The 143,144-nt window shown below is 36.6% G+C and overlaps 1 protein-coding gene across 2 annotated transcripts; it reads left to right on the top strand.

The window, feature by feature from the left end:
* Positions 1–25,986: 25,986 nt before the first annotated feature.
* Positions 25,987–121,711, top strand: ITGB8 (integrin subunit beta 8). Of its 2 annotated transcripts, XM_019928395.3 has the most exons (14): positions 25,987–26,113; positions 62,098–62,183; positions 68,119–68,290; positions 76,953–77,199; positions 78,602–78,767; positions 79,349–79,507; positions 92,564–92,659; positions 101,864–101,953; positions 105,695–105,829; positions 108,486–108,891; positions 111,311–111,536; positions 112,795–112,901; positions 115,903–116,066; positions 116,163–121,711. In XM_019928395.3, the coding sequence occupies exons 1-14, from the start codon at positions 25,987–25,989 to the stop codon at positions 116,283–116,285; spliced, it is 2,304 nt and encodes a 767-aa protein (XP_019783954.2). In that variant the 3' UTR covers positions 116,286–121,711. The 2 variants fall into 2 exon arrangements, with proteins under 2 accessions (XP_019783954.2, XP_073665742.1); XM_073809641.1 differs by lacking the exon at positions 62,098–62,183 and having other exon boundaries at positions 26,003–26,113.
* Positions 121,712–143,144: the final 21,433 nt, after the last annotated feature.

Genomic DNA, 143,144 nt, shown 5'->3' with positions numbered 1-143,144 from the left:
ATAAACTTTTACATAATTTCTAAAAGTATTCAATAGTGAATTGCATGTAAAGATAAATGGTCATTCAGGTTTCAATGCATTGCTTTGAACTAATAAGATATACATCCTAATATCTGAATTATTCATGACCATATAGCTATATACATTATATATATATATATATCCATTAGTATAGTGGCAGATTCTTTGTGTATGCTTGCTTTGTCATACTTAAAATTGAATTTTAATGTAAATTACATTTATTAAGCACCTAAAGGTCACACTCATCCCCTGACAAATTTTCAGTCTTATAAATCCATAAGAAAATATTCATGTCCCATGATATCTACTGGTTTTATAGCACTCAAAGACTTGCTCAATCATTTTCACTAACCTTAGTTAAGATATCTGCCCTTTCTGTTTTCTTCAGTTTACTGCTTTTGCATTTAACAGTTTTTATCTTGCTTAAAGACCTCAGGTTCTTAAAAAAGACCATGACTTGGTAACTAAACCAAATTTATCCTATTCTAGTTTAATATTCTGTTATAATAAAATTTTTAGTACAGAGAAATTTTCCATACAGTATCTTCTTTTCCTTATTATTAATATAATTATAGAGCCAACATATACAGTCATGCAAGCTGAACATTGCACAATGCTACGGTGTCATTCTTGACCTATGTGTGGGGTCCTGTATACAGTTGGATTCATTTTGCAATTCTCACTGAAACGATGCCCTGCTTTTACTCATCTGATGGACAAAAATTTCTGCTTCAATAATGCTGAATCATGTTTGGTTTTTATTCTCTAAAAATCCTGGAATGTAACATTTTAGAGTTAAGAGGAAATTTAAAGGTCTAGTTCTCCTCTTTCATGTTACATAGAAGGAAGATAATTCCAGAGAAATGATGTAACCTGACCACAATTTCATCACCATATCCACGATCAGAGTCAGCGTTAGAGCCAACCCTCTGATTCCTAGCTTCAGGAATATCATTTTGAATACATTCATGGTGATACAGAAAATATTTCTACCACACAAATCCCATTGGTTCAACTTTTTAGATTTTTAGCCTAATTTTACTCCTAGACAATTTTACATTGCAAACTGCTAGAGGACTGAAATAATTTCTGAGTAATCCTCCTTATGCAGCTTGCTATGTAATCCAGCAACATATTAAAAGGCTTTTTGAGCTGGGATGGTCACCATCTCCATTGACTAACACAGTGAAGAATACTTAGAAAAGAAACTGTTCAATGCTACTGTTACACCTATATTACTACAGTATAATTTTGGAATATTAACATTAAGTAATTGAAATAGAGTTTCTTAGGAATTAAAATGTTTCCCAATAATGTACTGAGAAACTACCAGTTTAATTTTAATCTTCTCTATAGAGATTTTCTCCATTAATATCAGCCCATATTTTTCCTTCTCTTCTTTTTTATTATTCAAAAACAATGTGTGGTTTTTGCTATAGTATTTTAATTTGTTTCTGTTCTCTTGCTGCATCTAAAAAGCTTATCAATTCCATGTACACCAAGTTTGTCTTTTATTTGTTTTCTCTCCTCCATGCTCCTCGGTGTGCATACGGTTCATGTTAAATGTGTGCTACTGAAGTGGACAAGAATTGAACCTGACACTTCATCACCGAAGTTCTGATTAAATGGAAACAAATATCTAAATTTAGTCTACATTGCCAAAAACATTGTCAAAAGTGTATGTAATGAATTTAAATGCCAGTGGAACTAATCATTAATGTAACAACTTTAAAATGGAAATTACTATAAAGCAATATATAATAGTGATGCTTAAAATTGTTTCTCCTTCAAGTAGGTTAATGCATATTGATGGAGAAAACAAGCAGAGAGGAAAAACTGGTGCATACCATCACAAAATCATAATGCTTTTTAAAAAATTATTTCATCTTTCCCCCTTTTTTTTAGAACTGAAAGAGGTAAATGATGGGTTTGGTCGGCTCTTCATTTTGCAAAAGAAGAGAAAGAGAACATATTAGTGCTCCAAGAAGCCATAGCTTCTGGCAGATGCTGCAAAAATGAATTAGCTCGTTGGCCTCTTTTTATTTATTTATTTTTTTGGAGACTTGTGTCAACTTTGAGTGGAGTTTCCAACTGCACAATGAGCATCTGGACAGTTTTGACATCTTTATTACACTCTCTGAGTTCTTAAAATGCTACCATTTTGTTTAAAGATGATGATTTCTTTCAAGATTAAAACAATTATTTAACTGCCAAGAATAAATAATTCCATGACTCAATACCAATATAATTATCTTCCCAGATCTGGTTTCCTAACTAATATTCATAATCAAAATACCCGTTGTTTAAGCAAAATTAAGATTTGATTGATTGCTTGACGATATTCTCATTCAAATCCATTTCTTTCCAGTCCTAATTTTGTTTCTTGTATTTGCTTTGCACTGAATTTTTGTGGTTTAAATAGCCCGTTTAACATGACCACTTTCAAACAAGATCATAAATTCTCATAAAAGCAGACTATGGAATTCATAATCATAGCTCTTGGCCGCCACCTAAAGGTTTCTTTTTTGTTTTATTTTACATAAGACCTACTGTGCATTCCATTTATAACAAAACCGTTGCCTGCAACATCACATGTTTTCACATAAGTATAGGGTAAAGAGACTTATTTCACAATGTCTTTTCACTTTTGTATACTTGTATCAGCAGCCAATATAATTATATCCACTTCTCAATCTATTTGGTACTCAAAGGCAATTTAAACTAGGGCCTCTGAGTGGTTTGAAATTTTCCATTCATTCAAGAAATAGTTTGTCCTTATTATGTATCACTCCCACTCCTAGGTCCATCTTAGAAATAAAAATATTTAAATCATGGTTTCTGGCTTCAAGAAAAATGTCCCAGATACTGATGTTTTAAGAAACTGGCTTCTCTTTTGTCATAATCTGTATTAGAATTATCATTAATTGGATGCCATAGAGTAAATCAAGGAGAAGCCTGAACAAAGAGAAATGTTTCTCATTTCCAACTTTCCAAGGTAAATGCAATTAAACTCATGTTTACTGAACAATTGCTGAATGTAATGTATATGCTAAACTCTTTGAATTCCACAGAAAACATAAATAACAGGTGTAACCTCTTGATTATATTTAAGGGTAAATAAAATATCAGAATTAATAATTGACCTGTTCCATATCCTATTCTCACTCCCTTTATTCGCCTCCTAAGAAACACCTGATTGAATCAGGCAAAATATCTCCAACTCCCTACTTGTATTCTTTTTTTGTTTGTTTTGTTTTGTTTTGTTTTGTTTTTTTGCGGTACGCAGGCCACTCACTGCCGTGGCCTTTCCCGTTGTGGAGCACAGGCTCTGGACGCACAGGCCCAGCGGCCATGGCCCATGGGCCCAGCCGCTCTGTGGCATGTGGGATCCTCCTTTATCGGGGCACGAACCCGTGTTCCCTGCATCGGCAGGCGAACTCTCAACCACTGCGCCACCAGGGAAGCCCCCTACTTGTATTCTGACAAAGTCATGTTTGGAGACTGAAATAAATGCCATACGATATCATAGTGAAAATTTAGGTATGAGCTCTACAAACTTCTCATTTCAAAATTCATATGAATAAAGCATCTATGAACTACCCAAGTTGTTCCCAAACTTGTAGACATGTTTTATTAGCATGTATACTTACCACTATGGATTTTATGTATTTATCCCTTGACCTATTTATAGACCACTAATCATTAATTCATCAATTCAAAAAATATTTAGTAGGTGTGTCAGGCACTCACCATTGTCAGTGTTCAATAAAACAGACCTCTTTGCCCTCATGGGGTTTGTGAAGAAGATGAAAGAAAGACAGGAAGGAAGGGAGAAAGAAAGGGAGAGAGGGAGGGAGGGGGGGAGGGAGGGAGGGAGGAAGGAAGGAAGGAAGGAAGGAAGGAAGGAAGGAGCTATAAAGGAACTTAAACTTAACACACTGTACTGTGATAGAGAATAATGTTGAGGGGAGACAGACTTTCATCAGGGTAATAAAGAAAAGTTTCTAAGGGGAGGCAGTATTCAAAATGAGACCTGAAGAATAAGGAGCCAGCTCTGCCAAGAACACAGAGAAAGAGGCAGAGGGAATTGTCTATGATGAGGCCAAAATACAAAGACAGGGCCACGGGATACAGAGCTGAATGAGCAAAGGGGAGTTTTGTGAGATGGGAATGGAGAAGTAACAAGGAACCCAATCATGCAGGGCCTTGAGAGCCAGGGTAAGGACGCTGGGTTTTACTTGAAGTAGAATGGAAACCTACAGTAACAGATTAGAGAAGTAATCTGATCTGATGGCTGCATGAAGAAGGGGTTGGAATGGGAAGAGAAGAGAGAGACAGTTAATAGTCTATTACAGAAGTACAAATGGGAGAGATGATGGTGACATGGACAAGGGTGGTGGCAGTGGAGGCAAGAGAAATGAACACACTGGAGATGAATTTTGGAGCTAAATTCAATAAGATTTGGTGGTGTTAAATGACCCCTTGCTTCTGCTGTTCCCTCCCAGCTTGTTAACATTTGCTGATATGAATATAACTGAAATGCTGATATAGTTCTCCATGTTAGACTTAGACTTCTAATTTAGATTTTACGTCAAATGTGAGCTTTAAATTTAGTAAAAAAAATTTTAAGAGGGCTTCCCTGGTGGCGCAGTGGTTGAGAGTCTGCCTGCCAATGCAGGGGACACGGGTTCTTGCCCCGGTCCGGGAAGATCCCACATGCCGCGGAGCAGCTGGGCCCATGAGCCATGGCCGCTGAGCCTGCGTGTCCGGAGCCTGTGCTCCGCAACGGGAGAGGCCACAACAGTGAGAGGCCCGCGTACCGCAAAAACAAACAAACAAACAAAAACAAATTTTTTAAGAAAATATTTTAATAGAATGACCTATTTGTACATCAATAAACACTTATTATCTAGCATTTTCTGCATATGAGGCAATCTACAAAAATTAGTTTTATGAATAATGGAAGTTTATTTACTAAAAGCACCAAAGCTTAGTTCATTTTAACCACTTAGAAGAATTTTTTCTAAAATTGTTAAATATTTCCCTGATCTCTTAAATAGAATATATTTAAAATAAGTTAAGCTTTTCAAAAACTCTGGGTCACCATGATGAAAAATAGCTGCTGTACCTAGTGGTACCCCTAAAAAAAGTGAGATATAAAAGTGGGTCTGGGGCTTCCCTGGTGGCGCAGTGGTTGAGAGTCCGCCTGCCGATGCAGGGGACACGGGTTCATGCCCCGGTCCGGCAGGATCTCACATGCCACAGAGCAGCTGGGCCCGTGAGCCATGGCCGCTGAGCCTGCGCGTCCGGAGCCTGTGCTCCGCAACGGGAGAGGCCACAACAGTGCGAGGCCCGCGTACCGCAAAAACAAACAAACAGAAAAACAAAACAAACAAAAAAAGTGGGTCTCCTCTACTCTGAAAAACTGAAAACTATTCTGCTTTTAAATAATTACATTTTGTGTTATTGTCGTCTCAGCTGTCCTAGTCCTCATTGTGCCAAACTGTAGACATCCACTTCTGACCCATTCTAACACGATGCTTTTCTTTGGCTATAAGCTCGGAAACCTGCTACTAGACTTTCATGCAAGTTAACAGTATGTAGACTCCAAGTAAAGTATGAACTTTTGTATTCTATTTTGACTGTACAGAGGCTTTGTTAACATGCTGTTTTCTCAAGTATATTTTAGGTCACTGAAGTTGCTTGATCAGCAAAATTTAGAACAGGGAAATGTCCCTATACTAGCATTTTATTTCCCACATTTTTCATGATGCTTCTTGAAAATGGTATTCACATTATCACATACATTATCATTTTAGGTATCTGCAAAGGATCCTTCCTTATGACACAACTTCAACTACATCATTATAAACATTGTTTTTTTTTGTTTGATGCCAAAAGTATAGTTTTAAATGTAACATAAAAGCACATAAAATTTGACCGTAAGACTAGACTAAAAAAAAATCCCAAATCTCTTGACTTGGATTATAATGTTGTCTCTTTCCTTTTTTCATTTTGCCATGCATGGAAACTAAAACAAATCAAACGTTCACAAAATCCCAATTAGCAACACTAATTTCAAAGTGTCTCTTGACAAATAATATGTGCAGATTACAAACCCAAAGATATGTTTGAAGCAGCTCTTCTAAATAGCCACATTCCTCTCTCTATATCACGACCTTGTTTCATGGAAGAAAATGTGTAAATGTGTAATGGAAATGTGTAAATGATTAAAGGATCTGTATAAACAAAGAACATTCTTAACACGCATAAGAATTATTTTGAGGACTTATTGAAAAATCAGATACCAGATGCCTAAAGCTGACCTGAGAAATGAGAGTCCTTGAGAGAGAGGTCTAGAAATTAGTATTTGAAACAAGAATTCCCCAGCTTATTGATATAGGTGTTCCATAGAACAATCTTTCGTTAGCATTGTCATAGACACCAGGTAATCAATCCTAAACAATCTGCCTTTGTATTTTCCAAAGATGACTGTACCAATGCATACCATCCTATATGCTCTTCCTATAAGGTGACATTGGCATCTCTTCACCAAAAGATGGGGTTTATGTTCCTTTTTCTTGAATCTGGGCAGACTTTTGGCTACAGTGGAAATGATGTTATGTGACTCCCAAGACCAATTCATAAAATGCAATACAGCTTCCACCTAATTTTCCTGGGACGCTTGTCCTTGGAATCCAGCCATCATGCTGTGAGAAAGCCAAGCAGCCACATGGAAAGGCCACATGAAGGTTTCGCAGCCATAGCTCCCACTGAAGCCCCCATTGACAGCAAGGCATCGACCACCAGACATGTGAGTGAACCTTTAGATGATTCTGGTTCCCTGCTTTTTGGCCACCACAGTAGAGCAAAATCAAGGCCTCTCACCCAGCCAGGGCCAAATTTCAGCTTTGTGAATAGAATTAATGTTGTCACTGTTCTAAGTCACTAAGTTGTACGGCAGTTTTTATACAGCAATAAATAACCAGAACAAATTCAAAATATTGTGTGGCTTCCTCAGATGAAACATAAAGCTTCAGATAAATCTTCACACATGCCAGTTTCCATTTAAGGATTTCAAATTCTATCCAGCCAGGTCTCCCCAGGTCCCAGACCTGCTTGCTAGGTCTCGCTTTAGTTTATTGCCTAGACCTCTGGTTCTCAACCAGGAGTGATTTTTGCCCCTCAGGAGACCTTTGGCAGTGTCTGGACACAGTTAACTGTTGTCACGACTGGGGAGGAAATGCAATTGGCATCTAGTGGGTAAAAGCTAAGGATGTCGGTAAACACTGCAGTGCACAGCACAGCGCCTCCTCCCCAAAACAAAGAATTATCAAGCCTAAATAGGAGACTGAGAAACTTGCACCTAGACCTGGCCCAGCAGTGAGGTACTCCATACTTACCTGTGATTCTCTTCATTATATAGGTATGGAGTTCTCAACCAGGAGTTGAGGAAAAGGGGTGGGTGGGGGCACTAGAGTTGGAACATCAGGATTATCTGTAAAGATTTTCAACTTACACAAGTGAGCCTATGGTGCTTAAAATTGGCTACAAATTAGAATAATTTATCAGTTCTTTTCCTTTTGAAATACCAACTGTATTTAAATACCAGCTCAATCCCCAACTCTAAAGATTCTGATTCAAAAAATGCTGGAAAGGCAGTAGTATTTAAAAACTACTTAGGTGATTCTAATGTGTAGAATATTAGCCCCTTCAACTGGAGATTATGACTCCTAACTTGAGGAGAAGTATTTGCGGAGTCTAAAGAGTAAAACTGTAAAATACTTACAGGTGATTCTGCTGGCACCCCTCTTCCTCTCCCCCCACTGAGAACCTTTGGCCTAAGTGCTCTCCTGAACTTACCTGCCATGTTATGGCAAGAAAAGGACCTGTGCCAGACTCTCACTTCACTCTCCTTCAGTCCCTTCTTTGGGACTGAAGCAAATCCTAAGGCTCAGTAAATGCTTCGTAGGCCAGTAATAAGCACCACTTAGTAAATGCTGAACAGCCAATTCAAGTATAATAGGATCACTCTGCTTCACACCTCTCCACCAATAAAATCAGCTCTATTTACTAGATTTTCCATTAGAAGCCTGAGGTAGATATAAAAATATCGGTCAATATTCTTAGAATTTTACCACTTGGATGTCAAGCTACACCAAATAGTTTATATGATTTACAAAGTTCAAGATGAGACTGAAGTTGTTGATGGGATGTTATCATGCTGAGTCAGATTCATCTCCTTCTATATAGAACTTGTCTTGCCCCATCCCCCCAAAAAGCCATTAGCTAGGCAAATGCATTGTCATCTGCCTCAGATGCTAAGCAGATGAAAGTCTGCTCATTAAAAAAAATGAGTTGGGTGGAGAAGGGAAAAATGTGAAATAGGCTATTATTATAGTAATTACTTTGGCAAAAATGTGTTATTTCATCATGACAATAATCTTTTCTGAACATGTTATTATTACATTTATGGTAAAAAGAAAAAAATCAAAACTATGTTTTTCTTTTAAAAATGTATTTGTTGAAGGAAAACACCAATTGAATAAATTAAATTTCTCAATAATAATCAAGTTCTAACTTTTCTGTTTTTAATTCTTTCCCATTAAACCCAAAGCCAGAAAGAATCTTTAATGTGTTTTGTTACTTAGTAAAATTATTTTTCACCCTCCTCAAAACATAAATGTATGTGTATTTTAATATGTCCTTAAATCTTCTGTCCTTGGGCCTAAAATAGATAAGAGAAAACCAAAACAGAGTAAGGTTTTTGGAATGAGTTTTCAAGCTCTGGGATCCTTCTAAAAGAAGTTTGTATGGCAATTATGCTTTGAGTTGTTACACCTCTCCCTTCTCTAGAGACATATTGTTAGCTATGTGGGTAAAATGAACTTTAAGTTCTTCAAACTCTTGTTATCTTCTCAGCTTGCTAGTACTCAAAAGAATACTTATAAATAGTTTCTTAAAGGTGTTAGGCCTTCTTAAAGGTCTTACTGAATACTTTATGTAAATAACAAAACCTGTTGTTGACCAGTTGTATGTACATCTTTGCTTGAGCATGTCCCTAATACTGTCTTCAGTGTCCATGATGGAGGCAATATTGTTATTTAGTTTCAGGACCTAAAACCAGCTAGGCAGGATCTAGTTTCATAAAAGTATATCTGTTTTAACAGGAGAGAAGCTGTTATAATTCTAAACCACTTCCTGCAGGCTGAGTAAAACACAGAGAGAAGAGGCACAGTGGAAAGCGGTGAGGGCCAGGACACAGAACAGGTAACAGGTAATCACTATTTGGTAAAAGGAACTGTGAAAAGATTGTCAGTAATTTTACTTATGCCAAATTCCATTGGCCATAATGTAGTTCCTGCTGCATTGATATTAAATGTTTGGTTGATGCTAAGGAAATGAAGAATTGGAGGTTGGGCACTGCCCCTTTGTCCATAAGCCACTAGTGCAGGGATCACAAAGTTAAATGTCCACAGGACTCAGGCATGTAACAGATATGAGCAAATCCTGTCTAGGTATATGAAAAGCAGTAACATGATTGCAGTGAAAAATGGTAATTGACTCTCAGAAAGACAACAGAGAATGGTGAAGACTGTAGCAAACTGGAGAGCCTGGGCTCCTTAGGGGGCAGCTAATATGCAGTTCCAGCTCATTGCCTTGCAGAAATGTAAGCCTAGTCGTGCCTAATATTCTCATTGTTCAATAGAAGCTGAAAGTAGGATTTTATGAAATCTCTTGATTTTAAAACATTTGGCAAAAAATCAATAATTTTTTAAACCACTCTATGGGCAGATAGTATGAGGGCCAAACAAAATGTGTTCATATTTGATTCTGAAACTTGTGTTTCACAGTCAGGAAGATCCAGGAAATCCAAGCAAATAATTAGGGGTATATTTGAGAGGAAAGGGACCTCAGCTAGCAGCAATACAAAAGCTCAACGATTAGCAAAGATGTGAAGCTCAGACTAAGAAGCAATTCTCAAGTTTCTTTGGCTAATCTTGCCAAGATAGATTATGACTATCTTAATAAAGCCAATCTCCTTTCCCTTGGCCATTTGACCTCCTTTAAAGCTAAATGTGTTAGATATTTTCCATTCACCCATCCAGTTCCCTTCTCTACCCTCTTTGTGTCCCAGGAAGCTAGCCAGTGTAGATTGCATTAAAGGGTTGCTTCCTCTCTGGATTACACCGTGTTTGTTTGGCCCATCTGGGGCACTGACAGGAGTTTGGAGAGTAGGAAGAGATGGACATCAGGGCATTTATTTGCTCTGCTTTTTCCCTGCTGGTTCACTGATTAGCTCCTTTCTTCCCATCTGGAGGCTCTCTATTATACAGATCCTCCATGCCCTTTGTGTGTGTGTGTTTCTTGAAATACTCCCTCTTCTTGACCCTCAAGACAAGGGTCCTAAGGGTTCCCCACTGTTATAAGGCTTAGGGGACTACACCATCACTTGTTCCCTTCCATAAAACCTGCCCTGCAGGCTTCAACTACCCAGCTTAACTCTGCTTTCTATTTCCTTCTGGGAGCCTGCCTTAAGATGCCATTTCCAAGGACACAATCATTCCCCATTTCTCTGCCCTGAGGTGCCAGCCTTTCTGGACTCCACTACCACCTGGCTTAGGGATGAGCTTTGCCAATTGTGTGTCTTGATCAGAAATCAGAGAAGGGGAAAAGAATGAAGTAGGGGTAGTTATTCTTCCTGTCCCTCCCTGAAGATGACCTCAGGCTGGCTGTGACTCTTCAACAAAGGTGACAGAACTTGTCAGGTGATATCCACACACTAAGTACTTCTGGGTTCCAGTGATGCACCCTTCTTTTGCCCTTTGAAGCCTAAGGAAAGCGACGTGTCTCCCCATGGTTTCTAACTCAAGGATACAGCACTATTACAAAACCCTATCACTATGTTTGCGAATAGCCCCTTTATTGTCAAATTCTCTTCAAATTACCCAGTTTGAGCATACCATCTATTTCACTGCCAAGAATCTAGTGGAATCAAGGAGCATATTTAAGTAAACTCATTTGGGAATAATATATAACATAGAAAGATATTCCTGAAAAATCTATATTAACAAAACTGGTAAGTCCAGTATGAACAAAGCAACATAAAAATAAAACAAATGAAATTCACCATGAAAATGTAATACGTCCTTCACATTTTCTGTTATAAAAACACACTACAGGGCTTCCCTGGTGGCGCAGTGGTTGAGAGTCCGCCTGCCGATGCAGGGGACACGGGTTCATGCCCCGGTCCGGTAAGATCCCACATGCCGCAGAGCGGCTAGGGCCGTGAGCCATGGCCGCTGAGCCTGCATATCCGGAGCCTGTGCCCCGCAATGGGAGAGGCCACAACAGTGAGAGGCCCACGTACCGCAAACAAACAAAGAAACAGAAAACACATTACATTTTTAATAAAAAATTTCCTTTAAAAATTACTTAAAAGTGAAAGACACTTTAGATTATGCCTACAGGAATCCAGAAAGATGTAGAAGTGGAATTAGAAATAATTCTTGAGAATAAAGTAGGACAAAAGAGAAGGAAAAGGAGAAAAAAATGCCCAGCTGAGGAAAAAGCCTATGGAAAAAACAAGTAAAAGTGCTTGTACAAAAATCAGGATTCTGTTCTGTACAGCATGTAGGTGAAGTTGAGAAGAGGGGAGAAACATGCCATTGAAAGTGGTACCCAGAATGTGATTTGGGACCAGAATATTCAGGGTTTCATAGTTGAAGCTAATGGTCTCTTTCATGGCCTGCAGAGAGGTTGGGAATGGCATAAGATGAATCATAGATGGGTTTAAGAAAAGGATAACAAGTTTATTTTTATTTTCTTTAATTTAAAAACTTTTCCCTCTTTGCACAGTTTTATTTATTTTTTTATTGAAGTATAGTTGATTTACAATGTTGTGTTAGTTTTGGCTTGTACAGCAAAGTGATTCAGATATATATATATGTATATTATAAATATATAATATATATACATATTCTTTTTCAGATTCCTTTCCCTTATAGGTTATTACAAAGTACTGAATATAGTTTCCTGTACAGTAGCTCCTTGCTGGTTATCTATTTTACATATAGTAGTGGGCATATGTTGATTCCAAACTCCTAATTTATCCCTCCCCCGACTTGCCCCTTTGGTAACCATAAGGTTGTTTTCCGTGTCTATAGGTCTATTTCTGTTTTGTACATAAGTTCATTTGTATCACTTTTTAGATTCCAAATATTAGCAATATCATATAATATTTGTCTTTGTCTGGCTTACTTCACTTAGTATGATAATCTCTAAGGCCATCCATGTTGCTACAAATACCATTATTTCATTCTTTTTTATGGCTGAGTAATATTCCATTGTATAATATATACCACATCTCCTTTACCCATTCATCTGTTGATGGACATTTAGGTGGTTCCATGTCTTTGCTACTGTAAATAGTGCTGCTATGAACATTGGGGTAAACGTATCCTTTCGAATTATGGTTTTCTCCAGATATATGCCCAGGAGTGAGATCACAGGATCATATGTTAGCTCTATTTTTAGTTTTTTAAGGAACCTGTATACTGTTCTCCATAGCGGCTGCACTAATTTACATTCCACCAACACTGTAGGAAAGTTCCTTTTTCTCCACACCCTCTCCACCATTTATTATTTGTAGACTTTTTGATCCTGGCCATTCTCATTGGTGTGAGGTGATACCTCATTGTAGCTTTGAATTGGATTTCTCTAGTAATTGGCTACGTTGAGCATCTTTTCATGTGCCTTTTGGTCATCTGTATGTCTTCTTTGGAGAAATGTCTTTTCAGATCTTCTGCCCGTGTTTTGATTGGGCTGTTTGTTTTTTTGCTTTTGAGCTGCCTGAATTGTTTATATATTTTGGAGATTAATCCTTTGTCAGTTGCATCATTTGCAAATATTTTCTCCCATTCTGTAGGCAGTCTTGTCATTTTATTTATGGTTTCCTCTGCTGTGCAAAAGCTTTTAAGTTTAATTAGGTCCCATTTGTTTACTTTTGTTTTTATTTCCATTACTCTAGGAGGTGGATCCAAAAAGACATTGCTGCGATTTATGTCAAAGAGTGTTCTGCTATGTTTTCCTCTGGCAATTTTATAGTATCCAGTCTTACATTTAGGTATTTAATCCATTTTGTATTTATTTTTGTATATGGTGTTAGGGAATGTTCTACTTTCATTCTTTTACACGTAGCTGTCCAGTTTTTCCAGCACCACTTATTGAAGATACTGTCTGTTCTCCCTTGTATATTCTTGCCTCCTTTGTCATAGATTAATTGACCACAGGTGTGTGTGTTTATTTCTGGGCTTTCTGTCCTGTTCTATTGATCTATATGACTGTTTTTGTGCCAGGACTATACTGTTTTGATGACTGTAGTTTTGTAGTATAGTATAAAGTCAGGGAGCCTGATTCCTCCAGCTCCATTTTCCATGCAGATGGAAAGCAAAAAAAAGCTGGAGTAGCAATGCTTATATCAGACAAGATAGACTTTAAAATAAAGGCTGTTACAAGAGACAAAGAAGGACACTACATCATGATCAAGGGATCAATCCAAGAGGAAGACATAACAATTTAAATATATATGCACCCAACATAGGAGCAACTCGGTATATAAGGCAAATGTTAACAGGCATAAAAGGAGAAATTGACAGTAGCACAATAACAGTGGGGGACTTTAATACACCACTTACACCAATGGACAGATCATCTAGACAGAAAATCAATAAGGGAACACAGGCCTTAAATGACACATTAGACCAGATGAACTTAATTGATATTTATAGAGCATTCCACCTGAGAGCAGCAGAATACACATTCTTTTCAAGTACACAGGGAACATTTTCCAGGATAGATCACATGCTGAGCCACAAAAAAAGCCTTAGTAAATTTAAGAAAATTGAAATCATATCAAGCATCTTTTCCAACCACAATGCCTATGAGATTAGAAATCAATTACAAGAAAAAAACTCCAAAATCACAAACATGAGGAGGCTAAACAATATGCTACTAAACAACCAGTGGATCACTGATGAAATCAAAGAGTAAATCAAGAAATACCTAGAGACAAATGAAAATGAAAACTTGACCATCCAAAACCTATGGGATGCAGCAAAAGCAGTTCTAAGAGGGAAGTTTATAGTGATACAAGCTTACCTCAGGAATCAAGAAAAATCTCAAATAAGCAACCTAACCTTACACCTAAAGAAACCAGAGAAAGAAGAACAACAAAAAAACAAAATTAGTAGAAAGATAGAAATCATAAAGCTCAGAGCAGAAATAAATAAAATAGAGACCAAACATATAAATAAATAAAATAAAAAAGATCAATGAAACTAAAAGCTGGTTCTTTGAAAAGATAAATAAAATTGATAAACCTTTAGCCAGATCATCAAGGAAAAAAAGGGAAGGGCCCAAATCAATAAAATCAGAAATGAAAAAGAGGCATTACAACTGATACCGCAGAAATCCAAAGACCATAAGAGTGTAGTATAAGTAACTATATGCCAACAAGATGAACAAGCTAGAAGTAATGGACAAATTCTTAGAAAGGTACAATCCCCCAAGACTGAACCAGGAAGAAAGAGAAAATATGAACAGACAAATTACAAGTACTGAAATTGAATCCGTGATTTTAAAATTCCCAACAAACAAAAGTCCAGGACCAGATGGCTTCACAGGCAAATTATACCAAACATTTAGAGAAGAATTAACACCTATCCCTCTAAAACTATTTCAAAAAATTGCAGAGGGAGAAACACTTCTGAACTCATTCTATGAGGTCACCATCACCCTGATACCAAAACCAGACAAAGATATCACAAAAAAAGAAAGTTACAGGCTGATACCACTGATGAACACAGATGCAAAAATCCTCCCCAAAATATCAGCAAACTGAATCTAAACAATGCATTACAGGGTCATACACCATGATCAAGTGGGATTTATCGCAGGGATGTAAGGATTTTTCAATATCCACACATCAATCAGTGTGATAAACCACATTAACAAGTTGAAGAATAAAAAACATGTGATCATCTCAATAGATGCAGAAAAAGCTTTTGATAACATTCAACATCCATTTATGATAAAAACTCTCCAGAAAGTGCATACAGAGAAAGCATACCTCAACATAATAAAGGCCATGTATGACAAAACCACAGCTAACATCATTCTCAGTGGTGAAAAGCTGAAAGCATTTCCTCTAAGATCAGGAACAAGACAAGGATGCCCACTCTAGCCACTTTTATTCAACATAGTTTTGGAAGCCCTAGCCACAGTAATCAGATAAGAAAAAGAAATAAAAGGAATCCAAATTGGAAAAGAAGAAGTAGAACTGTCATTGTTTGCAGATGACATGATACTAAACATAGAAAACCCTAAAGATGCTCCCAGAAAACTACTAGAGCTCAATGCATTCAGTAAATTTGCAGGATACAAAAGTAATATAAAGAAACTGGTTGCATTTCTACACACTAACAACAAAAGATGAGAAAGAGGAATTAAGGAAACAATCCCATTTACCATCACATCAAAAAGAATAAAATACCTAGGAATAAACCTACCTAAGGAGGCAAAAGACCTGTACTCAGAAAACTACAAGACACTTATGAAAGAAACTGAAGATGACACAATCAGCTGGAAAGATATACCGTGTTCTTGGATTGGAAGAATCAATATTGTGAAACTGAGTACACTACTCAAGGCAATCTACAGATTCAACGCAATCCTTATCAAATTACCAATGGCATTTTTACAGAACTAGAACAAAAGTTTTAAAATTTGTATGGAAACACAAAGGACCCCAAATAGCCAGAGTAATCTTTAGGAAGGATAACAAGTTTAGATTTGTATTTTGGAAGGAAAACTCTCATAGCACTGTGGCAATGAGATGGCTGGGAGTTCAAGATAAGGATGAGAAAAGCCTGAACTAAGGCAGCAATAAAGAAATAAAATAGGAAGGAAAAGACTGCAGACGCTTCACTAAGGTGGGATTAATAAAATTTGTTAACTAATGAAAGACAGGGGTTATGCAGTACATATCTTTAAGAGAGAACAGTAATACCTAGGGCACACCTAAAATCTTGATAATATTCTTTGCTACTCTAGCTTTAAAAAGCATTCTTCTAGTGACCAAAATATCGTTTGCATTTTTTGTTGTTGTTGTGATTTCTATCATACTGAAATGTGCATCTTTATAAATAACTTTATTATATTTCTGAATCTTTAGGGGGCTAATTTTCCAGATATAAAATCAGTGTTTCAGATATTTTAAAGATTTCTTACATGCTGTCAATGGATTGTAAGAAAGTTTGAGCCAATTTACCATTCTAAGATTAATGAGTTTCTATTTCAGCCTTCTATTGTTAGATTAAGTATTGTCATTTAAAAATTCTTTGAGCATTTAATGGGTAAAAATGGCATCTCAGTTTTTTAATTAGTATTTTTTGGATAGCTGATGGCACTGAACTGCCATGTTTTTAAGCATTTGTATTTCCTATCCTTGAATCATATGCTGATGCTTTCTGCATATATTTATCTATTGCAGACTAAATGTTTTCTTATCCATTTGTACGGACATATTCTGTGTTAAGTATTTTTACCCTTTTTTGAAATATTTATAAAAACCTAAGTTTTAAAGAAATCATATCAAATTTGTTGATCTGTTCTTTTGAAATTGCATACATTATTTTTACATTTAGAAAGAACTTTTATTACCAACACCAGAAAACAATCATATGTATATAGTTTTGAAGTTTTACACTAAGCTCTTTAATCCATCATGAATGCATTTTGGTATAAAGTAAGTTTCTAGTATAAAATAGGTAAGCAACAGGATATATTCTACAGCCCATGGACATATAGCCATTATTTTGTAATAACTTCAAATGGAGTATAATATATAAAAATATTGAATCACTATGGTGTACACATGAAACTAATATAATACTGTAAATCAACTATGCTTAAGAAAAAAAGAGAAAAAAGGCTTAGTTACAGATGGAAAAATAAAAAAATAAAATAAATTTCAAATTCATGTTGGATGTTTTCCAAATAACTCACATTGTCCCATCACTATTTATTAAATTTATTATTCTCTCTACATTGATATTCAAAGCATATCTTATGTTATATTAAATCATCATTGATAGTAGAGTCAACAGCTGAGCTATTCTATTTACCAACTCAGTCATCTTTTTTTTATTATTATATATTACTCCCAAATCAGATTATAATATCTTTGAGAAAAGGGACTGGGTTTTACTAATGCTTGTATTTTCCATAGGACCTATCACTTTACACATAGTAAACGTTCAATAAATATTGACATATCTATTAAATGAATGTTTAAATTGAATATCCTGTGCCTAATTTACAAAGAATTTCCTCACCATGTTAAAAGGTCACATTCTTCAAGGTGAAACATGAAGTAATTTTGAAATTGGAGAACAGGGCTGAGAATGGAAGCGTTCCAAGTATAAAAATGCCATGTGAATTTCATTAGAATAATTTAAATTTTGTAGTGACTTCATTCTCCAGAGGCGATGTGATCATGAGAAAATACTGAGAGAATTTTAGTCGTGGGCTTACTCTGAATTACTGAAGTTCAGAAAGCCCTTTAGCTGTAGAGTGATGTGCAAATCAGTCCACATACCACCATGGCTCAACAGATGAACTATGTCAATGGTGAAATGTTGTCTTTATAATGTCTGCTGATACCTTTATTTGGGAGAACCAGCTGTGGATCCTTAACATTGTTATACATTTAGAGTACTGAGCAATAAAGCAATGATATTTAAAACATATTACATATTCATTTCCCCTCCTGACTAAGTATAAGTTTAAACATGCTAAATTTTAAATAAAAGGCAGTATTAAGTATGTTGTCCCTGTCATGTACAAATATGTGAAGCTTTCATATAGTTAGCTTTCTGTCAAACTATACAGGATGACTTCAGGCTGAAAAGATTGCGGAAAAATCTTTTTGATTAAGGAGACATAAAACTAGGCTGTCATAAAGAATGCTAGGATTACAGGCTTCTATATAAAGACATGCTCACTACAGCTATTAATGTGGGTAAAGAATTGTATAGTTACCAGAAAAGGAAAGTTATGTATTCAGCAAAACCAAAGATATTTGATGTTATTTTTATGACAATATGCAAGTCTTGAAATAAGTATTTATGCATTTTCAATGTTGTTTACATTGTGAAATTAAAGTAACCTAAATTACCATCCCAAAAACCCTTGGGATAATGTATGGTGAATTCTAACATGTTTCATTCTCCTTTGATTCTCATAATAATCTTACTTAGTAGTGTGTGTGTGTGTGTGTGTGTGTGTGTGTGTGTGTGTGTGTGCACGTGTTAATAGACTTTACTTTTTATAGTAGTTTTACGTTCCCAGCAAAATTGATGGAAAAGTACAGCGTTCCCTTTTGCTCCCTACCCTCCCATATTTTGCTTCCCCCACTATCAAAACCCCATACCACAGCAGTATGCTTAAAACAATGGATGAACCTACACTGACATACCATTATCACCCAAAGTCCATAGTTTACATTAGAGTTCACTCTGGATGTTGTACATTCTATGGGTTTTAACAATTGTACAATGACATATATCCACCACTGCAGTATTATACAGAGTATAATTCTCCTGTGCTCCATCGATTTACCCTTCCCTCCCCTCTTAACCTGGCAACCATCTTTTTCCTGTCTCCGTACTTTCGCCTTTTCTAGAATATCATATAGTTGGAATCATAGAGTATGTAGCCTTTTCGCATTGCCTTCTTTTACTTAGCAACATACGTTTAACTTTTCCCCATGTCTTTTCATGGCTTGATAGCTCAGTTCTTTTTAGTGCTGAATAATATTCCATTGTCTGGATGTACCCCCTTGTATTTATCCATTCACCTCCTGAAGGACATCCCGGTTGCTTCCAACTTTTAGCAATTATAAATAAAGCTGCCGTAAACGTCCCAAGTGCAGATTTTTGTGTGGAGATAAGTTTTCAACTCCTTTTGGTAAATACCAAAGAGTGCAAGTGATGGATTATATGGTAACAGTGTGTTCAGTTTTGTAAGAAATCACCACTCTTCTAAAATGGCTGCAACATTTTGCATTCCCCCCAATACTGAGTGAGGGTCCCTGTTACTCCACATCCTCACCAGCATTTGGTAGTGTCAGTGTTTGGGATTTTGGCCATTCTAATAGAAGTGTAGTAGTATCTTGCTTTAATTTGCAATTTTGGTAGCTATTTTAATTTTATCACTGTATAAATGAATAAACTCAATCTCAGTGAAGTTAAATAACTTGCCCATGATTCTACACTACTAAGTAGCAGATTAAAAATTAGTTTGTACAGATTCCAAAGCCCTTGGTGCTTTTTATTCTGCAGGTTGCCTTATAGCTAGACAAGAATAAAATTCAAATTCACACACAGAGAACACCATAGAGTAGTTTCCAGGCTCATTATTACTCGTTTTAGTTTAGGTTCCTCCAGAAGAGGACCCTGAGACAAGAAAGTATCAGGGAACAGTGGAGAAAGGAAGGAGGGAAAGGCAGTGAATGAAGGATGTTTGAATACAGTTATCCCTGTGGGCAACTACAGCTTACTCCTACAGGGAACCTAGGGAAACAGTGCTCAGTATTACTCAAAATATAGCGTGTGACAGAACCAGTCCTTGAACTGTTTAAGACGCACCCAGGAAAAAGAATATATAAAAAGTAAAAGTAAGTACTTAGAAACTTTGATAACAACTTGACATTTTTGTAACTTCCATTTTTCTTTTTTTTCAAATTTATTTTATCATTCATTTTTGTCCACATTGGGTCTTTGTTGCTACGCGTGGGCTTTCTCTAGTTGCGGTGAGCGGGGGCTACTCTTCACTGTTGTGCACAGGCTTCTCATTGTGGTGGCTTCTCTTGTTGCAGAGCATGGGCTCTAGGCATGTGGGCTTCAGTAGTTGTGGGACACAAGCTCAGTAGTTGTGGCATGCGGGCTTAGTTGCTCCACGGCATGTGGGATCTTCCCGGACCATGGCTTGAACCCATGTCCCCTGCATTGGTAGGTGGATTCTTAACCACTGTGCCACCAGGGAAGCCCCAACATCCATTTTTCTAACAATTCGTTTTATTTTTTTCCAATCCATGATGGACTGAAAATGAAAAACTGGTCCAAAAATAGTTTGAGAAGCACTAGTATGGAACACAAGGCCCAAAATGATTCCTTTCAAGGAGCAAGGGAGCTGGGGTATTCATACCTCACTTCCCATCAGGTCAGTCCTTGGTTGAGACAGTGTCCAGAAGTGTTCATTTCCCAGCACTTCTGCCTGGGTGGAATGAAGTGGTATGCCCAGAGGGACACATGAATGTCAACAGTAGTGTCTACTACAAACTTTGTCAATGAAAAATTTCACTAAGCTAATTAATCTAAACATCATCACATCTCTATAATCATACTGATAATCAGTTAAAGGCTAAATAAGCATTAATTTGCTATGTGCTATATATAGAAGGATAACAGAAAGCTAGAATTTGACTATGCACAGATAAAATGTTTCATTCAAAAGCACCCATGAAAATAACTAATATTGTCAACCAAAGCATTGGTTAGTGGGTAGGGTAGCTAAATTAAAGCTACATCATTACCTAAAATTCAACTGTAATGCAAAGCAGTAGTCCATGGAATTCAGGATATGTGAGTAATGAGCATCTGTCACTTTACAGGGCTTCCTTCATCAACCTAAGATAATTTTGTGTCATCTTGTTGGAAAATAGTATTTTATTTTCCACTAAGGAAGCCAAAGGCAAAAAGAGCTCCTCCTTCCTTCTCTCCACTCCCAGAAAGCCAGGGGACTGGCATGTGATGAAAGTTCTGAAAATTAGATATTCTCAACCAGGATTCTGAATCTTAAGCAAGTGGTCCAAAGATGAAAGGATGATTAGAGAGCATTCTTATTTTTTGGAGACTTACTGCTACTGCTTACGCCTTCCTTGGTTTCTGGCCTTATTTAATCTTGGTCTCTCAGCCTCCTGCTAATTCTGTGAGCTCCCAATTTACTTCCAATAGTTTCCTTTTCTTACTTATGACAGTTACAGTCTGACTCTTACTTGAAACCAAAAGTCATCACTGATATGAGGTGGTGGTGAAGAATCAGAGCTCTGATTCATGCTTGCTCAGTAATTCTCTTGAAGAAGTGAGGTCAGCCTCTTCATCAACCTGGTTTTTAGTTTCCACATTTCTACAGTAGTATTAGTTCAGCAGTGTGCTTTATGTAAAATTAGTCTGTGAGATGTTCTCTGAATAAAGGATTCTTCCTTTGGAGAATCCAGTTGCATGTTAGCCTATTTAAGTTCCTAAAAAATTGTCCAGCAAAGGATTTAACTTAACTTTAACCCAGCATTTCCTAAACTTAATCATGGAAGTCTTATTTCTGAAAATATTAACATCTCACACAGTTATTCATCCATAGAATACCTTGGAAAGAGGCATTGGCTCCAGCAGTTCATTTTTCTTTGACTTTGCACCTGACACTGGAGTTTATCACTAAGCACACATGAGGCCTTTGAGGAGTCTCTGCATTAATCCATTATGGCAGGGGTTCTTAAACCACAGTAAATAAAGAAGTATTTGAGAAGTTTGTAATAATGCATATTGCTGGACATCACACCAAATCTATGAATTCAGAATCTCCTGGAATAGAGTAAGGAATCACTCTACAGGTGACTATGTTGTAGGCAGTCCTCAGTTCACAGTATGAGGAACACTACTTTCTGTAAATTACCTCCTGATGGCTTACATTCTTTATCATTGGAAGAATCTAGAAGTCATAGTCATAATACTATATCCCACTGGCTTGATCATTCAGATCATTCATCTCCTAAAAGCTGTAGATGAAGCAAGTTCGTAGACAACTTGTGAACATCAGCTTAAAACCTCTGTATAAAACTTTGAAAATCTCTGATCCAACTTCAGAAAGATACAATATTAAAATGTGAATATGGTTTTAGCTGTAACTATGGGGTCAATAATTTGGACAAAATCTACTTAAAGGTTGAACACACACTAAAAGGAGCAGTCAGTCTCTCAGATGTCTCTCTCACTCCTGTTAACTGTCTATAGCTTATTCATTTCTCACCATAAACTATTAGTGAGAAATCAAGGTTAAAGGAGTAGTAGGTCAGAAACTTAATTCATCCAATTTTATGACTTATTAGCAACTAAAAGATTCTGATGATAGGAAGCCTGAAATGAATAGCTAAAATGTTATTTTTAGACTATCTGTGAATTTCACTTGCTCTCATTAACACAAATGATGAAAAATCACCTGTCAGAAATTTCAAAGCAAGACAGCAGAACACGAAAGAAACAAAAATTACTCAAGTCACCATCTTCTGGAACATTTTTTCTCTGTTAGAATTCTTCAGGTAATATATGAAGAGAATAATACTACATTTCTTCACAATATCCTGTACATTTTCTTACAGGAAAAAGGATGAGCTGTGGTGAAATTTTTTTTGTTGTTGTTGGAAACAAGCAAACTTTTTGCTCCTGGGCCACTAGTTATATTTACTGTAAGAAACCCTTACAGATGATTTGGAAGATTCGGGAGAATTCCCTTTTGTCTTTGTAATACAGCCCCAAATGTATAGATAATTTGTTAGTAAATAATTTGCAATCATAGTCTCACAGCTGCAATATTCTCTTATTTTATTTTGATAATCGGAATTATAACCTCTTTGCAACGGGGGAGTGACAATATATGGAGGTGTGCTTATTCTTCAACATCTCCATAAAACTGGTATACTGACATATATTTGCATGGGCTTCATATAACACAACACAGAATTCTTTCTTTCCAAAGGGCTTCAAAATTTACAAGCTTACCGATTTACAAGCTTTGTTTTATTCCTCTTCCTACACAGTTGTTTTGGCTTAGTATATAGAATATATCAACATCTAACAATATAGAGTTTAAGAAATTTGTACATACCTTATCATATTTCACAGTTACTTTCATTATTTGCATAAATTTATTTTATTTAATATTGTAACTTCCATTTACACTTCCAATACTAAGAATTAAAAATGTCATAAAACTCTGATGTGATAGTCACTCAACAATGCAGAGTGTACTTACACATGCATCCTTATAGGGATTACGAATTGACCTTTTTTCTTTATTGTAGCACTGCACTGTCTCAAGGGTGGCTGCATTCCTTAGGGTTGTGAACTAATCTCTGGAGAATACACATGCTGCCTCACTGAAGAGTCACTAATCAAAGCCTGAATATGTTCCTTTTGTGTTCAAATTTCAAATCCTCATCCCCACTCCAGCCATTTTTCAGGATCCTTCCTTTAAGACCACCGAAAGCAAAACTATAGCTGTTCAAACTTGGAACTAAGGAAAGAAAATAAAAAATGAAGCTGGGCTGGATTTAATTCTATATAGAGTACATTGGCAAGAGTGGAATTACGTTTACAAGCATCAGTTTTTTCAGGTTTGGGTCATTCATTTGGTCTCTCAAAAGGACCTGCTTTGTAGATCCAGGGCACTTGTAATTTTCCACCTGCGTTCCTGGTTTGCTTAGCTAAGCCTGTGGGCCCCAACGTGCAGTCCACACCTGAAAAGGGGGAGTTTTTAATGTCGTGGTTTATTAACCAGGTACTTTCCATTCACTCAGTTAACAATTAGAAAACAGAAAGAAAGAAAAATAAAGAGCGAGAAAGCCTCCTACTTGTTTTTTTACTCCAAATATGGAGATGGAAACTATTAAACAAATAAGAAGGAGGGAAACTCCCGCATATTTCACCTTGACCTGGCTGGAATGCTCTGATGCCTGTAAGAGGCGGTGCTCTATGAAAGATATCGGGCAGGCTGCTAGTGGAAAAATGAGAGGTCAGACTTTACCACGGGGAACCTCTCCTGCCCCTAGAGGAAAAAGAGAACCATCAGCCTGTGTCTCAGATTGGAAACAGCGCCTTGTTTTCAATCCGGGGGACTGGGTTCCCTCCCTCGACGTAACGTCGTAGGAATGGGACCCAAGAAGGCGCGCGGCTTCCCCGACAGTTGCCGGGCTTAACACCCGCTCCAGGCTTGAACCGATATTTCTGAGCTGCCAACAGGCAGAACGGCCCTCCCACCTCCTCTCTTTAGTCTCACTCTTCTGCTCCGCCGCCCTTTGTAACTTCTTTGTTCCGTTTATTTGGAAGGTGACGCTTAAGGTCAAAAGATCCACCGTGACTGGCAAAAGCCCAGAGCCACCACCAGACCCTGGGAAGAGCAGGGCTGTCCACCTCAAGGGCTGAGGCTCGGAGTGGAGAAGGAGCCGTGAGAAATTTCAGCTGCAACTCCGGGTACAGCCCCTGCGGACCGGCCCAACTCTCCAAGGGTTGGGGAGACGACGGTCTCGGGGTGGGGCAAAGGGTGAGCTCCGAACTCTGCCAGCAAAGTGGGCAGTGCTCACCAGCGAAACAGAGGGTGTTGGGGGGCGGGGAAAGGTGCCTGGACTCCACGTAGTCTGTGGCAGCTGCCGAGCAGTGAGTATCTCCCAACAAAGGAACGCGCAGCTTCGGGGTCAGAGGCTGGGGTTTGCGCACAGCTGCCAGTCTTGCTGAGCTAGTCTCCGCGCCACCTAGGCGAGCGTTGGGATGTAGGGATTCGGAGAGGAGGGGGAAAGAGAACACGGTGTGAGATTCCTGCTGCGCGGCTACGCATCAGGAGTTCTTGTGAACGATGGGAATGGCAACTCTCAGAGCCAAGGGGAGGAAAAAGAGCTGGAGTGAGCAAAACAAAGAGCGAGTGTGGGCCGCGGTGACTTCATGCCTCACCAATGTCCCGCCCACGCTGCTCCGAGCTGTTGCTGCAGCCCGAGCCTCCGCGGCAAGGAACTCTGTAGCGTGGGGCGGTTTCCTAGCAACTCGCAGCCCGAACGCGCCTAGCTAGCCGCACTTTGGGAGCCCCAACCCTCCCTCCCCACCCCAGCGGGGCCGGGGCAGGACCATTCCTCCCCCGCCCCTCGCCAGCCTCGCCTCCTTCTCATCCTCTCCGGGGTGCATCCCAGAGCGCGACAGCTGTCCCGGCTCCGGACGGCGGGACGCCTGAGCAGCACACTGGAGCCAAAAGGACAAGGGCACGAAGCACCCGCCCCCGTGAAGCCAGGCTCCTGCACCCCTGGGGGACCTCTCCTCCTGCGCTCGCGGCCGTGCGCTCCACTCCCGGTCAAGCAGGGAGCTGCGATGCCTCACTCGGTGTCCGCGGGCGCCGGCGGGGGCTTCTAGGGCGCTCCGGGGCCGCCTCCCCCTGCTGCTGGCACATCAAGCTTCCTCCCTCGCCAACCAGGACGCTGCCTCTTCGACTTTGCCCGCTGCTCAGCTGACGAGGCTGCAAAGTTGCAATTAAGTGAAGTTGGCTTCCCTGCCCACCTGTGGAAGAAGCTCGACCTCATTGATGCGCCATCGACTTTTTTCCCCTTCGGCCTCGCCAGCGTCCCCTCCCACAGAGGCAGCATCACCCACTGAATGTACATTAGGCTGGTTTTTCCCCCCAGCTTCGGGCTTTGTTTGGGTTTGATTGTGTTTGGCTCTTCGCTAAGCTGATTTATGCAGCAGAAGCCCCATCGGCTGGAGAGAGACAAAAGCTCTTTTCTTTGTCCCAGAGCGGGCTGCGGAGCCTTTGCTCGCGTCGCCGCCCCGGGCCTTTGGCCGTCAGAGGAGGTGCTTCTCGCGGAGATCGCGGGACCAGCCGTGCGGAGCTGGGAGGGCCGCGGGGGCCCTGAAATGCCGAGCTGTGCTCAGGCCGCCGTACCTGCATCGTTTGCTCCGAGCCGCGGGGTCCGCCTGCCGGGCCTGCTGGAAACGTCCTAGCAACACTTGGCACTTCGCGCCCGGGAGCGCGAGCGCGCATCCGGTTAGCAGCCAGGCGGCGGGCGCGGTGCAGTGCGGGCTGCTTTGCATTATGTGCCGCTCGGCCCTGGCTTTTTTTACTGCCACATTAGTCTGCCTGCAAAACTGCAGGCCAGGTCCTGCCCCATTCCTCCGGGCGGCCTGGGTGTTTTCAGTTGTTCTTGGACTGGGCCAAAGTGGTAAGTTGTTTTGTTTTCTTTTGTTTTCTTCCCTTCCTCAAAGGTCTTGGGCTGTCACGAAGAGCATCCCGGCCAGGTAAGCGGCCCGGTGACAGCCTCCATCTGCAGAGAACTTCAAAAGGGTGGGTGTGTGGCGCCGTTCTCCGTTGCAGGTGGCTCGAGGGAGGCCAGGTGTCAAGCGTTTCCTCCCTAAAGGGACAGCAATAACTGATTACCTGAGGAGACCCTGTGTATTGCTGAGGGAGGCAGTAATAGCATGGAAGTTTGGGAGGGTGGTGGGCCGTATTTACAGAAGCCCGTTTAGGGGTTCTGCCCCGTCCTTGAAAGCATCCTCCTTGAAAGCATCCTCCTTGAAGGCATCCTTGAAGATGCTCCCCATCTTTCTAGTATGTGGGTCCACTAACCCCTAGCTTGCATTTGATTCAAGCCTGAGGATAAATTGGTATAATGAGAGTGAGCGTTCTGTTTTTGAGTCCATGAAAGAAAAGGATAGCTGCACACAAGTTTCCTCTACCATAGTGCTCAGCTTGAATGACTTAAACATATATGAAGAATATTCTTGCTTTAAGTCACTGTTTTTTCAGCTCAAGAAACAATTCCTAGCTAACTCATCCCTCAGTGAGATCAATCCTTGAGACCGAGACCCTGAGACAGAACCCGAGAGCAGGATTGACACCTTTCAGTCCAGGCAAGCCACTTTTGTCAGAACTACCTGATTTGGAGAGGATACTTCTTTATATAGGATATTGTCCCCTCATTTTACAAATCACAAAGAGAAGCTCAAGTCAAATAGTGTATGAAAAAGTGCTTTGGCACTTGTGAATTACATGCAAATTTAAGGTGGCAGTACTGGATTGTTAGCAAACAGTAAGACATAAAGTAAGTGATAATAATAATCATGAATTTAGGATGAGTTCTTATTGGTATTAAATGTAGGCCAAATATTTATCTTTGCCAATGCAATGATTATTGCCATACTTTTTGGAACATGTTTACTTTATCTGTGTTTGGTCATTGAGACTTAAATTCTATTAGAGCCTTTCTCTGTCCTCTCCTGTTGAAGGAGAGTTGTAATTGTTCTGTATACTAAAATGTTCTCCTATGCTTTGAATTGATGAGCCAAATTTCTGCCTGAAGCTAATTAAAACCATCAAGTCATAACCTTATAAATAAGGGTTTATAATGGAAACATGCTAGCTTCACTTATTGGTTGCATACACAGCTGTCTAATATTTGTTTCCAAAGAAGATTTATCCAACTGTGTGAAATGAGAGCAGTTAGAGTTAATTTTTATCTTGTGGCTCTTTTTTGGCTTATAAGTTGATTTCAAAATAAGTGAAACTTAAGGCAAAGGAAAAAGTAACATTATCAATTATCGGTTAAGTGACACCACTGAGCATAACTCCATCCTGTGTCAATAAGTGACAAAGTATTTTTCTGGATTTAGTAAATACATACACACGCACATACACTAGTAAGATGACCAAAACTCGTGTCAACAGAGTATATTTTGTTCCCAATACTTAGGCAAAAGAAAAAGTGCTACTTGCCCCCAGATTTTGCTAGTAATTGTGAGTTTTTAAAAAATATTCATTGTGTTTGTAAAGATTAGTCAAGTTCTCGTGTAATAGCATTGTATTTCCATCCAGTGACTGTAGCTGATTTGAAGCAAATATTATGAATGAGCTCTCTTGCACCTGCAGTTGTGAAAAGGGAATGCTTATCTGAAATCAGAACAAGGCATCCTTTTCCTAGTCTCTGTCAATATACAAAGATTTCTGATGTATACTGGTTTGCACTGCAGTTAAAAACATGCAAAAAATTTAAATTATAGCCAGTACAACTCAGAAAATTAGAGATCAGCGTAAACTGTTGTACTTTTGTGATATAGCTACAAGTCTCAAATTGTATGTCTTCACAGTACAAATTAGATGCTTAAAGCAGAATAGGAATTTAGGTATCACTTACAAAGGAAATCTTGTTCCCTTGCTCAGTAGTTTACACCAAGGAAATGTTGAGGGCAATAAAGCCATACAAAAGAAACCATAAACAGCACAACTTTGGGTTTAATTTTTGAAGTAGAATTTACAGGTCCCAAATACATAGTGGACTTTTAATAATGAATATATAGTGAGAAAGGGGGATGTTATTAATAAAATCTGAACATTATTCTGATCTAGAAAAAAAATTATTGGAGTTTGTTTTTCAACTTTCCTTGGTGGAAATTACCGACAATCAGAGAAACAGTAACACTATAAAATGGTTAATGAGTAACTGGAAAACACTAGAGAATACGTAATGGTTAATATTTGAAGAGCTAATGTACTAACACTGCTGTTTCTACATTTGCTAGTTTTGAAAGGCTAAAAATCTTTTTAACCTAAATTTTTATATAGCAACATAAGAGTGACAAATTTCAGAAACTACCATTTCTTTTTGGAAAGTGGTAACTATTGCGCTGAAATTTCACCTTCTGTGCATAATCAACTATTTATTCTTTTACATAACGATCAACTGGATTAGCATTGTTTTGTAAGTGTAGTATATTACCTCAGAACATGTTTTATAGAATAAGTTTCAGAATTCTTTATGCTTACCTAAAGTGAGAGGATATTTAAGAGAACCAACGCTTCATTTTTAAAAATCTAGTTTTCCAAATTATTTGCACAATAAGCATCCAAATTAATTCTATCTTAAAGCAACTGAGATACTTTCCGATAAAAAAGCTTGTACTGTATATGAAAAGGCTATGTTTGTGCTGTATATTTTCAAATCATACCAGCAAAGTAGGTGATATGATTTGAAAAATGACATAAAAATTCCTGCGCCCCTGAACAGTTCTTTCACCTGTTACCAAATTATCAAAATTTTCACCATTTAATGGATTTCTTTGGATTAAGCATGGTATTGACACTATGTTTCTTCTAATTTTTAACTTTATATTACGGACATTTTCAAACACACAGAGAAGAAGAAAGAATGGTGTAAGGAATCACCACAGACCCATCACCCAGCTTCATCAACTATCAACTGAAGCCCAACTTCTTTCATGTCTTCCCCCACGCATTTCATTTCCTTCCCCCAAGAAGACTATTTTGAAGCAAATGTCTCATATCATTTTGTCCTAAAATATATCAGTAAATCAAAATACTACTGGAGGAGAAGCACGCTTCATTAATTCCCATAACACGAATTTTTTTAGCTAAAATTTAGGGCCACAAGAACGTCCACTATCTTTAAAGGGAGGAATGCGGAAGTGAGGGAGGCAAGCAAAGGCAAAGACAGTTTCAAGTATTTGCTTCTCAGTGGTTCTATTATATAGCTCCATTAAAAATATTCTTTAAAAAGTATGCATGCATATGAAAAAGAAAAAATACAGACAAATGTAATTACTTTATTCCAGTGGAATCACAGCAAGTATACCTTGTTTGAGTTTCAGTTTTAAGGAATGTTCCCCCTGTCTCTTGCACCATCAGTTTTCTCCTCTCTGCTAGATCATTTGCAGCATATGCATATCCATACATGCTGTAATAGCTCTCATCTTCTATTTCTGTCTCCTTTGTAGCAAAAATTCTTGAAAGAGTTGTCCATACTTGCTATCTCCAATTCTCCTCACCTTCTCTTTTAATCCATTGCTCAGGATTTCTTTACCATCCCTGAAGTTACACCACTCTGTTAAGATCAGTGACCTTCCTATTGTCAATCCGATGGTCAGTTCATTGTCTTCATCCTTCTTGACCTACCATCTGTCGGCGAGTTGACACTGCTGATCACTCCCACCTTTGAAACACTTCTTTCCTTGGCTTCCTGGACCCACATTCTCTTGGTTTAAGCTCCTTCTCCATCCCTGATGTTGGTTCTTTCTCATGTCCCAACCTCCAAATATAGGAGTGGCCCAGGATTCAGCCCTCAGATGTTCTCTTCTAGATATATACTGGTCTCAGGTGGACTGATCAGGTCTTGGGTATTAAATACCATTTCTATGCTGACAACTCCAGTCCTGCCCTCTCATCTCATCTCCAGAGGGTCTAGCAAACTGCCTATTCAACATCTCCACTGTATGTCTAAAGGCAAAGTTAACCCTAACATAGTCAAAACCAAACTTCCAATTTTCTCCCTCAGGTTTGCTCCTTTCACACACTTATTCATCTCAGTAAGCGATGTCAGTCTTCCAGTAGTTTGGGATAACACTTTGGCAGCACCCTTGATTTCTCTGTTTCTCCCACATTCCATGGTCAGTTCACCACCTCAATTGCCTAAAAAGCTGATTTTGCTGTGATTTTCTTTCGTCCACTCAGATTTGATAAAAGTTGAGTTGAATTAATACCATAACTTTTTTTTTAAGTATAGGATATCTTCAAGTGGTAGAGCCATATATAGCACTCTGAAGAATAAGAGGACTGACCAGGTAGAAAAAGATCTTAGAATAATATTAACCAGCTGATATTTTTTTAAATGTATGTTTAAGTCTTAAAGATATATTATTTATTCATGAATATATATACCTATTAAGCTAATTAAGCCTTGATTGGACTGAAAACAAAATTAGTAACTTTAATAAAACAAGGAAAGTCAGAGGATATAGTTTAGAAGAGAAAGGGACACTATTGAATAGGATTTAATGTAGACAGTTAACAAGATAATCAGTTTTCAGTCCAATTTGATATTTTTATGAGACATAAGAAATAACATGATATAGCAACAGTATATTGCCTTTTCAATTTTCCTGTACTCCATTTTGAATGAACCTTCCTTGAAGCAAATAAAGTATTTGAGATAATCTGGTCTGTGTTTTTTAACAGCCTTTTCTCACCCACCTGCTAAATTAGATTTATCCAGGTATAGTTTATGTTAAATTTTCACTTTGTTCACCATTCCTCTCCCCCAGGGCCATTCTATTGATCACTAGATGGATCTCAGAGGGTACAGTTTTTATCTAAAGTTCTTTAAACTTTAATAAATGGGGCCTGATATGCAGAGACCATCCAGTTTTCTTAAAAAGTAATAAACTGTTTGCCTTGTGATATAGTCTTTCTCTTGTTTGTACTTATTAAGGAAAGATGCTCAAAGCATCCTCTTTGAAAGTGCCTGTTGTATAGCATTCTCAGTCATTTAAATGATGTCTTTTCACTGGTTTGATAGGTCTCAGTGATAGGTCTCAATGAGTAACTTATATAAAAATTATGTTATTTTTGATATTATTGAATCTTACCTTAACAAAGTGACATAAGGAAATAGTCTTTTTATATGTTCATTGAACGACCTGACAACATTCATAACCAATCCTGTATTGTTTATGCTCAGTCCTTCTTGGTCCTCAGAACTCTAGTCCCTGTTGCAGCCCAAGTCTACACATTTAGAGGAGTTTTGCCAGCATGAGGACTGTGAGGCCCTATGTATCTTCTCCAGTTATATATGAAATGTATTCTGTAAGCTATTTATTGATTATAAAAGAAGCCATAGAAAAAATATTTTATGCTTATGCATATTGCATTTTATTAAATTGAACAATTAAATACTGAGCTTCTTAAGTAGGTGACCTAACTGCTAATCTCTAAAAATGTAACTTTTCCAGTTGTATCCTAAAGATGTCATATAAGTATGGCTTCTATATGTAGTAGAAAGAAAGTGCAATGCTCATGTAATTTCACAAACAACTGGGTAGCTCTCTCTCTGTGCCATGCACTGATATAAATGATTTACCACATTAATTTAACCTTCATACTAACACTATGAGAGAGGTAGAATTGTTATTCCTGTTATAGAAATGAGAAAACTGAAGCACAGAGGAGATAAGTAACTCACTGAAAATCACCTAGCTAGTAAGTAGAAAAGATGGGATCTGAATTCGGTTATGCTGCCTCATACTTGATTTAAAAAGTTTCTAGATGTTGAAGTTATACATTCAGTGTGACTGTCAGATAGAGGACCTTCATGAGGAGGCCCATGGCATATTTGGAAAAAGGCCCTTCATTCATCCCCTTTCTTAATTGTTGGTGTGCAAAGGTGAATTGTGGTGGAAATCTGGGTGTTTCAGGGTTGTCCAGGAGGCAAGGAAACAATGGCCATAGGTAACATGCATGTGAGAGCACGGAAGCCTAGGAACAGAGTTTGGACCTCCTTCCCTGGAGATTGCTGGGCTATGCCATGTAATGCTGTTACCCTCACGGAGTAACTGCAGCGAGGAGGATAAAGATTTGTGAATCAGGGCATGGTGAAAACATACCTCCTGTGGAGGCAAATACTCTCAACCTCATATACACCTCACTATGGTTGTTTTCATATGGGAGTAAGAAAGGGCGAGAAGACATGTGGCCTTACGGGCGTAAACTGGAGTGAAACTCTGCCTCCCACAGGATTTCCGATGTGTTACAGATGTGTTTGACTTGTGGTTATAAGAAAGGAAAAGAGAAAGACATTGAGCTACTAAGTAGCTGGTAACCAGTTCAGTCAGTGTTCAAAGGGACAAAATCATGGTACAAGGCATCACACCATTGATCAACATAGGGCTCAAAGCATTCCTAGCCATTTGGAGCCACTCTATTATATAGCTTGATACTCTATATTGTTTAATATATTCATATTATTTTTTCTCCATGCATTTTTACAAAGTAAGTGTTTTTTTGGCTGTTAAATATTTACAGTGATTAGCCATAGCCAGTAGTCTACCAATATTGGTCATTTAGAGCATGGCATTTTCAGTATATGCCAGGCTCAAGGCGTCTACTGCTGTACTTTCTTCAGGCAGAAGTTTTTGCTCTGTTGTATGTGTGTGTGTGTGAATGATTTCAGTTTTATAACTATTTGACAGCAGCGGTTAGTTCACATCTATATGGACTGTCTATAGATTTCTGAAAGTGGTGAAAGATTTATAGGTTATCCACATATAGAGCTTGTTTAGTGAATCTTCACCCTTGTTTCCCACATATGGATATGGTATAGGACATTCCTTATTCCTTTGGCTCAGACAGCTTTGTTAAACTTCGTGTCAATGTACACATCTGGAGTTCCCACCTCCTTCATGGCAAACTTCCAGATCTCTTTGAGTGTCCAAGGGCCATGCTTCTTTTAAAGCCTACTCCATATATGCACAGGTAAATGCTGATGGTTTATTCTCTGTTCATCACCTCATTGATGGAAGAATGGCCCTTTCTCCTCACCTCTCTTTTCCGTGGGAGCCATCCAAAGAGTGCAAGAGATTGTGACTCTTCGGGAAAGAGTTTAATGCTGAGACATCAAAGGCTCTATCTAAGCACTAAGAATACAGCAGAGAGCAAAACAAAGTCCCTGCTCTCATGATGCTTACATTCTAACTGAAGAAGACAAATACATGTATATATACATGTGTATATATGCATGATATATATGATATACAATTTATCACATGTGACATATATCATACATACACATGTGTGTATATATATGTGTGTGTGTGTGTGTGTGTGTGTGAATATATATGGTAAAAAGAAGAAAAAATAAAGCAGAGTGAGGGAACTGACCTGAGAGGGACTGGACAGTCTACTATTATATACAGGATAATCAGAGTAGGTCATTCTAGTAAGATAACGTTAAATTTCTTAAATTTTTTTCTTTCTATGATACACGTCAGACATTTCACAATCTTTCCTATAGTTTAGCTCCTTCCTGAAAATGGGAGGCAAAAAGATACACTAGGATTTCTAAGCTGTTAGTAATAGGAGTTTTTTTCCCCTTTGCTATGAAAGGTCATCAAATTATCACTTATGGCTAGGAAGAAAAGAGGTGAAAGGTAGTGGGGGGGTGACAAGATGATAAATAAGTGGGTGATTCTAGGTAAGATGACTAAAGGAAAATGGAGATTTTTGTTTTTTAGCATCAACTCTGTCCATAATGGTTTCTCGAATCTATCTGCTCCTTTTAATACAATGCCAATAGAGTAGAGAAAGCCTGAAATAGTCTTCATTCCATGAGGCAAATCTTTTGGCAAAATCTATGAGTGTCCTAACCAGTCTCCATTATTTCAAACCTTTGTCCACACTTTACCTCCCTACTCAGAATCTTCATGGCTTCCATTGTCTTCAGGCTCCTCTGCATGGTATGCAAAGCCCTTCCAGAACATCCCATGCCTAACATTCTGGCTCCTCGTTCAAGTCCTGTCTCCACATCAACCTGTGACCTCCTTGAGAGGAGAAACTGTGCCTGTTGATTCCGCATTTTCAATACCTGGCATGCAATAGGCCCTAATAAATTATTTGAAGTAAATGACTCAGTGAATGAGGTGAGGATAATAGTGATCAGTTTTAAATTGGGCAGCTAAGCAAATAAGCCCTATTCAGCTCTAATCCTCACTAGAATTTGAACTTTAAGAAATACAGTTTTCTTTTGAATGTGAGTTCTACTATAAAAGGTTTAACACCATGAAAGGATGTTTGTTTCTGCATTCCCAGTCCACTCCAAAAAGCAGTCTCTTGACTTGATAGGCAAATCTTTAGCAAAGATCACAATAGAGACTTAGTTTTTTAATCTACTTTTTACAAATTTGTTTTGCTTTCAAATTTCTGTGATAATTATTTTCATTGTTTTTAATTAATATGAAAAGTAATCCTGATCCTTTACCCTCAGTGTGTATTTTAAAATTGATTTCTACTTAGATTATACAAACTGAAATTTGTAGTCATTTTAACCAAATACTAGAAAAAGTAATGAAAAAACAAGATATTCTAATCAATTTAGTCATTATACACTCAGATTTTCTTAAAGCATCTATAGCTTTGTGTCAGACACTGTTCTGGAGTTAAAAGAATAACAATAGTTAACATTTGTAAGGTATTTTCTCTATGCCAGACACACTCCTGTATATATGATAGGAAAATATATCCTTTAATGCCCACAACCCTCTGAGGTATGTACTCTGATAATTCACATTTTATAGGTAATCAAACTAGTTAAAGAGTCATTGAATAACTTCTTCAAGATCTCTTAGCTAATAAGTAATAGAACCAGAATCCAGACCTGCGTGGGTTTGACTCTGTATGCTCAACCTCACAACAGACTATCTTCCAGGGGTATCTTCCAGAGTCTCTATCCCGGGCCTTGGAGGGCCTTGCTCTGGCCCTCTCCACAGGCAAGGAATCCATGGGGCATGCCTGTCCAGAGTCTTCAATTCCCTTCTAGATCATCTTTAGAATTCTCTGCCCAAGCAGCCCCAACCTACTTTCTTTAGACTGTGCCACCCATATGCCAAGCCCAAGGAGAGGGGAAATAAATAGAGCTTGGGCATAAAGGCTGGAGTATCCATGCAGGTAAGTGATAGGCTATTTGCTTTGCAGAATAAACCTAGAAGTGAGAGAGAAGAGGGGCAGCTTGAGGGCTGGAGGAACAACATACACTGCAAAGTTCCCAACCAGAAATCTTAAGAATCTGAAATTCTAAATTCACACCTAGCCTTCTAGGGCACTATCAATGCGTGTTTATCAATGTAGGAAAACAGAACATATTTTACGTAATAGTTTCTTAGCCTGGGTTTTAACTGTTAAATATTTAATCCTGTTATGCCTGCAACGATTTGTATTCTTGCTCCTGTCCTAAAAAAAGTTAGGGACAGATTTGTCTAGTACATTAAATATTACTGGGGGGAAGGTGACAGACAATGAATGCACCATAGATCACTGAATAAAGAGAACTACTTTATGTCGAGGTGCTATTTGGTAAAGCTCTGAGATGTATACAGATTACACTAAATTCTATTTTCCTGAAAAACAGTGTCATACAGAGAGTCTAGTGTATACATTTTTTAATTTAGTTTTACTTTTTATTTCCCCTTATTGGTTTAAAACATGTCACAGAAAAGAACATTTTACTGACATGAATTAGCCAAATTCGGTTGAATTATTCAGCTGGCATATATTTAATATCTATAAGTAAATGAATGTGTGGAAAAAATACTGCCAGGCTGCCTTTATGGACTAAAAGGACTATTTTCCAATTTAAATATCAGTCTTTTTTTTTTTTCTTTTCCTACAATTCTTTTTTTTTTTTTAATATCTTTATTGGAGTATAATAAATATCAGTCTTAATGTGACCTCCTTTCTGTTTTTACAGCAAGTAAATTACTCTAATTTACATATGAAAGAAAAATGTAATAAAAGTCAAAATGATTTCCATTGGGATTTTATAATTTAATTAAAACAGTCCTACATTTCAACAAAAGTACTAGCATCGATTCTTGCTAGGAAACTACTAATATTAAATAGATATATTAAAATTATCTTCTCTAACTTTAGGAAATTAGTTTAGGAAATACGAATAAGATCATTAAATTAAAATTGCAGTGTTAAATTATAGTGGTCTTATTGGATATATACTCTTAAGATGATTCTAAAGGACACTTTTATTTTCAATGCTGTTATTCAAAGTACTAGAAGTTCATATTTTAAAAAAGCATATAAAGTCTTAAAAAGTGATCTTTCATGCTGACCTTATCAATGAGCCAAACTATCATTACTATAGTTATTTTGAAGAGAGTTGTTACACTCTTTCCCAGGTGTTTTTGTTGTTTTAATCCACTGTTAACAGTTGTCAAAGATAGAGTCTGTTGCCATTCTAGATCAGTACTGGTACAGTTTGATTACTCTGGAGAATTGCCCAAAAAAATCACAGCACCCAGGTAGTACAGAGTGAGGAACGAGAGTAGCAACCAAAGGCTAATTCAAGCTAAAGTCCATGAGAGAGACTGAGTTTGGAAAGACTGGAAATGGGAAAGGCTGGTAATGAAGACAGGAGAATAGCAGACTAGAAATATGTCAGCTCTGAAGAAACGTGCCAAATATTTCTCATTACGTATGTGAGGTGTGCAGTAGCTTTTGGTCAGGGATGTTTTGATATTTTGGACCCAGCCTCCTTCTAGGATTGAAAGAGTTGATATGCCGATGGTAAAATACAGCCACAGTCAAGGTACTGTTGTTCCAAATATACATATGGTAACAGAGTCCTATCCTTGGAATTGAACCACAAACATTTTCCAAGGTACAAGCATGTTTCCTGATTTCAGTGGGGGCCATATATTCAGTATAATTCCCTAGTAACTGTTGCAGGTACTAGGTAGGGAAAAGATCTTCAATCTTATAGAATGAGGGATGACTACTATGCTCTGAAGGAGCTTTAGAATATTATGAGTTCAAACAAAGAAAATAATTAAAAGAAAAATTCAAAATTCTACAGAACCTTAAGGAAGTACCTTACGGAGTGCCAGACTAGGCATTGTCTTTTTTAATTGCCTACTCAAGTCAGGCTTGGAGGTCAGGCTGGCTACGCCTAATGGTGTAAGGTATTCATTGATTGCAGTAAAACAAAGAATGCAGGAAAGTTTTGGGGTGTGCAGAAATTGCTGTAGAACTCGCTGTTCTAGTTGGAAACAAAGAACTCATTGTAGCAGAACTGAATTATTGGCTGAAAAATGACCTACCTGGTGTCTTTCTTAGTACAAGGCATACCTCCCAAGGTATCAATCTATTGTCTTTTGTGCATTTGGTTTGGATTTATATGGTGAATTGAAGACAACTGAACCATAATTTGCAAAAGAAAACCCTCAAGAAATGATACAAGAGGCTCAAGTTCCAAGAAAATTTATCTGGAAGATGATAACACTGAAAAACACACTCAAGAAGGGAGTCAGTTTCAGGCATCCTGAATTTTGGTTTAAAATGTCCCTTTTGATGAGTGTTTCAACCACAACCGTCTAGAAACAGAGCCCTAAGGTGAAGGACAATGTATATAATCACAGGGCCCAACCCCTGAGGTTGGTAATGGAAACACAAAGATTAAATGTTATTAGTACCAGTCTTTAGTTCAGAGGATATAACTTGTTTGATGCCTCTTGAAGACTTCATGGCCACACGATGCTTGGTGACATCTGATGGGACTAAGACGGGGTGTTAGAAGGGGTGAGGTGTCCTGAATAGGTACCTGTGCCCCAATGAAGACAGCATGACACAGTTGGAGAATAAAGCCCAGCACCCACTGTTAGGGAGCACATGTGTGTTAATATATATGTCCAGGGCCGACCCTTGGCTACTTGCAGGTCAGCATAGCATTGATGCCAGAAATCATTACTCTCTGAGGATAAGACTGCAGGCTAGATCATCTGGTGGTAGACTTACTGGGGTAGAAATCAACTTATGGGCATTATCAGAAGTCAGATATCAGGGCTTTTTGGACAAATCCTGCCTCTCAGAGATGTGTTTGATTTTGAAGTTAAAAAAAGACAAGTGCTGCTTCTGACTGAATTACTTGGCAGTGCAGAAATGTTTCGTCGGTTAGACCTATAACTGGATGTTACACCTCGCTTCCCCACAGGATAGACTTCTCAAATACTGCCCAGATGACATGGGTTTTTTCTCCTACACTGGGCACCTATCAATTCCTTTGGGTTTAATTTTTTTAAAACAGAAAAGCCCATGTACAGAACTTGGGTTTTCTTGGCCCTTTTACTAAATTACATACAGGCATACCTTGGAGATATTTTGGGTTTGATTCCAGAGCACTACAATAAAGCAAATACTGCAAAAGCAAGTCACATGAAATTTTTCGTTTCCCAGTACATATAGAAGTTATGCTTACACTATACTGTAGACCATTAAGTATGCAAAACCATTATATCTAAAAAAAATAATGTACATACATTAATTAAAAATATTTTATTGCTGAAAAATGCTGTCATCTGAGCCTTCAGTGAGTCATTATCTTTTTGCTTGTGGAGGGTCTTGCCTGGATGTTGATGGCTGCTGACTGATCAGGATGGTGGTTGCTGAAGGTTGGGGTGGTTTTGGCAATTTCTTAAAATAAAACAACAATGAAGTCTGCTGCATTGATGGACTCTTCCTTTCACAAAGGATTTCTCTGTAGCATGCAATGCTGTTTGATCACATCTACCCACAGCAGAACTTCTTTCAAAACTGGAGTCAATCCTCTCAAACCCTGCTGCTGCTTTATCAACTAAGTTTACGTAATATTCTAAGTCCTTTGTCGTCATTTCAACAATCTTCACAGCATCTTCACCAGGAGTAGATTCCATCTCAAGAAACCACTTTCTTTGCTCATCTATGAGAAGCAACTCTTCATCTGTTAAAGTTTTATCATGAGACTGTAGCAATTCACTCACATCTTCAGGCTCCACTTCTAATTTTCTTGTTATTCCCACCACATCTGCAGTTATTCCTCCACTGAAGTCTTGAATCTCTCGAAGTGATTCATGAGGGTTGGAATTAACTTCTTCCACACTTCTGTTAATATTGATATTTTGACCTCTTCCCGTGAATCACAACTGTTCTTAATGGCATCTAGAATGGTTAATCCTTTCCAGAAGGTTTTCAATTGACTTTGCCCAGATCTTTCAGAAGAATCACTATCTATGGCAGCAATAGCCTTATGAAATGTACTTCTTAAATAAAACTCAAAAGTCAAACTTACTCCTTTATCCAGGGGCTGCAGAATGATCTTTTGTTAGCAGGCGTGAAAACAAATTAATCTTGTCCATCTCCATCAAAGCCCTTAGGTGATGAGGTGCATTGTCAGTGAGCAGTAATATTTTGAACAGAATCTTTTTTTCTGAGTAGCTGGTCTCAAAAGTGGGCTTAAAATATTCAGTAAACCATGTCATAAACGGATATGCTCTCATCCAGGCTTTGTTTTTCCATTTATAGAGCACAAGCAGAGTAGATTTAGCATAATTCTTAAGGGCCCTAGGATTTTCCGAATGGTAAATGAACATTGGCTTCAAGTAAAGTTACCAGCTGCATTAGCCCCTAACAAGAGAGTCAGCCTGCCCTCTGAAGCTTTGGAGCCAGGCATTGACTCTTCCTCTGTAGCTATGAAAGTCCTAGATGACATCTTCTTTCAATATAAGGCTATTCTGTCTACACTGAAAATGTGTTGTTTGGTGCAATCACCTTTATTTTAATTATCTCAGCTAGATCTTCTGGATAATTATCTGCAGCTTCTACATGAGCATTTGCTACTTCACCTTGTACTTTTACTTTATGGAGACTGTGTCTTCCCTTAAACCTCATGAACCAACCTCTGCTAGCTTCAAACTTTTCTTCTGCAGCCTCCTCACTTCTCTCAACCTTCACAGAACTGAAGAGAATTAGGGCCTTGCTCTGGATTGGGTTTAGGCTTAAGGGAATATTGTGGTTGGTTTAATCTTCTATCCAGACCACTAAAACTTTCTTCATATCAGCAGTAAGGCTGTTTTGCTTTCCTATCATTTGTGTGTTCACTGGAGCAGCACATTTGATTTCCTTCAAGAACTGTTCCTTTCCATTCACAACTTGGCTAACTGTTTGGCTCACGAGGCCTAGCTTTCGGCCTGTCTCAGCTTTCAACCTGCCTTTCTCACTAAGTTTGATCATTTTTAGCTTTTGATTTAAAGTGAGAGACATAGGACGCTTCCTTTACTTGGCTGCTTAGAGGCCACCACGTGGTTATTAACTGGCCTAATTTCAGCACTCTTGTGTCTCAAGGAATAGGGAGGCCCGAGGAGAGGGAGAGAGATGGAGAAACAGCATGTCAGTGGAGGAGTCAGAACACACTTAATATTTATTAAGTTTGTTGTCTTATATGGGCATGGTTCGTGGTGCCCCAAAACAATTACAATAATAACATCAAATATCACTGATCACAGATCATAAGAAATATAATAATAATGAAAAAGTTTGAAATATTGTAAGAATTACCAAAATGCTGCACAGAGACATGAAGTGAACAAATACACTTGATGCAGGGTTATCACAAACGTGCAGTTTGCAAAAACACAGTAACTACAGAGCGCAATAAGATGAAGCACAATAAAATGAGGTAAGCCTGTAGATGCTTCTAGCTCTATGTTAAAGAATTCAAGCTCCAGAGTACTCCAGAATTGGGCCTTTGAGTTCTGTGGAGCTGCCATAGTGGCAAATGACCTACTAACTGGTCAATCCACTTTAGGATATTTCCTAGGGGTCTTTATTGACGAGCAGAGAACTAAAACACCCAGAAAAATCCCAAGAAATATGGAATTACCTAAAATTTGGAAGCCTACCTCTACAGCACAGTGGCACTCCTATATATGACTTACCTATGAGGAATCTGGGTTCCCAAGAACTTTACCCTTAATAGCACAAACTCACCTTTCCAAAGCTTTGAGGATGCTATACAGTAATTGGCCTAGGATAGTCTGAATTAGTTGGTTATACAAAGAAGGCTGTTGGATATTGCCCAGATATACAGTGGCCCCCTCCATCCAAAAGATCACAGGAGATACCACATGAACACTGGGAGACTGGCAGGGAATTCTAGAATCTGAGAAGACATTATCAATAATGTATATAACTTAATTTATATGTTAAAAATATATTTTGAAAAAGACCTTTCATTCATCTCCTTTTTCAACTGTTGGTGTGCAAAGGTGAAGTGTGGTGGGAATCTGGGTGTCTCAGGGTTGTTCAGGAGGCAAGTAATCAATGGCCACAGGTACACATGCATGTGAGAGCACAGAAGCCTAGGAACAGAGTTTGGAGTCAGGTTGTCATTTGTTTGGGAATAGAATACAATCTTCCAGGGAAGAAGGGGTAGATAAACTGACCTATCTCTGCACACTCAGTGGATCTGCAAAATGGGTCTGACAGGATAGAGAGGCACTCAAGAGCCTCAGTCATGGTGAGGAAACAGCTCCTATTTACCATTCAAAAATAATCATACTTGATTATGTATTTTAAAAGGCAGCTTGGGAGTCTTTAGCAGAAGCATAGAGGTTGAACTTGAAAGGGGTGGTTAAGTATCAGAAGACAAAAGGGATATAAGGGCCAAGGGGAAGCTGAGTAGAAAACAGAAGGGTTCAGAGATTAGACCTGGGGTGTTGTATGTTGGGGAATGATTTCATTTTTCTGAATGGGTTGCTGCTGTTTTGCCAACTTTAACTGATCCAGCTGAATGGGCTGACCCCCTGTAGCAACTTAACAGTACTGTGTGATTTCTAACAGACAGTATATATTTGGGAACAAGACAGAATAGAGATGCAATTATGTAAGAAAAGGATCTGGCAAATTCCTCAAGGAAGTTTTTACTGACCCTCCCAGTCTGCCTTTTAGGTGACATCCTCCTCCTATGGTTTGCTGCCATAGCACCTAGCCTGTTCTTTTCACAGCACACTTATTAAGGTTCTGTCATATGTTAGTTTTTGCTATTACTCTAGAAGCTTCACAAGGTAGATAACCTATTCTTAAGACCCTTCACAATGCCATGATTATAGCAGGTATTAAACAATTACCAAATAATTCATGAATGGACGAAGGCCATCCAAATCATTATAACTTCAAATTCCTTAAGAAGTGGAATTTTCTGCTGTGTTCCCAGATGATAATCTTTTCCTCTTTTGACCAAATCTCTGTCCATTCTCTTCCTTCTACTCAAGAAATCTTTTTTTTTTTTTTTTTTTTTTTTTTTTTTTGCGGTACGCGGGCTTCTCACTCTTGTAGCCTCTCCCGTTGCGGAGCACAGGCTCCGGAAGCGCAGGCCCAGCAGCCATGGCTCACGCGCCCAGCCGCTCCGCGGCATGTGGGATCTTCCCAGACCGGGGCACGAACCTGCGTCCCCTGCATTGGCAGGCGGACTCTCAACCACAGCGCCGCCAGGGAAGCCCAAGAAATCTTTTAATAATACTAACAGTGCTGCCCATGAGAAGGTGAGCAACAGTTATAGTAAAACCCTGGTTACCTACAGTGTATGTGAAATCCATGGTCATTCATAGTTTGATGCTTTCTTTTGAAAACCTTTTAAGGCTGTATTTGTAAACTTTCCTATCTTAGTAAGTACATCATTCAGACTTTGAGATTTGATAAAAGCCTCACAGTTATCATTCAATCAATAAATCAGAAGGTATTGTTTGAACACCTACTCAGTACATTTGGCATTGTACTAGTTGCTATGGGGACAGAGGAGATGTAAGATATCATGCAGGTGAGATAGCTGAGCTTGGGAACTGTGTGAGTACGTAAAACAAGATAGTGATGTGGGGCCGAGATGGGTGGTCTGGGTCATTAGTGTTGCAGGGCTTTTGACTTCTCTGGAATTGGACAGGATATAGGTCAAGTGTGTCCTGATGACGAGACAGAACCTCAAAGTACCTTCTAAATATTAATTTTAAATTTTCCTATGCTTCAGCAGAGAATTAATAGTGCAGAGCCTTGATTAACTGAAGGTTTCAACTACTTAGGTTTTACTATACATATGGTTCACCTTTTTAGGTACAATGTATTCCTACAAACCATCATAAAATGCATCAACATAAAGCAAATCCAGGTTGTGTATCCCTTACCCTAAAGGTATATGTGATTACTTGCATTGACTTTAGCTATTAGCAGAAAACTGTTAAATGAGTGTATAAAAACAGGAAGAACAGAAATATAAGGATTAATTTATCGAATGAGTAGACTAGGGATATCAAAGTGGCAAAATTCAGAGACAACGTGTCAAAAAAAGAAAGTGTTATGAGTGCTGGGGAGCAGTGCAGAATGGCCAGAGAGAATAAGTGCAGTAACAGGACAAAGCTTCCCCAAGGGGAGGCATCCTGAGCTGAATTCCAGAGTTGACTGAGAGAAGGGGACACAATTGGGAGAAAGTTAACTGAATGATGCAGAAGTAAACACATCAACTCAGAGAGAGAAGGGATTGGGGGAGAGGGCACACACGGGACATTTTGGTCAATGCAGAGGAGATATGCATTCATCTTCTCATTAAACAAATATGTAGTGAGTCTCTATAATGTGCCAGATATTGCTCTAAGTCCTGAAAATAGAGCAGTGGACAAAATAGACAGAAATATCTGCCCACATGTAGTTTATATCCTAATGGGAGGAGCCAGACCATTGACAAAATAAATAGAATGTCCAGCGTGCTAGAGGGTGCTATTTGTCTAGCACCTTCTGTAGTGAAAACAAACGCAGCTGGGGAATAAGCAGCAGTGCTCACACCTTCCTCTCTAGCACTCCTCACTCCCCATCTGAGTCTGTTTTTCTCTACAGAAAGTGCTAGACATATAGCACCTTCTAGAATGCTAGACCTTCTATTTATTTTGTCTATGGTCTGCCTCCTCCCATCAGAATGTGATATCTGAGCCAAGTCCTGGAGGGAAATATGAAAGGATAGCATCTGCCTCAGTGATATGTCACTTGAAAGGAAGAGACTGGCACTTAAACGTGAATTATAATCTAATAGGTTCTATAATTTAAACTAAAATCTAATAAGTGCTAATCATTTAACAAATAATTTTTCAACAATGACTGTGTGGAAAGCATAGTTCAAGATGTATAAGAAACATTAGGAAACAAAAGGACAAAAATCCTTGTCCTCATGAGTCTTATATTTTGGGGGAAGAGGAAACAAAATAAAAAGTAAACATGGTTATACATAATTACATAGTATGTTAGAAAGTGCTAAGTGCTATGGAAAATAGTAGACCAGGATTAGGGGGATAGGTGGGAGTTGCCATTTTAAATGGATTAGACAGGCTAGACATCATTAAGAAAGGGGATGTCTGAGCCAAGTCTTAAGGGCAGTGAGAGTTAGCCTTGTGGATACTTGGTGGAGGGGATCAGAAAAAAAAGAGAGGCTATCAAGGGATGTAAGAGATGTGACATAGATGGGAAGATGGAAGGAGTGGAGGTGGCAGATTGTTGGTGTCAGGATCCTGGAAGTGAGTGAGATTGAAAGACAGGAGGTAGTGGTCAGAGAGGGTAATATGGGAAATATTGGGATTGTAGAGGGGTTGCAATTACTGGTAATTACAAGGTCTAAAGCTATGACCGTGGCTTAAGCAAGTAGCTAAATCAGAGTGGAGGACAAAATAACTGGAGAAGAGAATGAGGAAGTGGGGCATCTAGGTATTGCAAAGATGTTCTGCATATATACTGAAATTGCCATGAACTGAAATAGTAGTAGTATTGGAGAGTGTGATAAGCAATAAGTCAAAATTCTCTAGAAATGAGAAGGTATCACCCTGGCGTCAGTAAATGCCCGTAGTAATTCAGGGTTTTGAGTGATGTAATCTGAGTTAAGAGTGTCAAAACTGGGAGAAGTGAGAGTGCCCTGGAAGTGGCAATAAGAACTAAGGAGGGCCACTATCTGCCTCTAGGCCCAGTGTCATGAGGGTCATGGGAGAAACAGCCATTACTCATGAGGTCAGCAAAGGAAGCGAACCTCAGGGGTGATTCAGTTTTCATTAGAGCAAGGAGTGGGAAAATTCATAGAAGAGACCGATATACAGGGAATTCTTCTGGAAATGGGCTAACAATTTTGGAGAGCACAAGAAGAGGGTTTCTGGAGTTGTAAAAGAGCGCAGATGAGGGGAGAAGAGAGATTGTGTACAGCCTAATAGGGATTAGAGGGGCATTTGCAAGTCTTAGACTCCTTGAAGCGACTGAGGTGAACACGGATAAGTCAGATTAGTCTTTGTGAACTCAAGGTAGATGTGATAAAGCTGTGAGTGGCAAGAGGAAGGTGGATGTTCTGGGGCTTGTTCTTGATTCTATGGAAGGAAGAGAAACGGTCTGAGGAAGCCTGACTTTGTTCTGGTGTGAGGATGCTCACGCTACTCAATCTCCTACTGAGCGAGAGATGGACATTTTTTTTGAATGCCTTGGGCTACCTCCTCAGACAATGAGCTGGAGCTGATTATCCGAGACAACGCTTTGGAAGTGATAGGGTTTATTGAACTTTCCAAACTATCTAACATCATCTCCTCCCTGGGGGAATTTGCTTCTTGCTAAGTATATTTACAAACGTAATATGTAAATTATACCCACACTTGCACAATCTGCAACTAACTGAATAAACAAATAAAACACAAATAACTAAATAAAATACATACAAATAACTATAATTTAATGAAGAATGTAAGAATCACAATGCAAATTCTGTAAGGACTCAAAAGTAGCAAGATAAGCCACACCTGAAAGGAACAGGAAGGAACTGATGGCAGAGATGTAAAAGTAAGATAAGTGTCTTAACTGGATGCTGAAGAACTGGAAGGACTGTAATAGAGGGAAATGCCCAGGATGACTCTTCAGGCAGAGAGAGGAGGCATACATACTGGCCATGACTAGGGCATCAGGGGAGAAGTGAAAGTGAGAGCCATTGAGTTAGATATAGGTGAATTTGTTTGAACTTGACTACTCAGCTGGTGGGAAATCATTGAAGGCTTTTTATCTGATTGTTCAGTAGGGTAGGCAATAATGTATACAGTCAACCCTCCATATCCAGGGGTGTCACATCCCTGGATTCAACCAACCACAGATTGAAAACATTCAGAAAAAAAATTCCAGAAAGTTCCAAAAACAAAACTTGAATTTGCCACATGCTGGCAACTATTTCCATAATATTTACACTGTATTTACAAATATTTACATAGCATTAACATGAAGATTTAAAGTATATGAGAGGATGCGCATAGCTTATATGCAAATACTATGCCATTTTATATTACATAAGGGACTTGAGCATCCGTGGATTTTGGTATGGGGCGGAAGGTCCTGGAACCAACCCCCTGGAGAAACTGAGGAACATCTGTATAAAGTATTTCAGTGGTAGATGCCCAAGGTAAAAGACTGAGAAAATTGTTAACAGTAAAGCAAATGATAAATGAGAGTCTAAACTAGGTTGAAGTCCAATAAGGGAAAGATGAATGCTAAAGATACTGAGGTAAAAGCAAGAAGTATTGGTGACTAACACGTTGCTGGGATTATGGCAGAGGGAGGAGTCAATGTTGACCATAAAGATTTAAAGCAGAATAACTAGGAAAATACTGTAATTAACAGAAATAGGTCAGTCAAGTCAGGAAGAGCTACTGATAGATGGGAAGATGATTTTTATTTGAGACTTGCAGCTTTTGAAGTTCCAGTAGGAACCTACGTGGAATGTCCAGAAGACTGTTGAAAATTCAAGACAGAAACTTGAGTGAGAATTTGGAACTGCAGATACTAAGTTGATGGTCATGTGCAAGCAGATGAGACTTAAAGTCATGTTAGTTCATGAAGCCATCAAGGTATAGAGTTTAGAGAGATGTAAAAACAGCCAGACATAAAAAGAGAATTAGTTGTGGGAATGGGAGAAGTGATAGTGTCCACTCACTGTTAAAAGGCAGAGCACATTTAAACATTACTAAATACTAGCTGCTAGATATAATTAGGAAATTATCGTTTGCCTTTGAGTGAGGAATTCACTAGACAGATAGAGGAAATGATCTTGGCAAGTACGAAACTCTTCTTCCTCTGAAAAGAGAACAAAGACAAATTTGACTTAAAAAAAAAGTAATTTAGATATTCTAGGTAATATAAAGGTAAGGTTGGGTCATATCTTAAGTATGAGGACTTGGCAGAAGCGTTTGCGGATTTGAAGAGAAAGAATTAGAATAGTGAATGTGAGAAACTATGATGGAAAGTCAACAAGAGATGAATCAACAAGGCCTAGGGGTTAGGTGAAATGAGAAAGAAATTTGGAAGAAACAGTGCCCCACAAAGGCAGCTTCAGATGCTAAGGTATAAGCTGTTGCTTGGGATGCATAAACACTACTTCTGTTTATTTTCAACTTCATGTTTAGAATTCTTGGCTCAGGAGCCTGCCTTCTGTCCCATCCTCTGGCTCCTCCTGAATTTGTCCTTTATCCTACTTTTGGTCTTTGGGTCTAATAACTCTCTCATGGTTTCATGATCCATTGGCCCCAATAGCTCATGAGAATTCCCTGCTGCAGGCCCGAGGGATTCCCAACAACTCTGTCTAAGGTGGAGGTAGTGAGATGTGGGGTGATTTGGGTGATTTTATGTAATTGGGTAAGCTGAAAATCATGAGCAAGATAATACTTTGTAAAATGTAGAAAAATGTCTGGTGATGATAACAAAGATTGGGAGGAGCATATTAGATACGAGCTGTGAACTTTGAAAGAATAGAAGTTGACACGTTTTGGGAGGCAGAGACTGGGGGAATGGGGGGAGAAGCCTACAAACAGCTAGTGAGAGCAAGAAGATTAAAGCATTGGTTGAAGATTTACCCAAAGAATGATAAACTCTAATAAAGCTGAGTTTTGATGAAGTGGAAGCAACAGCTGGACCATTTGGGGAAATATGGAGACTATGGAACAAGAATTTCATAGGACAATATGGACTATAGATTAGTTTGTGTTATAGTATCAATATAAAATGTCCTAAATTCACCAACTCTTGGTGGTTTTATAAGAGAATATCCTTGTCCTTGGAAAGTACACCTTGAAGATTATGAGGTAAAGTACTGATCATTGATATATGTATGTAGCAAGAAGTACCTAGTCAAATTCCAGCCAATGGAAGTAAACTGGGCAATTAGTTGAAATAGTTTAGGTAATTTAAATGTTATAGAATATTAAATTTCATTCCTATAAGGTAGAGTAAGGTGAAAATTTTAAAATTATAATTCAGAATTTCCTTTTCCTGAGTCCAAAAGTAAAATGAATTTTATAAGAGACACTGAAGTATTTAGAATCATCTTTGGCTTGAAGATTGAAGTGATTTTATTATAGAGAATGGACTATAAAATATATTATTAATGTGTACTTCAAACTATATTAGTATTAGTGCTAATATTAATACTAATTACTAAGATACTTAATCTTACACTTGGTATTAGTACACACTCCTTTCAATTTTTCATGCTGCTGAAGCCTTGCAAGGAATTCCAAGTAGAATATAAAAAATAATTTTTTAACCTGAAAAAAATTTTTATCATCTCACAGCTGAGCTCAATCTGTTTGAAGGAGCATTACAATAATTTACCCCTCGATCTGAATAGGTTATATAAACCAGGTAAATATAGTATAGGGATAAATGACTTTAGTTAACCACAAATTGATCTATAAGTCAAAAGATTTATATAATGTGTCATTGGCATACTTTTTAAAAACCACATAAAGTAATTTAATATTTTTATATATATTCTCAAGAAAGGAATATATTTCCCCACTGTGCTCTGATTGTCATTTATCTAACGAATAATATTCTATCAAAGTTAATTTACAATGCTAATCTTAAATAAACTTTATTGATAAATATTATATCAATAAATCAACCTTACTGATAAAATTTACATCATTTAAAGCGTCAAATGAACAGTTTTTGACAGATGTATAGACCTGCGAAACTAACACTACAAACAACATACAGAACACTTTCATCCCAGCAAAAGTTTGTTTGTACTTCTTTGCTGACAAGGTTAAAACATAAAACAATGAATGATTCCGCATTACAGACAACTGATGAGTAACTGATATATATAACATATAGGGTTGTGGATGACCTTTAAAAACACATCTTTCATATTATAAATTACATCTTAAAATGTCCGCATAAACTAACAGGACTGTACATGCTATAAAGCAAAAGTTTTCCACCAATCGTCATTTTAACTCATACTCTACTTTTTAAAGTGTTTTCACAACACAGTAGATGAATACAGCATATAAAGAGCAGGAGCATTTTCCCTACCTCATCAGCAAGGAAGCAAAACCTCAGCAAAGTTAAATTATGAAGCCAAGGTCTGAGAATAGGCAGTTAGGACAAGAACAAGTTGCTTGCTTCCCTGTTCCAGATTTGGCTTCCAGGGCAGAACTGGAAATTCACAAATGGAAACTGCAACTGCAAACACCATTTCAAGTGCTTCTGCCTAATTAGCATGCAGCCCAGAACTGTCCCCTGGCAAGATATTGGGGAAACACAGTAGTAAAAGGAGAAGCTCTCTCCCTTGCTGAAAAAGTGCCAACCAATCTGATTCAGGCACTTGGTAAGACATTCAAGCTGGGGCTTTGGTGTTAAAACTCAAAGTTTCCTTGTGCTTAGAAATAAAGTGAATTTTGAAAAGGGCACTGAAGTACTTAGGGAAGTCTTTGGCACTGAGGACAGAAAATAATCCTACTGGGGAGAATCTAACATCCTCATCTCTAGAGTGGGACTGATGATAGGAAAGTAATGACATACTACTAGTATGAAAGAATTGTCTTCAGCTACATGGAAATTATTATTGAGTCATCACTTAAGAATTAATAATAGTACTAATTAACAAGGGTTTTAGGTTTTAAATCATACTTCGGTATAATTGTCTTTCTTTATGTTTTTCTCTGTTCTATACAGGACAATGTTTAAGAGAAGAGGCTTTGTAGTCAGAATTGGGTTCACACTTGGTCTCTGTGCTTACTAGCTCTCTGACTTTGAGATGAGACTTTGCCTGAGTTTTAGTTAGTTCCTCATCTTTAAAATGGGCTTAGTAGTGCTTTCCTCATAGGACTTTTATAAATTTTCAGTGAGGTAATACATATAAAGTGCTTGGGACAGGGCCCAAATGAGAGTAATCACTTAATAAATATTTGGGGTTTTTTCCCTAATTTTATCCTATCATATATATAGGTTTGATTTTCAAGTGGCAGAGTCAACTATAGATACCTTTTTGGTCTTTGAAGTGTAATTACAGGAAAACCAAATGCTAAATTAACTAAAATTCACTTTGAGTTTTAATTTATTTTTTTACTTAGAATAAAATTCTTTACAATATAGGGTGTTTCCCTGCTGCTCTAATCAAGTGCACACCTGCAACGTGACTTCAAGATTAAAAGATACAATGAAAAAAATGTATTCCTACTATCCTGGGGCATTTGGGTTTTGACATGAATAGCACTATGATTTTTTTTTTAGGGGGGAGAAAGGAAATTCATACATGCCAAGAGTTGGAGAGGAAAATAGGAAGAGCCCCTAGAACTCTAGTGTGTTAGATTAAAAAACATTATTTAGAGGAACAGAGTGGGAAACCGGTGAATATTTTGGCTTTTATAAAAAGGGAGTGTGCCTCATAAACAGGACAGTTGGAATGTATGGAAAAGTTCCAGTTAAAACAAGACACAAAGCACATGACTAATATTGCTTTTCCAAGTTAGACAAATGCAGCTTTAACCAGAATTTGCCTCAGAGGGGCCTCTGGAGCCCTCCTTGAATCTTGAGATTTTGATCCTTTTTCAAGTTCCAAGTCTGAAGTAGGAAAGCAATATTGAGAGATGCTGTGTTTTTGCCCCTCACCTTTCTTCCTGAGTTTCCCTCGCTTTGTCACAAATTCCCACCAGGTGAGTGAATGTCAGAAGACAAACTGATATGCACAGGCAAAGGAGTAAATGCAAAACTTGATTCGAGCCTCTTCTTGTTGAACTATCTTGTTGAATACCTGCTTGGCCCACCAAAAGAAAATTCACTGTTAGGAAATAATATGAACTGCAAAGTCATTTTCAAATGCAAATGACAAGTACTCTTTATACTCTTTTGTCTCCTTCCCATTTCAAAGAAGATATAACCTAAAAAACAATCAAACAAATTTCAGCCAGATTTCTGCATTTTACCTATCTTTCAAACCTGACGGTTTGTCCTTAATGTGAAGAGATTCCCTCATCAATAATAACTCATGGGAGCTTCCCTGGTGGCGCAGTGGTTAAGAATCCACCTGCTAATGCAGGGGACACAGGTTCGAGCCCTGGTCTGGGAAGATCCCACATGCCGCGGAGCAACTAAGCGCGTGCGCCACAACTACTGAGCCTGCGCTCTAGAGCCCAGGAGCCACAACTACTGAGCCCACGTGCCACAACTGCTGAGCCCGAGTGCCACAACTACTGAAGTCTGAGCGCCTAGAGCCCCTTCTCTGCAACAAGAGAAGCCACCGCAGTGAGAAGCCTGTGCGCCACGAGGAAGCCCACTCGCCACAACTGGAGAGAGCCTGCGTGCAGTAAAGAAGACCCAATGCAGCCAAAAATAAATAAAATAAATTTTTTTAAAAAAGAAATAATAGCTGAGAACTTCTCAACCTGAAGAGAGAACTGGATATGCAAATACATGAAGCTTATAGATCACACTATAAAAAAAAATAATAATAATAACTCATGGTATTTTATTTCTCCTTGTACATTTTCTATCACCTGAGCACGGATTGCCTTGTGTATTGTTTTTATTTCTTGTTCTACACACCAAACTACTGTGCATTTAGGGTAACCTGAGGCCTCAGCTTGCCTGAGGAGTTTCAGTTTACACTTGTTTCACCAGTGTAATTAATAGTTCCCCCTTTCAAGTTAAAATTGTTCCGGTATAGAGCATAAATTACACAATCACCGAAGACGGCCTGCAATCAGAACTTTTTCAAAGCAAAGTTGGTTAAAATGTGTGTAAATGAGTCACAATAAAAGTTTCTGATATGACCCCTCCAGACTAGCCTTCTTGATGTGGCCCATTTCAACACAAATGAGTGTCATCAGTGGCTTCACAATGGTTCTTCTTGTAAATTCCATCATGAACTAGAGTTTTGATTTATGCCATCCCAGCGTACTTTAAATACTGACTCATGTTGGGATTGCCCCAAACAGGGCAGGGCAGACTAATGGAATGTGAAGCATTGCCCTGACATTTCTTAACCTGCCCAGTGTTGAAAGTGGCTTTATTTTCCCCGTTTGTGCTCCAAAAATCTTTATGCTAGCATAAAACCCTATTGTACTCACATGATTTTCTGCTATATAACAAGGGAGGTTGAAATTTGTCCCTGAAACGAGGATTACATGTAATAAAAGTCTAATACACCTGGTTAATAAGAAGAAAAGATACTAATGCTATTTCCTAACATTGGCATTATAAGGAAGTTCCTCTCAGTAAGAAGGTACTCAACCTCATAGGGGCATAAAACATTTGCTGAAATGGAATCTGATTTAGATCTCAACAATAAGAAAAAAAAAGTGAATTTGGTAGTTTTGCATCTGATAAATATAAAATGAAATAGCATTCAAAAGTGCTATTTCAATTCAGTATCATTCTATCACATATTCAGAGTTCTTTAGAAAGAAACTAGCCTTGCTTTAAAATAAATCAGCGGCACTGTACAATATCAGAAGACCAAATGTAAGGAAAAGAAACTTGTCACTAGAGAGTGGCATGGACATATATACACTACCAAACGTAAAATAGATAGCTAGTGGGAAGCAGCCGCATAGCACAGGGAGATCAGCTCGGTGCTTTGTGACCACCTAGAGGGGTGGGATAGGGAGGGTGGGAGGGAGGGAGACGCAAGAGGGAAGAGATATGGGAACATATGTATATGTATAACTGATTCACTTTGTTATAAAGCAGAAACTAACACACCAAGCAATTATACTCCAATAAAGATGTTAAAAAAAAAAGAAATTTGTCACCATAGGTATATTTGGTTTTTTTCACATTTGGAAACATCAAGATGAGGTCATCCAGATGTGAAACATTAAGTAAACATAGTTATATTGCCTTCTGCAATAAATAGGTTTCGGTAAGAAAGATTATTTTAAAATGCATATTCAGGAGCTAGAAAGACCTGAGAAATTAAATTGACAAATCAAACTCAACTTAGAATATCAATTAATCATCCCACATTAATTGAGTGTGTACCAGGTGCTAGGCTCAGACACTGAGAAAAGAAAGAAAATACATGTAAGCACTTGTTTTCTAGGAACTGACAGTCTAGTAGTCTTACTTTTCCAAAGAATAGCAAAACATGAAAAAACACAGTCTCTTTAGGGTGGATGATCTGTTTCATATAAAGTAATGTTATACTTAACATTTCTAAAAAAGCAGTTATATTAATTCTGCTCAAGTCTTTCTCTTATTAATTTTTTTTTCATTTTTTCATTGAGATATAGTTGACATACAATATTGTAAGTTACTGGTGTACAATAGAGTGATTTACAATTTTTAAAGGTTATATTCCTTTTATAGTTATTGTAAAATACTGGTATATTCCCTGTGTTGTACAATATATCTTTCTAGCTTTTTTTTTAATACATAATAGTTTGTAACTCTTAATCCTCTACCTATATCTTGCCCCTCTCCCCTTCTCTCTCCCCACTGGTAACTAATAGTTTGTTCTCTATATCTCTGAGTCTGTTTCCTTTCTGTTATATTCACTAGTTTGTTTTATTTTATATATTCCACATATAAGTAACATCATACAGTATTTGTCTTTCTCTGACTTATTTCACTTAGTATAATACCCTCCAAGTCCATCCATGTTGTTGCAAATGGCAAAATTTCATTCTTTTTCATGGATGAGTAATATTCCATTGTGTGTGTGTGTGTGTGTGTGTGTGTATGTGTGTGTATACCACATCTTCTATATCCATTCATCTATTGACGGACACTTATGTTCCTTCCATATCTTGGCAACTGTAAATAATGCTGCTATGAACATCTCATTAATTTATATTTTGAATCTCAGATGAAAAACTGTCTGAGGCATTGTGTTCATCTGCTAGTAAGAGGGCCTTTAAAAATAGTGGCTTAAGTAAGATTGGGGTGAATTTTCCTGTTAATGTCAGAAACAGTTCTGAGAGACAACCCAGAAAGGGGGCAGGAACTCCACAGTGATGAGCGGCCTGGGCTTCTTTACTTTTGCCATCTTTACTATTGGCTTCTATGAAAAAGGTTACCTCAAGTATGAAGATTGCTGCTGCTGTTTGAGACATCACATCCATGTTCCAGGCAGGAAGAAGCAGGACAAGCATAAGACAAAAGGGGCCTTCCAGCTGAATCAGCCCTCTTTTTGAAGAACTTTGACAGAAGCCCCATTCAGCAATTTCTGCCTCCTCATCCTAGTCATCACAACTAGTCATATGACCATGTAAGTGAGGCTGGAAAGTGTGATGTTCCAGTTCTTCTCAATGCCATCTTCAGCAAAACTAAGATACTCTTAGTAAAGAACAGGCAGGCAAATAGCAATCTCTGCCTGCTACTCTAATTATTTATCACTCTCTGGGGTACATCATTTTAGTAGATGTTGCTGGCACCCCATCTGGAATCCTTTTATAGGTTGGCACACCATTCCCAGCTACTGTGAATTCTGGCTGTTAATGGCTCACAAATGCCACCTTCTCAGAATTGGCTTCCACCAAAGCAAACTACGTGGCTCAAAGATATCTGGGACTTTAACCTACCCTGACCCCACCCTATGCCCTCCAGGCTGCCTGCAGCCAATGACTGACTGGTATGAGGGTATAAATGTTAGACCACCCTTGCCTCAAGGTGGGATAACTCCATGGTGTCAATTGGGTATGACTTCTGGGTTGGATCAGACTGAGATCAGACTTGGACTGCACCAACATCTTTGCTGAGCACCTTGTCCTGACCTTCTCATCTCACTTCCCTTCTCAAAAATCACTTGCCAAGAATCTCTCTCAGGTTCTTCCTCTGAGGATCTAAGACAATTATTTTTTCTTAGAATCCCCTCACCCTTTTTCCTGAGCCACTATATAAGAATTGAACATTATCATACCACCACCTTTTCTCCAAATACATCTTTAGACTATCAAACCTAATCACTGGAAATACTAACAGGGAGACAAGAAAGAAAGAAAGCCAAGGTGTTTTTCACTAAACATAAATGTAGGTGTATGTTTCTTCAAGTGCAAGTAGAGGCAAAATTATTTAGACAAAATGGTTTTTCCCATAAAGGTACTCATTTTCATTTATATGGGCTGAATGCTTATTTGCTACAAGTTCAAAAGAAATTAAGCAGTATGTTAGAGGTAGAGGAGAAAAATTTGCCAATCTAGGCTAGATGCTGCTGCTGGAGAATAGTATTTTCTGAATTAAAGTTTAGTAACAAACTACAAATATTAAAGTGAATTTTTTCAACTAATTCTATATGAGCACACTTGAAATATGCATTTGTTGCATAAAAATTATTTTAGTAGTTGAAGTTTTGCCACATAAGTATTATTATAATTATTTTAATTATATCTGCTTCTTTGTCTATTTCAAAAGTAAAATTATGTTTCATGTATTCTGAATACTAATTAAAAGAGGAAATGAAGAACACATAAATGAACAATTCAATTTTGTATTATTTATGTGAACTCCAAGGAAAAAACTAGAAGAAAAAAGAGAAATACCAATAGTTGTATTATTTCTTTGCTCTCCCTGTTTTGAGATACTGCCTCAGGCACTAACTTCCTTGTAATACATTTCTTTTCTTTTAATATAATATTAGTTACTATTATTAGTTCTTGTTACCTAGATAAAATTTTTTAAACATTTTTATTGGAGTATAATTGCTTTACAATGGTGTGTTAGTTTCTGCTCTATAACAAAGTAAATCAGTTATACATATACATATGTTCCTATATCTCTTCCCTCTTGCATCTCCCTCCCTCTCACTCTCCCTATCCCACCCCTCTAGGTGGTCACAAAGCACCGAGTTGATCTCCCTGTGCTATGCGGCTGCTTCCCACTAGCTATCTATTTGACGTTTGGTAGTGTATATATGTCCATGCCACTCTCTCACTTTGTCACAGCTTACTCTTCCCCCTCCCCATATCCTCAAGTCCATTCTCTAGTAGGTCTGTGTCTTTACTCCCGTCTTACCCCTAGGTTCTTCATGACCTTTTTTTTTTTTCTTACATTCCATATATATGTGTTAGCATACGGTATTTGTTTTTCTCTTTCTGACTTACTTCACTCTGTATGACAGACCCTAGGTCCATCTACCTCACTACAAATATCTCAATTTCATTTCTTTTTATGGCTGAGTAATATTCCATTGTATATATGGGCCACATCTTTATCCATTCATCTGATGATGGACACTTAGGTAGTTTCCATGTCCTGGCTATTGTAAATAGGGCAGCAATGAACATTTTGGTACATGACTCTTTTTGAATTATGGTTTTCTCAGGGTATATGCCCAGTAGTGGGATTGCTGGGTCATATGGTAGTTCTATTTGTAGTTTTTTAAGGAACCTCCATACTGTTCTCCATAGTGGCTGTATCAATTCACATTCCCACCAACAGTGCAAGAGTGTGTTCCCTTTTCTCCACACTTTCTCCAGCATTTATTGTTTCTAGATTTTTTGATGATGGCCATTCTGACCGGTGTGAGATGATATCGCATTGTAGTTTTGATTTGCATTTCTCTAATGATTAATGATGTTGAGCATTCTTTCATGTGTTTGTTGGCAGTCTGTATATCTTCTTTGGAGAAATGTCTACTTAGGTCTTCTGCCCATTTTTGGATTGGGTTGTTTGTTTTTTTGTTATTGAGCTGCATGAGCTGCTTTTAAATCTTGGAGATTAATCCTTTGTCAGTTGCTTCATTTGCAAATATTTTCTCCCATTCTGAGTGTTGTCTTTTGGTCTTGTTTATGGTTTCCTTTGCTGTGCAAAAGCTTTTAAGTTTCATTAGGTCCCATTTGTTTATTTTTGTTTTTATTTCCATTTATCTAGGAGGTGGGTCAAAAAGGATCTTGCTGTGATTTAGAGTCTTCTGTCTATGTTTTCCTCTAAGAGTTTGATAGTGTCTGGCCTTACATTTAGGTCTTTAATCCATTTTGAGTTTATTTTTATGTATGGTGTTAGGGAGTGTTCTAATTTCATACTTTTACATGTACCTGTCCAGTTTTCCCAGCACCACTTATTGAAGAGGCTGTCTTTTCTCCACTGTATATTCTTGCCTCCTTTATCAAAGATAAGGTGACCATATGTGCGTGGGTTTATCTCTGGGCAGGTGGACTTTGGGAACAAGATATATTATTTTTTCCCCTTTCCCTCTTTTTGTGAGTGTGTATGTGTATGCTTCTGTGTGAGATTTTGTCTGTATAGCTTTGCTTTCACCATTTGTCCTAGGGTTCTGTCTGTCCGGTTTTTTGTTACTTTAAAAAAATTTTTTTCTTAATTATTTTTTATTTTAATAACTTTATTTTATTTTATCCTCTTTCTCTCTATTTTTTCTCCCTTTTATTCTGAGCCATGTGGATGAAAGGCTCTTGGTGCTCCAGCCAGGCATGAGGGCTGTGCCTCTGAGGTGGGAAAGCCAAGTTCAGGACACTGGTCCACAAGAGACCTCCCAGCTCCACATAATATCAAACGGCAAACACCTCCCAGACATCTCCATCTCAACACCAAGACCCAGCTTCACTCAACGACCAGCAAGCTACAGTGCTGGAAACCCTATGCCAAACAACTAGCAAGACAGGAACACAACCCCACCCATTAGCAGAGAGGCTGCCTAAAATCATAATAAGGCCACAGACACCCCAAAACACACCACTGGATGTGATCCTGCCCACCAGAGAGACAAGATCCAGCCTCATCCACCAGAACACAGGCACTAGTCCCCTCTACCAGGAAGCCTACACAACCCACTGAACCAACCTTGTAATACATTTCTAAGCTCTTCCACGTTTCCCTACTCAGATCCATCTTTTCCAAAGAGCTTCCCATGCTTCCACCTTTTCTCCCTTGCCCCTTTACTTAATCGCTATTGAAATTTAACTGTGACTTTGGTTCTGTTTCCTGTGCCTGATTTTCAAAGAAGGAGACCTAAACCACCTCCTCCCTCCCTATATTTTTGTAGGGGCCTTTACGAAACAGTTCCTCAGTCAAAACTTGGAATAAGTAGATAATTACAAGTGATTAAAACACGAATCTATTTCTTTAACTTTTATATCAAATGGTAACACATTAAATGTCGTGTATGCAAGAACTTTCAGTAATCAGGTAATGTATTTTGAAGATATCTGTAACATTTACATGACTATGATATACACCTAGAACAAGGAAACCCTGAAGTTATACTCCAAACTTTATTCTACATATACTCAGTTTGCCTGGTTTTGACTGTTATCAAAGTAGAATACATATCCATTATAACAGTGTTTATTTTGTTTTTTTTTTAAAGGAAGCAATTTTACATAATTATACAAGTTTAATTTAATTAGTATAGTAAATACAATTAGGAAGAGGATGCTGTCTGGAAAAAATGCATTTCTGTGTTTTTTACAAATCATTCTGTCTAGGAGTAACAGGAGGATCTAGAATGATTGATTCTAAATACCACGGACGATAATCTTTATCAGTTTTCGGTTCATTCTTCCAGATAACTATGGACATCCTTTAAATTTTGTTGAAATTTTGTGGTGTAGACTTTAGACCATAAAAACATTAGAAATGTTTCCTAGAACTTTCACTTGATCTGATCACGTGACTTATGGAAAGCTCCCAAGCTAAACGTTGAAATTTCTACGGTCTTTAGGTTATTTTTTTCCTGGTCCATTTTCTTCTTCCTTTCACTTCTGTAGATTAAACACCCTCAAAATAATATTAATAAACATATCATCTAAACAGGATCATTTTTCTTGTAGTTAAATAGACTGAGAAATGTCAGCCTTGGAACCAGGGAAGTATTAACAGAACCAAAGTCTCTGTGTCCCTTGGTCATCATCCTTAGGTGTCTGAAGTTTGAGAACAGAGGTTGGCACTAGAACTTTTAAAAGAAAACAGAAAGCAAAATTCAGAGAGAACAGGGCTTCCCTGGTGGCGCAGTGGTTAAGAATCCGCCTTCCAATGCAGGGGACACGGGTTCAAGCCCTGGTCAGGAAAGTTCCCACATGCCGCGGAGCAACTAATCCCGTGCACCACAACTACTGAGCCTGCGCTCTAGAGCCCACGTGACACAACTACTGAGCCCGCGTGCCACAACTACTGAAGCCCATGTGCTTAGAGCCCGTGCTCCACAACAAGAGAAACAGCTGCAATGAGAAGCCCGTGCACTGCAACGAAGAGTAGCCCCCGCTCAACGCAACTAAAGAAAGCGCACACGCAGCAACGAAGACCCAACACAGCTGAAAATCAATTAATTAATTAATTTAAAAAAAAGATTCAGAGAGAACAGATTTTTGCTTATAAATTCATTATTTACTACATGTGCTATAGACGTAGGAGCCTGACTTGAACTTGAACCAGGTTAACTTAAGACAGAGTCAGACAACCATTTGAAACAAAGACCAAAGTCATAGAATATGCAGCTTCCCTTCTAGGAGACTGCTGTCTTTTGCCACAGCAAAAGTCCTACCTATTCAGTGAAAGGCTTGCTCAACTTTGATCTGAAATAGACTTAATTCCATTTTCCAGCTGGGTCAAGCTTAAGAGTTGGTAAAGGTCAAGTTAGGTCTGCAAATGTGCTTGACTTCTAGACCTAAACTGATTTGCTTTCTGAGAACGAAACTAAAAAGGTCACTCCTCTTCTGAATACTTTAGGAATAAGCAGGTTTTACAGTTTTGGAGGATAAGCCAGATGGAAGATTTTTAGGTTATGGAGTCTTCATAGTTGGTGACCACACTGTAGTAAAGAGAGCCCAAACCTTAGTTTTTTTAGTCCTTGGAATTCTAGGCCAGTGAAGAAAATTCTAGCCCAGTGCAGTGCATCTAGATCAGGGAAGATGTTTTGGATGGTGTATTTTAAAAGCTGATGTAAAGCCAAGGACAAAGGATGAAGGGGACAGAAGAGATGGATAATAGAACAATGAGATGTTAAGGAAAAATGCTTTTAGCTTAACTCATTGGTACCTGGGGAAATACAGGGAAGAGTGCTCACTACCACCCCAGTTATTTCAGTTTTCAAAATACATTTTGGTCTAGAATTGCACATACTTCCCAATAGCCCAATGCACCTCTCTGCTATGTTTACTTCTCTGTATTCCTCTCTCTCTCTTCACTGCCAACACCCATCCCATGCCACCTCCAGGTCAGAACCGTTTTAAGCCTGTCTTCAAGAATGTTGGGGCAAGTTGAGAGAGAAGGAAAAGAGAAACCAATTAGATGGGGATAGCTAGAGATTTTGTAGACTCTATCCCCTTTCAAACTCTGATGTACATGTGTGATTGGGCACACACACAGTCTTCTTTCATGCCTATTACATTTTTTAAAAAGAGATGAACACAAATGAGAAGAAACAAAATGAGAGGGCAAAGAGACATACTGGGTATCACTGCCTCTGGGGAGCCATCTGTAAACATGCCCTCTTCTCTGACCCCTGCCCTTCCCTCTAAGTAGAGTGAGAAGATCCTCACCATATTCCCATAGTGCATTGGTGATATTTTGTTATGCTTATCACCCTGTATTTTATTGTTTTCTTATACAGTTTTCACCTCACCTGGACTGTGAACTACTTAAAGCCAGGATGTCTATGTTATTTACTGTGTGCGTGTGAGATGGGTAGAATGCTGTGATTTCCCATGTCCTTGGGACATTTCATTGTAAAGGATGGAGTATGGGAAGCATGTGATTGTTCCACTAAAACCTCATGATAAAATAATTTATGACTCTCTCTTTATTATATTTTTTGTGTTTAAGTCTGTAATATGAGCCTCTTTTTAATGATCTAAGTAGTAGCTAGAAGGATAAAGGTAAATAGTATCCAGGCACAACTATGTTATTAACACATAACAGACAAGTGTGGGTAGCTATGGAAAAGTGAATTGGTCATAATCTTAAAGTGGTCCAGTCAGAGAAACTAAATTAGGTTAACTAAAACAACCCATTCATTTTAACCACTTTACTTCTAAAATACTGAATCATTGCCATTTTGTCTGGTTCTGATATCCTTCATGCCAAAATAATCAATATTAATGCAGTCAGAATTACCAAGCGAACTACTGTGTATGTCCATCAAGAATGTTTCTCAGAAACTTCATTCACTGTGACTCAATATGGATTTACATGTTGAGATTGAGGTCTGTATATGATTATTTTTACAGAAAAATTCTAGATCCAAAAACACCTCATTGGTTCAGATAATATGAACTACAGTGAAACTTTAGCACACTAAAATATTTGGAGGATCCTCTGCCATTGCAACAGAGTTTCAAACGAAACCCCAAAACCTAAAGTCATATTTTTATCACCTTCTTTTCCCTAATTTTATAAAACCAGATGATAGCTATCCAGAAAATACGGTACATATTAATTGCAGTGATCAGGTTAACAATTCCCAAAGAAATTATATATTTTTGATGTCGTATACTTAAAACTATGGGTCAGCTTATGTCAGTTTTCAAAATACATTTTGGTCTAGAATTGCACATACTTCCCAATATCAGAGTAAACCGTAATGCCTCATTTTATCCTCCATTACAGAAGACAATAGATGTGCATCTTCGAATGCAGTGTCCTGCACCAAGTGCCTTGCGCTGGGTCCGGAATGTGGATGGTGTGCTCAAGAGGTGTGCCTTTTTCTTTCTTTCCTTTTTTGCTCTTTTCTCTTCTCCTTAAAGTTGACCTTCTTTCTAGCATGATTTCACTGACCTAATATTCTGTGCCTTGAAGATGCATCAGGAAAAAGAAAGATACTGCTGAGCATCAGGAAAATTTTCTTTGGTTTCATGCTTGGAAACAGCATATCTGGCTGAATATAAGTATAACCTTTTTATTAGGAAAATTATGGTAATTTTGAAATGAAGTGCAAACCATTTTATGTTTTCCATCTGTTCTATAGAGAGAATTGGCAAACACGGATAGTAACTTTTGATAGGTCAGTAGGCTTTGTGCGAAATTCTTGCTGCAGCTTGGGGCATTAGGTTATATATCCAAGTTGGATCGTTGTCTTGTGCTTGCTTATTAAAGAAAAGCAAGCTAATTTATTGTTCCATCTCATTTGTTTTTATTTGAAATACTTGGAGATAAGTGATTTGCTCCATTTCATAACACTGTACATCAGTTCACTGGCTACTTATGCAAAATGGGATGCTTTTCTTTGACATGCGACCCTATTCATGCAATATTGTGTACATTAAATTCTGTTACATGGAGAATAACCAGAAAATGTTTATTCTTCAAAATTTATGTTTTTATAGTCAAATAAAGAGAAACATGTCCTAATAACAAACTTTATAGTAAAACGATTATAATGTGTTCCTTCCTTCTTGGCTCTAAACTTGTATTGAGTTTTTTCTTTTGTTGGTAATATTCAATCAAAACTACCTTATATAATAAGTTTCAATGAGGAAGCCAACTGCTAATTTGGTTTTTTTTTATGAGATTACCTAGGTAACTTTACAATTATTTATGTAGTTCCTGAGAATTGAAACAAACAGACTTTTAATGGCCTTTTGCTTGACATGAAGAGAAATCTCTAGCTTTTGCAGCCTCTGATTTAGATGAAAAAACTGTATCTACCATTAGCTTTCCAATCTCTCCTGTTATTACTTGTCCTTTTATACATCCCCCAAGAGGAAACAGAAATATGAAAAGTAGCAAAGGATGATGGACATTACTTTCTTCTATGCAACAAGTCAGGAAAAAGGCAGGGGAGGGGATCATGAAACAGTAGCCATGTCTTCCGGAAGTAAGCAGCCCTCCTACTGACAGCCCAAAGGCTTCCTGGACGTACTCTGGGCTTTATCGGTCAGAAAATCAGATGTCACTCAAAACTAGGCAGTGCTTTGCCAGAACCCATGGAGCCAGGCAATGTCATAGAGAGGACAATTCCACAGTTTCCAGGACCAATCTCATTCCCTCCTATGATCCAAATGACCAGACAGAATTCACTCTTTTCTCTGAGCCTCCCTTTCCGCATCTCTATAACCTTGAGTTTGAAGTTTACTTCCAGTTTTTCCTTGTCAGGTATGTTTTACATTTGTTGATATGTTGATATTTCATGACCCTCACCCAACACTCCGTTTTAGACCTCTACTGCATGACCAAGGAAGATCATTAGAGTTGTGAAGACTGTGCCAACTTAACTTCAGCTCCTGAGAACTTTAGTGACTATAGTTTAGAGGGATTTTCAAAAGATGGTTCAGAAACCCAGTTACCAGCTAAATGCAACACGCCAGCCATATAGAATGTCAGTTTCCAGAGAGCACCCTTCTCCATCTCACACCTCTACTGGCATGAAAAGTCTGGAGAGTCACAGTTATGGGAGGAGCAATGTCAGTCCTGCCATGGAGGAGGGATTTTGTGTATTCAGAGGAATGGGTGGTCAAATGGAAGGAGGTAAGCCAAGGAGGAAACGTAGGGTGGCTTCCAGAGGTGTCTGCTGTTGGTCCAATCCTCAGAAGGGGATCTCAGAAAACATCCAGAAATGACTTGGCTGTTCATATCCCGAAATATTCTTCTATGTGGTACAGGGTAGTCTAATTTATGTGTTGACAAAGCAGGCTCTGAAATGCGATCAACTTGGATTCAAATCCCAGTGCCATCCATTTCCAACTATGTAAACTTGGCCATGTTAACCTACCCACTCTGAGCCTCAGTTTTCCCTAGCTCTAAAATGGAAATAATAACTGTAACTATGACACACCGTTGTAAAGTTTAAATGAAACTGTATGTGGAAGGCATTTAGCACACAGGCATTGCTTAAGTTACTATAAGAACTATGGTGAGACTCTAGAGCAATTCATTCAGACTTAGGAAACTAAGAAAATTGCCTGTGTTAAGAATACAACGTCAGGGGAAGCAACCCATGTTAGCCCTCAGTCACTGGCCATATCATTAACAGAAGGAGCTGTCCACTCCCTACATGCTGACCTGACACCACTGAAAGGAAAAATGCAATGGTTAATTTTGAAAGATTGCCCACCATTTAGTCACATATGCAACTGCTGGTTTTATTTCTCAGCGAGCAAGAGAAGAGGGACAAGAAAGAAAGAGGCATTTTTTTCTCTGTTCATGATTAGAAAAGATAAACATGACCAACTTAAGCCTGGTTTGTATAATTCTCAAAGCTGGTCAAAAGTAAAAGTTCACTAGAAAATTTACACAGAGTATAATCAATTTGTCTGCATTTTTGTGTGGCATGTCAATCTGCCATTCTGTATATTTTGACTTCTCTTTCTCTCCATGCTACATAAAAGGAACTGGAAAATATTTAGGATAGACAAAATTGTATCAATATTACCTAGTTCAATGCCTCATATTCATTTTAACATATGTGAAAGACTGGACATAACATATGTGAAAAAAAAGATGACTTAACGTATGTGAAAGTTTTGAAGACTTCTCCTCTTCTGCCTGATATGTCAGATACAGGTTGTGATTACATAGTCAGAAGTTTACAGGGCAGCCTTGGAGCATAATTAAACCAAAATACAATACAAAGGGCATTCACTGTCAAAAAGGAAGATGAAGGAATTCTTTCATTTCTGTACAGATTGCCATGCTTGGAGGTTAGAAAGACTCAGAAACGAGTAGGAGAAAAACCTTTTCCTATTTATATCTCCAGACTATTACATTAAATGGATGAAAGTAACAATTGATGAGAAGCCAACCAGGGTAACTTTCTAACCTGGGCTTTTCATTCTCAAATAGGTTTTAGACAGCTGGAGTATAAGTTTGCTTGAGTATTTCTTGTAGAAAAAGTAAAATATAAGAATTAGAAGACATTAAAATGACACAAAACACCAAAAGTTAAAAGGGTGTGGTTTCAAATTCTTTTCTTTTATACGGAGTGGAAAGTAGGCCACAGTGGGTAGGGGCAGCATTCCATTCTTTATTTTGATGCCACGATCTTTTCTTCCCTTTTCAAACCTAATTGTCAAATTGGCAATGTTTTTCTAACTTAGTTTTTACAGTAGAGTAAAAACAGCCATGCTGATTCAGACACTGCAAAACAAATGATATTTTTTTGCCTACTTCAGCAAAATGATTTGACATTTAAAGGTCAAATGGCATAGATTGATGTATAGTTGCAGTGAATTAACCACCTTCCCCTCTTTTTCATTCTGTATATATAAATCACAAAATTTCCAGCTGAAAAGAAAAATCAGAGTTATTTGTACTTTATTTCCTTTCCTGATTTGAAGGCTTGCAGTTTTTACTTAAATTAATTAAATTAAAGCGCATGTGGCCCTTGGTCTGTGGCCTTCATGGGAGGCATGAATGAGCATACATGTACCAAGCCTTATGCGCCCTCAGTATTCCCCAGGCTCTGGGACAGCTGAGATCCCCCATCCAGCCCCTTATATCTAGCAGTACATGCCACCTTTCTCTGAGGAGCTCCAAGTTGTTTAAAAACTAAATCTCACATTCAGAACCTCTAAGTTTTAACAACAGATAGGATAAACTTGGAAATGAGAAATTAAGGCTTTAAACATTTTAAACTTCAGCAAGCAAGGTCAACAGCAAGGCAAATCGAATTCTTCTATTCCCATGAAGTCATTCACCAATGACACCTGGAGATCTTGACTGAAAAGAACCTATTCTCTCTTGTCTTTTTTTAAAACAAATTTATTTATTTATTTATTTATTTTTTGGCTGTGTTGGGTCTTTGTTGCTGTGTGTGGGCTTTTCTCTAGTTGTGGCGAGCGGGGGCTGCTCTTCGTTGCAGTGCGCTGCCTTCTCACTGCAGTGGCTTCTCTTGCGGAGCACGGGCTCTAGGCACACGGACTTCAGTAGTTGTGGCACGTGGGCTCAGTAGTTGTGGCTCCCGGGATCTAGAGCGCAGGCTCAGTAGTCGTGGGGCACGGGCTTAGTTGCTCCGCAGCATGTGGGATCTTCCCCGACCAGGGCTCGAACCTGTGTCCCCTGCATTGGCAGGTGGATTCTCAACCACCGTGCCACCAGGGAAGCCCTCTCTTTTGTCTTTTAATTATATTTATATTGCAACTGTGCACCACACTCTAATTCAGGATCAGTACTGTAAAGGGTCACATAGTAAAATTTTTTGTGCCACATACTATCTCTGTTGTACATTGTTCTTCTCCGTTTTTATTGTTTTACAGCATTTAAAAAATGTAACAAGTATTTTTTAGCACTCAAGCCATACAAAAACAAGCCATGAGTTGTGTTTGTCCCACTGTCTCTAGTTTTCCAACCCTTTTTCTAAATTGAGAGAAGAATTAAATTAAAATCTTTGTATGAATGTTTTTATATTGCCTACCACCATCCCATCTAATTCCTCACCAGTGCCAAGGATCTCCTTATTCATAATTAGTGATCTCATAGTCAAGTAATATTAAACGTGAATATAATCTCTTTTCTCCATAACCCTATGACATTCTGTGCTTCCCCTAAATTTAATGCCTATGATAATTACATTTACTTGCTTAATGGCTGAATTCACTGATGGTCTGTTGACTCTGATAACAGGGACTCTATCTGTCGTGTTCCAGTCTGTATCCTCAGCACCTAACAAACTACTGTCCCTGAGTAAGTATTCAGTCAACATTCTTCGATTGAATGAGTAATTAATCAGAAACCCAGTTCTCTGAATCGGTTAAACTAGATGAGGAATGACTGAATGCCAGATCAAAATAGCCACATCCAGGAAGATCACTAAGCAAATATCCCAAATAATTCAGGCCAACATTATATATAATAAACTATATTTCTATACTTTTCAATACATTTCCTGTTCTTAGGAAAAAACCTGAATGGTTACATTCAAAAATAAAAATATCAAATCTTTCTCAGTCAAGATAAATTATATTTTAAGCTTGCTCCATTAATTCCAAGTTTAATGGATGGCTATTGGATTACCATCAACTAACCAGTGCTGAATGGTAATGAAAGTTCAAGATTCTGTTCAAAATCAGGAGACTTTGAGCTGCACTTTTATATCTCCCAGTCTCATTATGAGCATCTTCCTTGGTTTACTGAATTACAGGCTGTTACGTGTATAAGAAGTCGGGGAATTTTTAGTCTAAGAAATATAGATTTCCAATTCATTCTTTTATGAATTTTCAGTACCTAATTAGGCATGTGATTTCTAAGGACTTGCTCTCACATTCCAAACATAATAGTATATAGTAAACATACCAGTTGGGTTCTTTGAGAACTGAAGCTTACATGTGGAACCACACTGAATGGTCTATTTTGGCTAAATTTTCTTTTGGAGCAGTATTTCCAAAATAAAATATTTAGAAGGAATTAAGTTGGTATAATTTTAAAGTGATCAGTTAACAATATTTAAAGTACTTAGTTTAAATCTCCTTTTTAATATTCATTTTCTTCTTTCAAAATAACATTTAGAAATTAAAGCTTTATTTAAGACAAATTTGCCAGTATTCTTATTGGAAACATGCAGCTATTCTTAACAGTTGTATAATTTGTACAATATTGGAAGATGGCTTCTTTGCAGTGTTCGTTATGTGGTTTTCTTTGGTTATAACTGAGATGATATGCACTAAAAACATCAGTGATTTTCCTTCTTTTAAACAGGATTTCATTTCAGGTGGATCAAAGAATGAACGTTGTGATATTGTTTCCAATTTAATAAACAAAGGCTGCTCAATTGATTTGATAGAATACCCATCTGTGCATGTAACACCAAGTGAAAATGAAATCAATACCCAGGTGACACCAGGAGAAGTGCTGATTCAGCTACGTCAAGGTATGGTTATTTTCAAATAAATCAATGATGATTCTTCATTTGAAATTATATCTAGCTTTATTTGCTCATATTTAACATTTTATGGCAGGCAGTATTGCTACAGTAGAAATAAGAGTGGGCTCAGAATCAAGAAATCAGAATTCTAGTCTTTCTTATGCCTATAGCTAGCTGTGTGGCCTCGGACACTCTGCAAACCTGACCACACTATATTATAATTATGTGTTTCCAAACTTGATCACATTGTACTGTAATTGTGTTCCTATGCCACTGCCAGCTCTGGAAGAAAGAGAACATGTTTTATTCCACTCTGTTTCTCCAATGCCTAACAGAGTGCTGGCATGTAGTAAGCACTCCATAAGTGTTTGCTGAATTTGTTAGTTGATTAATTAGTAAGAGATGTGAATTAAGCTAAGTCTTAGAGCCTGTGTGATAAGCTTGTAACAGAAAACTATAATTCATAATTATCATAATTAACTTGAGCTGATTTGGCCCCTGAGAGTAACGTACGCTTTTCCTCCAATACTTCTCTTATACTTGTCCTTCCACACCACTGTATTGCACATGTAGCAGGCCACTGGAAATTATTCATTTTCTCCAGTGCCAGAGAATCCCAATGAACTAACTACATATGGCAAGATAAGTTCAGGTACAAAGATATGCATCACTCAACTAGATACATTTAGTTTTAAGTGGTATGCGATTGCCTTCAAGCCATCATTATTTCATTTTGGGTGGTATTGTCCTGTCATTAAACTTTTGAATAACCATTATCAACATATGACCTCCCAATTCCAAAGCTGAGCTATTTTTCCCAGACTCTTGGATTACCAAAATAACGAAATCCATTTCTTTCTTGGCCCTAGGCATATTCCCAGCTTCCAATTAAAACTGTGCACTTCACCATATCCAACAATTATACAGCCCAGTATGGACATAAATGAGTGACAGCTGGAAAGGGGTACACAAAAATTAAAGTAACTAGGTTGGTAAGATTATGACACTTGCCACCTTCTATTGCTGCCATAGCAAAATACCACATACTATGTGCCTTAAACAACAGAAATTTATTTTCTCACAGTTCTAGGAGCTAGGAAGTCTAAGATCAAGGTGCTGGCAGATTCGGTTTCTGGGGAGGGAGAGAGAATGACAGACAGACAGAAAAGGAGCTCTCTGTTGTCTATATATAAGGGCACTGAACCCACCATGAGGACCCCACCCTCAGGACCTCATCTATATCTAGTCATCTCCCAAAGGCTCCATCTCCAAACACCATCACATTGTGAGTCAGGGCTTCAACATAGAAATTTGGCTGGGGGCGGGCAGGGAGGGGGCAAAATTCAATCCATAATTCTTGATATATAAAATAATGTTTTCAAAAGCTATGAAATATTTTTAGAAATTAATTATATTTTATACAAGAAAACTGAACTCCAAAAAGTGAAACTGTTTTTATAGGCCAACATCTCTGAACACCTCGCAATAAAATTTAAAATCAATACAAGAGGATAAACAAATATTAAATAATAGAGAAACAAAGAAAAGATTTTCCTAAATAAGTTCTATCTCCAAGAATAAATCAAAACTCTAGTCATAGACTATTTGATAAAAACAATAATAACAACACACATCATAACATAATGGTATGTGTTCAAAGTTGCTCTCAGGATAATTCAAAACTTTAAATGCTTTTATTATTAAAGAAGAATGAAGCATGCAGATAAAGGTATAGAAACAACAAAAACAAAATAACCATAAGGAAAACAGAGGAAGAAATTCATAAGTTAAGAAAAAAAACAAAATGGAATGCAAAATAGAAATAAAAAAGTAAAACGAACGTATAAATCCAAAATCTGGTTATTTGTAAAGCCCAATGAAATAGACAAATTGTTGGCAAAGCTAATTAAGAAAAAAGGACAAAAAGCAAATGACCTGATTATACAGACCATAACCAGAGAAACAAATATTGGGTAAAAAAAAACTTTAAGAAAATATTAAAAATGGTAAAATGCATTAAATGTGGTAAAATATATAAATCGTAATAATAAAGATAATTTTCTAGGAAAATATACATGACTAAAATTGACTCAAGAAGAGGGAAACCCCTAAGAAACCTAATAAAGATATAAGAAGTTAAGAAAATTATAAAAGAAACTCCCCCTAAAAACATTAGGTCTAAAGGATTTCATGGGGAGAAATGATTTCATGTTCCCCTAAACATTTAAAGAACACATTATCCCTATGCTACATGAACTCTTCCATGGTTTTAGAGAAGGCTTAGAAGCTACTCAATTTTTACAAGCTTATCATAACTCTAGTATCAAATCCCTAATAACATTTTAAGAAATCAAATTAAACTGCATGTGATAATAAGAGCAATGTCACCATACAAGTAGATCTAACCTAGGGTAGTTGATTGTCTTAAAATTAATGTATTTTTATCATCTTAGTTTGCCAAAAGAAGAAAAATATATATTGTTATCTCAATAGATGCCAAAAATCATACAAAAAAAATTTAGTATCCATTCCTGCCCAAACCAAAATTGAAGACTACTTTTTTAATATGTATTAAAATCCTTCTGAAAGTTTTACATAAAAGCAATCAGACAAGAAAACCAAGTATGTGTTATCAACATTTTGAAAAGATAAAGCAAAATTATCATTATATTTCTACCTGGAAATCCAGGCAAATCAACGAAAACTATTAAAATTAAAAATAAAAGGCCATGGCAGGAAATTTTTTAAATATTCAAAAATCAATGAATTTCTTATATAGTATTAAATATAACTTAAAAAGGGATCATTTCAAAGCAGCAACCTAAAATGTAAACTGCCTAGTGATAAACTTTCTAAAAAATATGTAGAGTCTATTGTGCTACGTAAAAGACAGTATGAATAGATGCAGAAGAATTTTATGTTCCTGAATAGGGAAACAATATTATAAAAATAACAGTTTTCTATAAATATATTCTAGTAATGTAACAAAATCTAAGTGAATCAATAAATGTAAGACAGTCCCAATCAAATTTAAATGCAGTTTGTTTAAACAAATCTTCAGTGATACTCATTATACATGTATCTATCTATATCTGTCTATCTCTCCATATATGTAACAACATATTTATTTAGGATACATTCCTAGGAATAGATTTACTAGGTCATGTGTATTACCAGATTATTCACAAGAAAAATTCATGTCCAGTTAGGCTTTCAAGAGTCAACCTCACCCATTCTCATTCTTTTTAATCTCTTCAATTTGTTAAGTGTAACTAGTCTATTAGCTGTTTTCTTTTGTCTTTTTCCTATTACTAGAAAGCTTGAATATTTTTCTTAAGCTTATTAATTATCTTTATCTCTCCACTTTGTGTGTGATTTGCCCCTCCATATAAATTTGCTTATTTTTCTCACTGAATATTAATTTTCAACAGCTTACAGATGAGGCTTATCATATATTATTTACCTCTAAAAAATGACTAATAGCCTTAAAAAATGTCTTGCTCTTTTTTAAATACTTGAGATTTGAAAATTACAAGGTGCATTTTTTTATACTGGTATGTTACTTTTAAATTTATACACTTAAATGAATTTAGTCTGTTCTCTTCTGTAGACATAATGGTGGCTGAATCCTCCTGAGACTATAAATTAACAGTTCAAAAGTTGGGAAGTTATTTCAGTGCTGTAGATAAGCAATGGCAGTAATGGTAACAAGGCAGGAGAAAAATGGCCAGACTTGAGAGATAATCCGGAGGTTTCATCCCTAGGGACTGGTGATTGATGAGTATGGGAACACCTGGGCTCTGGCTCGAGCATCTAGGTGAGGTGGAGAAGGCTGCTCTTTGTGGAGGGGGTGAGTCTGAGTTCAAACAGACATCTTGAATTAAGGTAGTGACTTACCCATTAGGTGTTCTGGGGAGAGACAGAGTTGGAGATAGAGAAGCTGGAGATGTCAACATGAGGTAGTAAGTGAAGGTAGTATGAATGAGATCATGGGAGTAGGAGAATCAAAACACAAATGCTTAATGTCTATGTCAATCATTATAGGGTTTGATTTTAGTCAATTCCCCAATCCTCATGAATTTCTGTGTGGAAATAGTTACTAACTGTCTAACGTGTATGTTATCTTTCCAACATAGCTATGACAGAACTATATTTTTATAATCTGCATATATAGCAAATAATTATTAAAATAGATTTAATAAGTTCATCTAAAAGTGCATCGTGGCATCAAAGACATGCCAGCTTTGGGGCATAATATATAAAGCTGTATTTTACCAACTCCAGATATACAGGAACCTCATTCCTTACAATGTAAAGTCCTTTGCACCCTAATATATATATAAGAGTTGAGGGTCTGGTATAATGAATACCTAAGTGTAAAATACATTTATTCCCTAATATTAATTTTGATTTATTAGATTTATTTATAGATAACCACTTTATTCTTACCTGATAAAAATTCATGACCTTCAATGTAGCATTTATTAAGGATTTTAAAAAGTTTTTATTTTTAAAAATAAAAATATTTCCACTATATCATATACTAAGTTTTTAAAGGAATGTTAGGGCTATATAAAATATGTATATAATATATATAATTGAATATTTTAAATGAGATTTTAAAAAGATATTTACTTTTTACTTCTTAAACTATACTTTTTAAAATTTTTACCTATCAATTTTATGGAAAAATAATAACAGAAATAGGTGACTAATCCTAGTTTATGTCCCCTAAGAACAGTGAAATGAAATGAAATCTTTAGGAAGATAGGTGAGAGAAGATAATTCTCGATTTCTGTTTCAGAAGTAATATAATGTATATGACAAGGATGAGTATAATTTGTACTTCACTAATTGAAGAAAAGGTTTCAAACTTGATTCATTTTAATATTTTAAAGAAAAAAAGTTCTTTAGTGTAGCTTAATTTAAAATGTAAGATTTTTCAGGTATTCTTCTTGAATTCAAAACTTTTTTCAAAAAACCTAAAACTATAGAGTCATGCATTTTTCCTCCTCAACACCTGGCACATATCCCCCATTTTATCCCACACAGAAATCCAGAAATGTGCTGGAGTCTGTACCTTGCTGTTTCAAACTAGTCTAATTCTTGGGCCTTCTCCTTCCCCTGCTCAAGGATAATGAATAGAAATTGGCAGCTCTTTCCTCCTGCTACAGTTCTCCATATTTTCTTACGGTTTTTCACTTTCATCTTATGCAGAATATTTCTTAGTTATCTTTTCTTAATATCCAGTCATGTTTGTTGTAGCCAGCTCTTCAGAGATGCTCACGCCATTATTTGAGTGATTTAAAACTCATTCGAACAACTTTATTTTTTTGGTCTATTCAAACCAATATTGGCAATAGTTCTAAGTAGGTCTCAACTTTCCTCCAAGTCCTCTTTCTTATTCTATGTCACAGACTCTTTTCTTGCCTTTAAAGTTAATCAAAGGAATAGGACTTGAGCCTTTAGAATCTCAAATTATGAGGATGAAGCTTTCCTGGAGATAATGTAAGTGGTGGCATAAATATTTTGGGGGCCAGATGATACTCTTTTCCTCTTATAGAGAGAAACTATTTAAGATCTCCCTAAACTATGGGAAAGAAGTTATAAATATTAGCTTCTTACTGTGGTATATATATGGGCCTTTTGAAATGCTGTATCAAAATATTCTTCCAATATAGTTTAAAGAACATTTATGAGTGGCTATGCATGTACCAAACCCAGAGGCTTCAGAGATAAATAAACAGTTCTTATCCTAATGTTGTTCTATCCAATGTTAGATAGAACAGTTCTATCTATCATCTATTCTAACATTAGAACAGATCTAATGTTAGAATCTAGTAATACTAATGGTAATAATTACTAATGTCTATATATTTACTGTGTACCAAATACTGTGGTAAATATTTTATATGGATCACTGCACTTAGTAGCTCTTACCCACTAAAAGAATCCACCCCCACATAGCTCCTTCTCTCAGAGTAGCATTTAAGACATTGCTGCTGGAATTTATATCACAGTGGTGATGGCCGCAGATATTGTCTTATTTTTAGATGTGTTTCTTTCTCATTCAATATATTCAAAACCTCTTTAATGTCATCTTCCCTTTGAGCCCATTGTTGGTGGCACCACAGTAGGAACTGAATGGAGATTTTATCCAAGGACATGGTATCCATGTTCCCATGAAAAGATATTTCTACTGCTTCCAAGAGAAGGTTTCTCCGTCATATATAATTATCCAATCCAAAGCCAACTTGAGAGCATAATGTGGGGAGTGTCTCAGGCTCATGGGCAAAATATGGTAATCTAAGCTTGGCCCCTTCAGCTTCCTCCTTAACAAGCAGAGTGGGGTTTGGGGTCAGCCTATGTAGGGCTGCCCACCTTAAGCTTACTACTTAAAGCTAGAACCTTTTAGGAAACTCAAGTGCCTTGCAGTTTAAAAGTAGCGATTATCATTCTCTCCAGCGATGAGTAAAAGGCCTGTGTACAGAAAGATTCTCCTTTCTCCTTTAGTGAAAACTTGTCTTACTGAGGTGTCAGCCCACGCTGAGGTCTTCAACTGACCCAGGTACATGTGCTAACGCCAGCATCTATGTAATCAAAATAAAGCTACAGCAGCCTGCACCCTCTAACCATGGCCATTTGGCCAGGCTTCCTAAAAGCCCTCTTCTTTGCTGAGGTCAGTGAGACTAGGATTCACTTGCTAGGCTATGAGCAGCTGACCTGTGCTGAAGGCTCCTGTGTGGCTAGCATTTTACTGGAGCTCCCTGAATAGCTCAGGCCTCCAAGGCCTGTGCTTTTGCTGATGCTATGTAGACTCTGCCTGTTGGCTGAGATAACCAACCAATAATATAACAACTCACACAACACGCTGAATATCTGGTACATTTTTCGATGACTCTATAAAAATAGGCAGCCATTCATCTTTAGACAGAGCCACCATAAACTATAATGATCCATCAAGATGAGAATACCATGTGGCCAGCTCCTAATGCCTTCAGCCATATGTCCAAGTCAACAGTTAAAAAACAACTACACAACTTTAAAAAAATTAAAAATTAAATGCTGACCCACATTAAAATTCAAGCTCCTCCACATGAACCACACTCCCCAATACGCTCCATTTCTATTTCTCATCGATCCAGCCCTATCTACCAGATTCTATCATTCTTCTGAATTAAACTTCTCTACCCAAATTGCAGGACACTTCCACATGGGCAGGATTTTTCACCAGATACTTGGAAAGCAGAGCCAAATATATGTTCACCGGAGGCAGCCCAGCTCCTAAAAAAAGGAGTGAAAGAATTGACTGGGCTGGGCTATGCAAGCCCAATTTCTCCTCCCAAACTCTTGGGCTGAAAATCCAAGAATGTTATAATAAAGAAGTTTCCTGCATTTAAAGGCAAATTAGGAATAAGTAAATAGCCCCTTTCTCCCATAATTAATATTACAAACCAAAAAACCTTACTATTTTTAATACATTCCATAATCTGGCTGTATAACATTTGATTTGTGAAGTTTTAAAATATTGCTATTTTTAAGCATATTAAGACTGAAAATATGATTTGATAAATTGTAAGATTCCTTTAATAAGTAGATCAGGCTACCAATTATGTATACAAATTTGTATTTATTAAAAAATTTTTTACACTCAAAATATTCCCCATGTGCAAATAATTAATGACTTACAAGCATTTGCTTTATTATTTAAAAAAGTAAAATTCACAAACTTCCTGTATTTAAATTGATAACTTTTCATCATGTACTTTAAAAAGTTAAATACAGAAGTACTAACTCTGTAGGGTACCAAATCCTTGTATGACTTGATAATGGACAGAAAACTAAATAAAACTGTATTGCAAAGACAGTTGTCTTTTGGAGTCTCCAACAATTCTCCTTGTGGTGACCCTCTCTACTCATCCAGTTTCTTTGCCCCTGTGATCCCTCTTCAACATATGTTTATCATGCACCCATTATGCATTGGACAAATGCTGTCCCCTACATTGTCTTGGTCCTCAATGTGGCAATGCTGCATATCATTCTTCAGACCACTGTCTCATTTCCTCTTACAACTAACTGTTGGGGAGAATCTAATCAAGTAACATGATGAGGTAGGAATTATTTTGAATAGCTTAATGTACTGCTCAGTACCAGAGTTTTCACATCTCATATGTAAATATACCTTAACCCAAAAGAATGAATCTACACCTGCATCCAATAAGGGGTAAATTTTCTTAGAATACCTTTCTGGCTGTCTTCATATCTAAATGCGACCTGAAAACAAGCACAGACACCTACTCTCTCTTATGATAGAATGCTGCTTGCTGTTTGTCCTATGCTTTACTAGACACTAGAAATACAGGTTCATATGGTGATAAATATATTACCTATTACATTTATGTTGAGCTGGTCTATTTGTTATTATCTCTATCTGCCCTATAGAATTACGAGAAATGCACTGTAGAAGTTGGAGACTAAGACATTGGTATGTCTGGGATGGTACAGTTTCCAAACTGCCTTGAAATTATTCTGGAATATTCCCAATTTCATTCATTATGCACAAATTTGTGATAATTGTTCTATACCTAAAATGTGACCGGATGATTGATAGCTTAACCTGAGATGTTTAAAATGAATACTATACTATGTTTGTCTTTCTCTGAACTAGGAGCTGAAGCTAATTTTATGCTGAAAATTCATCCTCTGAAGAAATATCCTGTGGATCTTTATTATCTGGTTGATGTCTCAGCATCAATGCACAATAATATTGAAAAATTAAATTCAGTTGGAAATGATTTATCTAGAAAAATGGCATTTTTCTCCCATGACTTCCGCCTTGGATTTGGCTCATACGTTGATAAAACAGTTTCACCATACATTAGTATCCATCCAGAAAGAATTCATAATCAATGCAGGTATCTAATATTTGACGTGGACTTCCTAATGCTAAACAAATTTAAAATCTTATAAAACCTCATTTTGTTTTTAAATCAAAGACTTACTAAATTTTATATTTTTGTTTTAATTAAATGATAAATGAAAATATGTATAGAAGAAGTATGTTTCTATCTGAAAACTTCTGAGACTGAAGGGTGGCTTTTTACTTTATATTTTTTCAAATATCATTCACTTAGTTTCTATTACAAAAAACACAAATAATATTAGTAATTTTGGATAAACCTCCAATAATCAGGCTACTATATATATATATATATATATATATATATATATATAAAATACATCTTTGAAACTTCTGTATTCCTTTTTTGATTGATCCAAATTTGCTGAATTAAGGTTTATCAAATTTAAAGTACTTATTTTGCCAGTATTGCATCTGTATTTCCATTACTGTATTGTGACTGTTTATAATTACATTGCTTATGATGTGATTTCAAACAAAACTCAGCTAGCACATGGAGGATAGGTAGGTCAAAAGAGAGAATTTGTTTGCTAGAAAGAGCCCTTTTCCTTATCATTTTGGAACAGCATATTCCCTACTATGAAAGGAAAACAGACCTTTAAAATATGAATTTCTCACACGATACTTAGCCTGTTGAATTTTCAGAGAGAACTATAAATGTGTTCAGTTCTTCCTTAACAAAACATTTCATTTTATCGTCTTCTTTCCTACTTTCATGAATTGCCCAGATCACTTTACAGCATATACTCTAATTTACCAAAACAACTCTGCTTTCTGTTGTAGAGGAACAAGACTGATGCCTCTCCACATGGAGCTTCACACACCTTCTCCCTGAATACAAATGCACCTGAGGAATGATCCTCACCTTTGGGGACATTATGGAATTCTCAAAACAATTTTAATGAATTTTGACCATGCATCAATAATTCTACACCAAGCATCACTTTAAAATTAGCAAAATATTTTAAAATATCTAACAGTAGTATAATATTTTAACTAAATTCCTAAAAACATTTCCCAAAAAGTGTTTTTCAGCTGTTCCATGGGCAAATGTGATAGGAAATCACTGTAAATTTTCATCTCCTCTTAAAAATTAACAGTGCATATTTGCATAATAAAAGCCCTTAGGTGTCCTATATTAAACATGTTTAATCTTCTTTATGTTTTGACGACCAAAGCATTATATTGCTACATGCAAAGAAATATTCACCAATATTGAGCTTTTCTCTGATTTTATAAAATACAGATTTTCTCTAATAAAATTTTCTTGGCAAAAATAAAAAAGGTATTCCCTTCTCACATCAACCACACACTTTTACTATGACCATGAGTAGTATTTTGGATCTTTGAAGGACGCATAGCAAAACAGAATTTGCATTTCTTCTTTACCCATATAGTGACTACAACTTAGACTGTATGCCTCCCCATGGGTATATCCATGTGCTGTCTTTGACGGAAAACATCACTGAGTTTGAAAAAGCAGTTCACAGACAGAAGATCTCTGGAAATATAGATACACCTGAAGGCGGTTTTGATGCTATGCTTCAGGCAGCTGTCTGTGAGGTAAGAAGTTTCACATTATTGAATATTTGCTCAGATGAAAAATTCTCCAAGAATTTAGGATTTTTCCCTTTGATTTATGGAGTGAAAACATAGCATAGAAGAATACATTCTTCTCCTATCTGTTATTCGTCACCAGTATTATTCATTTTGGTATGTGTTCAGGACAGAGGGGCTAAATTAGGAGAGGGTTATAAATAGGAAAAGATAAAAGGGAAAGAATAACTTATGCACTTGGAAAATCATTTCCAAAAGGGCTGCTCTTTTCACTCACTACTCTCCAAGGAAAAAAACAGAAGTAGCTTGTTGTCCTACTCACATCACAGTGGGCAGTCTGCACTTCATAAACCTGGCTTGTTCTTCCTCTGTGGAACACCAGAAGTCTCTAGCCAGGAGATAGTGTGGTCAAACGGCTGTGGAAGAGGATATACAAATAAAAGTTAATGCTATTTATGAAACAGCACTGAATTTATGCACATCATTCTAGCCTGACTTAATGTTTTAAATTTAATGTTTACTTGAAATGAAGACCATAGTAAAGATCTATGTTATTGTACAAGATCTAATTACATGTTTATTTTAAGAGTCACATTGGATGGCGAAAAGAAGCTAAAAGATTGCTGCTGGTGATGACAGACCAGACATCTCATCTTGCTCTAGATAGCAAATTGGCAGGCATAGTGGTGCCAAATGATGGAAACTGCCATCTGAAAAACAACGTCTACGTCAGATCCACGAGCATGGTAATACAGCAACAGCCTATTAGTAGTTATGACTTTTCTGGTTATAGTATAAGTTTAAATTGGCAATTCAGCTGTCCTTGTACCGAGAAATTACCTAAAGGATCATGATGCAGAGTCAGGATAAGTCATGAAAGACAAGTTACAGAACAATGCAGTCTATAAATTCTGCTCAATAAAATATAAGGCTGAAATACTTTGATAATATCTAGTAGCTGACTCTCTAATATCCTACAAAGCACTGTATAATTTATGAAAATAAGAGTGATAGAGAGCTTACTTTTTACTCAACTGAAGGACATTAAAAGGAATGGAGCATATACATATACGTTTGCCTTACTAGTTTACTTATAACTACTTCTACAGGGTTAGTATTGAAAAACATATTAGAGATTAAGAACGTATTTGGCTTGAGGAATCCTCTCAGTAAAATAGACAGAATCAAAGTAGAGACTAGGGGAAAAAAGGAGTAAAACAAAACCGGCTTTCAATTTTATACCTCACTCCTTCCTTCTGAAGTTTATCTATATTTAAGGGCTCTTTTGTTTAAACAGTGCATATCTGGATTGCTTCCTGAGGGTTAGTTTCGGGTCTGAATCATATATTTAAATTCAATCTCTTAGAACATCTTTCCCAGCATTAGCTATTCTTCATGTAGAAAATAACTGCATAAAGCATCATTTACTTGTGACATGACACCTACTTATACAGGCATGCAAAATTTTAGAACAAAAGCTTCCAAACTTTCTCATATTGCGGTACCTAGTGTCTTAGTAATCTTTCCCCTTGTACACGTAGGCAAAACAAGCAAACAAAGAGCCTGACAGTTCTGTTTATTAAGTAGTTAGGTCCAAATAACATAACTATTTGTGTCCTAAAAACTTAGTAGCCAGTTAAAAAAATAATACACATGAACATCAAAAAACATATGTGTGTGTGTGTGTGTGTGTGTGTGTGTATATATATATATATATATATATATATATATGTATAGTTTGTCATTCTTAGTAAATAAGTTACAATGGGAACTTCCCAAGCCTTGGAATCAGACTAGATGTAACCATCCTCACTTCCTGTTCCGCACTGATTTTCATGTTGCCCAGTTTTGCAAAGATATGGCATCATCTAAAACAACAGAGACGAATGTAATGGTAAAGCTGTGAACCACCTCCAGCTAGTAGTTCATGGGTACCTGACAGATGCCACGTATTACTGTGCTTCCCTTAAAAATTCAAGATATTTTGAGGTATCCTGGTGAGTGTACTGCAGTGCTCTAAGGCACCTCATGCACAGTTTGGGAAATGCAATATTAGAAACATATAAATTATGCTGAAATGTGTGTGGTTCCCATGAGTGAAATTTAAATAGTTTAAATTTTGTTAATCTGAAACATTCTACCAGACTTTTTGAAAGTCTAGAGGAGCAACTGTTATTACCGCATAAAACAAGTTCAACCCTTGGTTGGTTTAGATTCTTGAAAGTAGCCTCAACATTTAAAGATTTTTAAAAATAACTAGAATTTGAATTTTAAATTTTAGCATTTGGAGTTATTCCCTTAGTGTCTTTCTCTTTGCTAATTCTCTTCTACTCAGCCACATTTCACTTTGGTAGACCCATCCACTTTAATTAAGTCATTTATTATCTTTCCTTCCATCCAACCTCTTTTAATCTGAGACAGAGTTCTAATTCATTTACTGGGAGTGGAGGAGAAGACAAGAGGAACTATTCTATTGTGAGACAAGTAGAAGCTTTTTTTTTTTTAAAGGGAAAATAATAATCACATTATTCTCAAATTGCATTGCATTATTGTTTTGAAGTTTTGCCAAGTCATTGAAGTCATCGCTCCATAATTGTATTTTAGAGGGTGCTGTTGCTCATATAGGACGGATTCCTTAAGGCAAAGAAATGTTCTCATACTTTTAGACATATGCCATGCCATATAACCTTATGGAAACAAATTATAATTCTGATGGAATTTTACACAGTGTTTGGGCTCTTATGATATCAGGAATTTGGACAAACTATCATGAACTTTATTTGCTCTCTTGAAAATTGTTTTACCTACTTAAAACAATGAACCTTCCACATGTCACTGATATGTATTGAATAAACCAAGGAGTAGTGTGTTATTAATAGCTTAGAAGAATATTTTTATCTCATTTATCCCATGTCTGTGTTTTAAGAGATCCTCTTCCTAAGAAGTTCATTCCCTTCATTTCCAGGGACACTGCCCTAAAACAAAAGAAGTTGAAGCATTTTGATTGATTCCTTGACTATGTGTTTATATACACAAGGTGTACGACTGCTCTGAAACCTCCTACATCCAAAGCTACTCTGAGCCTAATAAGCATATGTACCTGCTTATTTTAAAATGACCTCCATTCTCTCCTATTCAGCCATTATAGAGGAATTTAAAAAGGTATTATTTAGACAAGCAATCAAACACTTTGCTTCTTGGCTTTATGTCTAGCAGCCAATACCAGTAATGTTGAATAGTACCTGAGCTTCTTGGGCCAAGACTCTGGTCCTTTCATTTATAAAAGGAAATGATAAAAGATCTTTTACATGTCTAAATTACATGATCCAGAGTTCTACTGCTTATTCACCTAGGTATTTCATGAGGGTCAATGTGAATTCCAGAATTATAACATCTACCCTGTTTTCAGTTTTTATTAACTGAAACCACATATGTACATACAGTATCAGTATACTGCATACAGTACAGTGTATACAGTATGAAATTTATCTTTACAACAACTTGGTAAGGTAGTCATAGTTATCTTTCTTTTATAAACAGAAAAACTGAGGGGAGAAGAAACTAAGAATGTTGACTGAGGACAGACAGCTAAGAAGCTAATAAGTGGCAGAGGTAGGGCTCAATCCAGTTCAATCTTTTATTAAAATCTATATTCTTAACCACTTTGCCACAGTGTCTCAAGGGAAAACTAGAATAAATAGAGCAGTGAAGTTCTTGCTGTAGTTTCTGCTCTAACTTTCTAGTTACAGTCTTACTTACAGAAGAAATAAAGCAGATAATCTGGCCTACTTAAATTACATAACATGATAAAATTTTAAACAGTTTAAGCATTGTTACATTTTATATATGGCCATTGGCAAATAATATTATAGTATTAAATAAATTACCTTTTCCACTGCTTTTTCTCCAGTTGCCAGTAAGAAAAACTTGAGTAGTAATGTAGTTTTATAATTTACCAGTAATAATGCCAGCTTAAAATAAGGATTTGTTTCTAAAATGGTAGAGGTTAGTATAAAAATTGTTAATGGTGTAGAAGACAGGTTAATACTGAGGTCCTAGAATTTCACCCTGTCTCCCTACCCAGATCCTCCAGGGTGATTCCCAACTTCATGCAAAGCCCTCCTCACAACCATTCACCCCATCCTTGGCCAAGAATAACACCAGAGTCTCCAGTAACAATGAAAGGGGCCCAAAGAGCAAATATTTGGAAGAGGCACACAGGTCATGCAATGAACCATTATTAATGGGACTTTCAAATATTGCTGTGACTCTCAGTCCTGATGGAGAGATGCAAATAAGCAAGATCCTACCACACTTCTAATTATATTAGTAGCTCAGGTATGGTGTTTCTTTCTCTGAGCATTTTTTTGTGCCCCATCATATTATGGTCAGTGATTCTTCACCCCTCCTATCATTTAACTCCTCAGAATTCCTTTACTTATTTAGTCTCATGGAAATTACTGATACATAATTATAAGAATAATAACATTAAAATTCTAATATGTCAAAACTAAAGCATATAATAAAAATGTTCACCTTATTTCCTGATTCTTACTTTGTTTTTCTCTGCTTAACACTGCATAAGAAAAACTTTTTAAATTAATTAAAAAGATAAGATCAGTTTAGAGTGTTAGCACCTTTGGGTTTTATGAACATGCACCATCAGGAAAGTAAAGGGAATATCACTCAGGCTAAATGCACCCAGAAAGTTTTAAGTCCATATGCAGCTGATTTTTAAAAAAATATTGTTACAACTTTTAGTTAAAGGTAAAGAGAGAACTTCAGCAAGAGAAAAATAAAGAGTCACATACAAGGGAACACCCATAAGGCTATCAGCTGGTTTTATAGCAGACTTTGCAGGCCAGAAGGGAGTGACATGATATACTTAAAGTGTTGAAAGGAAAAAAACCCCTACAACCTAGGATACTCTATACAGCAAGTCATCATTCAGAATTGAAGGAGAGAGAAAGAGCATCTCAGACAAGCAAAAACTAACAGAGTTAATCAACACTAAACCAAACTTACAAGAAACATTAAAGGGCGTCCTTTAAGTGAAAAAGAAAAGGCTCTAACAAAGAAATAAATTATAGGAAGGGGAAAATGCCACTGGTAAAGGCAGATATATAGTAAAGACAGGGGTTCAACTACCTAAATAAGCTACTACAAAGGTTAAAAGACAAAAATTGTAGAAGCAACTAAAACTACAATAAATAGTTAAGGGATTGATATGAAGATATAAAATATGATATCAAAAACAAAATGTGGAGGGGATAGTAAAAAATGTAGCTCTTTTAGAATGTCCTTGAACTTAAATGACTATCAGTTTAAAACAAGTAGATATAGTTAAAGGTCAAAATATATGAACTTCATGATAACCACAAATCAAAAACCTGCAATAGGCATACAAAAACTAAAAAGAAAAGAGATGAGCTAAAGCACACCACTAAACGAAAGAGAGACTAAAACTAAAAAGACATGAACACAAGCATACAACTAAAGAAAATCATCAAACCACAAGGGGATAGACTAAAACAAGAAGACAAAACAGAGAAACAACCAGAAAAAAGTAACAAAATGGTAATAAGCACATACCTACCAATAATCACTTTAAATGTCAATGGACTAAATGCTCCAATCAAAGGACACAGCGTGGCTGATTGGATAAAAAATAACCCATCTATATGCTGTTTATAAGACACTCACTTGAGAGCTAAAGATACACAGACTGAAGGTAAGGGGTTGATATTCTATGCAAATGGAAACAAAAGAAAGCTGAAGCAGCAGACCCTTATCAGACAAAATAGACTTTAAAACAAAGTCTATAACAAAAGACAAAGAGGGAATTATATACTATATTATGATAAAGGGATCAATACAAGAAGATATTACACTCATTAACATATATGTGTCCAAAACAGGAATACATATATAAAATATTAACAGAAATAAAGGGAGAAATGGACAGTAATACAATAATAGTAGGGCACTTTAACATCCCAATGACATCAATGGGGAGATCATCCAGACAGAAAATAAATAAGGGAACAGTGGCCTTAAATGAATCATTAGGCCAGTTGGACTTAATAGATATCTACAGGACATTCCATCCAAAACAGCAGCACGCACATTCTTTTCAAGTGTACATGGAGCATTCTCCAGGATAGATCACATGCTTGTCAAAACAAGTCTCAACAAATTTAAGAAAATAGACATTATATCAAGCATCTTTTCTGACCACAATGGCATGAAACTATAGATCATTTATAGAAAGAAAAACAGGAAAAGAACAAACACATGGAGACTAAACAACATGCTACTAAAAAAAACAGTGGTCAATGAAGAAACCAATGAGGAAATCAGAAAATATCTTGAGACAAGGCAAATGAAAATGGAACACAACACTCAAAAATATATGGGGTGCACCAAAAGCAGTTCTAAGAGGGAAGTTAATAGTGATACAGGCCTAACTGAAGAAATAAGAAAAAATTTCAAATAAACAGCCTAACTTACCAACTAAAGGAATTAGAAAAAGAAGAGCAAAGTCCAAAGTCAGCAGAAAGAAGGATATAATAAAGATCAAAGCAGAAATAAATAAATTAAAGACACTACCCCCCCAAAAAGCAACAGAAAAGATCAATGAAACCAAGAACTTATTTTTTGAAAAGATAAACAAAACTGATAAGTCTTTAACCAGGTTCATTCAGAAAAAAAAAAGAGAGTACCCAAATACACAAGATAAGAAATGAAAGAGAAGCTACTGCTGTTATCACAGAAATACAATCATAAGAGAATACTATGAACAGTTAATGCCAACAAATTGGACAACCTAGAAGAAATGGATAAATTCCTAGAAACATACAATATTCCAAGACTGAATCAAGAAGAAATAGATAATTTGAATAGACTGATAACTAGTGTTGAAATTGAATCAGTAATCAAAACCTCCCAAACAAAAGTCCAGGACCAAAGGGCTTCACAGGGGAATGCTAACAAACATATAAAGAAGAGTTAATACCTATCTTTCTTAAACTATTTCAAGAAATTGAAGAGGAGGAAACACTTTCAAACTCATTCTATGAAGCCACCATTACCCTGACACCAAAACCAGAGAAATACAGTAAAAAAAAAAAGAAAATTATAGGCCAATATGTCTGATGAATATAGATGATTCTATCACTATATACAGATGACATGATACTGTATATAGAAAACCCTAAAGTCTTCATCAAAAAGCTATTAGCACTAATAAATTAATTCAGTAAAGTTGCAGGATACAAGATTAATATACAAAAATCTATTGCTTTTCTATACACTAATAATGTATTAGTATTATATATTTTCTCAGGAAGAGAAGGTAAGAAAACAATTCCATTTAAAATCACATCAAAAAGAATACAATACCTAGGAATAAACTTAACCAAGGAGGTGAAAGACCTATACTCTGAAAACTATAAAGCACTGATGAAGGAAACTGAAAATGATAAAAAGAAATGGAAAGACATCTCATGCTCTTGGATTGGAAGAATTAATATTGTTTAAATGGCCATTCTACCCAAAGCAATCTGCAGATTTAATGCAATCCCTATCAAATTACCAATAACATTTTTCACAGAACTAGAACAAATTATCCTAAAATTTATATGTAACCATGGGAGACCCCCAAATTGCCAAAGAAATCTTGAGAAAAAAGAAGAAAGCTGGAGGCATCATGCTTCCTGACTTCAGACTATACTACAAAGCTACAATAATCAAAACAGTATGGTATTGGCACAACAAGAGCCATAAAGATCAGCTGAACAGAATAGAGAGCCCAGAAATAAGCCCATGCACATATGGTCAATTAATCTATGACAACGGAGGCAAGAATATACAGTGGGGAAAAGACAGTCTCTTCAACAAGTGGTGCTGGGAAAACTGGACAGCTACATTCAAAGGAATAAAATTAGAACATTTTTTTCCACACCATATATAAAAATAAACTGAAAATGGATTAAAGACCTAAATGTAAGACCAGAAACCACAAAAGTCCTAGAAGAAAACATAGGGAGTATGGTCTTTGACAAAGATCTTAGCACTATGTTTTTGGACCTGTCTCTTCAGGCAAGGGAAACAAAAGCAAAAATAAACAAATGGGGCCTAATCAAACTTAAAAGCTTTTACACAGCAAAGGAAACCATCAAAAAAATGAAAATGCAACCTACTGAACATGAGAAGATATTTGCAAATGGTATGTCCAATAAGGGGGCAATATCCAAAATATATCAACAGCTAATACAACTCAATATCAAAAACACCCTGATTAAAAAAATGGGCAGAAGACCTGAATAGGCATTCTTCCAAAGAAGACATACAGATGGCCAACAGGCATGTGAAAAGATGTTCAACATCATTAATCATCAGGGAAATGCAAATCAAAACCACAATGAGATATCACCTCACACCAGTCAGAATGACCATCATCAAAAAGACCACAAACAATAAATGTCAGTGAGGAATGTAAAGAAAAGGGAACCCTCCAACTTGGAAAACAGTATGGAGGCTACTCAAAAAATTAAAAATAGAACTAACATATGATCCAGCAATTCCACTCCTGGGTATATATATATCTGAAGAAAATGAAAACATTAATTCAAAAAGATCTATATACACCGATGTTCATAGGAGCAATATGTAAAACAGCCAAGATATGGAAGCAACGTAAGCATCCATCAACAACTGAATAGATAAAGAAGTTTGTGGTATATATATACAATGGAATATTACTCATCCATAATAAAGAATGAAATTTTGCCATACGCAACAACATGGATGGATATAGAGGGTATTATGCTTAGTAAAATGACTCAGACAGAGAAATACAAATACTGCATATTTTCACTTATGTGGAATATAAAAAATAAAACAAATGAATGGATATAACAAAACAGAAACAGACTCACAGATACAGAGAACAAGCTAGTGGTTACCAGTGGGGAGTGGGATGGAGGGGGCATGTGAACAATAATGACTTTAATAATAACTTTAGAATAGACGTAATTTTAATGCTTGTCATGCTTGCAGAAAATTACCCAGGAAATTATTTCTGCAAACAATATTTACTTTTTCTTCTTTAAAATTGAAAGCAAAAGTTTCACACAGAATCACCTGAGCTAGGCTCAGAGTAGTCTCATGTTGCTTTTATAGTGCCCCTGAAAATGAGAAAAAATATTGATTTTCCAAAGTGACTCAATAAAACCAAAAATTGATGAAAATACTTATGAAATAGACTGTTCCAAATAAATTATATGTTTGGTTAAGTCATATTTAAGCAGAAAACTTACTACCATTCTCATTGAAAAGCTTACAAAAATGGTTATTCCATGCCCCTCATTCAGTAGCAAGGATATCAAGAATGCAATTGATAGCATGTTTGGCAAGAGCCACAAATTCGAACACTTCAGGAGCCAGGTGCAAAAGGTAAATAAATGAGGCAAGTTAAAGCATATCCAAGAGCCCAGCATTTAGCCTTTAGTAATGGCCTCCAAATGTCTTTTATTAAGCAGTCTTTTATTGAAAGCTGTCTTTTATTAAGCAGCCCTGTGGTATTTGTCCCTTTACACGTAGGGAGCACCACCCAGCCTCCCAGTGAAGTGTAGATATTGTTATTACCTCCATTTTATAAATGAGAAAATGGAAGCACTAAAAGGATCATGAACTTGTCTGTGGTCACACAGCCCTGCATAGTAGTGCCTAGGTAAATGACAAGCAGTGTGACATCAGGACATGAGCTTCTACTTACCATTAATATGGGCTTAATAATTAGAAAATGGTAAATGAAAGTCTTTACACATGTTAACCCATTTAATTCCCACCATAACCCTGAGAGGTAGATACTAGTATTTATACGTTTTACATATATAGAAACTGTATCATAGAAGGTTAAGACAGATGCCCAGTGTTACATGGCTAGTAATTGCAGAGCCGAGAGTTGAAGGCCCAGGTGGTCTGCTTCCAAGCCCCTGCTCTTGGTATGGCTCTCAACCAGAACGATTTTGCCCTCCAGAGAACATTTCAATGTCCAGAGACATTTTGGTTGTTACAACTGGGGGAGGAGGGAGATACTGGCCTCTTATAGGTAGAGGCCAGGGATGTAGCCAAGTACCCTACAATGCACAGGACAGCCTCACACCCACAACACAAACTGTCCATAGCGCCACTAATGGGAAACATGGGTCTATGTGATTATGACTATGCAGCCATATAGATAGACAAATAGGCCATTGGGAGAGATGGGGACTGACAACACATAAAATCTTCATCTCTAAATAAATCTGTGCTATCACATTGTTTTCATGCTGTCTCTGTCCTCTAAAAAGTGAACTATAAAAAGTAATCCAGATAACTGAATACTTTTATTTAACCAAGACATTGGTTTTTTGTTTTGTATCTTATTATGATATTCAATGTTTCAAATTCTATATTATCTTATAAGAACTTTTTATAATGAAACTCACTTTTATGGAGAATCTTAAACACTTATTTTCTTGTCACTACACAGGCACATTATTAAAATTCATACATCTCTACATAGTTATCTCTTTAACCGAAACTGTCTCCATTGAATCTTTCTTACCTCATCTTCCCTTCTAACATTTATAAGTTATTTCCCACAAATCACAGTGAAGGTGTTGGTGAAGAAGAAAAATGTGAATGGAATCCTTTTGCCCTTAATTACTTAGCAGCTGCCTTGGCACATTGCTTTCCCTTCTCCCTTCTGCCCCAGAAATGCTTGTTATCTCCATTAATTATTTTCAGAGTTCAGAGAAACAATATGTAATGGGTTAGACAGAGGGGGAGTTAAAGCTGAGGAGCAGTGACGTCACCAGCACAGGACAGCTGGCCGAGAGGGAGTGTTCCTGCTAGTGAAATACAAGACATAAAAGATAAAATACTTAAAAGATACTATGCTTCATGGAGGAAAGGGGAAGGGGCTTCAACAATGGCCATTAATCCAAAATTCTCCCATCAACGATGGTTTGTTTAAACATCTATTAAACATTTGTAGTTTTAACAATCTGCCTCGAGGTACTTGGAATTTTCTTTTAAAACATTTCTTTCTAGGCTTAAAAAATGTGTTCTTTTAAGCTTAAAAATCCAACTGACCTTCTTAATGATCTTCGGAGCAAACAAGAACTTTCTAGATTTAAATTTTGTGTACTTTTGGTCAATGTGACTTCCTGTTTTTGAAAAGGGGAAAGAGATTAAGCAGCCTCCAAAAGCTGCTTACATTTTGGACTGTTCTTTAATATTGATTTTATGTGAGTTAAATGTAAGCTGGTTAAAAACATATGGATTAAATTTTCCTGAAAATATGAATGGTTTTAAAAATTAAGAAGGGGGAATGCTTGGCAAACTGTGATTATTTTTTGTCAAAGCAAAAATATTTGAAAAGTAGTTGTTGCCCTTAAAAAAATATTCCCAATACAGCTAGACTTACCTTCTTTTACTTGTTCTCTTTTTTGTTGTTGTTCTCTTTAATTTACCAGCATTATGCAAACTGTCGTAAGTCTATTTTAAGAGTATCCATATTATTAGGAACAAGGAATAAAAATTTATCTGATAGAACTTATATTTTGGGGATTGTTCTTCTATTACTCTAAAATTATATTCTTAAGAATTGCTGTGGGTAGAATTTTTCTTATGCAAATCCATGTGGTAATACTTTTTATACCCCTTCGTAAATTGGAGTCATATCACATTTAATTGTAGTTCAAGAAAATTTTATTTGTTTCTACAAAGCAATTATAGATTATATAGAAATAAAGGATATTTGTTATGATTATTATCTTAGTCCATTCGGGCTCCTATACCAAAACATCATAAATTAGGTGGCTTATAAACAGCAGAAATTTATTCCTCACAGTTTTTGAGGTTGGTAAGTCCAAGATCAAGGCACTAGAGGATTCGGGGTCTGGTGAGAGCCTACTTTTTGGTTCAAAGACAACACCTCCTAGTTATAACCTCATATGGCAGAAGGTGCAAGGGAACTTTCTCCACTGGCTCTCTTTTATAAGGGCACTAATCCCATTCAAGAGGGCTCTACCTTCAAGACCTAATCACATCCTAAAGGCCCACCTCCTAATATTACATCACCTTGGAGGTTAGGATTTCAATGTATGAATCTGGAAAGCGGGACGTAGATATTCAAATCACACCAGTTACTCATGTTAGTGATGGTAGTTTTAAGCACAAGGCTGTGTCTTATAACTTATTAAACTTATATATATAAGTTTAATAAGTGGGTCAAAGAACTTAGGCTGTAAGTGAAACTAGTAAAATTAGCTCTTTCTAAGTTCATATAGTTGCCAAAATCCAGAAATATTAACCAAGATGGTTTAAACAAACTTTTCCCTTAACAAAAGCACAGTTAGCATTGGAGGGTGAAAGGGGAAACAAAAACTACAGCATAATCTGAACTTGAATCAGATGATACTAATTAGGCTCAGTCACATGATCCTTGGCTTACACTACTAGGCACCAAAACCAGGTGGGCCCAACTGCAGGTGAAGTTTGACATCATTTCTCTAAAGGTATCTAGAGTTGTTATTTGAGATTGCTTTAATATCTAAAAGAGCATTTATAGAAAGAAAAATATCAACTACTATGTCTTACTACATAACTTTATATAGCAAATTCCATAGTTGTCAGACTTCTCATATTTACTAAGTTTTATTCCCTTTGTACTCATCCCCTGCTTTCTTTCCCACTACTGCAAAGAGTGTCACAGTTAGAGCTACCTAAGTTTTATATATCAATATAAGACAGATTTGTAATAAAATATATGTATACATAAATGACAAAAAAGTATAATGATAATAAGTGGAAAGATCTGTAACCTACACCTTGTATAAGCTCTTGGAAATAAAAATTATAATAACTGCTATTAGCTTTGAGTATATGCAAGAAACTGCTCTAAATAATTCACATACTATTGTTATCTTTCTACTTTTGCCAGCAATCATGGAAGGCAGATACCATTCACATGTTATAGAGGATAGACCTGAAATACAATTTTTATCATAAACTGACAGTCCGAGATTTGAATACAGGGTTTTCTTCTTTTAAACAAACTTTGTTCTATACCATGTTATATATCAAATTTTTATATGTATGTAAATATGTATATATATACATGCATATATCTGCATTTTAAAACTTGTTACTGAATTTCACCTCAGAATGTGATTGTCACTAATAGGTCTCTGTTTCTGAATATTAAATAATCTGTCAATTATATTACTTGGAGTCCAATGTTAATCTAAAGAAGTGCTAAACACTCTTTGTACTATGTTGAATGCAACCCTCTTCGTTTTTCTGAATTTCTAAGGTTGTTATGGAGACTTTGTCTTTAAAATATCCTTAATAATGTTAATGTTGACCTTATTTATTTATTTATTTTTTTGTGGTATGTGGGCCTCTCACCGTTGTGGCCTCTCCCATTGCGGAGCACAGGCTCCGAACGCGCTGGCTCAAAGGCCATGGTTCACAGGCCCAGCCGCTCCGCAGCATGTGGGATCTTCCCGGACTGGGGCATGAACCCGTGTCCCCTGCATCGGCAGGCGGACTCTCAACCACTGCGCCACCAGGGAAGCCCTGACCTTATTTTTTAAAAGAATTTAAATGCCTCTAGTAAAATGATAATCCTTCCCAACACAATACATTTTTATGTTAATCATATAGTTTTCCTCATAACAGATGTTTGGAAGTGTGTGGAATTGAGCTACTAAATTTCACTCCCTTCTTTATTTCATTTTCTGTTACAGGAACATCCCTCGTTAGGCCAACTTTCAGAAAAGTTAATAGACAACAACATTAATGTCATATTTGCAGTTCAAGGAAAACAGTTTCACTGGTATAAGGTATGTTAACTCCCAAAATATAAAAATTAAAATGTTTGCATCTATAGTTAAAATTAGAATACTTTTTAGAACCCCAGGTAAGAATTCTGGAGTTATTATACTTTGTACAATCTAAATTTAATACTGTATTAACTAACATAGCGCAGGTGTCCATTCCTCTGGTGAGATGGGGCAGGAGATGCTCTCCTCAACTCCTTGCCTGGGTGGGCAACTCAGGCTCCAGGGCCAGCAGAAATCCTCGTGTGAGGGTCCCACTGAGTTCCCCGGTCAGAGTACTGCAGCTGAGCGGAGTGGCTGCTTGGGACTACTGCTCAGGTGCTGCAGAAAGCCTTCTTGGAATCTGACATGTTATCACTCTGGGACCATTGGCCAGCTACTCCTGACTTGGTCACATGAAGGCTGACTGTTACAGACTCTGAACTAAAGAGAACCAACACTATTAGCGTATCTCGCACCACCATGAATGCAAGGTATTTCAATTAAGAGTATCAGGAGGACATCTATAAATCCCAGACTGGCATGTGCAAGTTCTGCTGGTGGAATAACCCAATGCATCTGGGTGACCTTTGGAGACAGCTGAGACAGAGCTACAACAGGGCAGTGGCTGACACCCAACTCATAGCCCATCTTCTCCAGCCGTGTGGCTGCCAGGGTCTTGGGGCTCCAGCCGGCTGTAAGGCCCGAGCCTCTGAGATGGGAGAGCTGAATTCAGGACATTGGTCTACCAGAGACCTCCCAGCCCCATGAAATATCAATCGGCGAGAGCTCTCCCAGAGATCCCCATCTCAAAGCTAAAACCCAGCTCCACTCAACGACAAGCAAGGTCCACTGCTGGACACCCCATGCCAAACAATTAGCAAGGCAGGAACACAAACCTACCCATCAACAGAGAGGCTGCCTAACATCATAACAAGTTCACACAAACCCCAAAACACACAACCGGACGTGGTCCTGCCAGAAAGACAAGATCCAGCCTCATCCACCAGAACACAGGCGCTAGTCCCATCCACCAGGAAGCCTACACAACCCATTGAACCGACCTTACCCACTGGGGGCAGACACCAAAAACAACAGGAACTACGAACCTGTAGCCTGCGAAAAGGAGACCCAAAACACAGTGAGTTAAGCAAAATAAGACAGAGGAACACACAGCATATGCAGGAGCAACGTAAAAACCCACCAGACCAAACAAATGAAGAGGAAATAGGCAGTCTACCTGAAAAAGAATTCAGAGTAATGATAGTAAAGATGATCCAAGATCTTGGAAATACAATGAAGAAAATACAAGAAATGTTTAACAAGGACCTAGAAGAACTAAAGAGCAAACAAACAAGGATGAACAACACAATAAATGAAATTAAAAGTTCTCTAGAAGGAATCAATAGCAAAAAAACTGAGGCAGCAGAACAGATAATTGACCTGGAAGATAAAATAGTGGAAATAACTACCACAGAGCAGAGTAAAGAAAAAGGAATGAAAAGAATTCAGGACAGACTCAGAGACCTCTGGGACAAGATTAAATGCATCAACATTCAAATTATAGGGGCCCCATAAGAAGAAGAGAAAAAGAAAGGGAAGGAGAAAATATCTGAAGAAATTATAGTTGAAAACTTCCCTAATATGGGAAAGGGAACAGTCAGTCAAGCCCAGGAAGCACAGAGTCCCATACAGGATAAATCCAAGGAAAAACACGCCAAGACACATATTAATCAAGCTATCAAAAATTAAATACAAGGAAAAAATATTAAAAGCAGCAAGGGAAAAACAACAAGTAACATACAAGGGAATCCCCATAAGGTTAACAGCTGATCTTTCAGCAGAGACTCTGCAAGCCAAAAGGGACTGCAGGACATATTTAAAGTGATGAAAGAGAAAAAACTATAACCAAGATTACTCTAACCAGCTAGGATCTCATTAAGAATCAACAGAGAAATTAAAACCTTTACAGACAAGCAAAAGCTAAGAGAAACCACCAAACCAGCTTTACAACAAACGCTAAAGGAACTTCTCTAGGCAGGAAACACAAGAGAAGGAAAAGACATACAATAACAAACCCAAAACAATTAAAAAAATGGTAATAGAAACATACATATCGATAATTACCTTAAACATAAATGGGTTAAATGCTCCAACCAAAAGACACAGACTGGTTCAATGGATACGAAAACAAGACCCATATATAGGCTGTCTACAAGAGACCTACTTCAGACCTAGGGACACATACAGACTGAAAGTGAGGGGATGGAAAAAGATATTCCATGCAAATGGAAATCAAAAGAAAGATGGAGTAGCAATTCTCATATCAGACAAAATAGACTTTAAAATAAAGACGACTACAAGAGACAAAGAAGGACAGTACATAATGACCAAGAGATCAATCCAAGAAGAAGATATAACAATTGTAAATATTTATGCACCCAACATAGGAGCACCTCAAAACATAAGGCAAATGCTAACAGCCATGAAAGGGGAAATCGACAGTAACACATTCATAGTAGAGGATTTTAACACCCCACTTTCACCAATGGACAGATCATCCAAAATGAAAATAAATAAAGAAACACAAGCTTTAAATGATACATTAAACAAGATGGACTTAATTGATATTTATAGGACACTCCATCCAAAAACAACAGGATACACTTTCTTCTCAAGTGCTCATGGAATATTCTCCAGGATAGATCATATCTTGGGTCACAAATAAAGCCTTGGCAAATTTAAGAAATTTGAAATTCTATCAAGTATCTTTTGAAACCACAATACTATGAGACTAGACATAAAATAAAGGAAAAAATCTGTAAAAAATACAAACACAGGGAGGCTAAACAATACACTACTAAATAGCCAAGAGATCACTGAAGAAATCAAAGAGGAAATCAAAAAATACCTAGAAACAAAGGACAATGAAAACACGATGACCCAAAACCTTTGGGATGCAGCAAAATCAGTTCTAAGATGGAAGTTTATAGCAATACAATCCTACCTCAAGAAATAAGAAACATTTCAAATAAACAACTAACCTTACACCTAAAGCAATTAGAGAAAGAAGAACAACAGCAAAAAAAAACCCAAAGGAGGCAGAAGGAAAGAAATCATAAAGATCAGATCAGAAATAAATGAAAAAGACATGAAGGAAATGATAGCAAAGATCAATGGAAATGAAAGCTGGTTCTCTGAGAAGATAAACAAAATTGATAAACCATTAGCCAGACTCATCAACAAAAAAAAGGGAGAACACTCAAATAAATAGAATTAGAAATGAAAAAGGAGACGTAACAACTGGCACTGCACAAATGCAAAGGATCATGAGAGATTACTACAAGCAACTCTATGCCAATAAAATGGACAACCTGGAAGAAATGGACAAATTCTTAGAAAAGCACAACCTTCTCAGACTGAACCAGGAAGAAATAGAAAATATAAACAGACCAATCACAAGCACTGAAATTGAAACTGTGATTAAAAATCTTCCACAAACAAAAGCCCAGGACCAGATTTCTTCACAGGTGAATTGTATCAAACATTTAGAGAAGAGCTAACATCTATCCTTCTCAAACTCTTCCAAAATATAGCAGAGGGAGGAACACTCCCAAACTCATTCTACAAGGTCACCATCACCCTGATAACCAAACCAGACGAAGATGTCACAAAAAAAAGAAAAGTACAGGCGAATATCACTGATGATCATAGATGCAAAAATCCTCAACAAAATATTAGCAAAGAGAATCCAACAGCACTTTAAAAGGATCATACACCCTGATCAAGTAGGGTTTTCCCAGGAATGCAAGGATTCTTCAATATGCAAATCAATCACTGTGATAAACCATATTAAGAAATTGAAGGAGAAAAACCATATGATCATCTCAATAGATGCAGAAAAATCTTTCGACAAAATTCAACACCGATTTATGATAAAACCCTCCAGATAGTAGGCATAGAGGGAACTTACCTCAACATAATAAAGGCCATATACAACAAACCCGCAGCCAACATCGTTCTCAATGGTGAAAAACTGAAACCATTTCCTCTAAGATCAGGAAGAAGACAAGGTTGTCCACTCTCACCACTATTATTCAACACAGTTTTGGAAGTTTTAGCCACAACAAGCAGAGAAGAAAAAGAAATGAAAGGAATCCAAATTGGAAAAGAAAAAGTAAAACTGTCACTGTTTACAGATGACATGATACTATACATAGAGAATCCTAAAGATGCTACCAGAAAACCACTAGAGCTAAACAATGAATTTGGTAAAGTAGCAGGATACAAAATTTAATGCACAGAAATCTCTTGCATTCTTATACACTAATGATGGAATATCGAAAGAGAATTTAAGGAAATACTCCCATTTACCGTTGCAACAAAAAGATAAAATACTTAGGGTTAAACCTACCTAAGGAGACAAAAGACCTGTATGCAGCAAACTATAAGACACTGATGAAAGTAATTAAAGATGATACAAACAGATGGAAAGATATACCATGTTCTTGGATTCAAAGAATCAACATTGTGAAAATGACTATACTACCCAAAGCAATCTACAGATTCAATGCAATCCCTATCAAACTACCAATGGCATTTTTCACAGAACTAGAACAAAAATTTCACAATTTGTATGGAAACACAAAAGACCCTGAATAGCCGAATAGCCAAAGCAATCTTGAGAAAGAAAAACGGAGCTTGAGGAATCAGGCTCCCTTACTTCAGACTATCCTACAAAGCTACAGTAATCAAGACAGTGTGGTACTGCCACAAAAAGAGAAATATAGATCAATGGAACAGGATAGAAAGCCCAGAAATAAACCCACGCACATATGGTCACCTTATCTTTGATAAAGGAGACAAGAATATACAACGGAGAAAAGACAGCCTCTTCAATAAGTGGTGCTGGGAAAACTGGACAGCTACATGTAAAAGAATGAAATTAGAACACTGCCTAACACCATACAGAATAATAAACTCTAAATGGATTAAAGACCTAAATGTAAGGCCAGACACTATAAAACTCTTAGAGGAAAACATAGGCAGAACACTCTATGACATAAATCACCGCAAGATCCTTTTTGACCCACCTCCTAGAGAAAAGGAAATAAAAACAAAAATAAACAAATGGGACCTAATGAAACTTAAAATCTTTTGCACAGCAAAGGAAACCAGAAAGAAGACGAAAAGACAACCCTCAGAATGTGAAAAAATATTTGCAAATGAAGCAAGTGACAAAGAATTAATCTCCAAAATATACAAGCAGCTCATGCAGCTCAATATCAAAAGAACAAAACAAGCCAATCCAAAAATGGGCCGAAAGCCTAAATAGACATTTCTCCAAAGAAGATATACAGATTGCCAACAAACACATGAAAGGATGCTCAACATTACTAATCATTAGCGGAATGCAAGTCAAAACTACAATGAGGTATCACCTCACACCTGTCAGAATGGCCATTATCAAAAAGTCTACAAACAATAAATGCTGGAAAGGGTGTGGAGAAAACAGAACCCTCTTGCACTGTTGGTGGGAATGTAAATTGATACAGTCACTATGGAGAACAGTATGGAGGTTCCTTAAAAAACTAAAAATAGAACTACCATACGACCCAGCAATCCCACTACTGTGCATATACCCTGAGAAAACCATAATTCAAAAAGAGTCATGTACCACAATGTTCATTGCAGCTCTATTTACAATAGCCAGGACATGGAAGCAACCTAAGTGTCCATCAACGGATGAATGGATAAAGAAGATGTGGCACATATATACAATGGAATATTACTCTGCCATAAAAAGAAACGAAGTTTTGTTACTTGTAGTGAGGTGGATGGACCTAGAGTCTGTCATACAGAGTGAAGTAAGTCAGAAAGAGAAAATCGAATACCGTATGCTAACACATATGTATGGAATCTAATTTTAAAAAATGGTTCTGAAGAACCTAGGGGCAGGACAGGAGTAAAGACACAGATGTGGAAACTGGACTTGAGGACACAGGGAGAGGGAGTGGTGGGCTGGGATGAGATGAGAAAGTGACATGGACGTTTATAAACTACCAAATGTTGAATGGATGGCTGGTGGGAAGCAGCTGCATAGCACAGGGAGATCAGCTCGGTGCTTTGTGACCACCTAGAGGGGTGGGATAGGGAGGCTGGGAGGGAGATGCAAGAGGGAGAGGATATGGGGATATATGTATACATATGGCTGGTTCACTTTGTTATACAGCAGAAGGTAACACACCATTGTAGAGCAATTATACTCCAATAAAGATGTTGAAATTTTAAAAAAAGTAATGTATACTACACAGGGTCTTAAGTTAGCAGTTAAGTATAAATAAGTATAAATTCTATGTTTGTAACACCTAGAACCAAGTGTGGGCACTGATACTTGGTGTTGTACTGACTGTGACAATAATGGAGGAGACTTTTATCAGGTGAAAAGTAGTTCACACTCCAAGTATACCACTCATGTCCAGAGTTCTGCTTTTTCTAGCCCATGGGCATATCTTTATAATAGATTAGGTTGGGGAATAGCAGCATATTTTAAAATAGCACCAACGTACCTAGGTTTGGTCTAGGTCATCTAGTAAAGGAACAAGAGGAGCCATGGAAGTGGCTAACCCAGTCAAAGCCTTCCTACATAAGAATAATGTTGATTTTGTCCAGTATCTTTTGGGCCAGGTGAGTCCTACAAGCCCAAAAGACGTTTGGCACCTATGTCACTCTGGTAGCACCCAATGGGATTCCCCCTGTCACCCCCAAACCTGTAACTTCTGTGATCCTGCTATAGCTTTCTTTTCACAGTCTTTAAAGTTCTTTTTTCCAGAAAACTCTCTTTTTTTCATTTCTACAATATTGTGATACCCTAATTTTCATTACACATATCTGTTCACTGGGTCTTCTTCATCTCCTTTGTTGTCTTTGCTTCTTCCTTCTACTCCTAATGTCCTTTACTTATTTTTTAATACTTCAGAGAAACTACATTTTCTTTTGGCTTCAACAAATACTTGAACCCATTTTAACTTGCCACAAAGCTGGTGTTCCCTTCAACAATTTCCCTAATACCTGACTACCACGTTTATCATCTGAAAGTGCTACTTAAATTATACCATTTCTTCTCTTAGAAATTTATAGTGAAAATATAAATCCCTGTTTTCCCAAACTTATATACCATGGAACCCCCTTTTTAAGCAAACAACCATTAATATCCACAGAAGTAGGGCTCTGACCCAAATTAAATGCCCAAATCACTTTATTAACAATAGTAACTGCTTCCACTTATTGAGCACTTACTATTGTCAGGCACTGAGTTTATTAACATTAACTCATTTAATACTCTTAAAACTCATAACAATGAGGGCAATATTACTAGTATGCCCATTTTAAAGATGAAGGAAATGCATTTAGGGAAGTTATATACTTCCCCAAACTTTCCTAACAGCCTAAATCCTGTGTTCGTAACCCCTAAGCTTAAATTTCAAATTGAATTTCAACTTACTGTGCAGCTCTTTATTGCTTTTACCTCCTTTTTCTCTGCTATTACTTCTTGATGGTGATATTAGCTCTAGCAGTTTCTCCCTACTCCTTTAAGAAAATTTCCACTGACTGTTAAACCATAAAACCAGGTTTATTATTAATTGAATTGTGTGCAAAGTAAGAGTCAGCAGGTTCTAAAAGCCTGACAGGCTCTGCTAAGAGTCCTGTGTATGCCGTTTCAGTCAACTAATTTGGCTGCTCAGAGATATTTTTATTAATTATCTTTGTTTGGATTGTAACAGCCTCCTAACTCATCTCCCAAATCTATCTTCCACTCGGCTGCAGGATGAGCTATTTGAATCACAGGTGTGAGCACAGTACTCCCCAGAGTAAAATGTTCCAGTGGTTCCCTCTGATCTAGAGGATCAAGTCTTTAATATTGTCTGCGTTAAACTTGTCCCTCCAGTCGTGCTTCTAATCCTCCTGTGTACACACACTCACCAGGCTCTTTCTTTCCTTTGTGACTTTGTTCTTGCTACCTAACTCTCATGCCTGGAAGCCCTTCTCCATCATTACGTGACTCTTACTCATCCTTTAAGACACAGCTCATGAATCACCTCCTCCAGGAAACAGTCCCTGACAACTTTCCCCAGCTCTCAAATGCTTGCTCAGTATCCCTCTCATTAGGGTCTGCACATATGTCTATTGCTTCAGGTGTACGTTGTTTTTTGAAACTGTCATTTATATTCCTGTGAGATCCTTAAGGATGGAAACTATGTGGCATAGCAATTTAGCATTCCCAAAGTGGTATATGGTGGTTGGTTAATCAAGGTTGTATAAATGAATTTTTAAAATATTTAACTGATACATTTTCCCTATTACCTGAGATACCAAATTGTTAGTAACCAAGTAGTAGCTGGCATACAGCAGAAACTTAATGATACTTGTGAATGGTAAAATGAGTATATAAATGTATTTCAAGACTTTTCATAATCTGATTCCATATAAATATGCACCGCACCATTCACTCTAGTCAGACTAGTTTCTTCTCTATCCTTACTTCATCTACAACTTGAGTAAACCTTTAAGCCTTTGCTAATTCTCATTTCTCACTAGGAATACCTAGAGTTGATTCCATAATTATTATGTACCATCCATCAAGAACACCCGCTCCATGAAGCTTCCATTTGTGACTTTGATTTTTTTCTCCTGTCTGGGCAAATATGTCCTAAAGACCATTCCATGGAAAAGTAGTTCTGCAGAATAGTTGTATATGTTACATGAGAAAAGAGTTTTGTAATTAAGTAAATGTTAGGGAATGCTGCATTTAATAATGCTAAATTATTTCTGAATTGCAGTGGTGTACATTTTGAGTCTCTATGTGGAATAAACCATATGCAGAACTTATCAAACTTATTTGCCCTCAGAACCCTTTTCATTTTAAAATCTCTTGGGACCATGTTCTATGGGAGATAGTTTGGGAAATGCCGGTCTGTGCTTTGAGTTTTAGGTCAGCATGTAACTTGTGAACGCACACACACTCATGCACATACAAATACATACTATTTCAGGAACATATGTTTTGGCTGCTCTGCTTAGTTGCTTATATTTTTCTTGTGTCTCATATTTTTTGATTCATGTAATGACTCACCTTCCACTGATAACTACAGATTTTTAAATATTTGTTGATTGCTAAACCACTGTATACTATTGTCATTAAGTGCAGGTTATTGGTATGTTTTCTAGGATCTTCTACCCCTCTTGCCTGGCACCATTGCTGGTGAAATAGAATCAAAGGCTGCAAACCTCAATAATCTGGTTGTAGAAGCCTATAAGGTATGTATATACTGTACACATTTTTTCAAATAAACTTTTAACCCCAATTTCCATGGCAAGGTACAAACTAATGCCCTATCATCTTGAGAGGAGTGGTGGAAAAAACAGATTAGGAATTAGGAAACTGAGCTTAGCCCTGGCTCTACCACTAACTAGCTATAGAACGTTGGGAAAGTCATTTCAGTTTTCTGTGCTTCACTATGTCTCAATGACACAGTTTACTAAACTCAGGTTGAGTTACAGACTATCTAAATTTCCTTCCTCATCAAATGTTCAGTGAGTCACCAAATCACAGCTATAGAACATACTTTATTACCAAGAAATTTCACAATTTCCAGTGCCATAAAGATAAAGTAATCAATCCACAGTGTTATAAACAGCAACTTTCCAGGGAAAATGAACTATATGAGATACAGAGATTACTAAGAGAACTTTGTTGGGGTCTCCTAGATCAATAACTTGGTTGTTCAATCGTTTACTTTAGCAGTTTTACTAAACTAGTTTGATTAAAAGAATCACCCTAAGAGATACACTACTTTATTGAGATGACAGTTGTATGCTGTCCCCAGTTCGTGTAGAGTGGGTACCAAATGCAAAGATTTAAGAAACATTTGCTCTCTCAATCTAAGTCATTTCTGGATAGAATAATCTCTTTTAAGAAGTTGTAATAATAGTAGCTGTCATTTTAATACCACTAAGAACCAGTTATTTTCCATACATGACCTCATTTAATCCACACAACCAACCTATAAGGCAAGTATTAGTACTCCCACTGTGTATTTGTAGAACTTCAAAGAAGCTAAGCAAATCAATCAAAGGCCAAACAGCTAACAAGCAGAAGCAGCAGCACCAGAACCTAGGTCTTCCTTAATTCTAGCTTCCACATGCTTCCTCCTGTGTTACACAATCTGTTTTTCTGTTGTTGTTTTTTTCTTTTTTACATAGTGTCTAAAGATATGCCTTATTCTACCCTGAATTTATGCACCATTGATAAACTCTCACTTCCCAAAATTCTCTTTTTCCCTTCCTGACACAGTAGAGTTGAACAGTGTTAAAGTAACCCAAGCATTGTGAGAAATCGCAGGCTTCTCTTCTCATTTTCTTCATGGAACATCTGCCTTCAACTCAATTACAAAAGAGAAAGGCAGGAAGTAGACACGGGATAGAAAATGAAGGACTTGTTTAAACTTTCTTTTTTTAAAAGGAAAATAAACCTTGCGAGATTTTTTTGTTTTTCTGTTTTTTGCCAAGGAATTTTTCTATATCTGAAGACTATGTTGGATGAAATAAGAAAAGCATCTTTAATTATATTTCTTCTTCACTGTTACGAAACAAAAACAAAAACAAAAAGCATTAAGACTGGTGGAGCTTCTTATCAAGGAAAACCAAACCTGTGTACAATTCGTTCCCATCCGAAGTTTGTTCCCAAGTATAATCAAAATAAGAAAGGAGCTTACAGTGTTAGAAGTCACCCTAGTTTTCATAGTATGAACCCATTTATTACCCCAAAGAAAAAATATAAGTCGACAAACTTTCCTGTATCTCAAACTGCACCCATGGAAAGGGAAATAGCAGGGTTTTTTTTTCATGTCCTTTATTTGCTAGGATAGGTATGTGATGCATTATCTAATTGCAGTTCTGATTAACCTTAAACAATCTGAATAACAATTTTAATAAAACCAACAAAAACTCTGGCGAAACAATCTCCTTAAGTTGGGATTCTGTTATTATTTTATATATGTCTATACTTTCAAAATTCTTCTGAAATTTCATTTTGTCTTCACAGCTCAACAGAAACTGTTCACAGCTCATTGAAGAAAAAAATAATAAAAATATTTTATTCTAACTTTTAATACTTTGCATTTCCTTTTTAAGACTTTTATAAAATTATATACAAATTTAGTACAGGTGAATGTGATTGCATTTTGTTTTTTATCCTTTACATCTGCATTGCCATTAGAATTAAAACTATATAAAAATCATGACTATAATAACTTAATAGTAATTTAGCTGAAATTAAGACATAAAAAAATTATGTTGAATAAAAAATAATTATACATTAGAAAAAATAAATTCTGCCTCTGTTCCTGTTAGATATTAAAAGACAAGCTTAAGACTGTGTCTGAAACTTAATTTCTTTTTTTTGCGGTACGCGGGCGTCTCACTGTTGTGGCCTCTCCCATTGCGGAGCACAGGCTCCGGACGCGCAGGCTCAGCGGCCATGGCTCACGGGCCCAGCCGCTCCGCGGCATGTGGGATCTTCCCAGACCGGGGCACTAACCCGTGTCCCCTGCATCGGCAGACGGACTCTCAACCACTGCGCCACCAGGGAAGCCCTGAAACTTAATTTCTTAATCTCAAAACTGGGCAAAATTTTAGATATTTGTCTTCATACCCTGTTTGAAAAACATTGGTTAAACTAGATTAAGGTTTTAAGGGAAGCAGAATTTCAAAAGGGCAAAAAGAACAGTCATGGTATTAGGAACTTCCTTCTGATTTGTCAAACCAACCATATCAATACCATTTGTATACCATTAGAAGTTTCTATTTTTTACTGAAATTGTTTAATTAAGTGATTACAATGTATGAATTCTCTAGTAGATAAAAAATGTGACTAATATAGTCTTACCTTTATTCAAATAAAATTTGAGGAAGTATCTTACTCTAAAGATTTACTACCATAATTCCATGATCAATTATTAATCAGTAAGCACACATCTCTTTATTGATTATACAGTTGAAGAAGAAAAATTACTCAAGTAAAGAATTAGAAACCATGGGGATTTCTTTTTCCTTCACACCCTGCTACTCACTCTTTCCTTAGGTACATACTTCATCTTTTCCCTTTCCTTTTGTTTACAAAAATAAGTTAAGGATTTTTGCATGTGATAGACTCTTAGTTTTATGAGATGAAATTCACACAGATCTACAGAATATATTTAATGTAGCTAGAACTTTTGGAACCCAGAGATTGGATGAAATTAGGATGTGCTTGATACATAATAGGCAATACATACATGGTTTTTGAATGATTATATAAATTAGTGAATAAATGAGCAAATGATTTTCTGCCCAGTAAGGGGCTCTATTTCAGTATTAAGGATTGGAACAAATTTGATTGACATAAGCAAGCACCAGGGATTTGGCAAAAATTCTAGGCCATTCTTGGAGAATTTATAGAGCCATAACTGGCAGGTATTTCTTATACCTACAGTATAGAAATGCCCTCCCAAAAATTTACCTTTCAATTCTGTATCAGTAAGGCAGTTTAGCTTTCATGATAGTCTAAAATGTTTGAAACGGAAATGCTTCTTTAACAGCTGTAAATGTCAGAAGCATGTTCCAGATTTTAAGCTGTCAAGATTTAGCCTCTGTGATGATATATGTATTCTCAATGCTTTATTTAAATTTTACCAAAAAATATAAATGTTATTGGATTAAAATGATTATTTTCCTAACAAGCTGAGTGAGAAATATCTCTGAAGTGATCAAAATGCAGTCATGGAAATATGTGAAAAAATAGAGCCATTTAAATGCAGATAATCCTTCAGTATTTTTTATGTATTTCAAATGTAACTGGGTCATTATGTGGAAACACTGTTTTTAATCGACCTTTTACAGAGACAAACTCTTTGATTTAGTTAAAAATTAAATCTAGAATGACATGATAAACTTGACTCTGTTTTGTTGCTTACATTAGAAACTGCTATAGTATACAACTAAAAAATGTCATCTCTGCAGAAACTCATTTCAGAAGTGAAAGTTCAGGTGGAAAACCAGATAAAAGGCATCTATTTTAACATTACTGCCATCTGTCCAGATGGGAGCAGAAATCCAGGCACAGACGGATGCGGAAATGTGACAAGCAATGACGAAGTATGTGCGTGTGCGTTTTTCCCATTTAAAGTAAACTAAGTTGTTTGGCATGCTTTCTTACAGAAAAATCAAACCATTCAGAAAAACTTTTTTTACTACCGACCTCAAGAATCTCATTTACACTTCAAAGTAACTTTTATTATCTAATCCCTAAGTTCCTACTTCTTGTAACTCCATTGACTGTTTTCTCAAACTCTCTAGCTAAAATAAATAAATATATATCATATTAAATAATTATTTAATAATAATAACTTTAAACTTAGATGACACAGACAGTGAATGTTAGGAAATCATATCTCCTCAAACAAGAAGTGCCTATACTTAGGATGATGATAATACCTTTTTGTTTCAAATCTGAAAATTCTCAGAGTAAATGTGAAAGTTGAAAGTAAAAACGACAGAGAAGAATGCTGTTGATAAAGATTAAGAATTACAAAATCTTTCACTTTGCGATTGTCCCAGTACACTTGTATTAGCTCAATACAATGACCTACGAGGTACGGAAATTTGTTAAGAACAACAACAACAAAAAAAAAGGTGTCATCATTTAACTAAAAAGGAATGAGATATGGAAAAGAGAGATCCGGATATAGCAGCATCAGGAAATAGGACTGGGGAAGATATGGATTCTCCCAGGATTGGCACAATAGAAAGTAAATATACAGAAATATGCTTTTACAAGAAATTCTTGTAGAATGAAGTGATTTTCAGTGAGTCATTTACCTCTTGAGGCATCAGTTGCCTCATTTTTAAATAAACAGCTAGAACTAGAAGATTTCCAATCCTACCTCCATCCATCTCCAAGGTTCTATGATGTTATTATTTTAATATCATGCTATAGACAAAAAGAAAAAGTTATTGAAAGAGATTAAAAATCCTAGTATTCTAAGGTTGAATAAAAGAGAATCTTCCTTCTCTTTAGTTAGAATATAATTTTCTCTCTTGGGAAGTTTAGAATCTGCAGGTAGTATAGTTGTTCCAACAAGCTGTATATTTGAAATTAATTATTTCAAATTCAAATTCTGTAGGCTCCTCCATAATCACTCCTTGAATTTTGTTCAAAGGATATTTTATGCCAGTTTACAAAATACATATTTAATTTCCACTGAATATAGAGAAACTTTGTGCTAGCAAAAGATAGTGCTAAGTTAGTTTCTGAGAAAAGGTTACCTTTTTAGAAGTAGCTCTTTCTTTCAAAATCGATTTTGGCAGAATGGTTTTCCTTACTCCTTACATTTTTTTTCTTTTTCTTTGTCTACATCCCTTTTTTCCCCTCACTTTCAACCAAGTAGTATAAACACTTTGACTAAGGAAGAGTCATTTGACCACTTAATTATATAAACCCCAAGTTTTGCTCTATTAATATTGGCAGTTGACCACATTATCCTACAGTCTGTTAATCCTTATATTTTTAAAGAGAAAAAACATTTCAAGTCTGACACCAACTGTATTGATTTTAATATTATGAGACTAACTCTAATTCCGAATGGATATATATATAACGTATAAACCTAAATTTATACCTTTCATATCAGTGTGTATATTTGTGCTAGGCTTTTTGGTTGGGATGGATATCTATCTATCTATATCTATATACACATACATATATATATAGAGAGAGAGAGAGCGTGAATCTCTATATATTCATATATATATCCATCTATATATATCATCCATATCTATTATCATCTATCTATCTATCTATCTAATCTAATTCCATCCCAACCAAAAAGCCTAGCACAAAGTATTTTTAAATTGTAACTTATCTCAGTCTAACATGGAAAAAAAACATGTAACCTTCTTATTTGCCAAAGTACCTGAAGATCATAAGGTGAGTTAACAAATATAAACAGACACACTAAGCCAATCGTGTTGTACAGGAAGGCAAAATAGAGAAAAAGGAAAAATTTGGCAGGAGAAAGACATTCTGTAGTTTGCATGGGGGAAACCAATTCCTGCCAGGCCAGATCCTTAGTTGTGGACTAACATCTTCCAGTGAGACAAATGTATGACCTTTTATTGAGATCTTAAGATCTAAAAGTGAGAATCCTAAATCTTTTTCCCTTGAGTAACATCAGGGAAAGCCCCATATTTTCTTCATAACACCATGTATAAACTAAAATTTAACTCTAAAACTTACTTGGGCCCCTGGAAAACAGAAACAAAATAAAAATTGTTCATTTGAACAATTGTTCATCTCAGGGTTTTAAACCAGTAGAGCAGAAGCTCTTGACTTGACTTTATTTGATCTATCTTTAGTGCCAAATATATTCAGTAACTCCACATGTTAAGAACTGAATCCAGAAAATGGTCTATTCTCTCTCAAGTTTACTAAGAAGTCAGTTGAGGATATAAATTAATGATCGGAAGTAGAGTACACATTTCAAATAGGCTTGAACCCATGTCCATTTAATGCTGTAATACAGGCAAGTCTCAGTCATTGCATCCTTTAACTCTCCAGTTCATTAATTAGGAAATAAATGAAATTAAAAAGGAATGTTATGTCTACATATGAGAATGCATGTGTAATTTATAAATATTAATTTCTATAAGATGGTATATTATTGACTTAAATATTATTAACAGATATAATATTGGTAATAAAAATTATCAAGACATATAAATATATTTTCTTCCTCCCCACCCAAATATTTAGGTTCTTTTCAATGTAACAGTTACAATGGAAAAATGTGATGTCATGGAAGGAAAGAGCTATGCAATAATCAAACCTATTGGTTTCAATGAAACCACTAAAATTCATATACATAGAAACTGCAGCTGTCGGTGTGATGACAGCAGAGGACCTAAAAGAAAGTGTGTAGAAGAAACTTTTCTAGATGCCAAGTGCTTCCAGTGTGATGAGAATAAATGTCATTTTGATGAAGATCAATTTCCTTCTGAAAGTTGCAAGTCACACAAGGATCAACCTGCTTGCAGCGGTAGAGGAGTTTGTATTTGTGGGAAATGTTTATGTCACAAAATTAAGCTTGGAAAAGTGTATGGAAAATACTGTGAAAAAGATGACTTTTCTTGTCCATATCACCATGGAAATCTGTGTGCTGGTGAGTATAAGTATGTACATGCAGTTATTTATATAGTTATATATTAAACTAGCATATATGTTAAAGTATCTTTAAATCACATCTTTATAATTACCAACTTTGACTATGAATTTAATATTCAAAGTCTGTGAAATTAGGACATAGCTACAGATTTACAGTACATGATTCTGATATTTATAGTTTAAATTATTTTATACAGGAAATATTTAAAAATTAAAACCAAAAGTTAATTGTTATTTTCAAGTATGCCTTGATCTTGTAAAGACATATACCAGAAAAGGAAATTACTGATAATGTCTGACAGATTTTCTATAATCTGGGTATTCTTCTAGAAGGATCTGATTCATTCTCATACGTGGTTACTCCCTCCATCTTGCTCAGAGGATAGTTAGCTATAAAAATATACTTTTCATTCATTGTAAAATTCTTAATGCATTATCATAGATGGCATTGTAAATCTGTAGTAATTTAAATTTCTCTAGTTTATTTTTGGAACAACGCCAGCAACAAAACTGTCAAAGGACAGAATTCTTCAAGAAAATGCTGGTTTCATAAGAAATCTAGATTAGGCCCAGAGGCCAAACAAAGACCAGATTTAAAAATGAGATAATTTAAAATGAAAATATCAAAAGTACTTTTTGGCTAATTCAGTTTACTGCCACCTAGAGGTTAGATTCTAGAAAATATATGCAACATTTGAAAATTAATACAAAATATTATTTTTAAATGAATTAAGTTTTCTGTGACAGTGTGCTAAATCCACTTATTGTTAAAGCACCTTTTTAAAGTTTGCATTTTGGTAAGCAAATATTAATTAAATTATTGATGAAATGAAATATTTCATTGTAATAAGCATATGGAAAGTAACAAACCTATACAAAATAAATTTTTATTCTTGTGTAAATTAAAAATGTGCCCTATATCACATAAATATGTGATGGCAAATTTCCTTTATATTCTACCTTATACACATAATATTTTATATTCTAAACATTTATTCAGCTGTACCTGGTATCTAGGTAGAATGGATTATAGATGACTTTAGAACAAACTGCAATTGTCATCTAATATTTTAGTGTTAATCCTGTTTGGGACAGGGCAGAAAAAGAATTCTGAGATCATCATTTCCCACAGCTGTCAAGCTCTCAATGAACTTTGAAATACACTGAGAATCCCAGTCTCTGTTAATAGTAGAATTAAAAATCAATGCACTGGTCCTTCTATATGACTATGATACTACTGACCTACAGGCAGTTGAGAATCTGCTTTGAATTATTTGTATATAAGTTATAAATGCAAACTGTAGGCTGACAAGCATTTTCTTCACTAGCGTCCTTTGAGAATAAGAACACACGATCACAGATATGCTGGCTAGGATTAGGCATGCAGCCCATATACAGGGAACCGGGTCTGGCAGGCATTTGTTTGGCCTGGATATCATTAGTTCTACATTTAACAAATTGAGCTGATCCAACAGTAGATGCTAAGGAACAGTTACCCTGTGACGTGCTCCACAATAAAAGGAAGGAGGGAGGAAGCCAGGAATTGAGGGAAGGAAGGAAAGGAGGAAGAGAAGGAGGGAGGGAGGAAAAGAGAAGGAAGGAAGGGCAAGTCTTTGGCCAGATAAACTTGAAAAACATTTTACAGCCCTGAAAATTTACCCTCTCTTGAAGATTTCTAGTTCATATTAGCATATTAAATCTTGCATACTTCCTGCAGGCTAAAATCCACTTAACTGAGTATAATCAGTGTTCTTCTTCAACTACAACATGCACACACATACCACCTTGCTTTCTTTCTTGCCTTCTCTCATTTAACACCTAATAACACCTCACAGCATACTTTAAGACATGTCCCACAAACCTGCTAAATAATGTGCTGAAGATGTGAAAGGATTACTTCAACTTCCCCAGAGATCTTATCTTTAAACAAGGCACTAGCAGAACTGAAGCACTTAAAAGGGTTTGCCAAATAGACCTTCAAAGTTATCCCAGGCCCTGAGCAATAATGAGTGACTAAGAGAAAAATTATGGAAGCTATTCATAAAATACCCATTTTTCAAATTTCAAATCAGACAACATTACATCAGCCTCTGTAGCTTCTTTATATTTGTCTTTTTAATTTAAAACTGAATGTACAGCGACCTTCAAGTAGTTGGGCAGCCACTGCAGCAGGGCAGAATTCACAATTGTCAGCACAATAGATTACCATGGGGAGATTATCTACAACAGAACAGCTTTGAAAATAGACACTCCTAAGTCCTGGTATTGTTTATGTCAGACAAATAGAAAGTGATGCTGTTTCTATTCACTTGACTGTCAGTGTATTTCCATGGAAATGGAAGGGGAATTCATGTTTGGAAATGCTTCACAAAGTCAGTGACCTCAATAACTTAGGTCTTGGAGTGTCTTTGTTGCAGGGCATGGAGAGTGTGAGGCAGGCAAATGCCAGTGCTTCAGGGGCTGGGAAGGGGATCGGTGCCAGTGCCCAACAGCATCTGCCCAGCACTGTGTCAGTCCAAAAGGCCAAGTGTGTAGTGGAAGAGGCACATGTGTATGTGGCAGGTGTGAGTGCACCGATCCCAGGAGCATCGGCCGCTTCTGTGAACATTGTCCCACATGTCACACAGCCTGCAATGAAAACTGGTATGTGTTTCCTGATTCCAAATATACATAAAGCAGTCCTTCATTATAGTCATGTTCGACCTTTTCTATTTTGCCTACCTTAACCTAAAAGCAGGATCTTCTCCAGATAAATTGTTATCATCACTCTAAAAAAGAACTGAATGAGGAATTTAGGAATTAGAAGACTTAGATTCCAATCTTTGGCCATGCATGAAAATTTATCTAGGTATTCACTGCCTTTTTTGAAATAGGTTTTTTTCTTTAAAGAATAATATTCAGTGTTCATAAAGGTTCATTTTTTTTTCCCCAGCTTTTTTGAGATATAATTGACATATAACCTCGTGTAAGTTTAAGATGTACGATGTGATGATTTAGGGGCTGCCTGCTTCCCAATACTATTAATTAGCTGTTTAATCTAGGGCAAGATTTTTTAAATTCTTTGTGCCTCAGTTTTGTGATATTAAAAGTGAGGATAATAATAATACTGTGGTATAATTCTGTGAGATAATTAAATTAGATGTTCATGCAAAATATACCTAAACCTTTGTACTTGGTGCATAGTAATCATAGAATAAATGTTAGCTGTTATTATTGTTTTATTTTTATTCTTTTAAAGATAAAAAGTGGTGGCTACGAAGCATTCTAGAAAGAAGTGATGGATAAGGGAAAGGTGATGTTAAATAATGGTGGCATTGTTGTTTTGTGCCAATAATTAATTTTCCAATAACAATTTGAGTCCTGCTCAAAGACCACTACTCAGAATATCACTGTGCCTTACAATTTGTTTTATTCAATTTTTAAAAAGACATTCTCAAGTAAAATTTTTTAAATTATACACTGTAGGTTATGTAACACACTAGGAAGATAACGATGGAGTGATGGAGGTATTTCTAATGAACCCAACCAAAATTTGAACTGTATGTTCATTGCTAAATTTTTCTAGTAGTATCATAATATTCATCTTCTAAAACATCTGTGCTAGCTGGTTTTGTTTTTGATTTTGCAGTGAGAGTATCTTATTCATTTGCTAGAGATTTTCTTCTCAGTACAGAAAAATCATTATGTTAATTTTATACATTAAAATATTTTAAGTGGTTAGAATGTAACTTTGCCATGATATTAAATTCAGCCAAGATTACAAATAAATGTCATAGTCTTCTTTCCCCGTTTTACAATTCTGCTGTCCTAAAGCAGTACCCTATTTTATTTTTTACAGAAAATACTATAGGCTACAACCTTTTAAAAAATTAAATGTTTTCACTTCTGTTTCCCCTTACAGGAATTGTATGCAATGCCTTCACCCTCACAATCTGTCTCAAGCTATACTTGATCGGTGTAAAACCTCATGTACTCTCAAGGAACAGCATTATGTGGACCAAACATCAGGTAAACAAAAGGTTAATAATCAAAGTACTGAAGAGTATCTGTAGAGAATCATATTCCCCAAAAAGGCTCATAATCAACCATCCTAAAGAAAGAACTAACTGCTTCAATGTTTTCAACCTCCAAGAAATAGTGCTCTATAAAACCAGCTGAGGATATTTGCCATGGTATGGCTGAATTGCTAGATCTCCCACCTAACAATTAAACTACCATCTCAACTACCCAGCTAAATTCGCATGCTGTGCACCTCCATGGAAGTATACCAAACAGATTTTCTAGAGAGACCTCAGTGAGCCAAGAATAGGAGTTTCCTAGGTAGAGTCCATTTCACCCTTAGAGACAAGGTCTATGGAGCCATCATTACCCTTCACAATCCAAACTTGTTTCCAGTTATAACCTTCCTCATGTCAAACGAACATTTATTTTCACGTTTCAGGTGATGCCAAAAAATTCTAAGTAGCAATGATTTAATTTTGCAAAGTACATAATTTCAAAAGGGCCATTCCTCCCTGATAATTTTCATTCTGATATAAATATAATTTAGGGGTGAATGAATATAAAGGTGACACAGTGGAAAGGGTATGGAAATTTTAGTCTGAAGACCTTAGCTTAAGGCATGTCTCCTGACAGTAGTAGCTAAGAAATATCAGCCCTCTTACAAAATTTCACTGAGCCTCAGTTTCCTCATCTGTAAAATGGAGATAATAATACTAACCTCAAAGAGTTGTGTGGATTAAATGAGCCAGTGAACATGAAAAAACTTTTTCAGTTAAAAGATGATATATGAATGGAAGAAACATGTGAAAGCTGAGTTCAAAGATCATTTTGGACAAAAGTTCATTAGAACTCAAAAGCCAGCACCCCCATTTTGTTCAGGTTTAAGGTGTTAAACTATATAAGAATTAGAAATGAAGCTTGAAATTATGTATTCATTAAAATGTTCCTACTGCTACTACTATTTCTAGTCTTTCCTCTAACCTGTAAGAATAATTCCAGGTCTTAAAGAGATTGCACAGGAGAATAAACTTTCTGCAGAGTTTTGTTTCCCTCTCCCCTCACATCCACACTAATCTTAGCCCATAATAAATTTGGCTTTGAAAAGAGCCCATGTGCTGCCAGCTGGGGCTGCAGCAATCACACCCCAAAGCCAAGTGCCTTTTCTAATAAATAAAGCTCTTATTGTCAACACGTAATTTATTATGTTAAGGAAACAAACCTATTCTGACCTAAGTGTGGTTACAAAAACTATTCCCTTAAAGCTCCTTAGGAAAAGCCCTTGCTTGACCTAAACTAAGAAAAGAGGCATGGCCAGGGCTAAATTTTTGGCTCCCCAAATTTTGAAATTTAAAAATGCATGCAGATTTGAGTCCCAAAAATGTCCATTAGAAATATTTGTAAAATGTATTAGTAGCTAGGGGGCTACCCTCCCCTTCACAACTATTGTGCAAGGAGAGGGAAAGGGCATTTGTTAGCCACCTCTATTATCTATCCACTTGATCACACTTAAAGGGTGTTCTTTTGGTCTTTCTGGCTAAGCTCCTACTAGGCAAGAAGCCATTAAGTGAGATCAAGCCACGTGCCACCTTATCTGATTAAGTATTCTAAGTCAGCCAAGGGAAATGAAAGGCATGCATGTCACAAACCTGGGCACCACCAAGGGTACCACTTTTGAACAGAGCATCTTGGATTCTCTCTGCATGTGAGACTATAACAAAGGGAGACTTGCACTTGCATCTGGTGCTTCTATTCCAGTTAGTAGTCCTCCAGCCTCCTTTTAGCATTTCTTTCAAGGAACCTTATCACTATGACCAAGAGAAAACTGGGCTCTAAGTCTTCCCACTTAGAGAAGAGCCCCTGCCCTTGTTACTGAATTCTTGGCGTATTCAAGAGAAATGCTTGGTCATCCCTGGGATTTCAGACACAAATCACTCATGACTGACTGTTCTTCTAAGCCTTGGCAGGTCCCCTCCCAAAAGGCATTCTCAAGGAGACCTTCAGACAGTTAGGTGAAGTCCCCAAAGTCTGGAGGATGCACGGAAAACACATGCTTCTTTAGGCCAGGAGGTAATTTTGTGAGTGTGGGGCAGCTGGTGAGTTCTGTGGAGTACTTGTGTATTATGCAACCATGTTCCTCTTAGATTAGGGTAATACCTCTAACAGCCACAGAGCCTGCAGATTTTCCAACTAGAGTTTGCCAAAGGTCTAGGGCTAAAACAGAGACCTAGAATGCCCCTCCTCTTAATGTAGCATTTCCTTTTCCAGCTAGTAATTATCTGTTCTTGAAAAAACAAAAAGCAGAATTTTTAGAAGCAAAATAGGATAGATGTGGTTAACAGACAAGTAAAAAATAAATTAATAACAATTGAGGAAAGAGATTTGGGTATTGTCCCAAATTATACACTCCCATTTCCTGGAGAAGCTATGTGTAATAATAATGAAAACTTACACTGCAGTTTCAAAGGAAATATTTATTCATCTATTAAAGTAGTACTGATTTTAGCTTCTGCAGATGTTTACTTTATTTTCCATTACTGATGTGTAACAAATGAGGAGTAAGCATAACAAGAAAAACATACGTTAATGCACAGAGCTGTTAAATAATTTTTTAAATCCTATTTTCCACTTAGTGATCCACACCACACCAAAATACTGTCCCTCTCTCTGTCATGGATAAAATTATATTTGGTTAAGGGATTTGGACATATTCCAGTTAGTTCAAATAAAGAATCAAGCTGCAAAGAAATAATCTTATTGAATACCTTAATTGTGGCTACTGTCCAAAAGAGAGTTTTCTGTTGAAAAGATTTGAATAATAAATGTGTAATAATAATTAGTTTACTTCTTGAATCAACAATGGCAGTCCTCTATTTTGAAAATGTAGATTTGCAAATATCTCTGATCCTACTGAGATGATGAACACTATTTACTTCTAACATTATTGTTAGAACCTTTTGATTTACTCATTCCAGTTTTTTAAACCATTTATTCGTTTGCTTCTTTACAGAATGTTTCTCTAGCCCAAGCTACTTGAGGATATTTTTCATCATCTTCATAGTTACATTCTTGATTGGGTTGCTTAAAGTCCTTATTATTAGACAGGTGATACTACAATGGAATAGTAATAAAGTTAAGTCCTCGGCAGATTACAGGGTGTCAGCCTCAAAAAAGGTCAGTGAATTCTAAAACAGAAATACTTTCAGTATGTTTTTGTCTACTTTCAATATTTAGGCACTTAATTAATGATAATATTTCTTCTCCATCAAGGACAAGTTGATTCTGCAAGGTGTTTGCACAAGAGCAGTAACCTACCGACGTGAGAAACCTGAAGAAATAAAAATGGACATTAGCAAATTAAACACTCATGAAACTTTCAGGTGCAACTTCTAAAAAGATAAAAAAGTACTTTATGGGAAACTGGATTTTTAATGATCGCTCCTAAAAATTATTATTATAAAATAATAATTGTATAAGTCACAGGAGGAGATAAATTTTCTAGATCATGCCAGTTGCTGGTTGTCCACTCGAATGAAGACTGACAAGCATCCTCATCATCATGTGACTCACACTGCTGCTGAATTCTTCAGAGAAAAATGTGTCTTACTACTGTTTGATACTAGTATCATTGTAGCACTTTACTGTAATATATAACTTATTTAGATCAGCATAGAATGTAGATCATCTGAAGAGCACTGATTACACTTTACAGATACCCGCCATTTCTACACTTCCCAGAGAGACAATGCTGTGAGATAGTTTTGGCATTGTGTCACTACAAGGGTACAGTAATCCCTGCACCAAACATGCAGATGAAAAAATAATACGGCAGTTATACTAATGTTGCCAAACACTTTAACAATTGGCAGTGAATAGACAAGAACAGATAGATAAGTAAATGATTAGTGTTTCACTCATTCAAGAGATGAACAGATAAAACCTTAATCTTGAGGGATATTGCTTTTGAAACTAGTTTCATGCATGTGTGTTTGTTTTCTTCTTTTACAAGATGGATATTAATTCTAACATTCTTTCCTCTTCGCCTTTATATTTTGGTTTTCTTTCTTACAGGATAAGTTTATAGAATGTCACAGATGACTGGATTAAATAAGTGCTAAGTTACTACTGCCATAAAACCTAATAATAATACAATGTCACTTTATTAGAATACTTTTAAAAGCCAAACATTTAATAAGGGACACTTCAAGTAAATCAAAATTTGAACAGCTTCGTTGTGTGCAGATGTGGAGTTTTATATCTTCTTACCTGGTAAACTGGATGGATTTTTTCACCATTTCATTTGTCTAATCATCAGGTTGAAATTCACAAGATATTTAGAAACTCTGTGGAGTTTCTAAGCAAAGTGCCACACTTTTGAGTCTTCTCCAATATTTATTCCAAGTAGATAGTAGCATTTTTCAAATTAAAAGCTAAATTAAGCTATATTAGTTTTGCCCTTCAATGCAGTCTAAGGACATTCTTTCTTTGAATCACCTCAACCTTACTCACCAGAATTCTAAAAGTACACAATTGGAGGAGGATAGACAATATCTTAGAAATAAGCTAATTCACTCTTGTACTTAGTCAGAGAACTGAGGCTCAGCAAGTTTAAATGATTTCTCAAAAACCCCTAAGTGACCAAGTGGCAACATTCAAAGAGAACTATTTTCTTATTGCCAGGCCAGTGTTCACTGAACAATGTCATACTACCTCTTAAATCTTTAAAATAATCAATTGGCAAGTATTTTTAGATGTGATTTACTGAAGTCTTAAGTATAAGAAAATTTCAAAACAAAGCAGAAAAGAGTAATTCAAACAGAATTGTCCATGGTTGGCTTCCAGTCTATCTGCTAATCAGCTTCTAAGAGACTGCAAAATAGCCTAACTAGAGAGAAGTCCATTCACACCATAGCCTGTGTGAACGGCGCCCCCTGGAGTTGTGCAGTGCTCCGTGCTCAGCCAGAGAGCTTGATACAGACAGAGGCCATGAACTTTTATCCTCCCCAACAGGAACTTCCTCACAATTACCATATCCTTACAGACTTATTCAGTCTGATTTTATTGGCTAGAAGTCCAACAGTCCTGTATGCAGTACAGAGCTTTGCCTATGACAACTAAGGAATTTATTTTAAATTCCTTTAAAATGTCTTCTTATAATCAGCTTCCCAGACTTTCTGTCTTTCAGCACTTGAGTTAAAGTGCCAGATATTTGCATTTCGATGAAGACTAAATCCCACTCCATATTCTACCCTAAAGAGGATTTAAAAACATATAATAAGTTGTTCTGCAGCCAACAAACACAATAACTCCATCAGCTGTCCCCTGCAGCCAAGCAATTATGATGCTAGCTTGAACTGTATGTCTTTCCCCAAATGAGAAATCAGCAGCATTGACATAATTCAGTACTGTGACTCACTTATGTAAAATACCTTTGATCACCAAGGATAATGCAAAACTTTTTGAAGCATGCCTGTCACAGCATCCTTTTTAAAAAAGAAAATAAATGGATATTTGACAGCCCACAAAAAGGAAAAAGTGGAAAATATCCATTCACTGAAATGCTGAAAATTTTAAAACATTTAAAAATTTTAAAACATTATGATGTTCATAAGCTAATTTCTATGTGGGCTGAGTTATCCAAAATAGCATAATAAAATGAAATTCTTAAAATAAAGGGATATATATTCTGACACTCTCACTAGTTTGCACTAATTTATAGTGGAACAAGGCTCTTCTCATAGGAAGGGACAAACTTTCTGATAGGCAGTTCAATGCTAGATGATGACTGCAGTTACGTTTGTGATGTCTTGTGTTTTCCTTTTTTACTTAAAGGTCTAATTCTTAAAAGATTTTAGAGCTTACATTTACTTGAATAATTGACATTTTCCTTGTGAGAAAAGAATTAATATTTGACTAGCTAGAATTAATTAAAAGTTAAGGGAAACAGGGTATTCTTAGATTAAATAATTTATGTAAATAAAGCCTATTTTCAACTAATATGAACACAGGAGCCTTTTGAGATTCACTGATATTAAACACGAGTTATGAAACTTTAAATGATTAACAAAGTTAAGAACTTCAACAACACTTTTGGTACGACAGCATTTCTGTGCCCTAAAGTATTTCATGATTTAGAAATGTGCCATATATGCACTACAATATAACTGTATGCATTTTACTTCTCTGGGGATATCTTTACACTGCAGTGTACATGCATTTATAAGCATCTGATATCTTTTTTTGAAATTTATTAATATTTATGAAGTCTCAGACATTCTCTGAAACACTCAGAAATTCACTAAAACTCTGATTATGTCCTAAATGTTTAATTTAGCTTTGGTTTATAAAGATAAAAAAAAAAATCTAAGGTTAAACAGAATAGATTTCTCTGGAGGCAAATTTTTCAAAATTCAAAATTAAAATTAGTGGATGCATCAGATGCAACATTTCACTAAAGAATAAATTTCAAAATTTTTTAATATACACTTAATATCTATTGAAGATATTCTTATGTATGACAATGGGCATCTATAAGATGTTGAAATATGATTATGATGGACTATGAAAATTTTTCTCCTTAGAATTATGTTCCTCCTGTTACCTGATATAGTAAGTTAAACTCAATGGCTTTTCCTTCTTTTCCTTACTCCTGTTCTTTTCTATTCGTTTTTCCTAAGAGAGTGCCCCAAAACTTCAAGCTCAATAAGCCTAATTGTGAAAAATAACTGACTGTAATGGTATAATGAAGTTCTTCATTTCCATACATCTCTTAATGATTTTAAAAGTTATTTGAATCTATGCACCTGAACAAAGACCCATTAAAAATGAAGAATTTTAAATTTTTACAACTGTTCGACTTCTTTCAATTTTAAAGGATTTGAGATCTATATATTTTAATAAAAGTATCAAGTGAAACACAACCACTTGGGAGTTCAATCATGTGCATATTATATTGTTTTATTTACTCTTAACATTTAATTTACAACTATCCTTATTTATATCGACCTTAAGAACTCCACTTCATGCAATGCAAACTGAGATATATTTTGAAAGAAATATAAAACTAGCATTCTTTCAGATCATTTCCCTTTTCTCTTATAATTCCTCAATGGTAAATTTATTATGGGTAACTAATTATACATGTTCATATTTCATTAATTCTAAGACATCCACTTTTTAATTTAACATCTCTAAAATGTATCTTACAGTTGTTGACCTCTTAATGCAGTGTTTGAAGTTTTGCTTAAATAAACATTATATTAATTTATCTTTAACCAAATGTTCATGGGTATAGGGACATTCATTTTTGTATAAATATTTAATAACACATTTATGATAACATGTGAAGTCAGTTTTCAGTACATCTGGATCACATACAACTCAACATGGAGCCTAACCATCTGATTATGAGTTCAAATCCTGTAGACCTTTAGGTTATAAAAGCTCTTTCAGCCTCCTACTTATGCTTTATGCTAGTGGCTACAATTTCAGCGAACCCTAACCTAACTGACAAGAATGAGTGAGTTTCTCCCAGGTTTGTTAACAAATTTTTATTCTTTCTATTACTTCCTAAAGAATACTTGCATATGATCATCTCACTTTTAGACAGAATTAACTGGAAAAATATTACATAAAACCATCAGATTTAGATTTTGCATATTTAGGTTTTGCAGCATCTTGTATGTTGTATGTCAATGATAGGAGAAAAATATATAACCAATCAGTGTTGTAGGAAAACTTTCCTTTCAAGTTCTCTTACATTTTTATTCTTTATCATTTCTGTTCTTTTGTTTGACTTTTTTCTTTGGCTCTGATAAATTCACCTTAAGCCCATGTAACAACTGTCATAAAACTGCATATTTAAATTATTTGACTTATATGAAACAATTGTTCAGCTATCTGGGCAGCTGTTAATGAAATACCTGAGAGTAATAACACTACTCTTTTATCTACCTGGATTACTTTTTCCCACAAAAATTTACCTTTGTAAGGTAATTCTATTAATCAGGTTTCTAACCTCCATAACCTATTTCAGTTAAAATCATCTAATCCAACAATAAAAAAACCCAAAACACTGTAGTCATCAAGGATGGAAATTGTATGACTTGTGTAAAAAATCTTTACTAACTTTACACTGTACAACAGATAAATGTGATTTTGATAACAATTCCACACAATAAGTATGGCACATAGATTTTATTAATATTGAATATAAAATATTTTAATTCTAAATTAAAATAAAATATAAATTTGCACATATTAATATAGAAATTCATTTGGTGTATATTTAACATAACTTTAAAACCATTTTACATTTACCAGCTACTTCATTAAAGTTTTTTAAATGTCTGCAAAAAAAGTAGAAATGTTTTTAAATTTCAGTAATATAACCTATGTGTTTCATTTAAGTCCTGCCTTTGTAAAAAAAAATTTTTTAATATAGAGTGTATTTTTAAATTAAAATATTTGAATATAAAATAGTTCTAAGAAAGAAACTATTTCTCATTAAGCAAGTTTCTTATTATTTCTGGCTTTGAATTATACATAAATTTAAATTGCCTTAAATGACATAGAAGATTGGGGAATATGATGATTTCACATTGTATACTATGAGCCTGTTCATATAATTCTGATTGACTACTAACTTTGGTTTATGTATTTATTAAAGAGCTGACACTGTAGTTTGTTGAGATGTTTATTTTTATAACAGAGCTTATAACAGTTATGACAAGGCATTTAATTAATGCATCATTCTGTTTAAAAGTAGGTGTTAACCAATATGAAATTCTATGTTTTAAAATAAAAATGTAAAGATCTAAGTATGCACAGAATGCTTCTTTATTTCTTATTGTGTGCTACATGACTCTCAGCACTGCCAGACAATAGTACATTGTCACACAAGGAAATGCAATAACATTCATACATGGTCATTGGTAGAGGACATTACATAATTCCAAAAAGCTACTACTTCTGGAAAACTGTAGAGCCAATGATAAAGATGTGAGGCCATCCTAATTACTCTATTTCCCTTCAATAGCCACCCAATGGTGAAAGCAGAAGGAATATCCTAATTACAAAAACTGAAAAATTAGCTAAAAGACAAACTGGGCTTTTTCTAGCAGACAAAGGCTTCTACCATCACCCTGATACAAACATATCATGTTCATAATCTTCAACTGCACATTCTCCAGAGCCATATTTAAACAAGTGAAATTTATGGAGTACCCTTGTGTTGTGATTTTCCTTTATTTAATCTAGTGGAAAAACTAAAGCAGATGAGGGAGCACACTGAAAGTTAAATAAGATATGCAGACAGATTTCCTGTCCTTAAGGAGTTTTAATAGTTTGAAGGAAAGGATATGTGTAGCATACTATAGATAAAAGGTTTTCACTGGAGAGATCAGATGGAAGCTATCAGGAGGTTTAACAAGGCCTTTGTTTTTGAGGATTCATCCCAGTTGGGTTTGGGCTACAGTCTTTCAGGCTCAGAATACTGATTTTGTTATGAGTGTTGTTTGGCCCCATTTTCCCCTTCCCTCTTTAGCAATAGGACCCACACCCTGAGTTTGAATAGAGCACACAGCTGAGACTTAACTACCCAGACTCCTTTGCAGCTAAATGTGGTTACAGGACTAAATGTTGGCCAGTGGGGCAGATGCGAGAGGAACCCAGGATCTCACTTCCCCTTTCCATGTTTTTGCTATCTCGACCACTAGTGGTGTCTTGGCAAAGGAAACCCTGTGCTGAAATATTCAGAGCTTCCCCTTCAGCCAAGAACTGCTCTCCTCAACTGAACCCTGGTAGGGAAACAATCTGTTTAGCTAAACCATTGCATTTGATGGTATAGCAGATATTTTGTACTCTAATGATGTGTTATTTATATAATTGTCTTACTCCTCAGCGATAATAAATACCATTTCTGTCAATTTTTCAAATAAGGAAAACAACACACATAGAGGTTAAGCACCATGTATAAATGAACGCAGCCAGTAGGTGGCCAAGGCCGGATTCATAGGAAGATCTGTTTTTCATTCCATAAATGACTGATCATATGTTTTATGAGGATAGATTTTTACTAGGTTAATTAGTTTTACTAGTTTAACTATGTCCTTATGAACCAAAAAAAGGTGCAATAAAGTTGAGGAGCTAATATATGTGCAGAAACACTACACAGGAAGAAGTGAATGGAACTTAAAAATGAAAAACAAAATGTTAAGTGCACTCAGATGCTGTAACTAGACTGGAGCAGTCCATGGAGGATAGCATTTGGCCTACGCCTTGCAGGAAAGGTAAGTGTAGCCATGCAGAAAAGCAAGGTCATGGAGAGGTAAGGGAATAGTAAAGTAGAAAAGGGTGGGGATTCCATCCAAGAACATTGAAATCTTGTTGAGATGCAGCACTGGATACTGAAAAACAGTAACCTACAGGTTCTAGTCTATGGAAAGCCTGCTTTCCTGACTAAGAAGTTTGAACTTTGGTTACTAGGAAAAAGCAAGCCCTGAAGTTTTTGCACAGAAAAGTGGTATTACTGGAACTATACATGGTTTGGAATATACTAACATAAACTAAATATAACTTTTAATTAAACATTAATTTTATCCCCTCTAACACTAAATATAAATACCACTTAATAATGTTAAATATTTAATTCTATTAAATGCCATTTAATAATAAATTTAAATACTATTTAATACTAATGTAAAAGAAACTGAAGTATACAAAAGCAGAAAAATTTGAAAATCCAACTTCCTAACGGCAATCACTTTCATATGTAGGCATATTTTCACTTTATTTTTCTATGCACTTTATAGCTTATTATGCAGATAACACATATTTGTGGTAAAACATCTAAAAGTACCTTGACATTAAAATTAAATATTACTCCAATCCAACCACTCAGAGTTGACCATTGCCATATATTATGTGTGCGTGTGTTTGTAACTAAGAAAGAAATATGCTATTAATAGTATGGTATAAAGATATTTTTTCTTCGAAAACATTTCAAACATTTTTCCATGTCAAGATTTAAACTATAGTTTTACTAGGTGAATATAATCCCATCCAAGAATGTGCCACAATCATAGCTCTATGTTCAATGACAAAAAGAATGAGCAAGAAATGATACCAAATATAAAACAATGGTCAACAACTTTAGTATTCAATAGGAGGAGACTGGTTAAGTAAACTGTTTTTGAATGGGAGAGATTTGCACATTTATAATGGCAGAGGAGAGGGAACCAGTGCAGAGAGAAATGTTTATATTGGGATGGTTTGTACTGGTCTAAGGTACAATAGGGGAGCATTTCAAATTATGACAAAGTGGAATCAGTGAAATGAGCTTAGAGAATTTTCGTGAGGAAATAAAGATTTAGACAAAAGTACAAAGGGAGGGAATAAGAGCTACTGCTACAAGGAAAATTAGAGAGAACTTGGAGATTGGCTAGATACAGGTGATAAGGAAAGAATTTAGTTGAACAGAATTCTAATGCCAACTCTGAAAGTCACTACAAACTTCTACCCAAATTGGATAAAACTCCCAATCTGGTCTCACAAACCACATTGTTCTTGCCAGTCCATGACTTTTAGACTAAATTCTAACTTCATCAAAATATTTGGCCAGACAAAACCAAAGCTGCAAATTTTTAAACCATGTCAATGGTCATGCTTTCAGTACTATCAAAATAAGCCTAAGCGCAAGATAAGCAGTATCTCCTTTTAACCTAGTTATTTATATATGAATATTTTGATCATAATCAGAAGTAGTGGTGGGCTGCACAAGAAAAACAAATGGCACCTTGGCTTCCAACTTGGCAATCCTATTTAGCACTTATTTGGACTGGTGCATTATTTCGTACTCAGGGCCCAGTGCTGTTTAGACTTTTTCCAATGAATTGCTTAAAGGTCATAAAAAACTATCTGTCTATAGTGGTGAGAGGAAAACTCTTTCTTTATTGGGCTTTGTCATACTTTGTGCGGTTTTTCCATTGTTATGAGTACAAAATACATTCTAACCATCATTAAAGTCATGAGAGATAATTATCCATTTAAGAAAATCTTAATTTGCCATTAACATTTTTTAAAATATTTTCCCTTATTAAATTAAGAATAATCTATAGGTCCGTGGTTTTCAAAGGGTAGTTCCCAGACCAGCAGCATCAGTGTCACATGAAAACTTGTGAGAAATGCAGATTTTTAGTCTCTACCCCAAATCTTCTGAATCTGAAACTCTGGGAATGGGGCCCAGAGATCTGTGTTTTAACAAGCTCTCTAAGTAATTCTGATGCCTGCCAAAGTTTAAGAACCATTTCCATAAAGAGTAAAAGTTAGCATCAGGAAACCAAAAGCTATAGAATATGCTTACTGGTGCACATAGACGAGTACCTGATACTCAATACTCAGTGCAAGTACTTATTTATTAAGTGTTGAATGAGTCAGTGATGTTCTATTTTCTCTGAGCCCCTCAGACATGTCCCTTTGAAAAGACTGTGCTCAAAATTTGTCTGTCATTTATTATAGCTAAAATCAAAGTAATAAAATGATTGTCTGGTATGTTGTTTAAGAAAATAAAATTGACTTCAATTACTTTTTAAAACAAGTCTAACATATCCAGTGTATGTAGAGGCCCACATTAAATATTTTTATTAGCTACAGGCAGTTATCTTTTTTTCTGTCACTTAAACACTGTTCTTCCCAAAAGCTAAATGCATACAGATTTATGTGTGGGTGTATGAGATAGTGGAGGATCTCTACCACTGCCCTAATTAATAGGGAAACTCCTAACATGGTCTGTGGAGTTCCATCTTGGTTAGAGGGCTGAATCTTCTCTTCATATTCTCATGTCCACCAAAGTATACAACTTCTTTCCCTCCTCTCTGTTCAGAGACACTTGCAAGTGTCAAGGTCTATTGGCTGTCTATAGGGAATACAAGTGGGACAGCGATACCAAGGACAGCTGGGTGCAGCATCCCTTCCATTCCACCCACTGGTCACTGGAGTAGAAAACCCTTCTGCTCCCTCTTACTTTGAGGAATCACATTTGTTAACTCTTCTCTAAGAAAAATATCTAAGTCACCCCTTTCTCCCTTACCCCAGATCCAGTTTTATCTCATCCTGAAAAAAAAAAAGTAGCTCTACAGGCATGCATTCAAATTTGTCTCTGGTCCTCTAAATTTTGAACTTATTTTGGTAGTATTTCTGCTTTAGTGTGCACTTAGACAAGGGAAAATAACCTGTACAGTATCAGTGAATAGAAAAAAGGAAAGGAAACATATGCATATGTGTATATAGGGGCAGACAGACCCAAAGAATAAGAAATGGTACTGAGAACTTATTCTGGGGCTCTGGATCCCTCAGGCCAAGGAGGATATAAAGAGAGGGCAGAGACAGGAAGGAATGGATACTGTTAAAAATAATTTTTGAGAGACCCTTTGCCTTAGGTCTCCACTTCAGCTTTCTTTGGGGATAGGAGGGGATATTCCCTCTAACTTGCAGCCTAGTGTGGCTTCAAGGGAACTCTTAGGACATTTGAAATGTATTCCCTACACTTGGGAGACAGAATTCTGATGCCTAGCTCATGCCAGAAAAAGACGCTTCATCATAGATTAGTGCTCATAACACATAAGGCTGCGGCCTGGGTCCTATCTCCCCCAATGAAAACTAGAGGGGAAGAATGGCAAGTATTAGGTATGTCTGTCCTAATTCTAACCAAGTGTCATTCTTACTCTACAAGTATATAATCATTTTATATATATATATATATATAAAATTCTCTATTTAATGGCACTTATATATACAATTATATATAATTTGAAACAATAAATAAGTGTCATTTTCTTTCATTTCAAATACCGAAACAATACTATCAGACTCTTCTCAAGAATGATTTTAGGTGTAATTTAAATGCCCTCACCCTGACCAGAGAATTTGAGAACAATGAAAAACATGTATTGAAAACATTTGGAATAATACTGTTTATTATGTTTTTAAAATTACTTAGAGTTTATTTTTAGTGCATTTAATATGCATGAGATTACTTTGTATAAAAAATATTCACCTTAATCTACAGATTGATTTTGCAAATATTGGTTACTTTTCACTTGGCAATTTCCTTGCTTCCTTTGGTTTGACTACGGTTTTTATTTTTTAAAAAATAGAAATACAGACTATTATTCAACATTTAAAATGACTACAGTACTCTCTTTTGCCCTTGGATAAATTGTGAAAAGGCCAATTATTAAGCTTCAAGATTTCATTACTTTGTCCTCTGATGACATTGAGTCTATTTGGGTAGAAAAAATATGTACAACTCTTCAAGTCAAAATTGTATGACTAGAATGGTAACTATATACGTCAGCTTTTAAATTTCCTTTATTAATAAAAGAAATATATGCAATTTAAGTTTCTTCCTAGCTCCTCAGTCATTTAGTAAAATAAGCATACATCTTAACTCTCTATTCTGGTAATGAGTAGATAATGGCCTAATTAGTAAGTAATCATTTGAAAACAAGAGTAGATAGAAGAAGAAACCCACACACTTCCAAAGATATAGGGAGAAAGTAAATGCATTCTTTAAAATGATGGTGAGTGAAGGCATCAGTGAGTCTTTATGATGGGTGTAGGTGGTTCAAGAATAAAAGAGAGACAAATGGTGAAGAAAAAGTCACAGCAGGAAAAATCTCCATCACTTATCTACCAGCCCTTACACACACACACACACACACACACACACACACACACACAAACACACACAAACACATACTCATTCTCATACACACACTTACATATACTACTCTGTATGAGATATGACATGTCATGACATAGCTGCCCAGCATCCCTTTTGGATTTTCTTGCTTTATGTTTAATTTACATGCAATAAAATGCACAAATCTTAAGTTTATAACTTGATGAGTTTTGATAAATGTATACACCTGTATAACCACCATAGAACATTTTTGTCACTTCAAAAGGTTCTTTATGCCCCTTTCCGGTCAATCAATCCCCTTCTTACGATAGTTAATTTTATGTCATCTGGATTGGGACACAGTGCCTAGATATTTAGTCAAGTAGTATTCTGGATATTATTGTAAGAGTGTTTTAGGGTGAGATTTACATTTAAATCAGTGGACTTCAAGTTCTCCATAATGTAGGTGGGCCTCATCCAATCAATTGAAATTGAAGTTGAATCAGTTCTGTCACTGAATCGACTGATTTCTCTTACCATAACCAAACAGCTTTCTTACTTGTAATTTCCCTCAGAATTAACAGACCTTCCCCTGACATTTATCCAAACCCAATCTTCTCATAGCAACTAAGTATGGAAGCTAGCATAATACTTAAATAAATTACCTTTGTTTTTTTAAAAAGTCAGGTTTATTGTAGTATAATTTATCCTATAGAAAAATTTATTCTTTTCAGATGGATCTCAACAAATGCATGTATATCACTGTACAACCACTATCATAATCAAGATACAGAATCATTCCCAAAAGTTTCCAATGCCCCTTTTATAGCCAGTCAATTCTTTCTTATTATCCCCAGCCCCTGGCAACCACTAATCTGATTTCCGTCCCTATAGTCTCCTTTTATCAGAATGTCATACAAATGGAATTATACTGTATATAGCCTTTTGTGTATGGCTCCTTTCACATAGCATAGTGATTTTCAGATTCAACCGTAATGGCACGTATAAGTAATACATATTGCTGAACTGTAAGATTCTACTGTATGAATGTACCACAATTTGATGATCCAATCACTGGTTAATGGGAATTTGGACTACTTCCAGTTTTTAATGATTTTTGAGTGAAACTGCTATAAGCATTCTCATAAAGCCCTTAATGCAGACATATGTTTTGTTTCTCTTGTTTAAAGACCTAGGAGTAGAACTGTTAGGTCAAATGGTTAGTGTATGGTTAACATTATCAGAAACTACCAATCTGTTTTGCAAAGTGGTGTACCATTTTACAATCCCAGCTGCAACAGATGAGTATTGCAGTTGCTCTGCATCCATGTTAGGACTCTGTAGTGTCAGGTTTTTGGGGTTTTTTTGCGGTACGCGGGCCTTTCACTGTTGTGGCCTCTCCCGTCGTGGAGCACAGGTTCCGGACGCGCAGGCTCAGCGGCCATGGCTCACGGGCCTAGTCGCTCCGCGGCATGTGGGATCTTCCCGGACCCGGGCACGAACCCGCGTCCCTTGCATCGGCAGGCGGACTCTCAACCACTGCGCCAGCAGGGAAGCCCTGTAGTGTCAGGTTTTTAAAAGCCATTCTAGCAGCTGTGTACTGCTCTATCTTGGTTTTAATTTGCACTTGCCTAATGACTAAAGATCTGTAACTTCTTTTCATGTGCTTCTTTACTATCTGTAGTGGCCAACATCCAAGTCTTCCCCACCTTTCGCGCCCCCCCCTACAAATGATCCCTAGATACTGGTATTCACACCTCTATGTACTTCTCCTTAAATTTAATAGGGCTTTGTAACAAATAACAAATAGGATACCATGAAAATGATACAGTGTAACTTCTGAGGCTAAGTCATAAAAGCCACTGTTGCTTCCTCCTTGATGGCTCTTGGCTCACTCACTTCCACGTAAACCAGCTGCCATATAATGACGACATTCAGAAAACCCTATGGAGGGGACTTCCCTTGGCAGTCCAGTGGTTAAGACTCTGCACTTCCACTACAGGGGCCATGGGTTTGATCCCTATTCCGGGAACTAAGATCCCACATGCCGCCTGGTAAGCACAGTGGCCAAAAACAAAAAGCCTAAAGAGAAAACCCTATGGAGAGATCCACATGATAAGGAAGTCAGGCCTCCTGACATTAACCAGCACCAACTTGCCAGCCATGTGAGCCATTGTGAAGGCAGATCCTCAAGCCCCAGTTAAGGCTTCAGATGACTGCAACCCCACCAACATCTTGACTATAAAACAACACCACCAGTTAAAATGCTCCTCATTTCATGGGCTTCCCTGGTGGCGCAGTGGTTGAGAATCTGCCTGCTAATGCAGGGGACACGGGTTCGAGCCCTGGTCTGGGAGGATCCCACATGCCATGGAGCAACTAGGCCCGTGAGCCACAACTACTGAGCCTGCGCGTCTGGAGCCTGTGTTCCGCAACAAGAGAAGCCGCGATAGTGAAAGGTCCGCACACCGCGATGAAGAGTGGCCCCCGCTTGCCACAACTAGAGAAAGTCCTCGCACAGAAATGAAGACCCAACACTGCAAAAATTAATGAATGAATTAATAAACTCCTACCCCCAACATCTTCAAAAAAAAAAAGTAAAGCCACAGCTTTAAAAAAAAAAATGCTCCTGATTTCTTGAACTACAAAAACTCAGATATCATTATTTTAAGCAACTAGGTTACTTAGTAAATTGTTATGTGATAATAGATAATTAACACACCATTCATATCTTTTCTTTGGTAAAATGTATGTTCAAGCCTTCAGTCTATTTTTTTTTTTAATGGGTTGTCTTTTGTTCTCGAGTTAAAAGATTTCTTTATATACTTTGGGTATAAATCCTTTATAAGATAGGTGTTCTTCAAACGTTTTCTCCCAGATTTTTGGCTTGTTTTCTTTCATCTTCTTAACAGACTCTTTCAAGGAAAGAAATTTCATATTTTGATGCAGTCCAATTTGTCTACTTTTTCTTTCGTGGTTCCTACTTTTGGTGTCATATCTAAGAAATCTTAGCCTAATGAAAGGTCAAAATATTTTTTTCCATATTTCCTTCAGGAAGTTTTATAAATTTAGGCTTTCCTTTTAGATATGCAATCCATTTTTAAGTTTTTTAAAAATACAGTGGAGTTCATTTTTTCAAAGTCTAATTATTCCAGCAACGTTTCTTAGAAAGACTATTCTTTATCCATTAAATAAACTTGGTACCTTTGTAAAAAAAAAAAAAATCAATTGACTACAGTTGGCTCTCGAACAATGCAGGGATTAGGGGAACTGATCCTTTGCACAGTCCAAAATTTGGACATAATTTATACTCAGCCCTCTGTGTGCATGGTTCCTCCTTGTCTGTGATTCAGTATCTGCAGATTCAACCAACTATGGATCATGTAGTACTGTACTATTTACTAATGAAAAAATCCATCTATAAGTGAACCTGAGCAATTCAAACCCAAATGTTGTTCAAGGGTCAACCATATATGTATGTGGTTCTATTTCTAGACTCTATTCTATTCCATTGGTCTATTTGTATATCCTTTACCAGTATTTCATTGGCTTTATTACTCTAGCTTTAAAGTATAAATCTTGAAATCAGTATGGACTCTCCAACTTTGTTTTTCTTTGTCAAAAGTTCTTTGGCTATTCTTGGTACTCTGCTTTCCACACACATTTTAAATTATACATTTTTCAGTTTCTGTAAAAAGGGCTGAAGAGGTTTTAATCAGGACTCTATTAACTACATAGATCAATGTAGTAAGAATTGAAATCTCTTTTTTTTTCTAGTTATGAAGATAAGCCTTCCATTTCTTTTGAATTTTATTTACTTTTTGATAAAGCAGGTTCTTATTAGTTATCCATTTTATACATATTAGTGTATATATGTCAGTCCCAATCTCCCAATTAATCCCACCACCAACTCCCTGCCACTTTCCCCCCTTAGTGTCCATACATTTGTGTTCTACATCTGTGTCTCTATTTCTGCCCTGCAAACCGCTTTATCTGTACCATTTTTCTAGGTTCCAAATATATGTGTTAACATACGATATTTCTTTTTCTCTTTCTGACTTACTTTACTCTGTATGACAGTCTCTAGATCCATCCACCTCTCTACAAATGACCCAGTTTCATTCCTTTTTATGGCTGAGTAATATTCCATTGTGTCTATGTACCACATCTTCTTTATCCATTCATCTGTCAATGGACATTTAGGTTGCTTCCATGACCTGGCTATTGTAAATAGTGCTGCAATGAACACTGGGGTGCATGTGTCTTTTTGAATTATGGTTTTCTCAGGGTATATGCCCGTAGTGGGATTGCTGGGTCGTATGGTAATTCTATTTTTAGTTTTTTAAGGAACCTCCATACTGTTCTCCATAGTGACTGTATCAATTTACATTCCCACCAACAGTGCAAGAGGGTTCCATTTTCTCCACACCCTCTCCAGCATTTGTTGTTTGTAGATTCTCAGATGATGCCCATTCTAACTGGTATGAGGTGATACCTCACTGTAGTTTTGATTTGCATTTCTCTAATAATTAGTGATGTTGAGCAGCTTTTCATGTGCTTCTTGGCCATCTGTATGTCTTCTTTGGAGAAATGTCTACTTAGGTCTTCTGCCCATTTTTTGATTGGGCTGTTGGTTTTTTTAATATTGAGCTACAGGAGCTATTTATATATTTTGGAGATTAATACTTTGTCCATTGATTCATTTGTAAATATTTTTTCCCATTCTGAGGGTTGTCTTTTCGTCTTCTTTGTAGTTCCCATTGCTTTGCAAAAGCTTTTAAGTTTCATTAGGTCCCATTTGTTTATTCTTGTTTTTATTTCCATTACTCTAGGAGGTGGATCAAAAAAGATCTTGCTATGATTTATGTGAAACAGTGTTCTTCTTATGTTTTCCTCTAAGAGTTTTATAGTGTCCAGTCTTACATTTAGGTCTCTAATCTTTTTTGAGTTTACTTTTGTGTATGGTGTTAGGGAGTGTTCTAATTTCATTCTTTTACATGTAGCTGTCCAGTTTTCCCAGAACGACTTATTGAAGAGGCTGTCTTTTCTCCATTGTATATTCTTGCCTCCTTTACCAAAGATAAGGTGACCATAAGTGCGTGGATTTATCTCTGGGCTTTCTATCCTGTTCCATTGATCTATATGTCTGTTTTTGTGCCAGTACCATACTGTCTTGATTACTGTAGCTTTGTAGTATAGCCTGAAGTCAGGGAGTCGGATTCTGCCAGCTCTGTTTATTTCCGTCAAGACTACTTTGGCTATTCGGGGTCTTTTCTGTCTCCATACAAATTTTAAGATTTTTTTGTTCTAGTTCTGTGAAAAATGCCATTGGTAATTTGATAGGGATTGCAATGAATCTGTAGATTGCTTTGGGTAGTATAGTCATTTTCACAATATTGATTCTTCCAATCCAATAACATGGTATATCTCTCCATTTGTTTGTATCATTTTAATTCCTTACATCAGTGTCTTATAGTTTTCTGCATACAGGTCTTTTGTCTGCCTAGGTAGGTTTATTCCTAGGTATTTTATTCTTTTTGTTGCAATGGTAAATGGGAGTGTTTCCTTAATTTCTCTTTCAGATTTTTCATCATTAGTGTATAGGAATGCAAGTGATTTCTGTGCATTAATTTTGTATCCTGCAACTTTACCAAATTCATTGGTTGGCTCTAGTAGTTTTCTGGTAGCATCCTTACAATTCTCTATGTATAGTATCATGTCATCTGAAAATAGTGACAGTTTTACTTCTTCTTCTCCAATTTGTATTCCTTTTATTTCTTTTGCTTCTCTGATTGTTGTGGCTAGGACTTCCAAAACTATGTTGAATAATACTGGTGAGATTGGACATTCTTGTCTTGTTCCTGATCTTAGAGGAAATGCTTTCAGTTTTTCACCATTGTGAATGATGTTTGCTGTGGGTTTGTCGTCTATGGCCTTTATTATATTGAGGTAGGTTCCCTCTATGCCCACCTTCTGGAGAGTTTTTATCATAAATGGGTGTTGAATTTTGTTGAAAGCTTTTTCTGCATCTATTGAAATGATCATGTGTTTTTTCTTAGTCAATTTGTTAATATGGTGTATCACACTGATTGATTTGCATATATTGAAGAATCCTTGCATCCCTGGGATAAATCCCATTTGATCATGGTGTATGACCCTTTTAATGTGTTGCCGGATTCTGTTTGCTAGTATTTTGTTGAGGACTTTTGCATGTATATTCATCAATGATATTGTCTGAAATTTTCTTTTTTTGTAGTATCTTTCTCTGGTTTTGGTAACAGGGTGATGGTGGCCTCATAGAATGAGTTTGGGAGTATTCCTTCCTCTGTAATTTTTTGGAAGAGTTTGAGAAGGACAGGTGTTATCTCTTCTCTAAATGTTTGATAGAATTCACCTGTGAAGCCATCTGGTCCTGGACTTTTGTTTGTTGGAAGATTTTTAATCACAATTTCAATATCATTACTTGTGATTGGTCTGTTCATATTTTCTATTTCTTCCTGGTTCAGTCTTGGAAGGTTATACCTTTTTAAGAATTTCTCCATTTCTTCCAGGTTGTCCATTTTATTGGTATAGAGCGCTCGTAGTAGTCTCTTAGGATGCTTTGTATTTCTGCGATGTCCGTTGTAACTTCTCCTTTTGCATTTCTAATTTTATTGATTTGAGTCCTCTCCCTCTTTTTTTTGATGGGTCTGGCTAAAGGCTTATCAATTTTGTTTATCTTTTCAAAGAACCAGCTTTTATTTTTATTGATCTTTGCTATTGTTTTCTTTGTTTCTATTTCTTTTATTTCTGCTCTGATCTTTATGATTCCTTTCCTTCTACTAACTTTGGGTTTTGTTTGTTGTTCTTTCTCTAGTTCCTTTAGGTATAGGTTAGATTGTTTATTTGAGATGTTTCTTTTTTCTTGAAGTAAGCTTGTATTGCTATAAACTTCCCTCTAAGAACTGCTTTTGCTGCATCCTATAGGTTTTGGATTGTCGTGTTTTCATTGTCATTTGCCTCTAGGTATTTTTTGATTTCCTCTTTGATTTCTTCAGTGATCTTTTGGTTATTTAGTAATGTATTGTTTAGCCTCCATGTGTTTGTGTTTTTTTCATTTTTTTCCGTATAACTGATTTCTAATCTCGTAGCATTGTGGTCAGATAAAATGCTTGATACAATTTCAATTTTCTTAAAGTTACTGAGGCTTGATTTGTGACCCAAAATTGATCTGTCCTGGAGAATGTTCCATGTACACTTGAGAAGAAAGTGTAGTCTGCTGTTTTGGGGTGGAATTTCCTACAAATGTCAATTAAATCTATCTGGTCTATTGTGTCATTTAAAGCTTGTGTTTCCTTATTAATTTTCTGTTTGGATGATCTGTCCATTGGTGTGAGTGAGGTGTTAAAGTCCCCCACTATTATTGTGTTACTGTCAATTTCCTCTTTTATAGCTGTTAGCAGTTGCCTTATGTATTGAGGTGACCCTATGTTGGGTGCATATGTATTTATAATTGTTATATCTTCTTCTTGGATTGATCCCTTGATCATTATGTAGTGTCCTTCCTTGTCTCTTGTAACATTCTTTATTTTAAAGTCTATTTTATCTGATATGAGAATTGCTACTCCAGCTTTCTTTTGGTTTCCATTTGCATGGAATATCTTTTTCCATTCCCTCACTATCAGTCTGTATGTGTCCCTAGGTCTGAAGTGGGTCTCTTGTAGACAGCATATATATGGGTCTTGTTTTTGTATCCATTCAGCAAGCCTGTGTCTTTTGGATGGAGCATTTAATCCATTCACGTTTAAGGTAATTATGGATATGTATGTTCCTATGACCATTTTGTTAATATTTTTGGGTTTGTTTTTGTAGGTCCTTTTCTTGTCTTGTGTTTCCCACTTAGAGAAGTTCCTTTAGCATTTGTTGTAGAGCTGGTCTGGTGGTGCTGAATTCTCTTAGCTTTTGCTTGTCTGTAAAGCTTTTGATTTCTCTGTTGAATCTGAATGGGATCCTTGCCGGGTAGAGTAATCTTGGTTGTAGGTTCTTCCCTTTCATCACTTTAAATATATCATGCCACTCCCTTCTACCTTGTAGAGTTTCTGCTGAGAATTCAGCTGTTAACCTTATGGGAGTTCCCTTGTATGTTATTTGTTGTTTTTCCCTTGTTGCTTTCAATAATTTTTCTTTGTCCTTAATTTTTGTCAATTTGATTACTATGTGTCTCAGCATGTTTCTCCTTGAGTTTATCCTGCCTGGGACTCTCTGCATTTCCTGGACTTGGGTGGCTATTTCCTTTCCCATGTTAGGGAAGTTTTTGAGTATAATCTCTTCAAATATTTTCTCAGGTCCTTTCTCTCTCTCTTCTCCTTCTGGGACCCCTATAATGCGAATATTGTTGTGTTTAATGTTGTCCCAGAGGTCTCTTAGGCTGTCTTCATTTCTTTTCATTCTTTTTTCTTTATTCTGTTCCATGGCAGTGAATTCAACCATTCTATCTTCCAGGTCACTTATCCATTTTCGTGCCTCAGTTATTCTGCGTCTGATTCCTTCTAGTGTATTTTTCATTTCAGTTATTGTATTGCTCATCTCTGTTTGTTTGTTCTTTAATTCTTCTAGGTCCGTGTTAAACATTTCTTGCATCTTCTCAATCTTTGCCTCCATTCTTTTTCTGAGGATCTGAATCATCTTCACTATCATTATTCTGAATTCTTTTTCTGGAAGGTTGCCTATCTCCACTTCATTTAGTTGTTTTTCTGGAGTTTTATCTTGTTCCTTCATCTGGTACATAGCCCTCTGCCTTTTCATCTTCTCTTTCTGTGAATGTGGTTTATGTTCCACAGGCAGGATTGTAGTTCTCCTTGCTTCTGCTGTCTGCCCTCTGGTGGATGACGCTATCTAACAGGTTTATGCAAGTTTCCTGATGGGAGGGACTAGTGGTGGATAGAGCTGGCTGTTGCTCTGGTGGGCAGAGCTCAGTAAAACTTTAATCAGCTTGTCTGCTGATGGGTGGGGCTGGGTTCCCTCCCTGTTGGTTTTTAGCCTGAGGCAACCCAACACTGGAGCTACCTGGGCTCTTTGGTGAGGCTAATGGCGGACTCTGAGAGGGCTCATGCCAAGGAGTACTTCCCAGAACTTCTGTTGCCAGTTTCCTTGTCCTCACGGTGGGACACAGCCACCCTCCACCTCTGCAGAAGACCCTCCAACACTAGCAGGCAGGTCTGGTTCAGTCTCCTATGGGGTCACTGCTCCTTCCCCTGGGTCCCGATATGCACACTACTTTGTGTGTGCCCTCCAAGAGTGGAGACTCTGTTTCCCCCGTCCTGTCAAAGTACTGCAACCAAATCCCACTAGCCTTCAAAGTCTGATTCTCTAGGAATTCCTCCATCCGTTGCCAGACCCCCAGGTTGGGAAGCCTGCTGTGGGGCTCAGAACCTTCATCCCAGTGAGTGGACTTCTGTGGTATAAGTGTTCTCCAGTTTGTGAGTCACCCACCTAGCAGTCATGCGGTTTGATTTTATTGTGACTGCCCCCCTCCTACCATCTCACTGTGGCTTCTCCTTTGTCTTTGGATGTGGGGTATGTCTTTTGGTGAGTTCCAGTGTCTTCCCGTTGATGATTGTTCAGCAGTTAGTTGTGATTCCAGTGCTCTCGCAAGAGGGAGTGAGCGCACGTCCTTCTACTCCACCATCTTGAACTAATCCGAGAACTGAAATCTTAACAATCTTGATTCCTCTGGTCCATGAACAAGATACAGCTTCAATTAATTAGATGTTCTTTGATTTTTCTCAATGATTTATAGCTTTCAACATACAAATCTTACACAAATTTTTTTTAGATTTATCCCTATGTATTTTATATTTTAATTCAATTTTAATTATACTTTTTATTAATTTCAATTTTAATTTTCCATTATCAGTATAGAAAAATGCAATTGATTTTTGTGTATTAACCTTTTATCTTATGACCTTTCTAAACTCACATCTTAGTGAATGCAATGTTGAACAGAAGTAATTAAAGCATACACTTTGCACTGTCTCCAACTCTTGGGTGAAGGCATTTGGTCTTTCACCATTAAGTTAGTTATGAGCTGTTGGCTTTTATAGTTATGCTCTTTATCAACTTGAGGAAATTCCCTTCTGTTCCACATTTGTTAAGAGTTCCTTCATGATGGTTGTTGACTTTTTCAAATGTCTTTACTACATCTATTGACATGATCATATTTTTTTCCTCATTGATATGGTGATTTACATTAATTGATTTTTTTGAATGTTCAACTAACCTAGCTGTTTGTAAAGACCCCCCACAATATAAACTTACTCTCTATATATTCAGCCAAATTTTGCACAAGGTGCAATCACAAACCCTAAGCTGTGGGACCTCACTATCCTGACTGACTGACACTCATCCTTTGACCCACAATCCTCTTTTCCCTTCACCTATCTGGACCCCTGTCTACTTTCAAGGTCCAGTTCAATTCCACCTCTTCCATGAGCCTTTCTCCAGTTATCTAAGTTCTCTCTCCATGGGCCAATCATTTGAAGATGAGCACTCTTCCAAATTTTTATTATCAAGGAGCAATATCAAGAAAAGGGAGAAATTGCTGGAGGCCAGCAAATGGAGATAAGAGTCAGTGGAGGATAGTAGGGTAGCATAATGTTTGAGTATCACAACTGGTGTTTTTCTCCTAGCACAATAACAGAGGGAATTTCTAGTTCTAGTTCTGGGGAGATTCCAGTCATGTTATGCCCATAGATAATCCTCCTCCCACCCTTACTGTTCTTGGAGCAATTCTGAAAGACTGTGCTCATTTTTTTTTTTTGGTGGAACTGCAAAGATAAAGAGAGCCTCCTGTTTCTCTGAAAATACTTTGTAAAAATATGGATAAAATAAAGATAAAATGTTGCATATATTTATACAATAAATGCTCAGCAGTACCTTGTATGAAACATTGTGCTAACCTTTGTAGGGGATACAAAGATCAGATCTGTTTGACATATCTGAATTTAAATTACACATAATGCAATTTATGTATACTTATGTTTACTTATTATTTCTTGTGTTGAAATCTCTATTCCTTTGTAGGTCCCCCACCCCAGAAACACACACTCAGCTTCCTTCTACCCATGGAAAAGTGCTATTCAATATACAAATACTAAAATATATGATCACATAAAAACATTATTAACATCAATTTAGCACTATTTTGCATAGGTTTACACAACCAGTTTCATTATCAAACAATTGTGAAATATAATCCTTAATTTGTAAAAATAATTTTGAATATTTTGTCATAATCTTTGACTAGAAAACCCATTTAAAACATAGCAGACTGGTTTTAATAAAAATGAAAAGCACCTTGTTTAAAGCCAGCTTTTAGAATTAAAACCATATGGGAGCTCTGAACTGTGCAGCTTTTGGCTCTGTCAGGATTTCTGTGATGAAACTGGCACCTGTTTTCATGGAAGTATTTTGCCACCTATGCTGTTGGACATTTGCAGCTTTGGCCTTAATAACAGTCTCCAGCTGATTATTAAATTACCTGGGTAAGGAACTGCAAACTGTTAAGTATTTCTTTTTGAAATTTATTTGTCTTAGTATGGCAGACATAGTACAGACTAACTGCAGAAATTGCCAAATGTTGGATTAGCACTACCCCCCTCAGATCAGAATCTTAAGACACAACAGTAAAACTTTGGTGATTTCCATGATCCAAGATGACAAACAAAGAAGAAAGTCTGATACTGTAAATGATAGTGGGGATTTTTCTCCTTTATATTAAAACTCAGCTAATTAAAGTTCAGCTGGAATTTACAGTACTCAGTGGTCAAAATCAGATGTATGACTTGAACTACAAGTCAACTGCATTAAGAGTAGTAGACCAGGATACTTGATGAATCCTAGTTTTACATGTTACCCATTTCAAATTCTGTGTGCAAGTCTGAATTCTACCTTGAATAATTTAGGAATCATCTGCATGAGAAAGTCTGTGTGAATAGACTTTCTTCTATCCTTTGAAATAATATTGATTTTCTGCTGTTTTTCTAGCTAAGCCTTGTCAACCTAAAGTAAATAATTTATTAGTTCTAGTAAAGATATGATGGTAAAAGAAGAAACAACATAGAACCGTTTATGAAAGGAATGCTTCAAAAGTCTGCAGCTATGTAGAGTCTTCTTCAGTGCCTATTTATAAGCCATCAATGAAAACCAGTATAGACAGTTCAGAGTATTTGAGCTGAGAGGTAATATAGGAATTACCCAAGGGAAGAGGAATACCTTGTTCACCCTTTGCCAGCTCCTGCAGAGCCATGCCACACTTAGGAGGAAATAACCTCCACAAACACAAAGAAGTCTTCTCTCAAAGGGATAACCTTTGATCCCTTCCTGTAAGGTGTGTTTGTAAGGTGTGTTTGCTGTATTATTTAAGAATATTCAATTCTCCTATGAAAGACAAGAAAAGCAAATGGAATCAATGAAACTCATGAGAAACATTAAATATATATAGTAAGTATAAAAGTAGCTATGAGACACAGGAGAAACTCATGTTAAGCATAGATAGTAAGTTAGTACCCTGTGAGATTACAAGACACAGATAGAGTAAGAAGAGCATAAGTGATAAATATAGGTGGAGATGGAAAGACCAAAGACACCAAATATTCATATGGCACATGAGACACCAAAGCTTCATATTCTACTAAATATTTATGAGGCAAAAGAGATATCAAATATTTATGAGATACTCAATACTCATGGGATTTAAAATTGCCCCCCACCCATTGGTGACACCCATTCTGGCTCACGTGTCCTCTGCCTAAGACATGCAGATAAAATCTACAACTGCTCTGCAAGCTAATGGGCAAGCTACAGCTGTGGCCAGGAATATTTGCCTCTGTGTCTCTCCTAAAGCACAAGCATTTATTGACTTCAGGCACTTTATATTGGCTGAGTTCCTTGCTCACTCTCAACTCTGGTCCTTGTAATTACCCTGACAGTGGGAATGACTGATGAGGAAGAGAGAAAGATAAGACATAGGAACACTGTATAGCACAGAATTCACATAGTGTGGTCCTTCCAACTCTCTATCCTTTCCTAAATGTATTAACCTACCCCACCTATTTTCTCTTACTTCTCACTCTATTTTAAGTTGATTCAATAAATCATAAATTTTGATGATTTGAGTTTAGTCTCTGAGTCTTTCTGTTCTGTGACCTCTGGGAAAGCTTCTCTGGTTGTATACTTGCAGGCTTCCATTGAACTGTAATTTCCCTATATGACACCGCATCTCCACCACCTCCAATGTTGACTCTCAGCCTTGCAGTCCCGTTTGGTGTAGAGTATGACAGGTATTTAAGGAATCCAGAAGGATCTCAATGATGCTGTTGAGCTCTCCAGACTTAGACCCTCTTGCTGTCATCTATGCCTAAACAACAAAGCACTTTCCTATACTTGAGACATTTTTTATATGAGTAGATTAATTTTCCTTACATAATCTCCCATTTCTTTCTAACCTTTAGGTTGCCAGTTTTCCATTTTATTAGTTTTGTCATAAATAATTTTTCTATTTTAGATCATTACTGGAGAAATTTTTCACTACATTATTGAGAGTCTTCCTCCCACTCCTGCCCTAGTCACACAGTTTCTTTTTCCACAAACAGCAAATATTTTCAGTTTTTTGAGTAGGAGAAAGTAGATAAAAAAGAATGACTCAAGTCACTCAACCAAATTTAATTTTTACACTGTTCCCAAGTCTGGTAAGGATGAGAGGAAATAATTTAACCAATTTCCATCAAAAAACATTTAAAGTATTTTATTATTAATTGTAAAAATAGTTAAAAGTGGTTTTTTTGGTACTTTGCATTATGTAAAGGAATTTTCAAATTATATGTTTTGATAATCATTGAAACTCCTAGAGAAATTAATATAATACTAGATGTGTGATCACAGGCAAGTTCCTTATCCCCTCTGTGCCTCAGTTTTCTCATCCCACCCATAAAAATGAAAATACCAATAGTACCTATCTCATAAGGTTGTTATAAGTATTAAAATAACTAATGCATGTAAAGTGCTTAGAATAAATGCCTAGTACTTAATCATTTGAATCGCTTCTTTTGTAAATTGTTCATGTCCTTTTATGATTTCTCTATGACATATTCATCTTTAAGAGAATAATGTTGTAAGCATTCACCATTTATAAAAGATGTAAACCAGTTATAAAGATAATACTACTTAGAATTAGACTTTATTGAACTCTTGCCATGTCCCAGGCATTCTGCAAAGTACTTTATCTAGATAATCTCATTTAATACTCAAAACAACCTTATGAGTAGATTCGTTATTATGTCACTTTAACAGATAAGAAAATGGAAACATCATTATTAATTAGTTTCCCCAAGGTCACGCAGCTATAACATATAGACAAATCTTAAACCAATGAATTTATCCATTTCTGTCTCTAAGGTTCATACTGTTAATATTGTGCTTTAGTGCCCTCAGTCAAAATTTTTTTTTTTTTTGGCAGCGCCGTGCAGCATGCAGAATCTTAGTTCCCTGACCAGAGACAGAACCCATGTCCTCTACAGTAGAAGTGCAGAGTCTTAACCACTGGACTGCCAGGGAAGTCCCTATCAAAACTTCTTAAATATTTCACACTCTATAATTTGCCTATTAGCTTTCCTTAATTACGAAACAGAAATGTTTCATTTTATGTAGTAATATCTAACAATGTTTTGTAGTTTCTTTCATTGTTTTAATGATTAGAAAGTCATTTCCCTCCCCAAGATAAGATATTCTGTGATATTTTCTAGTTGCTTTAGAGTGCTTTTAAATAACATTTAATTCATTGATCAATTTGGTATTTATGTTTTTAATATGAAGTTAGGGATAACTTGATTTTCACCTCCAAATAAATAACCAATTGTCCCAGCACCATTCATCACATAATTTGTTCTTTTACTAATATGTGAATTCACTGTAACTACACAAACTGAGGGGCATTCTTGCTTATAAATTTGAATTATGGGAATATGAAAACATACTCTACTATGAAAATGTTAACAAAGCATTATTTGTGCACAAAATTTAATACCTGCACTCTAAATTTAAAATCTCTCAAGAATATGGTAATTCCAAAAAGAGAAGTAGGAAAAAATGATATACCATCTATGTTCCCGTGCTGCATGCTGCCTGAAGCACAGTGTTGTGTATTCCAGTAAATGATGTTCCTGGTCTGTGAAGCCCTGTAACCAGTAACTGGTGAGTTAGTTTGGGCTCCCCCAGAAGCCACATCCCTCACCCCCAAAAATTCGAATGGAGATGGTTTATTTGAGAGGTGATCTGAGGAAACACTGGTAGGGGAACGGGGAATTGAAAGATAAATGGAAAATGACCAAGGAAGAGTGCCTTATCAAACTCTTTATCGGGGCTTCCCTGGTGGCGCAGCGGTTGAGAGTCCACCTGCCGATGCAGGGGCCATGGGTTCATGCCCCGGTCCGGGAAGATCCCACATGCCGCGGAGCGGCTGGGCCCGTGAGCCATGGCCGCTGAGCCTGCGTGTCCGGAGCCTGTGCTCCGCAACGGGAGAGGCCACAACAGTGAGA

Source organism: Tursiops truncatus, chromosome 9, assembly GCF_011762595.2.
Source record: "Tursiops truncatus isolate mTurTru1 chromosome 9, mTurTru1.mat.Y, whole genome shotgun sequence".
Taxonomy (NCBI): domain Eukaryota; kingdom Metazoa; phylum Chordata; class Mammalia; order Artiodactyla; family Delphinidae; genus Tursiops; species Tursiops truncatus.
Note: the sequence above shows the minus strand (reverse complement) of the source record. Positions and strands in the feature narration are given on the sequence as shown.

Coding starts and splice junctions, on each gene's coding strand:
- ITGB8 (XM_019928395.3), top strand. CDS start 25,987: ATGTGCCGCTCGGCCCTGGCTTTTTTTACTGCCACATTAGTCTGCCTG. Junction 62,184..68,118: donor GTGGATGGTGTGCTCAAGAG/GTGTGCCTTTTT, acceptor TCTTTTAAACAG/GATTTCATTTCAGGTGGATC. Junction 68,291..76,952: donor GCTGATTCAGCTACGTCAAG/GTATGGTTATTT, acceptor TCTCTGAACTAG/GAGCTGAAGCTAATTTTATG.